This window comes from Cyanistes caeruleus, chromosome 19, assembly GCF_971803275.1.
Source record: "Cyanistes caeruleus chromosome 19, bCyaCae1.hap1.1, whole genome shotgun sequence".
Classification (NCBI taxonomy): domain Eukaryota; kingdom Metazoa; phylum Chordata; class Aves; order Passeriformes; family Paridae; genus Cyanistes; species Cyanistes caeruleus.
The window spans coordinates 10464027-10595592 of record NC_141719.1 but is presented as its reverse complement, the minus strand read 5'-3'; the positions used below and the strand labels follow the sequence as shown (position 1 = coordinate 10595592).

The 131566-nt window shown below is 63.1% G+C and overlaps 8 protein-coding genes and 1 long non-coding RNA gene across 19 annotated transcripts in view; 3 read left to right on the top strand and 6 right to left on the bottom strand.

Moving 5' to 3' along the window:
• Nucleotides 1-3476, bottom strand: part of GPRC5C (G protein-coupled receptor class C group 5 member C) — a 6450-nt gene extending 2974 nt beyond the window's left edge. For 2 of the 7 annotated variants that reach the window (XM_086857668.1, XM_086857666.1), the window contains exon 1: nucleotides 2873-2953. In XM_086857668.1, the coding sequence (XP_086713794.1) occupies nucleotides 2873-2875 (3 nt within the window). In that variant the 5' untranslated portion in view covers nucleotides 2876-2953. Of the gene's footprint in view, nucleotides 1-1040; nucleotides 1118-2872; nucleotides 2954-3130; nucleotides 3209-3367 lie in introns of those variants that run through there. The other 5 variants (XM_086857672.1, XM_086857671.1, XM_086857669.1 and 2 more) reach the window with 5 other exon arrangements.
• Nucleotides 3477-4722: 1246 nt separating this feature from the next.
• GPR142 (G protein-coupled receptor 142) lies at nucleotides 4723-8377 on the bottom strand. Its single transcript, XM_086857674.1, has 3 exons — nucleotides 8304-8377; nucleotides 5954-6109; nucleotides 4723-5633 (listed from the first exon to the last, which is right to left on the bottom strand). The coding sequence occupies exons 2-3, from the start codon at nucleotides 6090-6092 to the stop codon at nucleotides 4780-4782; spliced, it is 993 nt and encodes a 330-aa protein (XP_086713800.1). The 5' UTR covers nucleotides 6093-6109; nucleotides 8304-8377; the 3' UTR covers nucleotides 4723-4779.
• Nucleotides 8378-10046: 1669 nt separating this feature from the next.
• BTBD17 (BTB domain containing 17) lies at nucleotides 10047-13658 on the top strand. The gene is made up of 3 exons (XM_086857665.1): nucleotides 10047-10303; nucleotides 11290-11566; nucleotides 12113-13658. The coding sequence occupies exons 1-3, from the start codon at nucleotides 10213-10215 to the stop codon at nucleotides 13191-13193; spliced, it is 1449 nt and encodes a 482-aa protein (XP_086713791.1). The 5' UTR covers nucleotides 10047-10212; the 3' UTR covers nucleotides 13194-13658.
• A 704-nt stretch (nucleotides 13659-14362) lies between these two features.
• DNAI2 (dynein axonemal intermediate chain 2) lies at nucleotides 14363-20729 on the bottom strand. Its single transcript, XM_023945726.2, has 12 exons — nucleotides 19626-20729; nucleotides 19342-19503; nucleotides 19137-19261; nucleotides 18472-18614; nucleotides 17822-17935; nucleotides 16341-16480; nucleotides 16017-16139; nucleotides 15507-15733; nucleotides 15230-15365; nucleotides 15006-15152; nucleotides 14719-14916; nucleotides 14363-14640 (listed from the first exon to the last, which is right to left on the bottom strand). Exons 1-12 carry the CDS (start codon nucleotides 19806-19808, stop codon nucleotides 14590-14592), a joined length of 1749 nt encoding a protein of 582 aa, XP_023801494.2. The 5' UTR covers nucleotides 19809-20729; the 3' UTR covers nucleotides 14363-14589.
• Nucleotides 20723-27627, bottom strand: TTYH2 (tweety family member 2). Of its 4 annotated transcripts, none has more exons than XM_086857662.1 (15): nucleotides 27419-27627; nucleotides 26741-26913; nucleotides 25409-25520; nucleotides 24897-25117; nucleotides 24723-24818; nucleotides 24569-24641; nucleotides 24414-24483; nucleotides 24220-24275; nucleotides 24037-24129; nucleotides 23869-23961; nucleotides 23647-23789; nucleotides 23364-23549; nucleotides 23204-23282; nucleotides 22759-22776; nucleotides 20723-21885 (listed from the first exon to the last, which is right to left on the bottom strand). In XM_086857662.1, exons 1-15 carry the CDS (start codon nucleotides 27545-27547, stop codon nucleotides 21808-21810), a joined length of 1620 nt encoding a protein of 539 aa, XP_086713788.1. In that variant the 5' UTR covers nucleotides 27548-27627; the 3' UTR covers nucleotides 20723-21807. The 4 variants fall into 4 exon arrangements, with proteins under 4 accessions (XP_086713788.1, XP_086713790.1, XP_086713789.1 ...); XM_086857664.1 differs by having other exon boundaries at nucleotides 22759-22771; XM_086857663.1 differs by lacking the exon at nucleotides 22759-22776.
• A 387-nt stretch (nucleotides 27628-28014) lies between these two features.
• On the bottom strand, nucleotides 28015-29612 carry RPL38 (ribosomal protein L38). Its single transcript, XM_086857178.1, has 5 exons — nucleotides 29574-29612; nucleotides 29352-29383; nucleotides 29023-29083; nucleotides 28311-28433; nucleotides 28015-28112 (listed from the first exon to the last, which is right to left on the bottom strand). Exons 2-5 carry the CDS (start codon nucleotides 29352-29354, stop codon nucleotides 28087-28089), a joined length of 213 nt encoding a protein of 70 aa, XP_086713304.1. The 5' UTR covers nucleotides 29355-29383; nucleotides 29574-29612; the 3' UTR covers nucleotides 28015-28086.
• Nucleotides 29613-70351: 40739 nt separating this feature from the next.
• SDK2 (sidekick cell adhesion molecule 2) lies at nucleotides 70352-115691 on the top strand. Of its 2 annotated transcripts, none has more exons than XM_086857053.1 (45): nucleotides 70352-70522; nucleotides 89272-89431; nucleotides 96915-97021; nucleotides 98251-98398; nucleotides 99076-99209; nucleotides 100121-100232; nucleotides 100418-100608; nucleotides 100964-101047; nucleotides 101116-101310; nucleotides 101465-101581; nucleotides 101684-101851; nucleotides 102047-102149; nucleotides 102336-102512; nucleotides 102596-102732; nucleotides 102890-103037; nucleotides 103106-103246; nucleotides 103322-103503; nucleotides 103687-103802; nucleotides 104404-104599; nucleotides 104781-104879; nucleotides 105172-105363; nucleotides 105448-105569; nucleotides 105648-105757; nucleotides 105845-105995; nucleotides 106102-106339; nucleotides 106415-106530; nucleotides 106643-106832; nucleotides 107011-107109; nucleotides 107291-107485; nucleotides 107563-107764; nucleotides 107916-108019; nucleotides 108127-108197; nucleotides 108299-108434; nucleotides 109394-109450; nucleotides 109629-109730; nucleotides 109862-109977; nucleotides 110901-111087; nucleotides 111383-111520; nucleotides 111587-111748; nucleotides 111828-111953; nucleotides 112393-112557; nucleotides 112789-112929; nucleotides 113455-113593; nucleotides 113868-113994; nucleotides 115233-115691. In XM_086857053.1, exons 1-45 carry the CDS (start codon nucleotides 70444-70446, stop codon nucleotides 115587-115589), a joined length of 6537 nt encoding a protein of 2178 aa, XP_086713179.1. In that variant the 5' UTR covers nucleotides 70352-70443; the 3' UTR covers nucleotides 115590-115691. The 2 variants fall into 2 exon arrangements, with proteins under 2 accessions (XP_086713179.1, XP_086713178.1); XM_086857052.1 differs by having other exon boundaries at nucleotides 111572-111748.
• A 2614-nt stretch (nucleotides 115692-118305) lies between these two features.
• On the bottom strand, nucleotides 118306-120830 carry LOC147649837 (uncharacterized). Its single transcript, XR_015277933.1, has 2 exons — nucleotides 120653-120830; nucleotides 118306-119772 (listed from the first exon to the last, which is right to left on the bottom strand). It is a non-coding gene; the product is annotated as an uncharacterized LOC147649837 (long non-coding RNA).
• Nucleotides 120831-121350: 520 nt separating this feature from the next.
• CDC42EP4 (CDC42 effector protein 4) lies at nucleotides 121351-129320 on the top strand. Its single transcript, XM_086857176.1, has 2 exons — nucleotides 121351-121415; nucleotides 126764-129320. Exon 2 carries the CDS (start codon nucleotides 126866-126868, stop codon nucleotides 127802-127804), a length of 939 nt encoding a protein of 312 aa, XP_086713302.1. The 5' UTR covers nucleotides 121351-121415; nucleotides 126764-126865; the 3' UTR covers nucleotides 127805-129320.
• The last annotated feature ends 2246 nt before the right edge of the window (nucleotides 129321-131566 follow it).

The window sequence follows — 131566 nt, the reverse complement described above, 5'->3', positions numbered from 1 at the left end:
CCTCTGTGCCCCATTTGATCCCTCCCAACATGGGAATTCTCTGGGGCTGTCCTGATCCCTTCCCCCAGTGTCAGGAGCAGCACCGTGCCTGACGCTTTCCGGGAACACCAAAGGTGGGCACAGACCAGATGGCAGAGGTGATACCGGGGGACAGGGCTGTCCCCTTGCCTTGTCCCTGCGTGCCACCACGTTCCTCTTTCCACTTCTCCCGTCCCACTTCCCTCTGGCTTTGGGCACCGGCCCAGTGCAGGTTGCATGTCCAGCCTGCTGGCACGTAGGCAGCCGCAGCCTGGCACGGCACGGCACGGCATGGCACGGCACAGAGTCCCGGTCCCTGTCCCCCCCATTCCTGCCACCCCACGGTGGGCACGGGGAAGAGGAAGCAGTGAGGAAACTGCAGCCTCACTGCTGGTGGAGGAAACCGGGAGGAGACCCCAGCAAGGACATGCCGGGGCCGGGCACCCCCATGCGGGCACCCCCCGGGATGGGGACAGGGACCCCCAGCACCAGGCTGGGACGGAGTCCCTGTGCCCGCGGCTTCCCAGAGCTCCGCCGCCTCCGGTTTCCCACCGCGTCCTCCAGCCCGGTACCCCCGCCCGGTTTCCCCCTCGGTCCCGGCGGCTGCACCCGCGTCCCCAGTTCTGCTCCTCCTGCAACCCCGCCCGGTCCCTCGCATCGCCCGTTGGCTTCCCCCGCTCCCCCGGCCCGGTCCCGCCGCCCTCCCCTCCCTCCGGTTCCCCCCGCCCGCTTCTCCCCTCCCGCACCCCCATCCCGCACCCCCATCCCGCACCCCTATCCCGCACCCCCATCCCGCACCCCTATCCCGTACCCCCATCCCGCACCCCCATCCCGCTCTGTCCCGGTGCTTCCCGCCGCTGCCGCCAGGTCCTGGCCCCGAAACTCCGCCGGAGCCGCCCCCAACCCTCCGGCCGGAGGAGCTGCGGGGGCGGACGGCTCTCGGTCCCGGTCCCTTCCCGTCGGTGCTGCCGGTGCCCCCCAGCCCCGCAGGGCTCGCCGCCCGTCCCCCCCGGCCCGCTCACCGGCCGCAGCCCCCGGTGCCCGGCGCTCCGCTCCCCCCGTGCCGAGCCGAGCCAGCCCCGGTGCCGCCGCTCCGCGCGCCTGCCCGGCCCGGCCCCTCCCCGAGGTGCGGCTCAGCCCCGGGAGCGCGATCGGGGCCGGCCGGGACCTGCCCCGCCGCACCGGGCGGGGGCACCGGGGTCCCGCACCGGCGGAGGAGCTCAGCGGGGCACGGAGGGGGCTGGCGGCGGGGAAGAGCCCGCGCTGGGCGGGAGCGGAACAGGGGGGAACCCACCTGGTCATCGGTGTGATGAGTCAGTGCGGCCTCAGCCATCAGGGTGATGGGTTTGGGGGGGCTCAGCCTGGCTCTGCCGAGCGCTGCTCCCCGGGAAACACTCGGGGGACACGGGACGGGGCCGGGGCGCTGCCCCGGGGCACGGACGGGGCTGACGGGGGAACGGCCTGGGCTGGGGGTGAAGCAGGGGGGAGCCCACCTGGCCATAGATGTGATGAGTTTGGGGGTCTCAGCCTGGGCCTGCTGAGCCCTGCACGTCAGGAAAGACCCTCAGGGGACGGAGCAGCGGGGTCTGCATCACCCACACGGGATCTTCCACCTGCGGTGGGCTCTGGGGTGGGAGCCGGGAGTGGCGCTCCGCAGGCGGCCCCACCGTGTAAGGATACACCGGCCCGGAGGGGCCTCCCGGAGGAATGTCAGCTGATGGATAAAGCCGGAGCCCTTGGCAGGGCAGCAGGACCCAGAAAACCCCAGAAAAACCCCAGAAAAGCCCTTTCTGCAGAGGGCTGGGGACCAGGGCAGCGGGGTTTGGTGGTCCCTGTCTCGACGGGGGTGGCCGCGACTCTGGGGTCGGGATGGGCACTCCACAATCACCCCATTCATCCCTGGGGATGGGGAAAAGCCCTGGGAGATTCGGGGCACCCCGGAGGCCCCGCCAGCCCTGGGAGAGTTTTCCAGGCAGGCGCTGCTATTTCGGGAGGGTGAAGCAAGAGGGTGAAGGATGCAGAGGAAAGTTCAATGCGCCTCCGGCGGGGCCTGGCCCCGTCCAGGCCGGGATGAAAACAACCCGGGGAGAAAGGACAGCAGAGCCTCAGTGGGAGCACCGGCGGCACCCGTGGCACCGGGACCGGCGCCCGGCGGAGCCCCGGGGACAGGACGGTGTGTCCGGGCTCGGAGCTGCGCCACCGCCGCCCTCCCGCCCTCCTCCTAAGGATCATTTGGTTTCGGGATGATGTTTGGGGTCGGATCATCCCTGCTCTCGCACGGGGCAGGGCAGCGCAGGCCAGGGGCTCTGCAGCGGCCCTCGTGCCTCAGTTTCCCCAGGGATTTGGAGCGCAGGCTCCAGGATTGGACAGCCCTCGCTCTCCGGGAAAGGCTCAGCCTTGGGGATAAGCGGTGCCGGGAGCGGAGGCCGCTTGTCCTGCCGCCCCCACAGCGCAGCCCGGCCTCTCCACCGGCTGCTTCCTTCCGCCGGAGGCTTTCCCGGCTGCTGACTCAGCACGAGACCCCCGTGACCCCCCGTGGGGCCACCGGCAGGCGCCCGTCCCGCCGAGGCTGCCCGGTGGCCGCACAGCGTTTGCCTCTCCTGTCCCCCTCCTTGGCGGGTGATTTCCTCATCCCCCTCCCATGGGAACCCCCCCATCCCCTCACGGCGGGCGATTTCAGCCCCCTCCCCACGGAGACCCTCATGTCCCGGCCCCTGCGGGCGTTTTCCGCTCCCCCTTTCCCATCGCGACCCTGCCAGCGTTTCCAGCCCCCATTGCTTGCTCCCGGCGTTTTTATAGGTCCTACAGAAAGACCCCAACAGGCTGTGGGGTCACTGGGGGGGGGGATGCCCACCATGTGCTGCCCTCGGTTTCCTCTCGGGGCGGTGGATCCCTGGTCCTGAGCTCCCGGCACGGGCAGAGCCCGATCCTGGCTCCCGGTGCTCTGGGTGGGCTTGGAACCGCGACCCGGCGGTGGAACTGGGCAGAACTGGTCCTTCCAGCACAGAGGCCACGCTGAGGGGCTGGCATGTCGCTCAGCACCGGGACCTGGACCCCGGCCAGGCTCTATCCGAAAACATCAGCACGCCGGGCGCATTTTTTCCAGGCTTACCTTTCCTCGGGAGCCGCAGGGACGGGCGGCTGGCACGGCTGGCACGGTGGCACGGCTGGCTGAACCCCGTCACAGCGGCGGCTCCCCTCGGCTCCCCTCCAGAGCCGGGGGTCCCTGCTGCCCTCCCAGAGCCTCCCGCCGCTCCGGCCGGGGCTCGGAGCCGTTCCCAGCGGAGCCCCCTCGCTCCGGCGGACGCCGTCAGCACATTTCCACCTCCTTTGCCAAGTAAATACGCACCGGTTGGCACAGGGGGGGCGGTGGCAATCGGGGGGGCCGGTGGCAATCCCGGAGCTCCCGCCGAGGGTTCCCGAGGCAGCCGAGCCCCCCGCCCCGCGGCCCCTCAGCCCCTGCCCGCGGTCGGGTTAATAACTAATCCCTTCCCCGTTCTGCTCTCCTCACGTGCCAGAATTAATGGAGCGAGAACCTCCCAGGTACCCCCCGCGCCACCGGGTCGGGCTTTAACCCTGTCCCCTGGTAGGGATCCGGCCTGGGATGAGGTGACATCCCCGGCGGGGTCTGTCCACGCCGGAGGATGACCCGGCTGCGGGGGCAGGGTGGGTCCGTCAGTGGGTCAGCCCCACACCCTGGGGGCAAAGGCTGCGCCCCGTCCCACCCCAGTGCGGGCACAGCCAGGGCTCGGGGGTGGGCGGGGGGTCTGGTGGGGTTTGGGGGTGTCTCTGTGCCCTGCCAGGAGCCAGCTGAGGCCCTGACCCCCCTCCGGGCACCCCCTGGTCTGTCCTGCCCCGTCTCGGGAATCCGAGAGGAAAGGCTGGACGGTTTTGGGGGATTACGCTAAGGACCTTACAGAGAATTAGGGTGGCGGCAGGGCGGGTTTGGGGGGCTGGGGGATGCCAGCTCCCTGCCCCGGCAGTGCCAGCTCCGCAGTGTCCCGTCCCTGCCCTCTGCTGGCAGCTGGGGACAGGCTGGCACGGCACGGCCGCTCCTCCAGCGTCACACCAGTCTGGCACTGGTGCAACTGGGAGGGCAGCGCTGGGTGCACCCGATGCTGGGGGGCATTGCCCGGGGGGCTGCAGCTTGGCTGCTGCCAGGGGGGTTAATGGGAGGGGGCCAGGAGCTGTGATCTTGCCAGACCCCACTAGTGGGGACAGCAGACCCTGTGGGTGCTCCCTGCAGCACTTCTGGGGGTGGGCAGGGGGCACGGGGGTGGGCAGGGCAGGGGCACCCTGTGCCAAAGACGCTGGTGCAGGGTGCCGCCGTTCCAGCTGCCCGCGGGGAGCCGGACCCAGGCAGAGTTTTGGTCTCAGCACTGCAGTTTATGGAGTGGCACCCTGCGGGCACCACGCCCTTGTCAGGGCTCGCAGGAGCTCACTCGTGCCCCCCACCCCTCACCAGGGGCAGCCCCTGGGCTCCCCAGGACCCTCGGTGCCACTGAGCGGGGGCATGTCCTGGGTGAGTTCCTGGGTGAGTTCCCTGGGTGATTTCCAGTTTTGCTCAGCATGGGCAGGGCTGAGCTGCCCATCCTGGGGTGCTGCTGCCAGGCAGGCACCACGATATCCCCAAAGCAGTGTCTGGGCACAACCACCTCCTCCTGCCGCCACCACCAGCAGCGTTAACCCCGGCTCCGTGGAGGGTGGGGTCTCCCTGGCTCCCGGTGCCATGCGTGGGGCTGGGTGGGCACCGGGCCCGGCTCAGAGCGCGGTGCTGCCCAGCAGCTTCAGCGGTTTCAGGGCCGGGGGAGGGAAGTGACCGCTGCCACGGCGGGTGTCCTGCCGGGGCTGTCCCCGCAGCACCTCGCCCACCGTGCGGCGGAAGGTCTGGCTGACGAAGCAGTAGAGAAAGAAGTTGAGGGAGGTGTTGAGCATGGCCACCATGTTGGCGATGTCCAAGGCCAGGTGCACGCGCCAGTCCCTCCTCACCGAGGCCACGTAGAGGTGGCACATCATGACCACGGTCCGGGGAGCCCAGAGCACGACGAAGACGGTGGTGACGGCCAGCAGAAGGGCCGTGGTCTTGCCGCCCCCCGCGCGCCTCCGCCGATTCAGCTTGCGGATGATGACGGAGTTGGTGGCCAGGAAGATGCTGCAGGGCAGGAAGTAGATGGTGACGCAGTGCAGCCACTTGAGCGCCGTGTCCAGCGCCGTGGGGGGGTCGGCGTCACGCCACATGTCCAGCCACCAGTAGAAGGGGATGCCGGTGGCCAGGGCCATGGCGAAGACGGCCGCGATGATCTTGCGGGTGCGCCGCGGGTAGGACACGGCGCGGTAGCGCAGAGGGTGGCACAGGGCCACGTAGCGGTCCACGGTCAGCAGGACGGTGACCCAGGTGGACGCGTGGTTGGCCGTGAACTCCAGCACGTTGACGGTGTGGATGAAGGCGCTGGGCACCGCCCGTGCCAGGATGGCTGTCTGCAGGATGAAGCCCACGAAGATGATGAAGATCTGGGTGAGGATGTCGGAGGTGGTCAGGGCCAGCAGGTACCAGTAGGACGATTTCTTGGTCCTGGTGGCCAGGCGGGACAGGGCCACGGCAGTCAGGATGTTCACTGCAGGGAGGGAGCGATGGGTGGAGGTGAGAGCTGGGGGCTCACAGCCCCACCCTGCAGCTCCCGGGGCTGCCCCGGCTCCAGCTCAGGGGAGCTATAAATATCCCGGTGCTGTGGGGATTTGCTGGGCTGATTAATCTCTTCCGTGTGCCAGCCCAAGCAATGCAAATACCATCTGTCCCCGTGGCGGTGGCACCTGCCCTGGGGCCGGGCGGCACAGCCGGGCACTGGGGCAGGTCTGAGGCTGGGAGGGAGCAGGCAAAGTCCCTCCATCCTGAGGGCTTTTCTTTCCAGCCCCTCAGCCACCTCAGCCCCCTCACCTGGCAGCCCCAGCCCCAGCAGGACGCTGTAATACACGATGGGGATGATGCCGACCAGGCAGGGTGACCTCTCCAGCTCCGGCTCGGGCTCTGGCCGTGCCCATGGCACCGCCGTGCTGTTGGGCACGGGGACCGTCATCTTCCACCAGGGGTCGGCTGTGAGGAGAGACAGGGAGCGTCAGGGGGACGAGGGTCCTGGTGGCACCTGGGCGTGAGGTCAGCCACGACATGCCACGGGGGGCTTGGGGACAGGGACCATCACCTGGGCATCCCCACTTTGGCTGGACCCCAGCTCCCATGTCCTGCAGCATCCATGGACAGTGGGCAGCTCCAAAACGTGCCACCGCAGGCAGACCTGGGGCTGCTGCACCCACGGGAGACAGTGCACCCCAAACCCCCTGTGCCATGTCCCAGCAGAGCCCCCGCTGCCAGAGCTGCTCCTGCTTCATCCCTCAGCCCCGCTTCTGTAGAAAACCGGATTAAAACACCATGTTCTTGGGCAGCTGCCAGCAGAGGGAGGCTCTGGCCCCCAGCCCGGGCTGGGTGCCACCAGACGGCTCCCAGTGGTGGCAGAGAGGACCCAGAGGTGCCGAAGGGAGGTCCCAGTGATGTCAAATGCGGGGTGGCCATCTCCAGGCCGCCAAGTGGGTCCTTTCCCAGTTCCTCAGGCTGAGGCAGCAGAGCTGGAGGAGCCAGGGAGCGGCCCTGCCCCACGGCCCTGCCCGCATCCCCACCCGTATCCGGATCCTTATCCGGATCCGCATCCTATCCCTGCCCCGATCCCTGCCCTGATCCCTGCCCCATCCCTGCCCTATTCCTGCCCTGATCCCTGCCCCATCCCTGCCCTATTCCTGCCCTGATCCCTGTTCCATCCCTGCCCCATCCCTGCCCTATTCCTGCCCTATTCCTGCCCTGATCCCTGTCCCATCCCTGTCCCATCCCTGTCCTATCCCTGTTCCATCCCTGTCCCATCCCTGTCCCATCCCTCTGCCCACTCCCCACGCCCGGATCGTGCCCACGCTGCCCTCGCTCATTCATAAACCATGAATGCTCCACCCCCTTCCCGATCTTTGCGCTCCTATTGGCTCAGGGCTGCCAGCCCTAGCCAATCGGAGCGGGGTTCCCCGGGAGGAGTGCGGCCGGAGCAGAGCGCTGCGTTCTGATTGGTTGGAATCCCCCCAAATTTACATCCCTGGGGGGACCTCCAGCCCCGGCGCCGGGTGGGAAATGAGGGGAGGTCCTGGGACCGGGGCTGTGGGGTCCGGGGGGGTCCGGGGGCTGTGGGGTCCAGGGGGGTCCGGGGGCTGTGGGGTCCAGGGGAGTCCGGGGGCTGTGGGGTGCGGGAGGTCCTGGGACCGGGGCTGTGGGGTCCAGGGGGGTCCGGGGGCTGTGGGGTCCAGGGGGGTCCGGGGGCTGTGGGGTCCAGGGGAGTCCGGGGGCTGTGGGGTGCGGGAGGTCCTGGGACCGGGGCTGTGGGGTCCAGGGGAGTCCGGGGGCTGTGGGGTGCGGGAGGTCCTGGGACCGGGGCTGTGGGGTCCAGGGGGGTCCGGGGGCTGTGGGGTCCAGGGGGGTCCGGGGGCTGTGGGGTCCGGGGGGTCCGGGGGCTGTGGGGTGCGGGAGGTCCTGGGACCGGGGGTTGTGGGGTGCCCTGCACCTGGGGCCGGCAGGTGCGGGGTGCTATTTGGGGTGGGGGCGTCTTGGGATCGGGGGGTGAGGGATGCAAAGGCGGGTCCTGAGCTCAGGGAGGGGGCACGGGGCACCACGCTGCTCCCAGTCTGACCCTGGCCCCGGGGGCACCCCAAATTCCCCTTGTCCCAGACACCGCAGACACTCGATGGCTTCGGGACCGCGGCTGGAGGGGAGGTCAGGTCCCTCTCCCGTTCCGGGACCCCCAGTGATGGATCTGCTCCCCCAGAACTGCTCGAGGTGTGTGTGGGATGCCGGGGGTCCCACCTCCCAGACCCTAGAACTCCCGGCCGGGACCCCAGCAAGATCCTGAGCACAAGATCTTGATCCTGATTTCCCCTGAGCACAGCTCGACGGAAAAGAAGAGGGGGATGGGGAGTAGAGGGGTGCCAATTAACTGCAAATTAGCTCCGGTTCATCAGCAGGAGGTCCCGTCCATCCACGTCCCCCGCGGAGCTGGGGCATCGATCGGCTGCAGCCGCTGCGCGATCGCCTTAACCCTTTCCCAGCCCGATCCCCTTTGAGCTGCTGGGGCGGGGGGGTCGGGTTCGCTCTGGGCTCCCCTTTGCTCCCCCCGCCCGGGCTCCCGCTCCCCAGGACAGGGACTCTCACCTGGGTGGCCCCAGTGCCACCTTCCCTGGCTTGGTGTTTCCCACGGACATACCGTGTGAGAGTCCGTGTCCCCACCGGTGTCCCTGTCCCCGCCGGTGCCCGTGTCCCTGCCCGTGTCCGTGCCCGTGTCCCGGTCCCCGCCGGCACCCGCAGCATGGCGCAGCCTCCGGGGCGCGGGGCACGGGGCGGGGGGAGAGCGCCGTGGGCAGAGCCACGGGCAGAGCCACGGGCTGGGCTGGCCGGGCACGGGGACGTCACCGACCCTCTGCTCCCGGTGAAGGGATCACCTGGGGAGCTCCGAGTGACCGTGACAGAGCGTGTCCCCGCCCCAGAGCAGCAGGGATGGTGGTCCGGGGGCAAGTGAGAGGCTGGGACCGCGGCCACCTCTGGGGACCCAGCGGAGCGGGTGTGGGCAGGGTGTGACGTGTGGCTGTGCACACGAGTGTGATTCCGTGTGGGCTCTGCCCTGGCTGCTCCTGCCCGCTGCCAGGACACCGTGCCGTGCCTCAGTTTCCCCAGGCGCACAAGGAGGGGGCTGGTGTCCCCTGCCGGTCCCTGGGTCCGGCTCCATCTCCCCAGTGCCTCCCCAGCCCGCGGGGGCGATGCCCTGGCACTGCTGCCTGGCACAGGTCGCTATGGTGAGCCAGCCCCGCAATCTCCGGGCCAGCACAGCTGCTCCCTCACCTCACGGCCAGCTGGGGGCTGTCACCCCTGGTGACCTCTGGAACCAGCCCCCTGCTCCCCCGTGTCCCCCCACGGTCGCCTTACCGCCGTGAGCAGCCGATGCCCCCGCGGGGGACACGGGGGTCCCCGGGCCGTGGCTGCCGCCCGGGCTGGCACGGAGCCGGCGGCGCGCCGGGCACACGCTCCCACAAGCTGTTGTTTATCAGGCGGGTGGTGAAATGAGGCGTCGGAGGACGCGCTGAGCCGTGAACCGGCTGTGCTGCGGCGGCGGCCCCGTTCCCCGGGCCCCCACGGTGCAAGGACACCCGCCCGGGCGGGCGCTCTGCCGACACCGCGATTTTGGGGGTCCCCTGCCCACTCGGCACACAGGGTTTGAGCATCGCCCACCTGCCCGTCCCCGCAAGGGAGCCCCAGCAGCGTGCCATGGGGGTGACCGGGGTCTTGTCCTCAGTCTCCGCGCCCATGGGTCAGGGACAGATGGTGATCCCACACCCTCGGCAGCTGCAGCGACATCTGCCCACGCTCAACATCTGGAACCCGTGTCTGAGCCCGTGTTCGAACTGCTGTGCAGGGGGACGGGGCTCCTCGGCAGTGGGGAAGGGGCTGCTGTGTCCCTGCGAGCCGTGCTGCCTCCTCTGTGGGGTGTGTCCCCCCGCCCGAGCTCCTGGGTCCCCACCCCACGGTGCCACCGGGGCCGCAGCCAAAGCGGGGTTGGCACCACTTGGCTGACACCCCGCTGCCCCTTCCCTGCTCACCCAGCGCCACCCCAGCCTGCGCCTGCGGCCCCGGGGCTTTGGGGGAGCTCGGGTGAAGCCCCCCGAGAGGTGTCGGGGGCCGGGGAGGCGGCGCAGGGCGCACTGGCGGCCTCTTGGCTGCAAAGGCTGGGAAAAGGGCAGGCAGTTCCTGCCGGCAGCGCGGATGCCATGGTGATGGGCTGCTGCCGGCATGAATACCCATGAGCCGGGGGGAGCGGGAGGCCACCGAGCTGTGCCCTGAATGCAAAGACCCCGGCACAAAGGGCCGCGGCCACGCGTGGGGGGCTCCGGCGCGGCGGTGCCAGCAGCAGGTGCCACACGGCGACGGCCCGGGGTGCGGGGCTGGGGCTGGGGGTCAGGGTGGGATGCAGGGAGGCTGGAAGCGGTTCCCGTGGCAACGGCCGGTCCCAGTTTCCACCAATCGATGCGGCGGCGCGGGCCCGCGGGCCGGGAGGGCGCGTGGCCTACATAAGCCCCGGGCGAGCAGCGTGTGCCGCACCCGGCAGATGCGCCTGCGACGCCATGGCCAGGCTGACGGGCACCCGGCCCGTGGCCACCCGCCGCTGGGGCTGTGCCGCCGCCTTCCTCCTCCTCCTCTTCACCGTGCAAGCCGGTAAGGGTGGCCGCGGCGGGGGGAGGCGCGGAGGGTCCCCGAGCCGTGGGTAGCGCTGCCCTCGCCGGGTGCCGGGGTGCGGCTCGGCGGCTGATGGAGAGCTGAGCGCGTCTCGCCGGCTGCCGTCGGGGTGCCGGGAAGGGATGGAAGCGGCTCCTGGATGTGCTGCACTCTCGGAGCCGGGTTGTGCTCGCTGGTGCCCCGGGGAAGGGCTCGGTGCCGAGGGCAGACAAGTCCAGCACCGCGGGGTACAGGGAGCCTGCTCCCCTTCCCCATCCCCGCTCAGCCGGATTTAAGCCGGCGCTGGGAAGGGTAATCCGTCAGCAAGATGGGATTTGAGAGGCAAGATGGGTTTGAGACAGACGGGGCCAAATTCCTCCTGGGGAAAGGATGCTCTGAGGAGCGTTGGGAGTGGTGTCAGGAGGGAGAAGAGGAGAGGAAGGAAGGGTCCCAGTGCCCACAGGAGCATGGAGACCCCTGTTCCACATTCCCAGATCCCTCTCCAGTCCCTGTTGGGATCCCAACACGGACCCGCGGTGACACGAGTGTCCCTGCTCGGGAGCCCATTCCTGGGTGCGGGGCAGAGCGTGCCTGGCTCCGCACACCCTCGGGCTCTCTGTCCCCCCGTGTATCCATCCGGGATGGAGGGATCAGGGCAATGCCCGGGGCTCGCTCTGCCCACAGCGGGGACGGGATCGGGACAGGCAGACCGGGCTGAGAGCCAGTGCTGCCGGCACCCGGCCATTTCCCAGCACACCCCAGCCTGGGACATGGTGGTCTCAGCCCTTCTGCTGCAGAAAGGCAGTTTTTTGGCTCTCAGGGACACAAATGTCCCCACGTCCTTTGTTCCCCCACACCCCCTTGGCACCAGCAGCCCTTTGGCAGTGGGGGAGCGGAGGCGGGAGGTGCACAGCCCCTCTGTAACCCCACCCCACCTCAGTGCCTGGCACTGGGGTGCAGCTCTGGACCGTCCCATCTCCCTGCAGCCCAAAAAGCCGACTTTAGCGGGGACTCCACGGCGGCCACCATCAACCACTCGCTGACGCTGCTGCAGCGGCTGCAGGAGCTGCTGCAGAACGGCAACGGCAGCGACTCGGTGCTGCGGGTCCGCTCGGCCTCCTCCGACGAGCCCAAGGTGTTTCACACGCACCAGCTGCTGCTGAGCCTCCAGAGCGAGGTTTTCGAGAGCCTCCTGCGCAACCAGAGCGTCGTGACCCTGTACGAGCCGCCCGAGACCGCCGCGCTCTTCGAGAAGTTCATCAGGTGCGTGGGGACCCCGCGGGATGGGGAGGTCGGGAGGATGCAGCTCCCCTGGGAGCCACGGGGAACTCCACGGGATGGGGATGCCCAGAGGGATGCAGCCAGGGAAGGGAGATGTTCCTTGGGAGCCACAGGGTCCTCGTGGGATGTACATTTTGGAAGGGATGTACATTTTGGGAGGGATGTACATTTTGGGAGGGATGTACATTTTGGGAGGGATGTACATATTTTGGGAGGGATGCAGCCCAGGAGGGAGGATCCCCTGGGGACCATGGGTGTACCTGGAGGGATGCAGCCAAAGAAGGTGGATGCTCCATCAGGGACCTCATGGGATGCAGCCAGGGAAGGAGGATGCTCTCCTAGGGACCATGGAGACCACACGGGATGGGAACACCCAGAGGGAAGCATCCAAGGAGGTGGGATGCTTCCCTGGGAACCCTGTGGGGTGGGAATACTCAGATGAAAGCAGCCCGGGGTAGAGGCTGCTCCCCTGGGAACTGAGCTGCCAGGGATGGGTGTCCCAATGTCACCACCCTGTGCTCTGCACAGGTACCTGTACTGCGGGGGGGTCTCCATCCTGCTGCACCAGGCCATCCCCATGCACCAGCTGGCCAGCAAGTACCGGGTCTGGGGGCTGCAGCGCGGCGTGGCCGAATACATGAGGACCCACCTGGCCAGCGAGTCGAGCCAGGGCCACGTGGTGGGCTGGTACCACTACGCCGTGCGCGTCGGCGACGCGGCGCTGCAGGAGAGCTGCCTCCAGTTCCTGGCCTGGAACCTGTCGGCGGTGCTGGGCAGCGCCGAGTGGGGCTCGGTGAGCGTGGAGCTGCTGCTGCTGCTGCTGGAGCGCTCCGACCTGGTGCTGCACAGCGAGCTGGAGCTCTACACTGCCGTGGAGGGCTGGCTGAGCCGCCGGCAGCCCGAGGCGCCCGTGGCCGAGCGGGTGCTGCGCTCCATCCGCTACCCCATGATCGCGCCCAGCCAGCTGTTCCGGCTGCAGGCGCAGTCGGCGGTGCTGGCGCGGCACCGCGGCGCGGTGCAGGACCTGCTCTTCCAGGCTTTCCAGTTCCACGCTGCCTCCCCGCTCCACTTCGCCAAGTACTTTGACGTCAACTGCAGCATGTTCCTGCCCCGCAACTACCTCGCGCCCAGCTGGGGCTCCCAGTGGGTCATCACCAACCCGGCCCGGGACGACCGCAGCACCAGCTTCCAGACCCAGCTGGGGCCCAGCAGCCACGATGCCGGCAAGAGGGTGACCTGGAACGTGCTGTTCTCGCCGCGCTGGCTGCCCGTCAGCCTGCGCCCCGTGTACTCGGACTCGGTGGCGGGCGCCATCCAGCCCGTGCGCATCGAGGATGGGCGCCCGCGCCTCGTCATCACCCCGGCCATGAGCAGCCCCGACTTCGCCGGTGTCAGCTTCCAGAAGACGGTGCTGGTGGGTGTGCGGCAGCAGGGCCGCGTGCTGGTCAAACACGCCTACAGCTTCCACCAGAGCTCGGACGAGGCGGCCGATTTCCTGGCGCACGCCGACCTGCAGAAACGCACCTCCGAGTACCTCATCGACAACTCCCTGCACCTCCACATCATCATCAAGCCTGTCTACCACTCCCTCATCAAGGTGAAGAAGTAGCGAGGCACAGCTGGGTCCTGCCATGCTGGCCCCAGCACCATGGGGGGAACGCTTGGTCCCGTAGGTAGATGGGGGTCCCCTCACTGGGGGGCTCCAGGGCTGTGCTCTGCACTGCCCACCCCTCCCTGAGTGTTCCCCTGCCACATCCTGTCCCCTTCGCTGTCCCTGGGGATGGAGGATGCTGGGAGCGCCCCAGACCCACGTAGGGGGTGCAGGAGGTGAAACGTGCAGCCCATGGGCACATCAGAGCCCCCAGTGGGTGCGGGAACAGGGACAGAGACAGCCCATCCTTCCTGTGAGGCAGCCCCGGGGTCCCTCTGCGTGGGCAGCCGGGTCCAGCTCAGGAGCTGCCCAATCTGGGGGTGAGGAGCCCATCAGCCTCCCCCAGTGGAGGAGGGGTGGGGGGCAGCTGCCCCATCCCTGTCCAGGTACCCCCACCCCTTTCCTAATAAAGCAGAAAACGAGCGTGGGACGTGTGGGGCATCTTTGGGGTGACAGCTCAGCTCCTTCTGGTGGAACTCCTGGGAAGGAAAACACCCATCCAGGCATGGATGCATTTCCCTGTGGGGATGTGGGTCCCTGCTTGGGATGGGTTTGGCATGGGGACAGCTGGCCCTGGCAGGGCTGGCACAGGGCGCTGCACAGCCACTCAGGAGGATCACAGAGGTGTCCCCAGTGCCTGGGGAAGGGACACAGCAGCACCCCCAGGGCTGGGTTGGGGTGTGAGGGAACCCCCAAACCCCATCGTGGCATAGCTCACCCACGGGTGGGTTCAGCCTCCCTGGGGAAGGGTCCTGCTGGGGGGACCAGCAGCCACAGAGAGCCACCTGTGTGATGTCCCCATCACTGTGACGGCAGCTCGTTAATGATTAATTAAGGGGGGGGTGAAGAGTTGGGGTGGCTGCCGGTTCCACCAGCAGGGCTGTGTTTACCCGGCACTGATAACCCAGCCCGGGGGCTGCTCCTGTGGGGACACAGGGCTCTCCAGCTGCCACCAGCCACCCTGCTGTGCCCTGCTCCACGGCTGGGGACACTGGGGGACACACTGGGTGCCTGGCTGTGCTCAGCCACTGGCTTTGAGTGTCCTGGGTCACGGAAAGGACAGGAGGAGCAGGAGGACGTGACTTTCCCAGCCTCTGCTCGACCCTGCTGTGACAAAAGAGGAAATGTGACGTGGAAAGCGCCGGTTTATTCACACCAAAGAAAATCAGGATGCAAAGGCCAGGGAGCAACTGTGGGGTCAGGGGGCTGTGCAGAGTCCCCCACTTGCCACCCCAGGAGGGAGGAGAGCCCAAGAGAGCTGCCTGGCTTGGGGATAGTGGCCTCATCCCTGCAGCAGCTCTGGCATGGAGGGGAAAGGAAGGCACAGCTGGAGCACACTGACCTTGGCATCCTCCTACTCTTTCTTCTGCTTTTCCTGCTGTGCAGCTGCCTCGCCCTCTTCACTCTGAAAGACACCTGATATTCACCCTGTCCCCTGCCCTCGGTCACCCTGCCATGGTGGCCATTGTCCTGCCCCCTTTACCTCTTCGGGGACTTCCATGCCCCTCCTTCGCCGCTCTGCCTTGATGTTGGAGAAGAAATCTGCTTGGGCCTGCTTGAACACCTCCTGGGGATCCTCCTGCTCCTCTGGCTTGGCCCGCAGCCTCTCCTGCTCCCGCAGCAGCCGCTCCCGATATTTGTCCTGCAGGACCTTCTCCCGCCTCGCCTCCCGCTCGAACATCTGTGGGGAGATGTGGGGCAGAGGGGCGTGGGGGGCACAGCAGAGGGCTGCAGGCAGAGTGTGGGGCTCGGCTGGGACCTGGCACATACTGTGGAGGTCAGGGTCTTCTCGTTCTTCCGCATGGTGCAGAGGCCTGGGGAGATCTCCAGGAGGGACACGGTGCCCTGCCTGGTGCCACAGCCAATGATGCGCCCGTTGTCCTGCGAGCACAGGCTGAGCAGGGGATCGTTGGACACCTGGGGACAGGGCACAGCTGGGTGGTGACACTGGGCCTTGGGGTGATGCGAGGCTCACAGAGGTGCTGGGGACTCACCCTGAGGCTGAGGGAAGGTTCTTTCTGGTGGAAGAGGAAGTCCCAGATGTCCAAGGTCCCGTCCGACCTCGCGGTGAAGAACACAGCTGGCTTCACGGGGCTCCAGCACGCGTCCAGCAGGTAGGAGGTGTGGTACCTTCCAGCAGAGCCACCCCTGAGCCACGCTGGCACTGCCCTGCCTCGGTCACTGGCCCATCCCAGCACTCAGACCCCACTGCCACCCACCCTGAGCATGCTCTGACACCCTGGGGATGATTTCTGGCCCATTGACACCTACTTGGTCTCCATAATTGATGATGAATCCATGAGCTCCTCTGTCCAGATGCGAGCAGTCCAGTCACCAACTGACAGGAACACTTTGGGGAAGAAGGGGTTCCTGGTCACTCTGTAGACAGCCCCGATGTGGCTTCTGAAGATGTTGGCGATTTTCTCGGGCGGTGTCTTGGCGTCACGGTTGCAGGAGATGATGATGCCCTGCTCTGTGCCCACCAGGAACTTGGTGGGCTGGGGTGGGAGCAGGAGGGTGCAGCTGTCAGCAGGATGGAGACCCCATGGTGTGGAGGGCAGCAGAGGATCCTGCTGCAGCCAGAACCCTGACACCCACCACCACTGGGGGTTTAGGGACTGAAATGCCAGCAGGATCCCCTGTTTTTGGAGCACATCAACCCCCAGTTCTTCTGAGGGCATCTGGCCTTGGGCTGTGCTCTCAGGGGTGACCAGACACTGCCCTGTGCCCAGCTGGGCTCCTCCTCCTGCCCAGGCTGGGTGTGGGCACAGGGACACTCACCAGGACAGGTGCAAAGTCCAGGGAGCTGGCACCCAGAGCTGCCTTCAGCTGATCTTCCCGGGTGATGTCCAAGATCAGCCTCTCGCTGGGCTGAGACATCTTGCGGATGTCCCACCACAGGACCTGTGGGGACAAGGTGAGGCAGGAGCTCTGGGGACAGCTCCCAGCACAGCCAGAGGTGCTGGCAGTCCTGGAGCCCGGCAGCTGCCCCCTGCCAGCCTGGGACACCTGGATCTTGTGCTGCTGAGGGGCAGAGCAGGCACAGGAAGCTCTTTCAGAACCCCTCAGGAGCTGCTCACCCCTTGCCCTGTTCCAGCTCCTCACCTGCCCGTCGGTGGAGCCTGAGAAGCACTCGGTGCCCGTGCGGGAGGGCAGCCAGAACGCTCCGTACACGGGGTCCCTGTGGCTGAACTCCACAGGGGTCATCTCCATGGGCAGCCCTCCTTTCCTGGTGTCCCAGTACACTGGGAAGGAAAAGAAAAGCCCTTTCCCAGCTCCTTTCCTTGTCGTGTTTCTCCCACGGTCCAAGCTGGAACAGGGAGCAAATCTCACCCAGTGCTTCCCAGAGACCGTCCAGAGTGGTGGGAGAGGTGGGAGCACAGCACCCATCCTGCTCATCCCCTGGAGTCATCCATCCGTCCATCCATCATCCATCCATCCATCCATCATCCATCCATCCATCCATCCATCCATCCATCCATCCATCATCCATCATCCATCCATCCATCCATCCATCCATCCATCATCCATCCATCCATCATCCATCCATCATCCATCCATCCATCCATCATCCATCATCCATCCATCCATCATCCATCCATCCATCCATCATTCATCCATCATCCATCCATCATCCATCATCCATCCATCATCCATCCGTCATCCATCCATCCATCCATCCATCATCCATCCATCCATCCATCCATCCATCCATCCATCCATCATCCATCATCCATCATCCATCCATCCATCCATCATCCATCATCCATCCATCATCCATCATCCACCATCCATCATCCATCATCCATCATCCATCATCCATCCATCCATCCATCATCCATCCGCCATCCATCCATCCATCCATCCATCCATCCATCATCCATCCGCCATCCATCCATCCATCCATCCATCCATCCATCATCCATCCATCCATCCATCCATCATCCATCATCCATCCATCCATCATCCATCCATCCATCCATCATCCATCCGCCATCCATCCATCCATCCATCCATCCATCCATCATCCATCCGCCATCCATCCATCCATCCATCCATCCATCCATCATCCATCCATCATCCATCCATCCATCATCCATCATCCATCCATCCATCCATCATCCATCCATCCATCATCCATCCATCCATCATCCATCCATCATCCATCCATCATCCATCCATCATCCATCCATCCATCATCCATCCATCCATCATCCATCATCCATCCATCCATCCATCCATCCATCATCCATCCATCCATCATCCATCCATCCATCCATCCATCCATCCATCATCCATCATCCATCCATCCATCCATCATCCATCCATCCATCCATCCATCATCCATCCATCATCCATCCATCCATCCATCCATCCATCATCCATCCATCATCCATCCGTCATCCATCCATCCATCCATCCATCCATCCATCCATCCATCCATCATCCATCCATCATCCATCATCCATCCATCATCCATCCATCCATCCATCATCCATCATCCATCCATCAATCCATCCATCCATCCATCCATCCATCCATCCATCATCCATCATCCCGGCTGGAGCAGAACTAACCCCCCTCACCTATCTGCCCGTTGTAACAGCCTCCCAGCACGTGATGCCAGTCCTTGGGATTGTACTCCAGGGTCACCACAGGGGACGAGGGCTTGAGGACGAGCTCTGGCGTGTAGGGTTTTTCTGCCAAGGAGGGATGAGTGAAGAGCAAAGGGTGAGGGCAGCCCCCCAAAAGCAGCCCCCAGCCCACCCCGTTCCCTGACACAGCCGTGCAGGATGAGGTGCCCATGTCACCTCATCCTGGGGTGACATGGAGACAGACCCCCCCAGTACACAAATCTGCATTGTCACCCCTCTTCTTTGTCCTTTTCACTCCAAAATGCATCAGGCGTGAGCATGTCCAGTCTTGGACAGATCAGGGCAGGTCTCACCCTGGGCTCCTGCTGCCTCTTTCTTCCTTCATTGCCAATTGAACCACATCAACACAAGATCCTCATCTGAGGCTCCAGGCTCTGCTGCCTGTCCCGGCTCCAGGGCCGTGGAGTGGGATTTTAGTGATTATTTCCCACCTTCCAGCTCCTGTTTCTCCCTGTTTCTGCACTGCTGTGAGGGCAAAGCAGGGGGCTCCCCCCGTGACCCTCCCTGGGGTGCTGCAAGGCCTCATCCTGCTCTCTGAGACACAAAGTGCTTCCCTGAGCTCCTGGTGGGATTGCCCTTACCCAGATCCCAGATGTAGGAATCAAAGTTCATGTCCTTCCTGCTGTCCTGGAAGTCCAGGGTGCAATAAGCCACGGCCACTGCCCTGTTGGCGTCGGGGTGCCAGGAGAGGTGCGTGGCCATCCTCCTGGGCATGTTGGGGTCCCTTTGGGGAGACACATCAGCCAGGACAGGCCAGTTGGCAAATCTCTGGGATGAACATCTCCCTGAGGGAATTGTGGGAATCACAAGGAAACCAATCTGCAGCCCTCAAGCCTTGAGTGCAGGAAATGATTCTCCTAGGGGGCTGGGCGGGGGGAGAAGAGTTGATGATTTCATCGTCTTTCCAGTTATACCTTTCTAAAAATCCTATCATCTTACTGGATATCTGACTCCTAAACACCCCTGATGTGGAAATTAACCTTTGAGGCACCAAAAATAAGAAGGAAAATCCAGAAGTGCCATCAGGAGATGCTCAGAGCTGAGTCTGACCCTGGTTCCCAACCCCAAATCAGCTGGGCAGGGCGAGGGGCAGGGATGGAGTGATGGAGCAGGGAGGGCTCAGCAGGTCTCTCCACCCACAAACAGCACCAGAACCATCCCAGACTCACTGGGATTTAACTCCTAAAGTTTTCCCACTTTCTGTGAGGGTGGTTTGACCTCTGGTGAGTCCCCCCAGCTGTGCTACCTGAGGACATTGATGGTTTTGGCTGAGGGCTGCTCTTGCTCCTCATCTTCCTCCTCCTCTTCCTCCTCAAAATATTCCTCGTAGATGTCAATGCTGTTGTTCTGTCTGATGTAGTGCTCCATCAGCTGCAGGGACAGCATGGCCATGTCCATGGGGGGCTCTGGGGGGCTCAGGGGGCCCGGGAGGGATCAGGGCAGGGTCTTACGGAGCTGAGGCGCTGGACACTCCTGGTGTAGACCTCTTCCCTCTCCACCTCCTCCCGGTAGCGCGTGGTCAGCTCCGAATTCTTGGGGTCAATGTGCTTGGGCCACCCCCCCTCCACATGGTTCACACCCTTGATGGCCACCTGCACCCGCTCCGTGTTCACCTGGGCATGGGGACACGCAGGGCTCAACAGGTGCCTGACACACCTTGTCCCCTCAGGCCGGCTGCCCTCCACGTGCCTGACATCCTGGGATGTCCCCTCCACCTTCTCTGTGTCCTCCATACCTCGTGCAAGGCCATGACAGGGCCCTCCTGCACCGCAAAGTCCACGGGGTCCTGGGGGATGAAGTCTTCAGCCAGGCTGGGGTCGGGTGGGATGTCCACGGTCACCTCAGCCAGGAAGTCCGAGAAGCTGCAGGGCCGCCCGAACTCGCTGCGCTTCCGCGTGTACTCGTACTTGATCTCCATGGTGGGAGGGGATGGGAAGGACTGGGGGGCCTGGGGATGGAGGGTCCTCAAAGGGAGCCCCAAAAAGGAGTGGGGGCCTCAGGGATGGAGAGCTCCAGAGGGGATGGAGAGTCGTGGGGAAGCCTAAAAGGGAAAAGGGGCCTCAGGGAGGAAGAGAGGGTTCCAAAAGAGAGTGGAAGCTTCTGAGAGGATCCCAGAAGGGAGTGGGGTTTTCAGGGATGGAGAGATGGATCTGGAAGGGAGTGGGGATCTCAGGGAGCTCCAAGAAGGAGCGAGGGTTTCAGGGATAAAGGGCCCCAAAAAGGTGTGGGAGCCTCAGGGAGATGCAAATGTGAACAGAGACCCTGGAGAGGAAGGATGCTGAAAGAGATGGAGAACCTCAGCGAACCCCAAAAGGGAATGGGCTCTCGGATGGAGGACCCCAAAAGGGCGTGGGATCCTTTAGGGTCCCAGAAGACGGTGTGGGCCTTGAGAATGTCCCAAAAAGGAACAAAACCTTCAGGGAGTCCCAGAAGGACCCCAAGGGAATGGGAATCTCGGCAAACCCCAAATGTGAGCAGGGATCCTGTGGAGGGAGGACCCTGAGAGGGCCTTGAAGGACAGCGGGAGCCTCAGGGAGCCCCAAAACGAAGGCGAGCCGCAGAGAGGGAGTGCTGAAGCACCCAGGGTAACGAGAGACCCCGGTGGGGCCCGGTCCCGTCGGGGCCTGACCGGGGACGCGTCGCCGTTGCCAGGCAACGCCTTGAGCACACAATCACGTGACACAGGCACTGCCGTCACGTGACACACTCAGCGACGCCCTCCCCGAAATGGCGGCTAGCTCGGCGTCACGTGACCGCCGCCATGTTGGGAAGGTCAACTCAGAGGCGCCCCAAACATTGATTATCCCCCCAAAAAAACCCGCACGAGAGAGATTAATTTAGTCCAAGTGTTTATTATCTTTTCCCCGCAAAGGGCACATACAAATCCAGCCGGACTCCAGCTCCCAGCTGGAGTCCTTCAGTTAGTTCACATGCGGTTACAACAGCTCTTCTACCAGTACCTTTACATGGAAATGTTAAAAGCCAAAAAAATAAAATAAAAAAATCCCTCGGGATTTTCCCCAAGGGGAGGGATGCTAGTCACGGGGAATATGGAGAGGGGGACTCGGGGGGGGATGTCCTGGCCCTGGGTGGGGACGCAGCCACTGCCCTGCGTGCACCCTTTGGGGGTGTGGGTGGGATGGGGCAGGGGGTCCATTCCTGCTCCAGGGGGAAGGGGCCTTTCCTGGGGATCCGTGTGCCAAAGGGCAGCCCCAAAGGACCTTGTTCAGCTTGTGCTGCTCTCTCGGCTCGTCATCCTGGGAATTGGGGATGAGCACCCAGGGGTGGCAGGTCCATGTTGTCCCTTCCCAGGGATACCCCAGCAGTTCCTCTCCCAGGGGATCTGTGAGCACTCCAGGGCTGCAGGACGAGGGGAGCCTGCCCCCGCCCACACCTGCCCTGGGGAGCCAAAAAGAGCCTAAAGCCACCCAAAAACCTGCTAGAAACACCACTGCAGTGACCCCTGTCTGGAACAGAGCCAGCACCTCCCACAGCTCCCAAATCCTGGGGGGCAAAGCGAAGGAAAAGCAGCAAGGCCAAGACATCCGTAATTCCTGGGCCTGGGAGCGCTCCCTCTGGCCGGGGGGCAGCGAGGGGGGCACGGGGAGCTGGGATAGCCGGGAATGGGGGTCGGGAAGGGGTTGGGATCACTAGTGGTTGGTGCTGCATTGCTACGGGAGGCAGCGTGTCCCGGGATTTGTGCTCCAGAACATTCCCGAGCTGGCGCAGGGACGGGAGGAGACACCGGAGACCCCTCCGTGCTCCCGGGAGCCCGTAAGGCAGCAGGGTGTGGGTCTGGGGGGCTGCCGAGGGGAGTGGGGTGCTGGGGGGCTCCAGGCTCGTCCTCCAGCCCCCGCCGTGTCTCCTACCACGCCTTCTCTCTCCGGGGTCTTTGGTTTCCCGAGCGGAATCTCCTGCTAGGCCGGGAAGTCGCCGCGGTGCCGGACGTGCTCATCGGTGACCGCCAGGTACGTGGCTCTCATGCTCGGGGAGTACTGGGGGGCCACACGGGGGTCAGCACCCCAAAACTCCCCAGCCAGCCCCTGCGCTGCCCCGTGGGTTAATCCCAAATTAATCTGGGCATGGAAAGGCTCAGAGCCTGCTCTCAGTCTCTCTGAGGGCTGGGGGATATAAAACCACCCCCCTCAACAAACCAGGACCCTTCAAGCCTGTCCAGCTCTGCTTCATCCCTTCCCACGTTCATCCTCCACCTTCCCAGCTCCAGCCCAGCAGCAAATTCACCCCAAATCTGCCCGCGGGGTGTGTCTGTGGGAGACCAGCAAACCCAAGCCTCCAGACCCTCCAGGATCGCATTCCTCCAGGATTTCACAGCAGGGAGCATCACCCCAGCCAGGCATTAAGGAAGATTATTTTGAGTTTGTTATTCTGGACTCGAAAAGTCTTTCCTCAGGGATCTGAATCCGGGGTAAATTAGACTATTCAGGGCTGGGAGAAGCGCTCCAATTAATCCCCCCCACTCGGGAGGAGGCTCTCGCCAGCTGCCAGGTCTGTGAGATGGGATCCAAGCCTCCACCTGATTGAAAAAATCACCCCTGGAGGAGGGGGGCACAGTATTCCTGCCATGGCAGCATTCCTGGAGTCACATCCTGACTGGGAGGAGTTTCACCGCTCCAGGGATGGAGATGGGGACCAGCATCCCAATGTGTGGGAGCTGAAAATCCTGGAATGTGGCTGGGCACAAAATGTGGCACAAAATGTGGCCCTCTGTCCCCCCTCCCTGAGCTCTCTGCATCCCAAAAGCCAAGCAGGAAAAGGGGATGAAGGGAGGTGTGGAAGGGTGAGGAGGAGGGGAGAACCTCCAGGATAAGCCCCAGGATAAGGAGGGAGAAGGAAGTGGCTGAACTTACTCTTGATGGGCAACTTAGCTCCAAAATAATGGATGCAAAAATTAAAAGAAATCACAAAAAAAAAAGAAGAAAAAAAAAAAAGAAAAAAAAAAGACAAGGAATAAAAAAATAAAGCAGCAATACCAGACAGGGCAGGATTAACGAGCAGGGAAATGGGAATGTGAAGGGACAGACTGCAAGGAGTGTCCTCTGAGAGCCAGAATGGAGAGGAAACACAGGGGAGGGAGGGGAGGGTTATTTTGGTGTCCCCCAGCATGTGGCTGTGCCCCCTCCCCATGGGTAGGCAGGAACTGAGTTAGAGCTGGGCAGGGGAGCCAGGGCAGGAGGGACCCAGATCTCCCCTCCCTGTCCCACCCCGGCCAGCGGCTCTCGGTGACCCAGAGCAGCCACCCAAGGTGACCCCCCCGGGGTGTCACGAGGATTTGGCCTCTGTTGGCCATCGTACCGTGGGGGGAGGAGAGCCTCTGCCGATGAGGGGCACGTTCTCGTAGCGGGGGTTCCCTCCGAAGAGCACGGCCTGGTTCCTGGGGGGCACAGGCAGACCCCCGTCACCGCCCGTGCCCAGCACGGCTCCCTGCCCGCCCCGGGGGCTCGGGGGGTCTCACATGTACTCGGAGACGGGGGCGTTGGACACGGTCTGTGCCGGGGGGTGGAGGCTGCTCTGGCTGCCCAGGCTGCTGCTGTAGCTGCAGAAGCTGCGCAGCTGCCCCCGGGGCGGGCGGTGCGTGGCGATGCGCCGGGCCTGAGGGTTGAAGGGGTCCTCCTCGTCCATGTCATCGTAGTCCCGCTCCCTGTGGGGACAAGGTGCTGGCACAAGCCCTGGCTCCCAAAGGCCGGCTCTGTGCCCACGGTGAGGGCGGGGGGCTGGGGCAGGGGTCTCACACCCACCGCCCGGCCAGCTGCTGCCAGGCGCGCGGGGCCGCGCAGATCACCGTGGAGAAGGCGGCGGCCGCCAGCAGGGAGAAGAGCCCGAGGTAGAGCAGCCCCTCCACGCCGTCGTAGCAGATCCCGATGAGGCCATCCAGGTAATCCTGGCGGGACACGGGCAGGGAAGCGCTGCTGGCACCGCAGGGGGACCCCAGAGCTGGTCCCCAGCCAGCCCCCCCTCACCTTGTGCAGCCCCCGGCAGTCCAGCAGGGCCGTCAGCTGGTGCAGGCTGCTCTCTGAGGAGTTGAGGAGCTGCTGGACACCCAGAAGGTCTTTCTGTGGGAAAAGGGGGGTCAGGCAGCTCTGGGGAGCAGAAGGAGGGATGGGGATCCCTGTTCCCCCATCCTGTACCTCAGCTGTTGGGAAGAGGGGCAGTGCATACTGGATGAGCCCCTGGATCTGGATCTGCATGGTGGTCAGCGAGCGCTGGAACACGGTCAGAGCCTGCAGGGGGGAGTGGGGAACAGTCACAGACCCCTCCCCAGCCCCAGGACACCCCCGGCCCCAAGGGGGGAGTGCCCCCTGCCCCTGTACCTGCTGGAAGGGGCTGCTCAGGCTCTGGTCACAGTACAGGTAATAATGAACCACCTCTGCAGAGAGAATGGGAACATCAGCAGGAGCATCCCAGGGCACAGGGAGCTGTTGGGGACACAGTGGCAGTGGGGGGCACCGGACCCCTGGCTGTGTTTTGGGGTCCTGCCTGTGCTCACCTCACAGCCAGCTCTCACCTGCGCTGATCTCATCGTCTGTCTGGTTCATGATGAACTTGTCCGGGGCCACGCAGAAATCGCTGGTGCCCTGTGGGGACAGAGGGACGTCCCTGATGCCCACAGCGCTCGGCACAGCCCCAGCCAGCCCTTCCCTCCCCTCCTGCCCCACTCACCACCGCGGCCGCCGTGTCCACGGCCAGGGAGGCCCAGGTGAGGACCAGCATGAGCAGCCCACAGCACAGCATCCTGCAGGGAGAGCGGGGAGCACGAGTGGGGAGCATGGCTGGGGGTCCCCACGAGCCCCACGACCATCCCCGGGGTACTCACATGACCAGGAGGCAGCGGGAATGCTTGGCCAGCCCCAGGCAGGCCAGCAGGCAGACGGTGAGGACGAGGATGAAGAAGAGCAGGTAAGCCAACCACCTGTGTGCAGAGGAAGGCTCTGTGACACACGGCCAGCTCCCCAGCCCTGCTGGGACACCCCAGAACGCTGGAGCTCACCGGTAATACTCGACATAGGCCACCTGTCCCGACAGCTCGGTGAGGTCAGCGCTGACGCCCCGCCAGGCCGGCAGCCCCTGGAGCTGCAGGGCAATGCTGCTGGCCAGCTGCTGGGTGAACTTGAGGGTCTGCACGTAATCCCCCCGCGAGGCCAGGAGCTCGTTCAGCCGCGCCAGGTGCTGCTCCAGCTCTCCCTCCATCTGCAGCGTGGTGCTTGCAACCTGCGGCCACCGGGATGGTCAGCACCCACCAGCCTGCCAGAGCTGCCCCCATCCCTGGAATGCTCTTTCTTCCAGCCCGCTGCGCCCAAGCTGGATCCATCCTTCAGAACAGCCCTGCCATGGCCCTGACCCGGCCCTGCCGGCCCACAAAGGTCCCATTCTGTGGGGTGACGTCACCCTCCCGCGCTCGGCACGGCACAGCCAGCCCGCGGGCTCGGCCCCACGTCCCTCCCTGTGCTTTTACCAAACCCAGCACAGGGCATTGATGCACCCTGGGGACTGCAGCCCTACCAGGGAGTCGATGCCAGTGAGGGTCTGGTTGGCGTGGTCCAGGGCATAGAGCAGCTGGAAAACCCCGTCGTTGGTCTCGCTGTTCCCATAGAAGCCGATGCCAACGGCCGCGCTGTGGGCAGAGAGGGGAGCCCGATGAGAGGGGAGGGACACGCTCACCCCGCTGGACAGGGGACACTCCCCGGGGTGTCCTGCTTTTGGGGCAGGGCAGAGACAAAGAGTGGGACAGGGACAGCGCCACGATGGGAACTTGCTCCTGCTGGTGGCCAGGGGACAGCCGGAGCCACTCCGTGGGCATGGTGGGTTGGAAGCTCCTCCTGCCAAACCCTGAGAGATTGAGGGCAGAGGGGCTGGGCCAAGCAGATTAGGGGGATCCGCTGGAAGCGCCGTGGCTCCTGATTAAACCTTCGGCTGGGAGCTGAAGCGGCTCCAGGCCCTGTGGCGAGCTCCCTGCAGCTGCTGCAGAGCTCCCCACGGAGCTGGGATGGAGCTCAGAGCTGGCTCCGAGGACAGAGGTGCCCATGGCCGTGTCCTGAGCACGTGCCCACACGTGGCCAGTGCACACGGTGCTCGCCAAACCCCGGTACAACCGACAGACACCGGCCAGCTAACGGCCACCGTTAGCCCTTGCATGGCCACCAACGGGCTGCTGGGGGGGTTCAGAGCCCCCGGGAGCTGCAGAGTGGCTCTCTGCCGTGGTGGGGGGGCTGGGGGAGCTCGCTGAGCTCATTAGTGCTGTTTCCCTGTCTCTCTGTTTCCGTGCTCCGTGCGAGGCTCGCAGGCAGCCATCTCGCTCCGCCCCGGCCAAGCGGCCCCTTTGTCTGGAGCGAGGGTCGTGGCCAGGCAGCCAAAGGGGCCCGTGGCCCATCCTGCTCCCCCCAGGCCAGCAATGCCAGGGGACACTCGGGACAGCTGCCCTGAGGGTCCTCCCAGCCGTGGCTGTCCCGAACCGAGGTGGGCTTGGACAGCCCCCAGAGCGGTGCTGGGTGAAGAAGCGTCGTCCCCTTGTCTAATTGTTGTGGCTGCAATTAAGGTCGGGCACAAGGGAGCTGCCAGCTGGGTCACGCTGCCGCCCGCCATCTGCTCTGGGCTGGGATTAGTGATCGGCCACGTTCCCGCCCGGGATTAGCCGGGAAGGCGGCACAGCCGTGACGGGGACGGGGATGGGGCTGGCCCGCAGCTGGTCCCTGGGGCTGCCCCAGCAGCTGCACGGGAGGAGGCAGGGATGGAGCGCATTTAATTGAACAGATCTAATTAAAGCGACTCGCGGCTGGAGCGCAGAGTCCCCTCGGTGACAGGGGGACAGCACCGGGTCCCTGTCCCCGTCCTCACCAGCAGATGAGCCCGGCGGTGACGGCCATCCAGGTGACAAAACACGAGTGGGGCCGCTTGGTCTCGGGGTCCTGGTCCCTCTTGCAGCAGCACAGGCAGATCAGGTACACGATGAGGAAGAGGAGGTTGAGGCCGAGGCACACGGCGGCCACCAAGCCCAGGAAAAGCAGCGACTGGAAGGAGAGAGGGGACAGTCATCAGCCGTGACCCGCTGTTGTGGCCGGGATGCGGCCGCGTTCAGCCCCACGGGACTGTCACGTGCGGAGGAGGAAGTGTCCCTTGTCCCCATCCCTGTCCCCATTCCCACGCAGGGCCCCCGAGCCGCGGTGGCCGAGCCGGGGGGTGCAGCCGCCGCTTGCCGGGGATGTCGGGGCACCGGGACCCGGCGCTGTGCCCCCTCCCCATGCGGGGGTCACGGCGGGCCGTGCCGGGGCGCCGCGGCGGGCCCGGGAGCGCGGGGCAGGGGCTCCGGAGGAGCGATGGAAGCGCCGAGGCCGGGAGGGGAGCGGCGGGGCCGGGGGTGCCGGTACCGGCTGGCCCGGGCGGGGGGGGCCGGGCGATGAAAGGCGCTTTGTGCGCCGTGAGATCAGAGCCGGCGCCGGGAGCCGCCGGGAGCGCGGGGCGAGCGGGACCCAGCGCGGGGAGAGCCCGGGGGGCGCGGGGGTCCCGGGCCGGTACCTGCTGGTAGTCGGGGTCCTGCGGGCGGAAGGTGCTGGGCACGGGCTGCAGGCTCGGGCCGCGGTGCGGGAGCCCGTGCAGCCAGGCCGCCCACCAGGGCGCCAGGTAATCGGCACGGGCGGGCCCCATGGCGGGCCGGGGTCGCCGCGCTGCCGGGCGGGGGGCGGCGGTGCCGCCACGCCGCGGGCTCTGCCCGCCCGCCCCGGACCCGCCCCGGCAGCCACCCACCGGCACCGGCACCGCCCCCCGGGCCCGCCCCCGCCAGCTGCGCCGCGTCCGCGGCAGGGACGCCGCCAGCGGGACACCGCGCCCCAAAGCTCCTGCGGGACGGGCACCGCACCCGGTCGGGCCCCGCTGTACGGGACACCGCGCACAGGACACGCCGCTGGCCCCCTGTGCCAGCCCGGGCCGGGCCATCCCCACCTGTCACCCCACCAGCAAGGGGGTGGCTCAAGGTCTGGTGCCCAAAGGTACCAGAACCGACCCCCGGGCTCCTCTGATGGATACAACACCAGCCCCACGACCCCCAGAATAGCCCCGAGAGCCCTGGAGTGGGGCTCCAGGGCCAGGAACAGCGATTTGTGAAACACCAAACGTGACATTTCCAACAGTTTTTTATTTATTTTAACAAACACAGAGAATCCAACAGGTACCCAGCTGATCCCGGCTCACTTCAGCTCCTTCACGGCCAGACCTGGGGAGGAGAGAGAGGACGTGGTCTGAGGGGGGCTCAGGAATGGAAAAGGGGTGCCTGGAGCCCTCCAGCTCCGCATTGACACCCAGCACTGACCCAAGGCACTGGTGGTGACACCAGTTCCAGGGACACTGGGAACTCTGCAGGGACACTCCCACAGCCCCTCTCAATCCCAAGCATCCGAGATTCCCAGGATACCTGGGGGCAGGGACTGCTTCAGCTTCTCAGCCTTCTCCTTGTCGGTGATGACCAGGGTGTAGAGGTACCGGCTGCAGCGCACCTTGAACTTCACATTGTCCTTGTTCTTCTTGATCTTGACAGCTGTGGGGTGGAGGGGACAGCAGGGACACCCCAGTGTCATCCCTGGGGAACCCAACCCGCTCCCTTCCCCGTGCAGAAACCTCCAGCTCCATCCAGAGCAGGGATGGGGAGGAAAAAGCTCCTTGAGGGCTCTCTCAGTGCTCAACTCTCCCACCAAAACATTCCCGAGGGATCCTGTGACAGCCAGATCCAAACAAGCGGGAAAAGAGGGAAAACTCTTCCCGTGTTGTTGAACAGTGAGACGAGGCAGCGCTTCACCTCAATTATCCTCATTTTGTGGTGGCAACAAAAATCCCCCGTTGAGGATGAATCACCCGTTGTGAGAGAACTCCCAACGTTCAGCATCCTGCAGAGCAGGGGGATATTTGGGAATTGCTTCTGGTGAACTGTGCCTGAGGTTTGGCCAAACAGCCCAGGGTGCCTGGGAACACCATTCCCCAGGAGAGCCCAGCCCGGACCCCCAGGAGGGACCTCGGTCACTGCCACAGCCACACCAGGTCACCCCCAACCCCTCGGCGTTCCCAAGCCAAGGAGCTCCTCAGTGTCCACAAGGATGTGCTGGAGCATCCCACGCTCCTGCCCCACTCACACTTGGCATCCTTCCTCCGCGCCGTCAGCAGGAAATCCTTGATCTCCTCAATCTTGCGAGGCTGCAAAGCCAAACACAAAGCCGTGGAATCACGGAATGGCTCAGGCTGGAAGGGACAGCTCATCCAGCTCCAGCTCCTGCGAGCAGCAGCAGCTCCCGGGCCTGCAGCGCCTCCAGGGATGTGCACTCCGCACATTCCCAAAGCTCATTCCCCAGGACCCCCAAATCCACCCCTCCCTCACCCCCGGGGACCCGCACCCTCCCCTCCCTCACCCCCGGGGACCCCCCGCAGCCCCCCGGGAACCCCCCGCAGCCCCCCGGCCGCTCACCATGGTTCCAGCCCGGCTTCGGTTGCTCCAACCTGCGGCAGAAACGAACCAAGATGGTGTCAGCGCAGCCCCCCGCCAACCGCCTCCCCCGGCCGCCATCGGGTCCCCCCGCGCCCCCTCCTCCCCCGTGCCCGGCCCGGTGCCGCCCGGTGCCGCCAGGCCGCGGATGGCGGCGGATCCCCCGTCCCCCCCCCCCGGGCTCCCCCGGCCGCCATCGCCCACCCGCAGCCGCTGCGCACACACCGGAAATGAGAGCGGCACTTCCGCATTCGGGCTTTTATTTCCTACGGCGCGGGCGGCGGCCAAAAAGCTCCCGATGGCGGTGGCGATGATGGCGATGGCGGCGGAGGCTCAGGCCGCAGGACGGGCGGCGGAGGCCGCGGAGCGGATCCCGGGCACCTCCAGCCTCCCGGAGCCAGCCGGGCACGGGGAGCCGCCCGGGCTGCTTGCGCTTTCCCGAGCCTCGGGATCTCTCCGTTCCTCCGCAGCCCTGCTCCCGGGAGATGCCGGTGCCCGGGTAGGGCTGTAGTGGAGCGGTTTCACCACAAGAGAGAGCTTCAACCCCGCCGAAAGCCCCAAAACCATTCAAACCACCCCAAAACCATTCAAACCACCCCAAAACCCCGGGCAGAATCCTTGGGGATGGGTGGCGAGGGGCAAGAGCGCCATCCTGTCGCTGTCCCCGTCCCTAAGGCGGATTTTGGGGGGATGCTCCCCAGGGATGCTGGATGGGGTCACCACCCCCAGTAGCTCCCAGTATCACCCCAGTCCCGGTTACTGGGGTGAAACCCACAGCTGCCAGCCCAGGACTCCCACCCAGGAGGTGATTTTAGGGTGGGATCCTTCTCCCCCGCCACCAAACCAGCTTTTTAATTGTTTGATTTACTTATCTCCTCTCTGATGGGCTGATCTACTCCGCTGCCTTTTAATTGCTCCCAAACTCGAGCGGTTTTTCATGTTTTAAGAAATGCTGAATGGTGTAATTAAACCCCTGGCAGCGTAAATCAGCGGCGCGGGAGGACGACAGCCCCGAATTAAAGCTTTTGGCATAACAATAAAACTAAACTGGCATGAAAAGTGCCCGTTTTGGCACCAGCGCTGAATGCTGATGCCGAGGGGGGCTGAGGCACCGTCCAGGCACCCCAAAATCCCCGGGGTTTTGTGGCATCGTGGAATGATTCGGGTTGGGAGGGAGATGAAGGCTCTCCCTGTTCCTTCCACATCCCTGGAAGTGTCCAAGGCTGGGTTGGACGTTTTGGAGCAGCCTGGGATAGTGAAAAGTGTGGGGGTGGAATGGGATGAGTTTAGGGTCTCTTCCCACCCAAACCATTCCGTGGCTTCATGATCCCTTCATTTGTGCCATTAATGAAGATATGGAATGACACAGGTCCCAGTGAGGACCCTGAGGACTCTGAGCCATTGACCACGACCCTCTGGATGGGGACATTCCAACCAATTCCTTATCCATCCACAATCCAGCCATTTGTCTCCCAAAATTGCCTCACCATGGGAGCGGGGGAAGGGGCTGGGTGTGGGGTGCCCCCTCCCCTGCACCCCTGGAGCAGCATCATTCCCACCCTTCCCAGGGAAATGAATCGCTTTTCCTTTATTAATAATATTTAAAGCCGAGTGGGTGCCTAAATCAACAAAAATAATTCATGAGAGTCATTAGCTCCTCAAAGTCAGGCTCTTTTTACGACCGACTTTAAATTAAAAAAAAAGAAATTAAAAAAAAAAAAAATAAAAAAAAATCCCAACCCCAAACCCCACCACGTTCGGAATCCGCAGCTTTTCCAAGACATCAAATGCGTTTCCTGCCGCCTCCCCCCCGGCCCGGCTCCACCGCCAGAGGAAATTCAATTAACGGCCTTAATTCACCCTCCGACTGCCAGTTTTAGATTAAAAAAATCCTTCGGATTCTGCTCGGGAAGCGCCGTGAAAGGATCCGGGGGGGAGGGTTTGAACCTCGTGGTTTGGGGGTGCTGTGAAGCCCCTTGGTGTGGGGTTTGGTGGACGGGTCAGTGAGGACCCTCCCCCTTCCTCCTCCTCCTCCTCCTCCTCCTCTTCTCCAGCATCTCCAAAGGCTCCGGGAGCTGCGAGTCCATGGAGTCACATGGAGGAAAAATGAGATTCCAAATGCACCCCGAGGTTTTCCATCTTTCCAGCGCCCCTCTCCTGGCACCTGCGGCTGCTGCTGTCCCCTCTTGGGGACCTGGTGGCACAGCTTTGGGGTCAACAATTTTTGTCGGGTTTTTTTTGGTTCTGCTCCATCCCCGGATCCTGGGGCAGACAGAGATGAAGAGGGTGGAAGCTCCGGAACACCCCGTGGGTCAATTATCCATAATTAACCTGTCCTTAATGGAGCTGCAAAGAAGAGGAACCTCGGCAGGGCTTTGGGGCTGGGATGGCACCGGTGGGACAGTGAGGGGGGGTCCCTGTGGCAGCTGCCGGTGCCCCCCACCCAGCGAGGTCACAGGAGAGCCAGGGAGCAGGGAAAGGGGGGAAAGGAGGGAAAGGCCAGGCTGGATGTGACTTGGAGCAACCTGGGACAGTGGGAGGTGTCCCACAGCAAGGGATGGAGCTGGCTGAGCTTTGAGGTTCTTCCAACCCAAACCATTCCAGGATTCTGCTCTCAGTTTCGGGGTCCCACAGCAGGCTGGAGCAGGAGGTGGCTCCGTCCTCGGGAGCAGGGACACCCCACGGGTGCCGTGCCCCACTTTGGGCTGAGTTTGGGGACACGAGAGGCTGAGAGACACGGCTGGGATGTGACAGATGGAGCTGTGCACCCCGACACAATTCCAGGAACATTCAGCCTGGAAAAGACCTCCAGGACCGAATCCAAGCTGTGTCCCATCCCCACCTTGTCCCAGCCCAGAGCTCTGAGCGCCACCTCCAGCCCTTCCTTGGACACCTCCGGGGATGGGCACTCCAACCCTCCCTGGGCAGTCCCTGCCGATATCTGAGCACCTTTTCCATGGAGAAATTCCCCTGAATTCTTCCCAACACGTGTCTCCGCGTCCCCACACTGTTCCAGGGCGGTGGCACCGCTGGCACCGCTGGCACCGCTGGTTTGTTCCTCCAGCCCCCGGTGTCCCTCGGAACAACGGCTGTGCCTGGAGGTGGAGGTGGGAGCTGCCAGAGGGAACAGGAGACACGACAGGACACGTTCACTGGAGATTCGGGGCACAAACTGCAGCAGGAATTGATTTCTCCCCCAGTTTACTGGAATTTCTCCCCCCAGCTCAGAGGAGAAAGGTGGATTGCCCTCTCTGCCGTGTGCTGGGAGCATTTATCACTACCAGGGGCAGGAATATCTCCCCTGTCTCTCCCTATTTCCCTTTTTCTCCTCTTTCACTCTCATTTTCTCCTCGCTCAGATCTCCATGCAGGGCCCCGGCGGCGCTGCCGGGAGCCCATCAATCCGCTCCTAACGCAGCTCCCCCGGCCCCATCCATCAGCCCGAGCATCCGGAGCTTCCTGGGCAATCTGGGGCCCAAACCAGCCCATTTGGAGGCTCTGTCATATTTTCTCCGTCTCTTCCCCTTTTGTTCCGTGTTTGTGGAGGACAAAGGCGGGCGCAGGCTGAGGGGGGAACAGGCAGAGCTGAATCCCAAGAAACAAAGCGCCTGTTTTCATGGAAATGCCCTGGAAAGGAGGCTGCAAATTTGGGGAAGGGGGAGCACAGGGCTGGGGAAAGGTCTGGGAGGGAGCTGAGTTCAGTGTTGGCACCGTGGTGCGGCCGGAGCAGGGAAAAGAAAGGATAACTGGGCTGGAAGTTTGCCTGCAGGCATCGGGCACTGTTTGAAGCTCTGGAATACAGATAAATTTTTTAATTAGGGATGGGTTGGGCCGGATCCTGCCCGGGCAGAGCATCCAGACGGGAGCCAGAAGCAGCAGCCGGACGGGGAGCGGCTCCTGCTTTGCCTCCAATTGTTTTGGGGGGGGCTGGGAGGAGCTGGAGCCAGGGGGTGACACCCCAATGTCACCCCCTGTCCCCCTCAAAGGGGATCTGTCCCGGCTGGGGCACAGGATGCCACATGAGGTGCTGTGTCCCGCCCCCGTGTGTCCCTCACATGTCCCCCCGATGTCCCCAGACCCAGCGGGGGTCACCGATAGTGACACCTGACACACCCAGGACCTGATGGGATGCAGACCCCCACCCATGGGTGCCGGAGGAGGGGGTGCCGTGGCGGGTCCTGGCGGGTGCTGGCACCACGGGGCACGGAGCGGGCAGTGTGTGACACGGACGGGTGACATCCGTGGTGGCACCTCCGGGTGAGGAGGGAGCAGCTCCCTGTCACCCCTCTCGGCTCCAGCCGAATTTGGTGTCATCCTGCAGAGGAAGATTATGGTAATTTTCCTCCCCCCCCTCACGCATAATTTTCCGACCGGGCTGCAGCAGCGGCTGTGGGAGAGGCTGGGTGATGGGAATGTCATCTGCGATTCCATTATCTCCTCCTGCCTCCCTGCTTTCTTTTTCCTTGTGAAACCTTCATCAAAATCTGTCGATCTAATTAGGACAATTACAGCGCGAGGACAGCTGAAACCCGCCCAGAGCCGCAGCGGCGACAGGGGGCACCAGGCTTTGGGAGGGGCTTTGAAGGTTTTTTTGGGATTTGGCTCTGCAGGGGGACGGATGGGATCGGGGGGGTCCCAGCCCCATGTCCTGTTGGGTGTTGGTTTTAGGGTGCATCCCAAGAGGATGGGAGTGACCTCAGAGGTCCTGCCGGGGGACAGGGGGGCTCAGGTGACACCTCTGTGTCCCACCCCGCTGGCTGTCACCACCTGCGGGGGTCTCAGCACCTCTCTGGGGACAGCCGCCACCCCTGCCCGTGTCCCCCCGTCCCCGGTGGGTGCCGCTCGGCGAGGGGAGCCCCGGTTCTCTGCAGCTCCCGGATCCTCATTGGTATTCCAGGGCCGCGCCGTGGCAGCTGGCTGGATGGGAGCGGAGTGACAGCGGTGACAGGTAACGCCAGCCTCGGCGGCAGCCGGCGGCTTGGCAGCCAGGCCACAGCTCCGCTGGCCACCCGGAGCCGTGTCCCCACCCCGGGATGTGCCCTGCTGGATGCTCCGGGATGGGGGAGCTGCTCCAGGGGGATGCTCCACCAGCCACGGGCACAGCGAGGACAGAGCTCCGTGTCCCCGCGGTGGAATAAGCCATGGCAGCATGGGGAGAGCCCGGGGGATGGATGTCCCAGGATCCGGGCTCCTGAGCTCTGCCGTGGGCGCAGCAATGTCACCCCGGGGATGCTCCACCAGCCTCGGGGACGGCGGCAGCGAGGGCACAGCTTCGCCGGGATCCAGATCCGTGTCCCCGCGCTGGGATGTGCCACTGGAGGACAGGGACAGCCCCCGGGGATGCTCCAGGCCCCCGAGCTCTGCTGTGGGTGCAGCGATGCTCAGCCCGAGGCGCTGGGGGAGCTCCGAGCGGGGAATTGGGGAGCAGCCCCTCGTGCCGCACCAAGACGGGGACAAAAAGGCAGGCGGGGACATTCTGTGACCCTGCACCCATCCCGGGGGGGCCCGGGGGGAGGGACACGGCGGGCAGAGCCGGCTGCACGGGCAATTAAGGGAAGTGCCAATTGTCAGCGCCGGTGATTAACGCTGCTCCAAATCCGCATGAATATTAACGGCCGACACGGCCCAGGCTCCCGCGCCATGAATTCTGGATGAATCTTAAGATAAATCGTTTGGATAACTTAGCGGCAGCTGTACTCCCTCGCCACCCGCTGCCTCCCAAAATCAGCTCACGTCAGGCGAGAGGAGCCGGCACGGACCGGGAATCGCTGCCGGGAATGGCTGCTCGGGGCTGGAATGGGAGAGCAGGGGACAGCGGGGTGCCCAGGGCTCCCCAGAGGCGAAGGCAAAGGGTCCGCGGCTCTGGCGCCTTCCCAGGAACTGGTGACAAATCCTGTCACTCGCCACACTGGTGTTGTCTTTGCAGGGAGATATTTGCTTTGCCTCGGGGGCTCCTTCCCGGAGGGATGGCATTTGTCACCGGCGTTATGGATGCAGCGCGTCCCCTCTCCTGACACCGCGTTCCCATCAGCGGGAGCGCATCCCGCTCCTCCAGCCCTGCCTTGAGCATCTCCAGGCCCAGGTGTGGAGATCCATCTTCCCTGCGGGGACCTGCCACGGCCCCGGCCCCGCTTCCCATTGGCATTCAGCCGCCGGTCCGAATGCAGCGGAGCCGCCGCCGCGTCCTCGGGGGCCGGAGCCTTGATTGCATCCTTGTGCTTCCATAAATCAGCCCGGGGAGCCTGGCAGCGCGAGGGGGGAATGGCAATGCCACAGGCAGGGGACGAGACAGCAGCTGTGGCACTGGGGTGGGACTCCGGGACCACCCTGTCCCCGGGATGGGATGTGAGGACCAGGATCACCCTGTCCCCAGGATGTGACACAGGGACCACCCTGTCCCCGGGATGGGATGTGGGGACCCGCCTGTCCCCGGGATGGGATCACCCTGTCCCCGGGATGGGATTCGGGGACCCCCTTTTCTCAGGGATGGGATCACCTTGTCCCTGGGATGGGATTCGGGGACCCGCCTGTCCCCGGGATGGGATCACCCTGTCCCCAGGATGTGACACAGGGACCACCCTGTCCCCGGGATGGGATGTGGGGACCCCCTTTTCTCAGGGATGGGATCACCCTGTCCCTGGGATGGGATGCAGGGACCAGGATCACCTTGTCCCCAGGATGTGACACAGGGACCACCCTGTCCCCGGGATGGGATGTGGGGACCCGCCTGTCCCCGGGATGGGATCACCCTGTCCCCGGGATGGGATTCGGGGACCCCCTTTTCTCAGGGATGGGATCACCTTGTCCCTGGGATGGGATTCGGGGACCCGCCTGTCCCTGGGATGGGATCACCCTGTCCCTGGGATGGGATGCAGGGACCAGGATCACCCTGTCCCCAGGATGTGACACAGGGACCATCCTGTCCCCGGGATGGGATTCGGGGACCACCCTGTCCCTGGGATGGGATGCCAGGATCAGGATCACCCTGTCCCCAGGATGGGAAGCACACCACCATGCCAGGAGCTTTCCCAGGAAGAGAACAGCTTCTCCCATCCAGCACCTTCATCCTGGGGCACCTTTGTGTCCTGCGCTCTCCAGGGATGCTGCTGGAGCTGGGACCTGCCCCGATGCCCTCTGGATCTCCGGGTTTGGGCGGCCTCAAGAGTTTCCCTTGCGGGGGATCCTCTTCCTCCTCCTCTTCCTCCTCCTCGCCCCTCCCATCCGTGGCCCGGCAGAATCCCGTCGCAGCCCCTGGGTGACCTGCCGTGGCACTGAGCCCGTGGAAAGCTGCAAACTCGACCCTCAGCTGCCAAAACACCGTCAGAAAAATCAGGAAATCAGGTGCAAATGGCAAGAGGAGATTAACGGGAGAGGAGCGATTGAATCAGGGGCCATTAACAGATTAAATCATTACACGGAATCAGATCAGCGCACAAATAATATGAATAATAAACGTGGCTCGGGGGCAGCAGCTCATGCTTCCAATTTATCTCAACCAGAAGGCGAGGGCTGGTGACTGGCACCACCCACGTGGTCCAGGGACAGAGGACACGTGGAAGAGCTCCTGGCTCGGGGACAATGCCACCAGATGTGTCAGCGTGACCCTGCCCCTTTCTAGGGGTCCCTTTTGGGGTCCAGACTCAACCCAACGAGGTCTTGCAGCCTCCACAGCCCTGCAGGGACCACCCTGAGCCGCTCTCCTCATCCAGCCTTTCCTTCTCCTCCAAATCTCCAAAGCTTGTATTTCCTTCCCTGCCCAGGTTCCCCTCTGGAGAAGGGGAGCAGCCAAAAGGTTCAAAGGCAGCGCACACACATCAATAAAAGGTTCCAAACAATGAGAAAATGTCTTTTCTCCCCAATTTAATTTCATTCTCATCACCAAAAATCCCGGGGAGCTGGAAACAAAATCTGAGCAGCCTCTGCATGGACACGGGGAGGGGGTTGAGTCCTTCCTCGGCTGCCACAGGGTTAATTCACATCTCAGCATCGTCACATTTTTTTTCTGCTGGTGAATCCTTTCTTCCCGAAATTCCTGCTTGCCCAGGAAGGCTGGAGAAAGTCTGAGCTGCTGTGACAACACCTGGGAACAAGTATTATTATGTGGTGTGACAAGGTTTGATGAATTCCTGTGTGCCTGGGGGAAGGGACTAAGTAGGTGAATGAAGTGCGAATATTCTCTGTGACAATCAATACCCTCGATTGAGCCGTCTCCGCAGATGTGACATTTGGATTTCACTTCCTTGGACGGACTAACCGGATTTATGTCCTTGGAAAGCAGAAACAGCAGGGAGCGAAGGGCTGGAAGTGGCTGGCACGGCGTGGGCACAGGGGTGGGGATGATGGGTTGGGGTCATTGCCCGGGGTCATGGAGATGGGGTGGTGGATTTGGGGTGATGGGTTTGGGGTGATGGGTTGGGGTGATGGGTTGGGGTCATTGCCTGGGGTCATGGAGATGGGGTGGTGGGTTTGGGGTGATGGGTTGGGGTGATGGATTGGGGTGATGGGTTGGGGTGATGGGTTGGGGTGATGGGTTTGGGTCATTGGTTGGGGTTATGGAGATGGGGTGGTGGATTTGGGGTGATGGGTTTGGGGTGATGGGTTTGGGGTGATGGGTTTGGGGTGATGGGTTGGGGTGATGGGTTGGGGTCATTGGTTGGGGTTATGGAGGTGGGGTGGTGGATTTGGGGTGATGGATTGGGGTGAAGAATTGGGGTCATGGGTCAGGGTTATGGGATGGGGGTGGTAGGTTGGGATGATGGGTTTGGGGTGATGGGTTTGGGGTGATGGGTTGGGGTGATGGGTTGGGGGTGGTAGGTTGGGATGATGGGTTTGGGGTGAGGGATTTGGGGTGATGGATCAGGGGTGGTGTGTTGGGGATTTGGGAACCATGGGTTGGGATAATGATCTGGGCTGGTGGAGCTGCTGCCACAGCCCTTGCAGGGGGGTCTTTCCCAGGGTGAGGACGGTGCCTGGGCCACATTCTGGAATTGCAGCTGCTGGAAGGGAAAGAGGAAACTGGAGCGGGGGCTCCCCCACAACCACAGCCTGGGATCCATTTACCATCAGATCCCACCCTTCCATCCCCATGGATCCCCCCAGCCACCACCCCAGCAGCCCTGGCTGTCATTCCCTCCTGCGGGGATCCACAGCCCCTCATCCCAGCCCCCCAAATCCCCCTCACCCTCCGCGGCTCCGGGATTCCCGTCACATCCCGCGGCCCCGGAGCTGCTGCCTCATGCCCGGCACGGCCATTTGTTTGTGCTGGTTTCAGGCAGACTGATGGGTTTAATGGCACATAATCATTTTTCAGGAGTCATTTGATGCCACTAATCATGGCTGTGATCCGGCACGCCGGGATGTGTAATGACAACGCTGAACAGGAGAAATGGCACTCGGATCCTCCGCTCTTCCCGCTCTAATCTATATTTTACCACATCTTTCTACCTAATGATACTTATAACTGTTAATAAATGACTACTTAGGCACTTTCTTTCTTTATTTCTATTTTATTTTTTTTTTCTTTTTGTGGCAGTGGGCGATAAAATAATTCTGGATTCAAACGTCAGAATGGGAAAAGGAAGTGGGGGGGGTCAAGTGTTTGCCTGGTCGTTGGAAGGAGCTGATATGGTGGGAGGTTCAGAGAAGTTTTTGCTCCTCAGAACTTCGTGGCCACTGGGTTAAAATAACAACTGTTCAGAAAGAAAAAAAAAAAAAAAGCAAAATAAACCATTTTTAAATGAAATTTCCTCACTGCAGGAAGAGGATCCTCCTGCTGAGGTGCTCAACACCTTCAGGATGAATTATCGTGCCATTCCTCACACTCCAACTGGTTTCACTGAAGAATAAAAGAGAATCTGACAATTAAAAAAAAAAAAAAATATATATATATATATAATTTTCTTAACATGTTGTGTTCCCTGAGCTGCTAAAAACCAGGCATCACAGACAGGGAATGAACTCAAATGGAGCATTGAGAGTTCCCTTCCCTTCCCTTCCCTTCCCTTCCCTTCCCTTCCCTTCCCTTCCCTTCCCTTCCCTTCCCTTCCCTTCCCTTCCCTTCCCTTCCCTTCCCTTCCCTTCCCTTCCCTTCCCTTCCCTTCCCTTCCCTTCCCTTCCCTTCCCTTCCCTTCCCTTCCCTTCCCTTCCCTTCCCTTCCCTTCCCTTCCCTTCCCTTCCCTTCCCTTCCCTTCCCTTCCCTTCCCTTCCCTTCCCTTCCCTTCCCTTCCCTTCCCTTCCCTTCCCTTCCCTTCCCTTCCCTTCCCTTCCCTTCCCTTCCCTTCCCTTCCCTTCCCTTCCCTTCCCTTCCCTTCCCTTCCCTTCCCTTCCCTTCCCTTCCCTTCCCTTCCCTTCCCTTCCCTTCCCTTCCCTTCCCTTCCCTTCCCTTCCCTTCCCTTCCCTTCCCTTCCCTTCCCTTCCCTTCCCTTCCCTTCCCTTCCCTTCCCTTCCCTTCCCTTCCCTTCCCTTCCCTTCCCTTCCCTTCCCTTCCCTTCCCTTCCCTTCCCTTCCCTTCCCTTCCCTTCCCTTCCCTTCCCTTCCCTTCCCTTCCCTTCCCTTCCCTTCCCTTCCCTTCCCTTCCCTTCCCTTCCCTTCCCTTCCCTTCGTTCCCGGATCCCTGCTGGCCTTGAGGCAGGGCTCTGGTGACACATCCCGACATCCCAGTGCCATTTCCAGGTCCTCCCCCAAAAACCATGGCTCCCACCCAGGATGGCCACCCTGTAGTTGGGAAATCTCCTTCGGTTTTCCCTCCTTTTCCTCCCTTAGAGGCAATTCGGCCACACAAAGTTGTCACCGGCACCTGCACATCCCACAGCTCCCCCAGCGTCCCTGGACTGTCACAGGATTGTCCCAAGATTGTCCCAGGACTGTCCCAGGACTGTCCCAGGACTGTCTCAGGATTATCCCAGGACTGTCCCAGGACTGTCCCAGGATTGTCCCGGGATTGTCCCAGGACTGTCCCAGGACTGTCCCAGGACTGTCTCAGGATTATCCCAGGACTGTCCCAGGATTGCCCCAGGATTGTCCCAGGACTGTCCCAGGACTGTCTCAGGATTATCCCAGGACTGTCCCAGGATTGCCCCAGGATTGTCCCAGGACTGTCCCAGGACTGTCTCAGGATTATCCCAGGACTGTCCCAGGATTGCCCCAGGATTGTCCCAGGACTGTCCCAGGACTGTCTCAGGATTGTCCCAGGACTGTCCCAGGACTGTCCCTGGAGCCAGGTGCTGGCGGCTGGCCCAGCCCCGCCGTGTCCCAGCTGTCAGCTCGGGAATGTCCCGATGGATCCGGGTGGGACGGGGCTGTTTGGCCACCTCAGTGCCCGGCTGGGCTCTCGGCCACGGAGCGTCAGCCTCGCCATCTGCTCCGTGCTGCAAACGCGTGGGGACAAAGCGAGTGTCACTTGTGCTCATCCTCCAGCATGGTGACAACTGCTTTAATGTCCCCTGAAGAGCTGGCATGTGGCTCTGTGTCCCCCTGCACCACATCCCTCCCCTTTGGGGATGTGTCACTGTCCCCACCGCTGCCAGCATCGGGGCTCTGCTGGAGAACATTCGGAATTATTCAAAAAGAAGGCGCAGAATATTTGCAGCTCTTCTGTTGTTTTGGTTTTTTTTCCCTTTTTCTTTTTTTGGTGTTTTTTTTTAAAAAAAAACTCGGCTTGTAGCGGTTTTCCCTCCCCTGGGAAGGTGGCAAGAGGTGTCCCCACACCAGTGGGATGGGGACAGGGACATGTAGGACCCCAGCAGTGACTGGAGACAAGGAGGGTGGAGGGTGACAGTAACTCCAGCCCTAATAAATCACGGTGACACCATTACATGGGGCCACGTCACATCTCAGCAGCCACCTAATTAAAAACTGGAATAAAGCAGGGCAAGAAAACTTAATTTGGGTGTCTCTGCATTGCTCATCACAGTTCTCTGTGGGGGGAGAGGGTTGGTTGGATCCTAAATAGGCTCCAGATTGGAGCAGGGATGGGGACAGGTCGCTGTCCTGGTGACCTGGGACACTGTGACCCCTCAGAGGGGGCTGCTGGCTCCAGAGGGATTTTTTTCAATTCATTCTGTCATTTTTAATCCAACCTTCAGACTGCTGTTTATAGCCCTGCCAGGACCTTGGGGTGTCACCAGCAGGTTTTTGGGTAGTGGGATGGTCCTGGATGAAGTGGGTGGAGCTGGAACAGGGCTTGGGGACGTGGAGGGACAGAGTTTGGGAATGCTGTGACACAGAGCTTGGGGACATCAGGGCACAGGGACCATCACCGTGGCACTGTTGGGGCGTCTTGAGGCTGATCTTGGGGACATCGTGGCACAGGACTTGGATTAAAACACAAATTCCAGCTCGGCTTTGCTGGTTCTCATCCCGACTTGTTTAAAAATTTCCATAATGTGTCCCTGGGGAATGGCTGGAACAGGAACCCAAACATCCCTGATCAGCCCCTTCTGCCACAATTGTCTCCTGCTTTACTTCCCCCGAGGAAAATGAAACCAGCCATGGCATCGGGGAGCTCCGGTGCCTTCCCCTCCCTGCATCTCCCCGAGGCACCCCGGTGATTTTCCCAAATTGCCCGAGAAGTGGAGAGCAAAGGCAGCCGGCCCCCATCGAGGGGAAATGTGGGATCTGCCCCTGGAGGAGCAGGGAAAGGCGGTGGGAAGAGCCAGCCTCTCTCCAGCGAGGAGAGCACAAACCCTTTCATGTGGCGCTGTAGAAAGGGAATGAAAGTCTCCAGGATTATTCCAGGGAGACAATCCAGCCCTGCCCTCCCGATCCCCGTTTTGTGATAAAAGCTTTGGGACTTTGGAGAGGAGAATTCCAGGGATGTGGGCACAGCCTCCTGCTGCTGGCTGCTGCTCCTGCCGGTGGATGGGGAATTCCTGGCACGTCCCCAGTTGTCCCAGCATCTCCTGGCATGACACAGCATTTCCCAGCATCTCTGGGCATCTCCTGGCACATCCCAGCTCATCCCAGCATCTCTGGGCATCTCCTGGCACATCCCAGCCCATCCCAGCATCTCTGGGCATCTCCTGGCACATCCCAGCTCATCCCAGCATCTCTGGGCATCTCCTGGCACATTCCAGCCCATCCCAGCATCTCTGGGCATCTCCTGGCACGTCCCAGCCCATCCCAGCCCATCCCAGCATCTCTGGGCATCTCCTGGCACATCCCAGCCCATCCCAGCATCTCTGGGCATCTCCTGGCACATCCCAGCCCATTTCAGCATCTCTGGGCATCTCCTGGCACATCCCAGCCCATCCCAGCATCTCTGGGCATCTCCTGGCACATCCCAGCCCATCCCAGCCCATCCCAGCATCTCTGGCCATGTCCCAGCATGTCCCAGATTCTCCCGGCATGGCCCAGGGGTCCCAGGGTGATTCCCACATCCCAGCACTGCCTGGGCAGGCCCCAGGGCTCCCCCAGACCTCCCTTTCCTGTGGTTTAGTTTGGGAGCACAGGGAATGTGGCTCCTTTTGGGATGGCACTGGCAGCACTCCGAGCACTCGCTGCCATCCCCAGCCCCTGTGGCCACGGCTGCTGATCCCATCCAGCAGCTCCGGAAAATCTCCAGGAATTGTCCTCAGAGCTGGGTGATTTTCTGCTGGTTTGGAGCAGAGCCACGAGCCTGGGATCGGAGGCGCTCGAACGAGTGATTTTCCGTGCAGATCATTCCCTAATTAAACCACATCCCGAGTGGCTGCGTGTGAGCTGGGAGCGCCGGGAAGGCGACAGCTTCCCGGGATGTGGGATGTGCTCCCGCCAGCCCCACACCAGCCCCTGCCAAACCTGGAGCTGGTCCAGTCCCACTGATGGAAAACTGGAATCCAGCTGCCATGGCCATGCGAGGAAGAGACAGGGATGAAGCAGAGCCAGCCTCGACCCTTCCACAGCTGGAAAATCCCCTCGAGTTTCCCGTTAAAACCAGTCTGTTCCTGCAGGAGCATCACCGGCTGCTCCAGGCCATGTGGATCCACCCTGGGTGGATGTTCAGGAAGAGGGATGAGCCCATCCAAGCACCCGAGGGTGGAGGAGCTTTATCAGCCCTGCTCCTTCCTGGGAGGTGAAGGCTGCCAGCCCCAGGTGTCCCCATCCCTGTCCCACCCCAAACTCCTTGGAATTTCAGACCCCCACAGGAGTCTCCCACTCCCTTCCCAGGGACACAGAGATGCCACCGAGCCACCACATCCCTGTCCCCAAGGGCTGGGGACGGGGTCAGGTGAGGGACACGGTGTCCCTGCGCTCACGGAGCATCGTCGGCAGCCGCTGGCGCCGGGCGCAGGGAGGAAGGGGCTGCACGGGAAGAATATTTTTAGCTTTCTCATTAACCGAGTCCTTTCAAATTAGCCTTCCATTAACCTCAAAGCGCAATGAAAGCGCTGCAAAGCGAGCGTGGGATTTTTTCCCCTTCCCTTTCAGGGCTTAAGGCTCCTGAGGAATATCAAGGTTTTCCTGATTAGCGTCGCATCTGCCTTGAAGCTCTAATGAAGGGAAGTTGTGTCAGGGACAACTTTTTGGAAGAGCCGGTGGTGGTGAGGCAGCTCCTGCAGTGTGGGGATCCCTGCCCGGCCCTTCCAGCCAGGATCCATCGGGATCCTCCAGGCACTGGCGCCTCCATGCCCATCCTGGAGGTGCCCGAGGTCAGGGAGATCCATTAAACGAGAAAAAAATCATCAAAACAGGGCTCAAAGCTGCCCAGGTGCTTCCCAGCTCTTCCTGTCCCTGCACTGGGATTTTCCCTGGGTTTTGGGGGTGCGTGTGACTGGTTTGAAATGGTTTTTGAATGGTTTGGAATGAACGAGCATTCACCCAGGGCCTGGAGAGCTGGTTTGAAACACCTCTGGCTCCAGTTTTGGTGCTCTTGTGTGGGATGGGGATGAGGGGAGGGAGATGGAGGAGGGAGGGAGGTGGGGATGGAATGGAGAGATGGTGGAGATGTGGATGGAGGAAGGAAGGAGACAGAGGAGGGATGGAGCAGAGCCCGGGACAGGATTGCTTCCAGCTCCTGCTCCTGTTCCCTGACATGTTTGAGGCTGCTCCGAGCTCAGGGGACCCTCCCCAGCTCTGAGCCAAATTACAGAGCCCGACCAGGAGCTCAGGGCTCTGGGATGCTCCTGCCCAGCCCCTCGGGATCCCCCAAATCCTCCCTGTCCCCAGGACCCACCCGGCACATCCTGAGCCTCCTCCGAGGAGAGGCCGCGTGTGCAGCGCTCACACAGCCAGGGCTGATTTCCATTAAGTGCAAAGCAGAAATAAGGGGAACATCAAAGGGAAATTGGAAAGACAGAAGAAGAAGAAAAAAACAAACCCAAAAAAACCCACAAAAAAAAAAAAAAAAACAACCGGGGCGGAGGAACGGGAGATGGAGGAGAAGAAAGGGAAGGAGCAGCTCCGCGCCGGCGCCCGTCCTGCAAATTGGATGAGCTGCTCGGAGGTGTCCACAGGCGACCCTGCCAAATCAATTGATTTCATCTCTGGGCACAGAGGCCTTTTTTTATTTCACACCAATTTTCACGGGCAGCGTCGGATAAAAATGGCAGAAACGCCGGGAAGGGAGAGCGGCAGGGGGGGGAAAGGATGGGGGGGACAGGAGGGACCGGCTGGTGACAAAAAGAGGCTGAGGGGAGGGAAATTCTGCTGCTAGAGCCTGCCTGGGGATGGTCTCCTGCTGTCCCCCACCGCCCAGCACATCTCCAGCCCTTCCCCGCCTCCCCCTGGGGACCCAGCGCTGGGCATTCGCTTCCCCCTCCCGAGCTGGGACACGGAATGAGGGCAAAGCCCCGAATCCCAGCGGTTTTCCTGAGGTGTGGTGGGAGCATCCCTGTTCCTCTCTCTCCCGCACGCAGCCAGAGACTCAGGCAGAGAAAAATACCCGCTGACATCAAGGTTATGTAGTCCTGGGCTGACAAGATGGATTATCTCCCGCAATCCATCATTTCCCTGGCTCCTATTGCAGTTTTCCTTTTGCTCTTTCTCTTCCCCCTTTTTTCTTTCCTCTCCCTTTATTTTTTTTTATGAGCAGAAAACGTTTTTAGCAACCATAATAGCCACGGCTGGAGGCAGGAATGGGAATCCATCATTTATTTGGCGGGGTTGGATAATAAGTAAGCTCAGTCCTAAATCCCATGACCTTGAGAATTAAATAATAACAATAATAACACTAATGAAATCCCACGGAACTTCCCACTCACAGCAGCCCCTCTCCCGCCTTGGCAGGTGGAAAAGGGCTCGGGATTATTTTTCCAGTAATGAGGGTTGTGAGAGCTCCCATGGAAACGCCGCGGATGGAGGGACGGGGGCTTTGTCCTCCCTCCCTCCCCCTGCCCTTCCCCAGCCCCCTCGGGTGGCACTGCCAGCAGCGGGGAGGCTCCGGGCTGTGGGGATGGGGCCAGTGAGACATTTCCCTCTGGAACTGCTCCGTTTTGACATTTCCCAAAGAAAATTCCCCGTCTCCTTGTCTCACACTGGCATTTTGCTTTGAAACCCGGGATCTCCAACCTGCGACAAAAACCCGGAGATTTGGAATCGAAACGTTTTCCCTGCCTTGACGTCCCTCCCTTCCCCTGCTGCTGCACCCCCCAATTCCCCTTTTCCTCCCCTGTCCCCAAGGATTGGGGTCCCGGGGCAGCGCTGGCATCACCGGGCAGGGCAGACCCCAAGAACCGGGCTCGCTGATCCTCACGGGTCCCTTCCCAGCGGAGCTGCTCCTTGGGGCTGTTCGCAGCCTCCCGGCACCTCCAGGCCACAGCGAGGCCAGGGCCAGACCGGCAGCGTGGAAAACCGGAGAGGGAGAGCCAGCATCGCTTGAAGATGGGGATAATTCCCGGAGCGCGGCTCTGCTGGAGCGCAGGAGGGGCAGGGGCTGGTGGCACGGGACGCTCCCGGGGTGGCAGCGGTGGCACATCCCGCAGGGAACGCCTCGAGGGGCAGCTGGATGGAAAGGTGAGGGCAATCCCCGTCTTTCCCAGAGCCCAGCCCGGTGCAGGAACGCTCCGGAGGGGCTGGGATGGGGACAGGAGCGCGAGTGGCACGAGGGTGGCGTGGTGGCAGCACAGAGGTGGCAGTGGCAGGGTGGCTCTGGGGCCGGATGAGCTCCAGGGAACTTTCGCCGAGGAAAATGTAAATTTCGGGAATGCCGGAGTTTTCCTTCCTGCAGCGGGAGCAGCGATGGGGCACAGCCACTGCCGGGGGGTTTATTCCATCCGCTCCCCAGGGGCGGGGTCCTCAGGGTGTCACATCAGCCCTGTGTCCCCCCGGGCCTGTGGGGGACCCTCGGCATTCCAGGGATCCGCAGCTGCTGCCGGGGGTGGCTGGACCGGCTCCTCCCGCTGCTGAAGCCATTAAAAATCTACCAAATGTGCCAAATTCATCAGGGCCTTTGCACGCGTCGAAGGGGCTCTGCCGGAGCCCTGGGATGGAAGCGCAGCCACCGAGGCTTTGGGGCTGAGTATCCCCAGTCTGGGGCTCAGCTCAGCCGTCCTGGCTTGGAGAGAGACTCAGAGCCCTGGAGCGGTGCTGGGGCGCCCCAGGAGAGCCCCCAGAAGATTCCTCCAGATCCAGAAGTTCCTCTTCCCGGAGCAGGGAGCCTGGCACTTGCGGCAGACTGGGGACCAGAGCGATTTGCTGCAGGTTTTGGGGTGCTGGGGTGGCAGCTGGACCCCACTGGGAGGATGGTTTTGTCCCCTCCCGGAGCCACCGCAGCCGCGGGGAGCCCGGAACGCTCCCCATCAATAATCCCCAGCTCCGGAGCGTTGTCACTCGCTCGGGGGCTGCAGTGACAGCGAGCCCCGGGGCTGGAGGCATCACCTCGCTCGGCTGAGCCGGCGGAGCCCCGGTGTCACCCGGGCTCACGGAGCGGGGACAGGAGCACACGCACCCGTCCTCTGCGGGGACCTGGGCTTAATTAATCTTCTGTCGAGCAGAGAAGTGGGAATGGTCCCGGAGGAAGCCGGGGAGATGATTGTGCTGGAGTGAGACAAAAGAGAACAGTTAGACTGTGACAGCTGATATTAAAATGACTACAACTCACTTCACCCCCCAGTCAATGCATTATATTCCTTATAAATAATGGGATACTCCAGGTTAACTGTCTGTTGCTGCATTCCAATTGTTGATATTTAATTAGCTCTAAAATTAAAGTGCTCTTTTATTGCCCTGTCGTTAAGGCTGCCTTATTTCTAATTGATTGAGATTAAAGTGCCTCCTCTCCCTCCCTCCGGGGGCGCGGCGCTGGGGGCAGGTGTGGTGACAGCGTGTGACACCGGGAGCTGTGACAGGAGCAGAGCTCTGGGACACGTCCCCGGGCCGTGCGGTGGCTGGGCCCTGTCCCCAGCCAGGGAGGGAGGGGGACAATCTTTCCCCCAGCCCCTTCCCCACTGCAGCCGTGGGGGGACCTGGGGACATTCCCAGGGCTGGATCCTGCCCCTGCAGATCCCAATTCTCGCTGGGATCACCCCAAATTCACGAGCATCTCTTTTCCCCGGCTCTTGGTGTAAATCCATCCTGGCAGCGGGCTCAGGATCCTCACCCTCGCTGCCTTCATTGAACATCACCCCAAAAACTGTTCCTGGAGCAATCCACGGAGGAATGAGGCACCAGAGCCGCAGCCTGCTCTGCCAGGCACCGCAGTGCCCAGGTGCCAGGCCAGCAGCAGCTTCCTGCTCTTCAACAACCGGAGGAATTAGGAGCCCTCTGATCACCCTGGGATCAAATTCCAGAGGCCGAGCTGGGCACCAGGCGCTGCTACAAAACCCAGCAGCTCCCTCCCAGCCCAAACTGCTCTTTAAAACCCCGATGCGTGGTTTAACTGCAGCGATTTCAAGCGGGAGTGTGGGAAACCCTCACCCCCACGCTGCGGGAAAGCATTCCCTGCTCCCCAAATTCCCCTCCGGAGCAGGGACCTCTTGCTGCTCCACGCATCCATCCATCACGGGAGGTGAGGGTTTTTTTGGCAGGTCCGCGCTCCAAACCCAAGGAAAAACCACTGGAATGTTGTCTGGGGGTGCTCCTGGTCCTGCTCCCGCCTCATCCCGGTGCGGGATGCGGAATTTCGCGGTGCCTCTTTCATGTCAGAGCAGCGCCGAAGCGCTTGGGAGAGTTAATAATAGAATAGCAGCGGATTAAACAATGAATAATGGAGGAGGGTAATAGAGAGAATAAATAATATATTTACAGACTTGCACTCCTGCTCCGCGGCCTGGGGCTGGCAGGGATGTCCCCGTGGCACAGCAGGGACATCCCAGCCCATGTCGGGGCTGGGCGCAGCTTGGCAAAGCCAAACTCTGCCGGAGAGTGACAGTCCCCACCCCGGGTGACACGGGGACATAACGGGGCAGCGGCTCCCAAAGTGATGCGCCCGAGCAGGGCTTGCAGGCAGAAATCCTCTCGCTGAGCCGTCTTTTCATGCTCCCTGGCTCCTGACGAGCTCGATCTTGCTGGGCTGTAATCCCCAAACGCTTTAATGGGGGTTTGTTTTCCGAGCGGTGCCAAGGACGGCTGCTCCTCGCCCTGGGCTGGCACGGGCTCGCTGCTGGGGGACAGCGGGGTGACTCGGGGGGTCCCCCGGCTGCCAGCGGGGCAGGTGCGGGGTGCCGGAGGATGGAGATTCCCGGGATCTGCTCCCGGGCACGCTCCGCTCGCTCCCCAGCTGCTCCCGTGTCCCGGCCACCAGCTGCCGCCGGGATGTCGCTGCCGGTTGTGGCTCTCTCTGCGGCACAGGGGGTCCCGGTGAGCAGCCCGGGCTGTGCCGGGGTTCCCCGGAGCATCCCCGGTGAGGGTCACGGTGCCCGAGCGGGGCGCAGGTGGCAGGCGGCAGAGGGAGGGTGATGATGGATGGGGCTCGGCCGGTGGCAGCTCCGGTGACACCGAGGGCTCCGCCTGATTTATCGCTCGCAGCGGTGGGCCTGGAGCTGGATAGGAGCCAGAGGCAGGGAGAGATTTCCTTGGGAGAGGGCGCGACCCCAGGGAACCACCCCAAAATATCGGGGGGGCTCTCGGGGAGGAGCTCCTTGTGCCCAGGGCTAAAACCGCTCTGAGTCCGGGATCTGGCAAAGGCCTTTGCCCCATCAAATATACCCTCAAAATATAAATATACCCTCAATATATAAATATATCCTCAAAATATAAATATACCCTCAAAAAATACCCCCGGGCTGGGCTCTGCTTGTCCTGCCTCCGTGTCCCCGCGTGTCCCTCCCTGGCTCCGTGTCATTAATTCACCTGTCACAGGTGAGACAATATTGATGTGGCCATTAGGACAGCGAGGCACAGCGCCGGTGCCACCCTCACCGGGATCATTTCCACCTCTCGTCCATGTCCTCCCCTCCGTCACCTCCCGGGACAAGTGTCCCCACCTCCCACCGCGGGTCCCTGTACCTGGGAGAGGAGGGGAAAGCACTGCGCCCTTAAAATAACACACAACTGTTTAAGGATGTGAGATCCGTACTAAATCTCAGGGAAAAGGAGCAATTATCCTGTCAGAGAAGGTGATATAATTTTGGAGAGCTGGTTCCGCAGCTGTAATTTTTTTCCCAACCGTTTCTCCCTCAGAGGGATTTAGTGGCCAATTATCCATCAGGGAGAGGGGAGATGGTGGCTGCCAGCTCCGGGTGCCATGTGCCATGTGCAGTGTCCTGTGTGCTGTGTCCTGTGTGCTGTGTCCTGTGTGCCATGTGCAGTGTCCTGTGCCATATCCTGTGCCATGTGCCACATCCTGTGTGCCATGTGCCGCGTGCTGTGTGCCATGTGCTGCTCTGCAGGGGCTGCCCCGTGCCAGTGATGGGTGCTGGCACTGCTGTGGCTGCTGCCTCTGTTTTGGGGACTGCTCCTGGTGTGGGTGCTGGCATTGGTTTGGGTACTGGTACTACTGTGGGTACCGGTTTGGGCACTGGCACTGGTCTGGCACTGCTGTGGGCACTGGTTTGGCACTGGCACTGGTTCTGGCATTGCTGTGAGTACTGGTTTGGCACTGGCACTGTTTTGGCACTGCTGTGGGCACTGGCTTGGCACTGGCACTGCTGTGGGTACTGGTTTGTCACTGGTTTGTCACTGGCACTGGTTTGGCACTGCTGTGGGTACTGGTTTGGCACTGGCACTGGTTTGGCACTGCTGTGGGTACCGGTTTGGGCACTGGCACTGGTTTGGCACTGCTGTGGGTACAGGTTTGGCACTGCTGTGGGTACTGGTTTGGCACTGGCACTGGTTTGGCACTGCTGTGGGTACTGGTTTGGCACTGGTTTGGCACTGCTGTGGGTACTGGTTTGGCACTGGTTTGGCACTGGCACTGGTTTGGCACTGCTGTGGGTACTGGTTTGGCACTGGTTTGGCACTGGCACTGGTTTGGCACTGCTGCGGCTGCCGGCGCTGGCACGGGCAGGGGTCAGCAGGGCGAGCGCTCCCACCCGTTGGGCTGCTGGGGAACGTAATTAAGCGCAAAGTTGTCATTTTTTTAATGAAGTGCCAGCGCTGGAGTTTATAATTGCTAATGAGCCCGAATAATAATTAGCTGGGTTTTAATGAGGGCGATGATCACTGGGAGGGAGAGAGCGGCCGCGCTTTGGCCTCGTTCCCTGCCGCGCTCCTGTGCCGTGTCCAGCAGCCGGGATCACCCACCCAGAGCTGGCCGTGGCTCTGTCACCTCCGTGCCACCCCTCAGAGCAGGGTCACGGTGTCCCGGTGCCACTCTGGGGTCACAATCCCAGGAAGAGCTGTGGGAATCTGTGGATGTCACTGAACTGAGTGCTGAGTGTCCCCATCAGAGGGTGCCACCAGGACACTCCTGTCCCCCTCAGGGCCACCCTGGGGTGATGTCTGGGAGCCTCAAAGGGGATGTGGAGGGTTGGCCACCCAAACTGTCCCTGCTGGGGACACCTGGGTGCTGTGTGACCCCAAAGTGTGGCTGCAGCTGCTCCTGGGTCATCCAGTCCAGAGGGAACGCCATGAGTACCGGATCAGAGGGCAAAAATCAGCCATCTCATTAGGTAATTGCAGGTGATTACTGTTAATTAGAGAAAGAGAGAGGTGTGAAAGGATGGAGATGTGGAGGCTGCTGGGGGATGCTGAGCTGGTTATCCCAAATGTGGAGCCTGGGACTGCTGACCACCTCAGCTCCCGCCGAGCGCCTGATCCTCACTCTGGAAAAATCTCTCTAATTGCAGCAGAAACCTTGAGAGCCGCCGATGATTGCCTCCAAAGGTTCATAAAGCAGGAAGCAAATCTGGGAGACAGCTGTGATGTTGCTTCAAAGAAAATTAAAAAAAAAAAAAAACAGTGGGAAAAAAAGCGGGGATGGGAAAGGTAAAGGCGGCCGGGCAGCTCCGTGCTCCGCGTTTTTTCTGGAGATAAATAATTGAGCTGTGCTGGGGCACCTCCAGCACCCCCAGCACGGAGCTGCAGGGTGCCAGTGGCCTTGTTTCCTCTGGATGCTGCTGGATTCCCAGGAAAAGCGTCCAGGATGTTTCCTGGGATGGGTTTGCTGCTCTGCACGTCCCCATGCCGAGGCCAGCTCCGTTGCTGGGGTCCCCAGAGTGCCACAGCTGCCACCCCAACCCTGCAAACCTCGCCGTGGATGTCACCCCTGCTCCACCCCTCGGGATGGGAGGAACCCGCTCCAGACAGCCCCGTTAACCCAGCGCACGCTGTTATTTCTCAAAGGTGCAATTAAATTTAATTGTCAATTACGGAGTGACAATATGGGACCGGCACAACCCCGCCCGTCCCCCGCAGCAGGAGCGGATCCAGCGCCGGGACCCCCCCGTGCCCCCATTCCCTGATCCCCCAAGAACCAGGAGCTGCGGCTCTTCACGCTGCTCTGCCTTCTGCTTCCTCACAAGAGCTGAAATCTGACCTTTTTTAAAATACAGAGCTGCGAATCCGGAGCCGGGAGCGGCTCTGGGAGGGAGAGGTGGGACAGTGAGATGGAATCGGGGGAAGCATCGGAGGCTCCAGACAGAAGGACGCTGTTGAGGTACCCAGCACGGGCTGCTGGCAGGGATGCTCAGGGAGCATCGCGGGGGTTCAGGAGCCTGTCCTGGTGTCTGTGGGATGAAGGACGGGAGGCAGAGATGGAAAAGTGCCCGTTTAAAAATCAATGGAAGTGTCACGCGCTGGGAGCGGGGCTGTGCCTGGAAATTGCAGCCGTGTGCGGCGCCGTCGCCGAGGCCCCGATAATTGTGCTTTTCTTCTCTTCCTTTCTTTCCCTTTCTCCCGCTGCGCTGCAATAATTGGGAGCTGTCGCCCGGCTCATCCGCTCGGCTCTGGGCGGCAGCGCTGCAATTATCCAGCGGCTCTGGAACGCCGCCTTCAATGGCCTCGCACGCTGCCCTCAGCCATCCCTGTCCCCTCTGTCCCTGTGCCCGTCCCCAGGACAGCCACATCCTCATCTTCAGTGCCATCCCATCCCCACCTCATCCCTTTCCAAACCCATTCCCGTCTAATCCCACCACATCCCGTTCCAGCCCCATCCCCAAACCCATCCCCATCCCCACAGTATCTTCATCCCAACCCCTTTCCCATTCCTATCTCCATCCACATCCTGTTCCCATCCTCATCCCAACCTCGTACCCATCCCCTTCCCCTTCCCCTTCCCCTTCCCCTTCCCCTTCCCCTTCCCCTTCCCCTTCCCCTTCCCCTTCCCCTTCCCCTTCCCCTTCCCCTTCCCCTTCCCCTTCCCCTTCCCCTTCCCCTTCCCCTTCCCCTTCCCCTTCCCCTTCCCCTTCCCCTTCCCCATCCCATCCCATCCCATCCCATCCCATCCCATCCCATCCCATCCCATCCCATCCCACCCCATCCCATCCCATCCCATCCCATCCCATCCCATCCCATCCCATCCCATCCCACCCCATCCCATCCCATCCCATCCCATCCCATCCCATCCCATCCCATCCCATCCCTCCCCATCCCCATCCCATTCCCATCTCATCCTCATGCCATTCCCGTTACCATCTCATCCCAAGTTATCCCATCTCCATCCCATCTCCATCCCCACCCCAGGACACGGTTCAGCAGCCGGAGTGAATCCCAGCTCCAAGGCTGCACCACGGAGGCCACAGGTCCCATCCTGACCTACTTTCCCAACAAATCCCTCTCCGTCAGCGTTCCAGAGCCAGCTCCTGCCTGGGAGCCCCGTGCGGGGCCACGACTCGCAGGAGCTTCCTGACAAACGCTCACAATAACGTAATTATGGGAGAAATAATAATAAATGTGTCAGTCCTGCAGGCAGGAATTCCCTGGGAGCAGGGAGCGGTGCCGCCGTGGCCACGGGCACTCCCCGTGCGTGGAATTAACCGGGAAAAACCCTCCCCAGGCCCGAGTTTGTGCATTATTGATGAAGCCCTCAGGGCAGCCATGACTTGTGGGCTCTCCTGCCTTGCTTTCCCCCTGGATTTCTCCCTTGGATTGGTGGGATCCATGGCTGGATGTGGCACGATGGAGGAGAGATGGAATTTTCCACGGTGGAACGCCAAGGAACAGCCTTGGGCTGGGGGCTGGTGGGCCTGGGACAGGTGTGGGGATGGGGACAGCGGTGGCTTCCCAATGAAACCCCTGTCCCCAAGGTCCTCGGCTCGGCTGTGCTCCCACACAGCCCCGGCAGCCGAGGGATCTGCGTTCCCTGAAGGATTTTCTTAATTAGGAGACTTAATTAGGCTCTGTCTCCCGCACCCACTCAGCCCCACACTTCAAAGCTCTGCCCACCCCCTGTCACCGCACTGCGAGGACACCGTGGTGGCACCAGCACCACTCTGAGGAGGGGACAGGGATCCTGTCCCCAGCCCCAGGGTGGGGCTGAGCCAGGAGAAGAGGCTGGAGCTGCTCCTGCCCCTGGGATTTGTTTCCCTCTCGAGGCTGGTGCTGTGGGGATTGAGAACTTTGGTGTGGGTTTAGGATCCTCCTGAGAGGGGGATGAGCTGCCACCTTCCACCTCACGCCCAGGGTGGGTGTCCCTGCTTGGTGGCCTCGTGCCAGCATCGTCCCAGCACGTCTGGGTGGGTTTGGTTTGATTCTGGGGCTGCCCATGGGGTCGGGGATGGGCATAACGGCTGTATCTGTGCCATATCTGTGCCATGGCCACCAAACCTGTGCCATGGCCACCACGCCAGTGCCATGGCCACCAAACCTGTGCCATGGCCACCACACCTGTGCCATGGCCACCAAACCTGTGCCATGGCCACCACACCTGTGCCATGGCCACCAAACCTGTGCCATGGCCACCACACCTGTGCCATGAGCTCCACACCTGTTCCATGAGCTCCACACCTGTGCCACAGCTGACGTGCCCCCACCCCCGAGGCAGCAGCACGTAGGCACAGGCGCATTCCCACGGCGAGGAATTGATCCCCGCTGTTCCGTTTATGAGGTGGCGTAATCCCACGGAATCGTCTCCGTAATATCCCAAACGAAATCATTTCTTCTTGCCAAAAATCCAATAAAGAGCTCAGGCCTCCTCCATAGGCAGATAAAGCCCAGATTAACGGAGATTAACGGGGCTGTGGAGATCAAGGAATAAAAAAAAAAAAGAAAAAAGAAAGAAACGAGGAGGAAACTCTGGGAAAATGAGCACGGGATGGAGAGAAGACTCCTGCCACCTTCTCCTTTCCCAAAGGCTGCTGCAGCTCAGGGTTTTATTACAAAAAGCCACCTAAGTATTACAGACTAATCCCTAAATCCCAGCCTAGTAAAATATGGAATGGATTTTGTAAATTGTGCCCTTTACAAAGCTGATTGAACTTTTTTTTTTTTTTCCCTTTTCTTCTCTTTCCCCCTCCTCCCCCAGGGGATCTTTTTTTTCTTCTTGAGGACTGTGATGGCTTTTGGTGTCCATGTCCTGGCTCTGCTCCTTCTGCAGCCTGAGCCGCCTGGTCCCAGTTTGGAGCTGCTGGGTGGTGGAGCAATGTGGTAGTGAGCCTGGATTATCCATTGGGATGATCCATTGGGATGGGATGGGATGGGAAAAGAGGTGTGGTGAGAGATGGGGAAGGGAAAAGGGAATGGGAATGGGCATGAGAGAGAGAATGGAGATGGGGAATTGGATGGGAATGGAGATAAGGGTGGGAAAAGGAAAAGGGATGGTGATTTGGGATGTGCCAATGACCCTGTGGCTGGATCTATTCATCACCTGTGTTGTGGCTTGCTCCTTTCTCCATTCCATCCCCTCTGCCCGCTGGCATCCGGCCGCACCGAGGCAGGAATGAGGCTGGGAGCACCAAGCCCTGTGGAAAAAGCCCCTCCTCCTCCCCTCGGTCTTGATTTCAGGGCTTTCTGCCTTCCCTGGAGGTCCCCAGGGTGATGTGGGGCTGGTGGGGCACACAGAGGTCCCCTGGGAGCTGCTGGGTGCTGGATGGGACAAGGACAGACACATTCCGGGGCTGGAGCCAGGGCTGGGGGAGGCTGCTGGGGTCACACAGGGACCGTGTTCTCCTTGGCTCCTCCTCGGAGCCTTGGCTGCCTGTCCAGGCAATAAATCCTGGTGTCAGCTGTGGTGGGTCAGTGTCACCTCTGCACCTCTGCAGTGTCACCAGCCCAGCCAAGCGCCCTCAGGATGCTGGGATGGTCCTTGGGGCTGCGGAACCTGGAACTGGGATTCCCTCTGGGATGAGCCCAGCATCACAGACCCTGTTTGCTCACAGGAGGGGGATAAATTTGGGCACTGTTTTCCTCCTCTGATATGATTTCCTGATTTTTTTTTGTTTTTCTTTGTTTTGTTTTGTTTTTGGGGTTTTTTCCTTAAATATTAAAGCAAGATGTTGCTGGAAAAACCCTCTCCCTTCCCTGTTTTTCCATCAAATTATTTTGCAGAGGAACATCTGGCAGCAGCTCACAAATGGGTTTTCTCCCGCCTGTGGTGGCGGCGGTGCCGGTTCCCCGCAGGGCCTGGGGCAGCTGGCAAATGCCACCTGCACCTCTGTGCCCATCACCCCGTGCCACGGGTGACCCCGGGGGCAGCAGGGACGGGCACCCCTCAGCGTGGTGCCCCACGTAGCAAACGGGGAGCTGGGGAGAGGAGAAACATCTGCCACGTCTTTCATTTGACTCCGTTCCACCCCGAGCTGCTGTTTCCTTTGGTTTGAGGGGAACGCGGAGGCTGACGGAGACCTGGGATCAGATCCCAGCTCGGAGCAGGAGCCAAGGCCGGATCCCTGCGTGGGCTTGGATGCTGAGCAGGATTTGGGAGCGTTTTGGGGGTGATTGTGCATCAAAGCCCCCACCCCCAGCCAAGCCTGGGCTGAGCTCTCAGTGCTTCTTGCTGAGGGGCAGCCTCAGTTTCCCCCAAAAGCGAACGGCACAACCGGGAGCCATCCATCCCTTCCTTCCCTGCCACAGCCCATCCCGGCGATGCAACACCGGAATTACTGCTCGGAGCCCGTGCTGGAGGATGTTAGGTGGTAACCATGGCAACGGCCAGGTTTCTCTTTCCTTGCCCTTGCCAATCACCTTGAGATGCCACCACGTCCTGGCCACCAGCCGGGCACCTCGTGTCCCCCCACGCCGAGCTGTCCTGGTGGATGTGGCAGCAGGACACAGTGCTGGGGATCCCCACCGCGGTTCAAGGACTGGATCCAGGCATCCAGCACCCCTCAAGGATGCCCTGGCTGTGGGGGTGGAAGGGGGAGGGACCCCCACCCCATCCCACGCCATGTCCCCACGCTGGCAGCGTCCCTTCCCCGCAGCCCCGGCCGAAGGAGCCCGGTGAGGCGCTCCAAGCAACATCTGCAAGTGCTTATCCCTGCAGCCGGCCTGGCCCTTCCCGAAATAGCTCTCCGGGATGGCTGCCCATGCCAGCACTGATGTAATTTGCTTTTATTTCCCTCCCGTCTGCTCCTTCCCCGCCGAGCCACGATTCCCGTCAGGCGCGCTCTGCTGCCGCAAGCCCGGCACAGCCGGGACGCTCCCGGAGCTCCCGGGTGCCACGGAGAGGCTGGGGGGATCCTGGTGCTCCCGTGGATGTGATGCCATCGAAGGCTCCTCATGCCCCTCACCAGCTGGGATGAGCCTCATTCCTCCAGTCTGGGGGGGAAATTAGGGAAATCCAGGTTGTCAGTGAAGGCTGGGGGACAGCAGGCTCCGAGGAGAATCCTGATGTTCCCACACCTCCAGCTGTGCCTCCGCCGCTCCAGGAGCCCTGCAGAGGCGTGATTCCCTGGTTTGTGTCTCTGGGACTGCAGGGTGTCCCTGGGATGGGCACCTCGGTCACGGGCAGCATCCCAGGGCTGGAGATGCCTTTGCTCCACAGCTCCCGGCCCCTCTCCATGTGCGGAGGTTTAACTTGGCCACTTCCATGCAAGTGGAGACAGCCGGGCGCTGATCCAGCGTGGAGCCGGCCAGCTGGCGGCCTCCCCTCGCCTGGCTCCGGCTCCAGCACAGACCTCGGGAGCAACGTGTCCGTGCAGCTCCTGCCAGCACAGCTCCATCCCATCCCATCCCATCCCATCCCATCCCATCCCATCCCATCCCATCCCATCCCATCCCATCCCATCCCATCCCATCCCATCCCATCCCATCCCATGGATCCCATCCCATCCCATCCCATCCCATCCCTCCCCGCCATCCCCGCGGGGTCCCACCCTGGGGTCCGGCCTCTCCCTTTCACCAGAGTCATGGAGGAACAGGAATCCTGGGAAAAAATCCGTGGAGACAGGACTCTTCCCCTCGGGAAGAGTGTGGTGTCCTTGTCCCCTCGGCACACACGGCCTGTGCCCGCTGCCACCGCGCTGCTCTGAGACTGCGGCCTCCCCGTCCTCCCCCCCTGCAGGAACACATGGAACCACGTCCTCAAATAATTGCTTCATTACGGGCTAATTACTGCAATTAGCTGAGCAGAGCTCCTGCGAGGCGAGCGTCCCTCCAGCCCCCAGCCCGTGGAGGAGGCACCACGCACGGCACGGGTGGACCTGTGGATGCCCCGCCTGGATCAGGGGGTTCCAGCTCGGCCTCCTCAGGGTGCTCAGTCCCTCGGGGGCTCTGACAGGAGCCCAGGGCTGGCTGTGTGGATCTGTGGCCATCTGGAGCCACCTTGGCCACCCCCGTCCTGGCAGCAGCACCGGCACGGGACGGGCACATGCCTGTGTCCTGTGGTGCTGGTCCCTGGCTTCTGGTGAGCTTGGGGACACCTGGCACCAAGGGATTGCTGTTCCCCCGTGACCTTTTCCCATCTGCCTGGCTCCTGGCACTGCTGCAGGAGCCCCTGGTGGCTCTGTGGCTCTGCAGAGCAGGAGCAAGGCCAGGGTCACCTTCAATCCCTCCCCTGGAGCTTCTGGACACGCCAGAGATGGGGAGCAGCAGCAGCTCCAGCTCTGGGCACTCCAGAGGTCCTGGGGTGGTTCTTGCAGCACCCAGCACTGCCACCACCCAAAGCCACAGCAGGACATGGGGGGCACAGAGCCGATTGTCCCCACCTGTCCCCCACAATGGGGAAGCTGTGAGAAGCAGGATGCACAACAGAGCCCTCATCCTCCACTGTGCCCCTGGTGTTGTCACAGCTCTGGTGGCGCTGTGAGAGCCGGGAGTGCCAGGACAGCCGTGTCCCGTGCCAGCGGCCGTGCCCAGCTCCGCTGTCATTGTCACGGCTGCGCTTATGAATAAATGAAGTGCGAGCAAAGCGTCTGCCTAATGGCACGGTGACAAATGTGTACCAAAACCGGAGGGAAAAGGGAACGATTTGAGGAATTCAATTATTTAACAGAAGCTTGTTACTGCTCTTGCACCGGGGACCCTCCTCCAGCACGGCCCCGGCTGTGGTGGGGGGTGGCAGGGAGTGTCCTGGGGTGCTGTGGGGGGCGTTGGGGGCCACAGCTCCCTGGGGTTGGGGACACACAGGGCGGGGGCCCTGCAGTGGGTGGTGGCGGTGGGAGGGATTCACTGGCACCTCGGGAGATGCAGATGGACTCAAAATCTCTTGTGCTCAGCCTGATTCCTGAGGCTGGACATGGCACAGGGTGTCATCCTGCTCGCTCAGGACCTCGTGGATGCAGCCCTGGTGATGCCACAGTCTAATGTCACATGAGATGGGACTGGGACTTAAAACGGATTTAAATCAGTCCCCAGTGCCCAGGGATGTGTGTCCCCACGGCCTGGCTGTGGTCACGTCAGCGTGGCACAGGGGACGAGGGGCACCAGCTGCCTGTCCCTGCTGCCTCGAGCTGGGGGCTGGAAGGGTCCATTCCTCCCTTTTGAGGTCACGGGGATCTCGAGCTCCGTCCTGCACCGCAGCCAGCGCTCCCTCCCCGGGGCTGCGGGGCTGTGCCATGTCCTTGGCCGCGGGTGCCAGGAGCCGAGGCCAGCACGGATCAGTGCCCACGTCCCTCCCCAGGCAGCCGGCGGTGACGGATCCTGGCAGGGGACAGGAGCGTGTGGATGTGGGCAGGCTCTGGCAGGCGCCGCGGGCTCGGGGGGCAGCTCCCGTGCACGCCCCGCCGCTGCCTGGGGACAGCTCGCTCCGAGCTCCATATGCTGGAGGAGATGAGCTTTATCCACCTCCAGCCTCCTCTGGCAGCAGCCCAAGCTCAGGCTGGAGCCGGGATACTGAGGTCTGGCACAGCATCCCTCCATCTCTCCTTTCCCTCCCTGAGCTCCGTGCGGAGGGAGCAGACCCGGCTGAGCCCCCGTGGGACACCGGCGTCCCCTGCTTGATCCCTCGCTCACAGAATCCAACGGGAGCGTGGGACGTGCTGGGATCACCCACCGCCAGATCCTCACCAGGATCCGGCCATCCGTGCCCAGACACTGCTGTCAGTGACTCCAGCCCCCGGTGGTGACAGCCACCGCCCATCCCAGCGCCCAGGGGACACCGGCGAGAGCATTTCGGGCCCTTCTGCCACAGGAGCTCCCCTCGCCTCTGCTCCAGCCCTGCCAGCAGCCTGGATCTCTCTGGAACTCTCAGCCCTGCCAGCAGCCAGAAGGAAGCTGCTGTTGGCCAGGGAGGCAGAGGCGGGCAGGGCCCGGGGGCTGCCGGCGGTGCCAAGCCGAGGAACGAGCTCCGCAGGGCCGGGGAGAGCAGCGGGCTCGGATGCTGCTCCTGCTGCCGAGGAGCGGGGTGCGTGCCCGGGCACCCCCTTTCCAGCACGAAATCCACTTTCCATGGATTAAGGGCCAGCTCGGAGCCCCTCTGTCCCATCCCTCCCTCCTGGGGGTCCCTGCGGAGCCGCAGCCAGCGGGAGGCTGTTGGGAGAGGAGGAAAATCGCGGCATCAATCCCAGCGGGAGCAGGGGCGGTGATTTAGGGGAGCGGTCACCGCCGGAGCTGATGATGAGCTGCGAGTCGAGGGGAGAGAAATCAGCCTGTGACACAAAGTGGCATCTGCTCGCACCGAGTCGCCCGCCCCGGGGAGGGGATAAATCCCTGTCGGCACGTTCCTGCTCTCCGCAGAGATGGATTTGGAAGGGAGGCAGAGGCTTGGGTGTGAGTTATTGACAGAGGAGCACTTGTGCCAGCTGGCAGGGGACACCAAGGATGTTGGCACTCCGGTCTGGGACATCAGGGGTGATGGGACTCTGGTGTGGGACCCTGGGGATGGCAGGATCCCATCACAGGACCCCAGGAGCCCCTGGAGATGTGGGATCTTTGCACCACGCAGTTCCTCCTCTTCCTCCCAGCCCTTCCAGCTTGTTTAACTCTCATTTCCAAGCAGGCCAAGATGAGGAAGGAGGAGGAAAAGCAGACTCTGGAGCCAGGGGCTTCATTCCTGCACATCTCTTCCCTGCGTGCCAGATGGGCAGAAGGAAATGGTCCATAATTCTTTATCTGGAAGTGCTACAGTGGGGCAGAGTCACCTTCTCCCGGCGATTCCAGCTCCAGGGTGAGGGGCTGGGGATGGGGGGGTACCCCCACTCCCGGGCCCCCCATGTCCGCTCCTCTGCCTCAGAAATGGGGTCACAACCCGGGACCCTCCTCCACCCCCTCTCTCCCAAGCCACCCCCCATCCCCGTGCCCTGTCGCTCACCTCCCCAAGCCCGACAAATGATTTACAGGGAGATGATGTACGACTCGCTAGCTCATCGAAGTTTTCCTTTAAATGAGGTTTTTTTTTTTTGGAACAGCCTCACAAATCGATCCGCTGTCACCCATCCTCTGCTCCTGCCGTGGGTAGCGGCAGGGAAAAGGATCCGTGGCTCCCTGGGAGGAGCGGGGGCTCTTCCAGGAGTGTGTCCAGAGCCTCTCGGTGCACGTGTGCCGGGGCTTGTGGCACACGTGGCTGCACATCAGGATTTCGGAGTGCGCACCCTGGCTCGGGCTGTATATCTGGGTGTGCAGAGCTTTATGACAACTCAAATGGAAAAGACAATTGGATGTCAAAACCTATCCCAGGAACCCATTTATACCCACTGACTTTTATGGGATTCCCACTGATTGATTCGAGCGCCACAGAACTCCCCAGAGCAGCTCCCAGCGCTCCCAGCCTCGCTTCTGTAGGGGTGGGATTGGCTCCTCTGCCTGGATCCGGCATTCCTGGGGGTGCAGCTTCTTCCCAGCTCCTTCTGGGAGAAATTCCAGATCAGGGGTGCAGCCACCTTGCCCTCCATCCCAGGAGGATGGGATGGATGGCTGAATCCTGCCCATTTTCCTTGGGAAAAACCCTCCTAAGCCTCAGTTTTCCATTCCCAGTCTCTTTTTCTCCTCTCAGAGGTGAACTTCACACTCCACTGATGTTCTCCAAGTGACAGCCCTCAGTGGCACCAGGGCAGGGGCTGGGTTGCTGGGGACAGTGGGACAATCCATCCCCCTGCACACACTGTCACAGCAGCTGGTGGCTCCAGGAAGCCAAAATTCCATGTGTGGACACAATTCATCACCCACAAAGCCCAGAGAGGCTCTGGAATCCTCCGGAGAACGGGACAGGAACAGGGGGCTGTGCTCATCAAAATCCTAATCAGAATTCACCCAGACTCCCTTGATTTTCACAAACCCTGACCAGACCTGCACAATCTCCCATTTTTCACCTTTATTCCCCCAAATCCTAAGCAGGCTGCAGAAATGAAGCTCTTCTGGATGGAGAGGAATGGAACGTTTCCAGTTGGAAGGGACCTACACCTCAAACTGGCCCAAGCAGAGGATGTCCAGGGAACCCGTGCCAAGCAAGGCCTTCCCTGAGCTCCCAAAAATAAAATATTTCCATGTCAGAGAGCTTTAAAAAAAGGAAATGGGAACCATAATGGAAAAGATGAGGAATAAGGAGAAGAAATTTGAATGTTAACTAGAGGAAATGCGGCACAAGGAAGGTTCTGGCGGGGGAAGGAGCGGGAAGGACGGGGAGATGTCCCCAAGGAGGGCACGGCAGGGGGCTGAGCAGGTCATCGGTGTCACCAGGAGCCGTCGGTGGGTGCAGAGCTCGGCACAGCCCGCGTGTCCCGGAGGAAGGTGACGGGGAGCCCTTCCCCAGCACCCCCGGAGCCTTTGGCACGGGTGGGAGCGGCTCAGCCGCCCTCCAGCGCTCTCCTTCCCATGGCTGAGCACGCTGACCTTTCCCGGCGCTTCCCGGCTTTCCTGCTGGATGCGCTGGGAGCTGGGGGGAGGCGGCAGCCGAGCAGCCCCGGCCCCTTCCCCCTTCCCAGCACTCATCCAGCACCTCCTCACATGGATACCTCCGGGAGAGCTTGGACACAATCAGGACACGGGAATTTCAGCACAGGGACAGGCGGTGGGCGGCTGCAGTGTCCCCAGTGTGTGACAGCACGGAGTGATGGTGCCGGGGGGGTGACAGGCACAGTCCGGTCCTCCAAATCCCTGCAGAGACCGGGGGGCACTGCCAGGACCTCCAAGGTTTGGGTTGGGAAGGTTCGGTGCAGGTTCCTGCCACAATTCCAGGCAGGGGGTGAGGCGGTGCTGGCCGTGGGGTGCGGCTCTCGCATCGCCACCGCACCGCCCTTGTGTCACCGCTGTGTCACCACCGTGCCACCATTGCGGCCCCATTTTGTCACCCCTGCACTGCTGTGTTGGCACCAGTGTGCCACTGCTGTGTCGCCATTTCATCACCATGGTGTCACCGTTGTGTTGCCGTGGAGGACATGATCCTCCCTTTTCCATCCTCCTGTCCCTCTCCTGTCCTTCCATTCTTCTCCTGTCCTTCTCCCATCCCTCTTCTGTCCTTCTCCCATCCCTCTCCCATCTCTTTTCCATCCTTCTCCCGTCCCTCTCCCATCCTGCCCAGAGCGCCCCAGTTCACCCCAGTGTCCCCCACCCCGACGTGGCTGTTTTTCTCCCCTGATGCCCCAAATCCCGGTCCCTGTGGGGCTGCTCCATCCCGATCCCGAGCTCGGGAAGCAGAGGGCAGCTCCTGGAACAGCGTGTCCCGGTGTCCCGGGAAGGGCAGGCACACAGCGCTCCGTGCTCCCGCCTGTTCCCACCCCTCGGATAAAAGCGCTGCTCCTGGAATAAAGGATTTCAGAACCCGCTGTGCCTGTGTGGATAGAAACTCATTTGTTTAATAGGCAGCAGTTTGGCTTTGTCATGTTCATTTAGTTTTTAATGACGCACAGTTGTGCCAATATTGATTTTAGCTTATAGGGACTCAAAAAATTTACTATCTGGAATTATCTGAAATGTAGCTGTTTTATCCAGCGGGCAGCAAGAGGGATCTTTCCCAGCCTCGCTCCCAGCAAGGGGGTGGCAGGAATCAGCTGGGAAGGGCTCCGTGTCATCCCTGTCCCCATCTCACCCACGGTATAGCCGGGCTGGAGCTCATCCAGGGAAACTGAGGCACCGGCGCGGTTCCCCCAAGCCTTGCCTGTGAGGCTGTGCAGGGGATCTGCTCCAGCTGTCGGGTCTTTCCCCCTGTATCCCACAGGGATGTTTGCTGAGGGAAGGAATGTGCTGGGAGAGCGCTGCCAGGGCTGGGAGCTGCCCCCTCACCCCCCACCCAAACCCCGTCCTTCTCCAGTGCTCAACGAGCCAACAGCTCTCAGGGGTGACGAGAGACAGCAGATCCCATCCGTGGCCCCTTGGAAGCAGAATTCCTCAGTGGGAGCCGGCCAGAATCCATTTCCTGAGCGTCTCCGCCCTCCCTGAGGACGCACAGGGCGATGTTCGGGGTGCGGTGACCCCAGGAACAGCCGGGGCAGCAGAGCCGAGCTGGCTGGAGCAGCGAATCCAGCAGGATGGGGACCCTCCCCTCCCGCCTGGTGCCCCCACAGCCCGATCCCAACCCAGTTATGGGATCATTCACGCTGAGGTTTGGCTGCTGCTGACGAGATTGATTGAGGAGCTGGTAATTACAGGTCCCTAAAAGGCCCCTGGGGCTTTGTGGGAACACAAGTGGGGAAGGAAAAGACTGATTTTTATGGGGGACAGGTTTGGGGAGCCTGCCAGAGCCACGTGTCCCTCTCACCGTGTCCTCACTTGTGCCCACTCCCCTCCCAGGCAGAGATCTCTCCTCAGCCTGAGCTCGGTGTCATCCATTATGCAGCTCTGTAAATATATTATTTACTATTTCCCCGATTTTCACTCATTATTTATCACCTGCAGGATATTTAGCCCCCAGCCAGGATCCTGCCCTGCTGGCAGGGACAGGGCTCCCCCTTCCCTCTGCAGCAGAGGAGGGAGCGGGGAAAACGCTGGGATGGGGCTCCAGGTACCCCCTGAGCCCCGCTGGAGGATTTCAGCTGCGGGTGGGGTAAATCCCCTGCCTCAGAGCACAGCAGAGCTGGGATTGCCGGCTCTGTGCAGCTGCTCTGGGATGCCCACCCTGTGCCAGGCAGGGAAATGCTGGAGCTGGCCCTTCCCAGGAGGGATGAGCCACGAGTGATTGGGGGCTGACAAGGTGGGGCTTGGGCTCTGTTGCTTTTGAAGGGTTCTGCTGGCAGGAATCCCAAATTTTGGGGTGTGAGAAGTGCCCGGGGCTGCTGTGGGCACCCCCAGATCTGTGGGTGCTTTGGGTGGTGATGGAAAGGACAGGGAGAGCGAGAGCACATGGGACATCTCCTAAAAACTGATCTGGTGACTCCCCCAAGTCTTTTTGGGTGTGAATTGTCCAACAAAACCCGCTCTGCTCTGAGGTTTAGATGTGGGAATCAGGGATGGGGGTCACTGCAGACGCTCTGGCTGGGTTTGGGGGGGCTCTGGCACACCCAGCCTGGCCCTGGCTGCTGGGGGAGGGGGTCAGCAGTGCAAACCTCAGCTTCTGGAAGCATGTGATTAAGTGAGAATCTTGGATGCAGCCCCCAGCAAACCTGGCTGGTCCCCAGCTGCTCTTCCCGAGGAACGCTCGGAAGGTGGCCTTTAAATGTTAAGAAATCATGTTAAAATGAGCCAGAGCCTTAGTTTAAATTTTTAATCTCCTGATTTAAAAACTCAGCCTTGAGGTCTGGGCTGTTGGTGGGGGCTGGTGCTGCTGAGTGGGTGTCTCTGCGCTGGTGGTCCTGGGGTGTGGGGTCAGCTCTGAAAATGGGGTTGCCCCTTTGCCCTCCTGCTGCTGAGAGGAGCCAGCTTTTCCCGTGGCTCATCCTGGGGCTCCTCTCGACTCTTTGCAGCCTGTAGGAAAAGGAAAACCTGGTTTTGCAGGGCAGTGGAGGAGCATTTTGGGGGACTGGGGGTGTCCTGGTTCTGTTGTTCCAGTATTAAAAATTGTTTTCCCCCCAATACCCGCAGCCTCAAAGATGCTCTGGAGGATCTGGAGGAGGATTCCCGGAGCCCCCAGTTGGGGAAGGGAGGGTCTGGAACAGCAGGAATGGTGTTTGCCTCACCCTCAGCCCCTCTCACACCAGGATCCAGGTGAGAACCCCCAAAATCCTCTTTGGTTTGGGGGGGAGAGCCCCCCCCCCGAGGTGGGAGCAGCTCTGGCCATGCTGCCCTGAGCTCCTGGAGAGCCTCCCGCACTGTGGGGAGGAGGATAAAAGCTTTGGATGGAGCAAAGGCGCCTGCTCTGCCCGCCTCCCTGGCTGCTGGGATTTGTGCTCTCCACCTTCCGCGGAGGGGAAGGTGAGGAGCTGTCCCGGGGTGCTCAATTAGAGCGGCTTCAGAGCAGGAGAAGGAACTTCAATGCCAGCAGCGGGGTGGGTTTGGGAGCCCGCGGTGGTGCCGCCTGTGCCAAACCCTCGTGTTTGAAGGGGAGCCGAGGGTGGTGCCCGTGGTCCCCGCATCCACCCTGGAGGGGTGGCACCCTGAACCCCCCGTTCCAGTGGTTTGTGGGGTACTTAGGCCCCTCTGAGGGGCGCAGAGGGGTGGCAGCCGTGGGTGGGTCTCCCTGCAAAGCCTCTGGGCCTTCGTGGCTCGTTCCCAAAGCTCTCCGAGGAGAGAGCTGGATCCTGCTGGGGCAGTCCTGTCCCCAGTGCTGGTGATGCTGCTCAGCTCTCTGCCAGCTCAGAGCCCCCTCAGCACCCAGCACGGGCTTGATGGGGGCTTGAAAGAAAACCTTAATTGGTTTGAGATGCCCCAAGCAGCTGATGCTGGGACACAGCCCCAGGGCTGCGGAGAGGAGCAGCCCTGGCAGGAAGGAGAGGGCGCGCTCCTGGTGCCGCTCCTATCCTCGCTATTTTTTTATCTGATAAAAGATTTAAGATGTTTCTGTTCCCAGCCGGTTTGGAGGCTCCTTGCACAGCCAAGGGCAGCGTGGAGCCCTGCTTGATGCCCTTCAAGGAGAAGCAGCTTCAGCCCTGCCAAAAATGGGGCATTTGCCTGTGTGTGTCCTTCTCAGGGCCCAGGGAACGAGGCGGATGTGACTCAACCCAAGCTGCAGCTCTGAGGAGAAGGGACCTGTCCTAAGCCCAGGTTTGAAGAGAGCAGTTAAACAATTGCAGAGGCTGCTCTGGCCTGCAGCGCTACCCTGGATTGACTCTTCCAGCAGAGCTGATGCTTCTGGAGAGAAAAGCTTCTTTCAATCTTCATTACAAAAAAAGAAAAGTGTTAGGGAGCCTTGCTGCAGCCAGAGCTGTCCTCCCTGTTAGAAATGTGCTGGTCTGGATCGTTCTGGCTTCTCCTCCCGCCTGTGGGAGCTTGTTACCCTGCTGTCCGTGAGGCTGCCGAGCCTCCCGGATCCAATTTCTGTTCCCTGCGCCGGTGCTGACAGCCTGTGGTTACATCCACCTCCTCTCCCCTCTGCTAGCAGAGAAGGACTGAGCTCCTGGAGTCTCTCACTCGCAGGCAGCGCTTCCGACCTCTCCTTGCACTTCCCAGCCCTTTCCCAGCGCAGGGAGCGTGGATGCTGCTCTCCTGCTCAAGGCACAGGGATGCTGCTGGGAGTCAGTGCCTCCTCTGAGAAAGATGAGGGATGCTGAGGACAGCTGAAGCTCTTGGCTGTTGTCCTGCAGCCTCTGGATAATGCTGATGGTCCCCAAAGCTCCTGACAACCCAGCAAAGACTTTTACATTTCAAACAAAGCCTTGATCTTTTTTTGGAACTTGCCTTGGTTTCAGACAAGAGTTTTTAATTCAAGCCCAGCGCCGTATTTTGGGCTTGACTTTGATGCGCCCTCTTCAAGCAGGAGGCAAAATAACAGCGTTCACATCCGCAAATAGCCCCGGGGCGGGTTCCTGCTGCCCGCGGCTCCGCGGGGCCGGCCCCTCCTTGCCCGGGGCTCCGGCCGCAGCTCGGGGATGCGCAGCTGCCGGTGGGGGCTGGAGACCCCCGTGCAGGGGTCAGCGATGGAGAGAGGAACTCAAAAAGCCCTTTTAGAGAAGTCTTGGAGAGGCGGGAGCGGTGCGGTGCGGCCGGCGGTGGGCTGGGGGGATGTGCTGTCACCATTCCTGGTGTAATTAGAAGCGCTGCTGGCCCAGGCTGTAGGCTAAGCTGGGATTCTCAGTGCTGCTGGTGGTGGAGGGGGCCCAAACTCGTGGGAGAAGAAGAAATGCCCTGTGTGGGGCAGGGGTGACCCAGCAGTACGCGGAGGAAAGAGTGTCCTACCCGGGCATCACCTGGGATGTCCCCAGGGGCTCGGGGTGAGTGGCAATGCGGGGCCACCCGAGCCCGCTCTGATCCCTGGGATGTGCCAGCGTTGTAGGGAGCAGCTCCGGGCTCTTCCACACGCTCCTGGAGCCAGGTGTGGCGGTACCTGCTGGAACTTGCTCCTGCTTGGAGGGATTTGGGCAGAGGAGAGCTGGCACGGGGCACGCAGGGCTGCGAGGGGGGAGCACTGATGAGAGATCCAGACTCAATCAGTCTGGGTGACCGTGGGGAACCGGGTACCTGTGCAAGGGGGTAATAAACTACTCACAGCTCGGCAAGATTAATGGCAATAACCATAAATCAGTGCCGGCACCAGGGTCAGACCGGGATTTATGGCCCTGGAGACAGGAATTCCTGTTCTTCATGGAACAAAGATCCTGCAGGGGCCTGGGAGCGTGCTGGGTGTTATTGTGGCTGCAGCCTGTGTGTAGGTGCCTGGGGAACGGGTCTGAACCTCCGATGGGGGCTGAGCTCACCCCTGGCAGGGCTGCCTCTCCCTTTGCTTGTTGCAGCCGGCAGCGGGAAACACCTCCCCGAGGGGTGAGCCAGGATTGCTGCCTCCCACAGCACATTGATCCCGTCATCTCGGTTGAGAATGCCAGCCACGGAGCTGATTAATGCCGGGGTGGGCAAGAGCTGGGTTATTGTTCAGTCTCTCTTCAAGAGGTCGATGGGAAATTTGGCAGTAGCTCTCCAAATACGCAACGTGCACACAGGCGTTGTCCCCCCAAGGACTGTGCAGGATTTACACGTGAGTGTTACATTGCAGTGGAAATGCACACCGGGGCCCGGGCATTGTCACACGCGGCTCTGTCAATGCCTGTGGGAGAGCGTTCCCTCCGTCCCTGCCCTGGTGTGACCCCGAAGTGCCGGGGCTGGCTCCAGGCTAATCTGCTCATGCTTTCGTTTCACCCTGATCCTCGCAGGTCCCTTGGCTCAGAGGTGCCGTGTGCGCTCAGGAGGCTGATCCAGAATTCCGGATGGATATTTCCTCCTGTGCAGATGGTGCAGGTCCTTGGGTGTTAATGCTTGGTAGCAGCCGCTGAGCTGCTTTCCCCCACCTAATGCAAGGCACTGTGCTAGCAGAAAGCACAGACATCTTTGAAGGATGTGCGATCATGTTGGGAGCTCTGGGCTTGAGGAATTGCAGGATCAGGCCTGATGAGGTGGTGGGATGTCAGGGAGGTGCTGCTGGGTCATCTCTAGGGTTAAAGGTTTTGCTGGGTTTTGTTTGGTTTGTTTTTGTGGACCCTAAAACGTTTGCTTTGGTAATCCTGTGTCATTGAGTTCTGCCTTAGAGCTACCTGGGGGATGTGCTGTGTCCCCTTCGCAGGGGTCGAGCGCTGATGCTCTGAGTGCTGTCGGGGGCCCTGGGGCAGCGAGGGGTGGGTTAGGGTGGGAGCTGCAGACAGGAGCCGTTGTTTCCACAGCGGGGGCGCCGGGAGCGGGGGGGGACCCGCCCGCTCCGCACGAACCGGGGGCGGCCGGTGGGGACGCGCCCGCTCCCTCCGCGGCCGCTGGGTAGCGCTCGGGGCCGCGCCGTCTCCCCGCCTCCCCGGCTCGGGCTGCCCCCGGCTCCGCCGAGCCCCGCCGCCGCCGCTCACTCCGCCGCCGCACAGCGCAGGAGGAGCAGCAGCGGCCGGAGCGCCGAGAGGGGTCGGCGCGGCGCCGCCTGCCCACCCGCCGCGCACCTCCGGCGGCTACGAGCGGGACCCCGCGCCGCCGCCCGCCGCGGCCGCACTTTCCCCCATTCCCCGCTGGGGACGATCCCCGTCTCTGTCGCCCGGAGCCGCCTAAGGAGGGGATGTCCCTAGGCAAGAGCTGAGCGCTGGGGAGGGGCCGCCCCCCGCCCCCAAACTTTTCGCTTGGCCCCGGAGCGGCGGGGACCCGGCCCCCATGGAGCCCGGGCGGGCAGGAGGGGCCGGGGGCGCGGCGCCCTGCGCTTCCCGTCCCCTTCCCTGACGCGGGGCGCAGCGCTCGGGGAGGGGCTCGGCTGCCGGCTCCGCTCCGGATTTGGTGGTCCCGGCTCCGCACGTCCCCGGGGAAGCTGCCGATGGTGGGGAGCTGCCTGCGGACCGCCCCCAGCCCCACGAGGAGCCCTTCACCCCGGCGCCTTCTCCTGAGCAGCGCTGCTGCGGGGATCCCTGCGCCGGAGCCGCCCGGATTATAAAGTCGGGGAAGTTCTCCCCCCGCAACCCGCACCCCCAGCTTGTCTCGGCAGAGCCATGGCCCGGCTCCGGAGCTGGGGGCTGCTCTGCTTGGCCGTGCTCGCCCTGCACGGCCCCCCGGGAGCCGGCGCCCAAGGTAAGGGGATGCGGGGGGCGGCGGGAGATGGACCACGGAGAGATGGGGGGGTCCCCGCGCTGCACCCCTCAACCGAGCCTATTGCTACCCCGGGCTCGCTGTGCCAGCCGGGGGGCGGGAGCGAGGCGGCTCCGGAGCTCCTACCGGGGGAAGAGCAGCATCCGTGATATTCGCAAAGCCTCCCCGGAGCCAGGACTCGGGGCCCGCCGGTGCCCGGTGCAGCGCGGCGTCCGTGGTGATTCAGGGGGACGAGCAGCGTGGCTCTGCTCTGCCTCCCCCTTCCCCACAACTGCCCTCAGGCTGGGGATGGGGAGAACGTGTTGCTCTGAGCATGGGGTAGAGTCTGCTGGACCACCCTGGGGAGGGTGAGCAACCCCGAGGGGTGGGGGTCGCCCCTTCCCCCCCACCCCCCATTCCGGGTACCCCCCGTTGTACCACAAAACCCGGGGTGCAAGTTTGGGGGATTCCCAGGGAGCAGCTCATACCCTGATGTTGGTCCCGTCGACTTCCAGCCCCTGGTACAAACTGGCGGGGGGTTGAGGGAAGCCCCTGTGGGTGCCTGGGGCTCCCACTGCACCCCAAAAACCCTTGGGGGCTGCAGGGCTGCCGGGCAGGCTGAGCCCCTCTCTCCTCCTCGTCCTTTGGGCTCGGGCACAGCACAGGCTGCTTTTAGCTGCTCCGCTACTCCCCAGGGATATAAAAATAATTTGTGGCCTTTTGGGGTGCAGCTGGGGTTCAGAAAGGCCCGGGGGGACCCTGTGGTCCCCTTCCTGGCCCTGAGGGTGCCTGCGGGCCCAGAGAGGAGGCTCCCGGCTGGCAGAGCTGCAGCGCGGCTGCCTCCGTCCCTGTGCTTGGACTGAGCAGATCCAGACTGAAAACGGGGGGGGCACAGCTGAGAGCAGCGCCGGGGGTCCTCACCCACGACATTTCTTGCCCTTGTTTGTGGCAGCAAGCGGAGCCAGAAGTCCCTGTGCGCTCCCGTGCTCCTGCTCCCCCTGAGCCTCCCCCAGCACTGCTATAATTTCTCAGTAATTAAGTTCAGAACATAACATCTAAAGCGGCAGTATATTATCCGGGCAGGCCCTGTGTGGGGAGCTCTGAAGGTCTCTTTGATTGATTCACTCCCTTGCCGAGTTTCTCTTCTCCTGGCTGGCGTCTCCGGCTGGCGGGTCCCCTGCGATCCGTTTGTTCCCTGCCTGCGGGACGGGCTCCTGGGGCCACCCCATCTCCTTCCAGTTACCCGTGGGGGCTCCGGGGTCTCGCTGTGGGGTGGAAGGTGTGGGGCTGCCTGTACCCCAGCGCTCTGGAGGGGTGGGGAAGGGGTTTCGCTCCGCTCTCCTGGCGCAGGAGCCGAGCTTTGCGGCTCTGGCTCTCTGCGGCTCGTGTCACGTCCTCGCGGGCGCTGTGACATTGCTCGGTGCCCGGCCCCGGTGTGGCAGCGGCCACGAGCGAGCTGGAGGTGCCGGAGGGATCTCATTCCCAAAACCCGGCACGTGCCCGCCTCCCCTGCCGCGGGTGGCACTGGGGACGTGCCAGCGGTGTCACCTCCCGGCCGCCCTGCGCTGCGTCCCGTGGGGATGGACGGGGAGCGGGGCGATGGAGCTGGGAGCAGCCGGGCACAGGGCTCCGGTTTGTCCCCCTGCGGTGGGGCACGCAGAGCTGGCAGTGAGGGCCAGCAGCGCTTTGTGCCAGGGCTATTGATTCTGGCAGCCAAGGAAAATGGGATCAATCGGGAAGGGAAGGAGGAGGCGACGGCTCGAGACCTCCCCGGCCGGGGCGCGGGGGCTGCCCGGGCACGGGGTGAGGCACTTTCATCCCTCTGCTTGGTAAAAAAAAAATCAGCCCCTTGCTGCCCGTGCGAGAGAGGATGGAAGTTTAATTACAGCCCGTCTGCGCTGTGTAATTATTAATTACCCGTGGCAAAAAATAACTTATTGATTAGGGGCCTCGCGCTAATTACCCGGAGCCCAATGCGGAGCTGGGGGAAGGCTCAGCCGGCGGCGCTGCCCGGGTGGGAGCTGTCGCAGTGCGACCTGTGCCGGGCCCGGGGGCTGTGCCAGGGCTGGGGGCACGGGCAGCCCACCCCACCGGCCCCTTGGGCTGATGAACAAGGCAATCAAGGGCTCCCCAAGAGCTGGGGGGAGTCTGGGGTCCCTCCCAGCTCACTCTCTGTAGATTTTCTGACAGCCAGAGCTGCGCTTTCCCCACATCCCGTGCTGGGGGCACAGCCCGGGACCCCCCGTGCTCTCTAATGGGATTGAGGAGGCCGTGGCCAGTCCCAGGAGGGATTTGGGCAGCTTAAGGTTCCAGACGGGATTTGGGGCAGGGGCCTGCCGTGGGCAGCTTCCACCAAAGAGGCTTATTAGAGGTGGCAGCAGGGGAGTTCCAGCATCTTCTGTCCCCGTGCGTGGGGCCTGGGCACGTCTGCACACACAGTGGGTGGGAGGGGGGCGAGGACGAGCCCCTGCCCTTCCTGGGGACGCGATGCTGGTGCCAGCGCTTTGGAGATGGGAGCTGCTGGCTCCTCTGCGCTGGTGGCACCAGAGCAGGAGGGAACAGTGTCCCCATCCCTGCCCAGCGCTGCCACATTCACTGGTGGCCTCGCTCGAGGCTCCGGCTCAGGAAGGAGAGTGGCTTTTAGGGAGAGGAAGGGAAGATTAAAATTTGATGCTGCTTGGGAAGCCATTAGTGCCTGGGCACGGCGATGATGAAATTTTGATGACCTGATAACCGTAAGGGAGGGGGATCCGGTCCGGTCCCAGGCAGGCTGTGTCACTGTGCCTGTCCCCAAAGGTTTGGGGTGCCAGCTGAGGAGGAGAACAGGCGGGATGGGAGCTGCCCGTGGGATGGAAATGGGAGCTCGCACCCAGCTCCAGCTGCCGGCACTGGTGGGCAGGGAGAGCTGGCGGTGGCTGAGCAGCTCCTGGTGCCATCCGGGGACCAGGGTGAGTGACAATGTCGAGTGCTGCTCGTCCCTTAGTGACGGGGACTGGGCTGCGGTGGCATTTCCGCTCGGCAGGAGCTCACGCAGGAGCTCCAGGAGAGCGGGAAGGAGGGAGCAGGCGGATGCTTGGCTGCTCGAGAACCTGGGAAAACGCTGATCATTAAAGCGGGAGGAGGGAGGCCGGCGGGTGCCGTGACGGGAGGTCACTCCGCCACTCCACGAGCCGTGTCCTTGTCCCCAGCCTGTGCCTGTGGCTGCTGCCTGCCTGGGGACGAGCTCCAGCCACACACACATTACTGTAGGCCCTACACAAACTGCTTTGGGCGTGTGTTGGTGTTTGCAGCAGCAGCGCGGGCAGTGCCTGGGCTGAAAGGGCCCCGTGGGGCGGCTCCGTGTGGGAGCAGAACCCGCTGGGTGCTGGGCGGGTGGGGGAGCAGGGGGTGCCCTCCCCTCTGAGCCCCCCAAGCTCATTAACGAGTGGCTGGCGTGTGGCTGGGTGAGAAACGGCCGGGGAGAAATATGCTGCTGTCAGTGGTGATGTGATTGTGCTAACGAAGGGCGAGCTGAGCCCCCGCCGTGCCCGCGGTTGTGCCAGGGCTGGTGGCTCTGGTGCTCCACCCGTGCCCCTGGCACCGCGCCCTGGACTTGTAAAGCAGCTGAGGGGATGCAGCAGCCCTGGGGAGCTGGGGTGGCTCAGGGTGGTGGCACTGGGGTGTCCTGGAGCGTGGAGCTCCTGGAGCTGCTGGAAAGGACACGGGGTCAGGATCTCTCGGATGTGGTGGTGATGCCAAGGGACCACCCTCATCCCCACGGCCTCTGCTCTGGATGAGTTCCCCCCATCCACGGAGGCTCAGGATGTGTTCCCATCACTCTGCCTGGCCAGCAGGCAGGAATGTCTGGCAGCAGCTCCCTCCCTGCCGTGCTGGCCATGCTTGGCATCCCTCACACCGCCTTGGCATCCCTCAAATCCCCCTGGCATCCCTCACACCCCCTTGGCATCCCTCACACCCCCTTGGTATCCCTCACACCCCCCTGGCACTCCTCACACCCCCTTGGCACCACTCACTCACCCCCTGGCACCCCTCACACCCCCCTGGCACCCCTCACACCCCCTGGCACCCCTCACACCCCTTTTGGCACCCCTCACACCCCCCTGGCACCCCTCACACCCCCCTGGAACCCCTCACACCCCCCTGGCACCCCTCACACCCCTCACATGCTGGCTGTGCCGCTGGTCTGGGCACTGCCCTCAGCACCCTCTGTGGGTTTGGGGAATGGTTCTTGGGGGTGCCTTTCCCACCCCACTGCCAGCTTTGGGGGTACATCCTGCACCCCTCTCCCAGTGCTGCCTCCCCTTGCAGCCCCTCTCCCCAGCCCGACTCCCAGCACCTGCCTGTGCCCTGGGCACGCAGTGGCCCCCTTGGCGGCCCCTGCCCCACCCTCCCCTCGCCCCCAGCCCCGGGGGTGCAGGAATGCCTGCCTGGAAAGCCATGCCGGGCTCGGGTTGCCTGGGAACTGGGAAACCTGATCCCTGGGAACGGGGGCCGAGGGCAGGGGACATTCCCGGGCTGCAGCTGGTCCCCGGCCCCCTTTGTCTCTCGGCTCTGATGGGGCCCCCAGGAATGGAGGTTTGGGGCTCTCTGCTCGAGCAGGGCCATCCCTGGGGACACTGCCTGGATGTCTGCTCTGGGGTGTCACCTTCCCGTGTGAATCGGTGTCACCACCATGGGCTGGGGAAGGGCACCAAGGCCAGGTTGGACAGGGCTTGGAGGAACCTGGTCTATGGAAAGTGTCCCTGCTCGTGGCAGGGGTGGGACAAGATGAGCTTGATGCCCCTTCCAGCCCAATCCATTCCACGAGTCTCTGAATCCCAGGATCAGCTGCTGCTGCTGCGTGCCAGCAGCTGGGCATCCCGGCTGGCCGCAGGGATGGCACGGTGGCCATTCCAGGAATGCTGGGGTCCCCTGTGCTCCCTGCCAGCCGTCCCTGTCCCCACCACCCACCCTGACAGCCGGCAGCTCCTGAGCGTGCCGGGAGCTTCCCTCCAGCCTGGGAAACTGAGGCACAGGGCGGGGACGGTGGGAAGGGGACGATGGGGCTGGCTGGTGTCCTGCTGCCTGCTGGAGCTGGGTGCAGCAGGAAGGGGACCCAGGCACACGGGAGCTGCTCCTTTGGCTCCCATCCCTCCCTCCCTGTCCCTGCCGAGGGCCCGGGCGTAGGGAAGCCTTGCTGAGTTTGACCATTAACAGAAGAAGCCGCTGAGCTAATTTTAGCGCCGGTAGCTAATTGCTTTCTGCACTGCTGGCTGAGCCCACAACCTGCGAGTCCTCGGCTGTAACCTTGAGCCCTCCCGGCTCCGTGCACCGGGGTCCTGTCAGGGCAGGGAGCTTGATGGGGTTCTGGGGGATCTCTGGGACATTGGGGTGTACAAAGCTGGGAGGGGTTGGGGTGCCTGGCAGGGCCCTGCTGCCCATAGCTTGGAGCGCTGTCCCTCGTGCCTTGTGTGGAACAGGGACATGTGATGTGGGAGGATTCTGGCTGAGACCACCCAGTGCTGGGTCTCCTTCAGCCTCATGAAGGGAAATGCTGGGTTTGGACCCCCTTAACTGGGAATTGCTGGACCCAGAGAGCATTTCCCCAGGGCAAGAGGCAGGCTGGGGATGCACCTGCTCCCCGCTCCTGGCTGCAGGGATGGAGGAGTTCTTCCCGGGATGGCCAGAGGCACCTGTCCCCCTGTCCCCATCCTGCACATCCCCAGCTCATTGACTGGAACCTGGGGCACGGGCTGGGAGTCTCTGGGGACATTTGTGTTCCTTTGGGAGCCCGTGTGCCCCTGCAGGGAACAATCGAGTGCTGGGTGCTGCTGGTGGCTGCCCCCATGGATCTCTGCAGGGTGGGACCCTCGGTGCTTCCCCTCCTCCTCCTCGCCTGGGCTTATCAGGGGTCAGGCTCTGAGCTCGGAGGGAGGTGACGAGGTCCTGCCTGGGTCTGGCATCCCCAGTCCATGAAGGACTGTCTGGGAACGGAGCGGGATGTGGCCACGAGGCCAGCTCCTGGCCCAGCATGAGGCTGGGATGGATGGAGGGATGGAGGGATGGATGGATGGATGGATGGATGGATGGATGGATGGATGGATGGATGATGGATGAATGAATGGATGGATGGATGGATGGATGGATGGATGATGGATGGATGGATGGATGGATGGATGGATGATGGATGATGGATGGATGATGGATGGATGGATGGATGGATGGATGGATGGATGGATGATGGATGGATGGATGGACATATGGATGGATGGAGGGGGCTGGGACTGGCTGACACAAAAGCTCTGGTTTCAGCACCCCGCCTCCTGCATGCCTGAAAAACAGCTGATGGCCGTGCCGGGGATGAAATGGGATTAGCTGCTGCTCCAAAGGGAGCGCGTCCTGCCCAGCCGGACAATGCTCCCGCTGTGCCCCGCATCCCTCCACAGCCCTGCCCAGAGGGGCTCGGCGCTGTCCCCTACCCTGGCTGTCCCCGAGGGGACCTTCCAACCCTCCCGTGCTCCAGCACCGGGTGCTGCACAGACTCCCGGGGGTGCCGGAGAGCCCGGGGTGGAGCTGGGTGCTGCTTCCAGCCCCGAGCAGCTCCCAGCCGAGCTGTTGGGGCGGCCGGAGCTCGGAGCTGTCCCTCCCCAGCGGGCACTGGGTGCCCCGCAGGGAAAGGGAGAAGAGAAGCTCGCTGTGGGAAGGTGCTTGGCAGGGTGGGCCCCTCTGCCCTGCCCCCCCGGTGGGTGCCGGGGGACCCGCGGGGTGTCCCGGGGCTGCCCCAGCTGCGGCGCTGCCGGGGCGTGCGGTGCCGCGCTCGCTGGAGCGAGCTGATGCTCATTTTGATAATGAGTTCTCAATGCATTCGCAAACTAATAAAATCAACTCATTAGGGTGGGATGTTTAATTCCGAGCTCTGCCGCCGTTGGGAGAGCCCTCCCCGCCGGCTGAGCACCTGGAAGCGCTCGGCACCGGCCCTGGCGGGGAGGGAGAGGATGGGTGCCTTCATCGCCTCCTTCTCTCCGCTTTCCTCGCTGGCTGGGCGGGCGGAGGGGCTGTGCAGGGCGGTGGAAGCAAAACGCGTGCGGGGAGCAGGGTACGGAGCTGCCGGAGCCCTTCCCCCGGGCCGCCGGGGGAGTCTCGCTCGCTTGGCTTCTCCCCATAAGCTTCACGTCAGGCTGGAATCGCTGGCGCGGCGTTGGCTGGAAAAGCCCCTCTGGCTGGGAGAGCCACAAGTGTGTGAATAAATGCGATGACCAGAGTTTGCTGCGCTGCCCTGGAAATTGAGGGCTGTCTGCGGGGCGGGGGGAATGCCAGGCTGCCTGTTCTCCCCCCATTCGCCAACAGGGCTGTCTGGGAGGGAAAAGCTTCGGAAAAAAAAAAGCTTTTCCAAGGAAAACTCATGTTCGCTGTCATGCTACAGCTATTTCTGTTTTAAGTGAGCAATGCAATGACTAATTAATACTTAGGGAAAAGGATGTCTGGGCAACACCCCAGTAAATGGGCGAGTGCCCGGTGCCCGCTGGCTCGGGGCCGTGCCGGGGGAGGGGGGCTCCGGCCCCCAGCGCCTTCATCCCGCCTGGCACGGGCACGGTGGGAGCTGGCACAGCCTTTTCCATCCCCCGGGGCTGGCGACTCGATTGCGTCAGTGCCCTGGGAAGGGCTGAGTGGGGTTTTTCTTGTGGTTTCTCTCTTCTATTTTTCTTTTCCCCGCCTCGTTGGGATTCTCGGGGCGAGTCTGGGAAGCGGCTGTTTGTGTTTGTCTGTCCGTCTGCTGAGCATCCTGCGGGGCCAGGGAAGGTGGGACACGGCTGTCCCTGGCAGGAGGGACATCCCGGGTGTAGCCATGGCTCCCGCAGGGCAGGCCTGTCGTGGCTTTGCTTTCCTGGCCGCTGTGACCCGGCAGTTTCCACAGCGCAGGGTTGTGGTGTCCTTCCAGGAATTCCTCGAGGATCCGCTCAGCGCGTTCCGCGGGGCCAAACCCAGCCCTGAGCTGCGCTGCCCGGGGCTCGTGTGTCACTCGGTGGGGTGGGTGACAGGGGACATCCCCTGGGGTCCGGCCTCTTGGGACCTCCACCTCGCTTGGCAGCTGGGTGTGGAGCCTGCTCCTGCCCAATCCATGTGGGGAAAGCTGGGAAAGGCTGGGAAGGGCTGAAGTGGAGGGCGGGGGATGCACTTTGACCCCCTCTCCTGCCCGGGGAGCGTCCGGCTGCGGGGGTCTCGAGGAGATGTCCATCGGTCCTTCCCTTCCTCAGTGCTTTGGAGCCTCTCCCGGGAAAATCAGCCGCAGGATCCGGCCCCTCTAATAGCGTTGAGTCACTCTCCGGGTGTCCGTGACTCACAGCAGTGACCCAGATACGGCGGAGCTGCGTAATCGCGGGCTTCGGAGGATTTCTGCCGTCGGAAGGAGTTTGCTGGGGAAGGAATTTTGTCCAGAGCTCGTTAAACATCCCCAGCCTGGATCGGGGCTGTGTCCTGCTGGGGGGACAGGCTCAGCGGGACAATGTCTGTCCGTGCCACCCGCAGCAGCTCTGGGGATGTCCCTTGGCCTGAGGCTCCTGTCCCTTGACCCCCAGGATCATCCCTTTGCATCCCTTCCAGCTCCTGGCAGCTCCACGCGTTTGGGTTTGGAGCTCTGGGGCCAAGGTTGGGATCAGACTCCGGGGTCCGTGGGGGCTGCCCGGTGCCTCGGAGCACAAAGCTCTTCTTGTGGCTCCCCGAGCTCGGGGCTGGGCAGGCACAAGGCGGCCGTGTGTGTGTGGGACTGTTTGGGGTTTCCCGGGAGGGAAATGTTGGTTTTTCCAGCGGCAGGGATGGGCAGGCACACAGCCCCGCTCTGTTCCCAGCCCTGGGGCTCAATAAATCCCTGTTTCCCGGCCAGGGCTGGTGTTTCTCCATTGGCTCCGGGAACATTTCAAATCTCACCTTACCCACGCTGTCACCGGGGTGCACCTGGCTGTGTCCCCAGTGCCGCAGGGATGGGGACTGGGGGCTGTCCTGGGCTGGGGACCGTGGAATGCTGAGGGGATGATGCTGGCACGGCCCTGGCTCTGCTGCAGCGGGCAGAGGAGGGTCTGCCACCAGGTTTGGGACCCCTGATGGCCGGGGACGTGGGCTGGGAGCTGCTGAGGCTGGGGAAGGGATCGCCAGGACAACACTGCAGGGAAAGGTGACCCCATCTCCAGCTCCGCTGCTGGGAGAAGGGAGATCCTGAGTTCCCTCTTGTCCCAGGGGAGCCGGGCTCGCCCCTCCCCGTGTCCCCCGTCCCTGGAGGGGCTCACCCGGCCATGGTGAGGCTGCCCATGGCCCGCTGAGCCCGCCAAGAGCCCCGGCTGTGGAAGAGGAGATTGTTATGGAGCCATCCTGCTTTTAATTAACAAATTAAAATCCTAGTTAACAATCCAGCCCCAGGGCTGTTGGAGGCTGGGAGAAGCTGGAGCGTTTGTTATGGAAACAGCAGTTAATTAACAAATAAATAAATAAGTATGGGCCTGGAGACAGATGTGGGAGGAGGAAGGGGAGATGGCAGCGGGGTCGGGGTGTCCCACCGGCCTGGCCCGGCGGGATGCAGTGAGGGAGGAGGACATCCATCCATCCATCCATCCATCCATCCGTCCGTCCGTCCGTCCGTTTGTCCTGGGGGGCTGCCACGGTCCGGGTGGGCGTTGCCAGCTCCATTCAGAGCCACCGAGAGCAGGGGGCTCGTGCCGGCAGTGCCAGGACAGATCCGGCCACATTCCACGCCAGGGCCGGCTTGGCTGGCCTTGGGGCTCCCGGTCTCTGCCTGGGCTTTTCCTGAGCTCCAGGAATCACCCCCCGCCCACCCCCGGCCTCTACCCCCACCCTGACACCCAGCAAGTGCCACAACAGATCTGCAGCAGAGATGGATGAGGTGTGACACCGGCAAAAGTGCTGCGCAGCCCGCAGGTGACACCAGCGCCGCGCTGGGGAGCGCAGGAGGAGGGGACAGGGCTGGGGGGCAGAGCTGGGGGGCAGAGCTCGGGGACAGAGCTCGGGGGCTGCTCCCACATCCCTCTGCTGGCACTGCCGTGGTCCCCGTTGGTGTCACCTCTGCCCCGGCTGTGTGGAGTGCCGGGCGCTGCCAGGGAGGGGGTGCTGAGGCCGTGCCCCCCCCGGCCGTGCCCTGCAGTGGTCAGCTCGGATTAGGCACGGGGATGTCACCGGGAGCCCCGAGCGGTGTCTGCTGCCAGCGGGGATTGTCGCCAGGGGTGGCTGCTGGGTGCTGATGGGACCCTGCGGGGGTTTGGGGTCACTGTGCTGCTCCCCGAGGCGCTGCGGGGTCACCTGGAGCTCTCAGGGGTGGCTGAGAGGGTCACCCTGGGGACACGACCCCTCTGCCAGCCCACAGCGGGGCCCTGCAGGGTTTTTGCGGGGTGAGGAACAGGCAGAGCCCACGTCCCTCCTGCGGCTTCACCTTCCCAGAGGCTTAAGGGAAGGAAATCAGTTTAAGCTCCAGCTCTGCAAATCCTGCGGTGTCACACGGGCAGGAGCCGTGCTCCGCTGAGCAGCTCCTCCAGGTCTGCATCTCCCTCAGCCTCCCCGTTAATCCAGTTGCCACACCTCTGCAATCGGCTTACGGCATGTAGGGAACCCCAAATCCCCTCGGAGGGAGGCGCAGGGAGCGGGGCTGGAGCTCGGGGCTCTGCCAGGTGGGAACGCCAGGTCCAGCTCCCCTCCTTGGCCAGTCCCCACATGTCCTTGCACCTTCTATGGGAGGTGTCCCCACGTCCCCAGAGCTGGCCATGACCCAAAAAACCTTTCCCCCGTGTCAGGGAATGGCTAAAGCAGCTGCACAAGAGAGCAGGGGGTGGATGGGGATGAGCTGCCCATCTCCAGCCGTGTCCCCCTAGCCGGGCAGGAGCTGTGCCCGTGGCCAGCAGCCCCCTGGTGCCTCCCGTGCCCCTTCCCCACGCCAGAGCAGCAGCTCCCGGTGCTGTGGGCAGCTCGGTGAGGCATCGGAGCAAGGACAGATGTGATCCGGCAGCGAGGGCATGGCAGGGCACGGCTGGAGGGCGCGGGGTGCCAGCCCCTGGAGCCCCCCGGCTCTTCCCTCCTGCCATGGGCAGGACGGGCACAGCGCCTGGCACCGCTCCGGGCTCTGCTGCTGGAGGGACGGGAGAGGCTCCTGCATTCCCTGCTCCACAAGGGCGCTTTTATCCCTGTGGTCCCGGTGGGATTGGAGCCGGGCAAGGGGAGTTGTCCAGGCTGCTCTGACTCGGCTGAAAACCCCCTCAGCTCCTTTTTGGGGGCTCCCACTGCCGCTCTCGGTGTCTCCTGGGCCGTGGTGCTGCGGGGGGACCCCAGCCCGAGCCCCCCGTGCCCATCTCAGGGGGCAGGGCCGCCTCTGGCGAGAAGGAAAATCACGTCCAGCAGTGTTTTCTTCATGGCAAAGGGGAGGGATGGAATCAGCAGCCCCAGAAGCTGCGGGGCACCGTGTCCGTGGCCCTGTCTCTGCTGTCTGGGAATTCTGAGGGATTCGGGAGCTGACATCTCAGAGGAAGGGCTGGGGAGAAGGAAAACCTGGTGGGACGGGGATGGGGGACCGGAGGAGTGGCGATCTCCAATGTTCTGCGGAGACCGGAGCACCGCGAGCTCACCTCTCCGGGGATTGACCCCCAAAAAGCCGCGCCAGGGCCCCGCTGCCTTCCCACACCCCCAGCTCCGGCAGGAGGACTTCCCACCACGGCTCTCGCCACCTCGGAGCGCAGAACCCCTCCTAAATAATTCAGGAAGGCGAGTGCCGTCCGCAGGGGCTGCGGATAAACGCGGTAAATGGCTGAGAAATGGAGCGTGTCCTCCGGGAGCCACCTCCGCGCAGGGTGGCCGGGCCCCTCTCCTCCCTCCCGGCCCAGGTGGGGACTCCGGGCCCGCACAGGTACCCGAGCCGGGGAGGAGGGGACGGAGCAGAGCTGCCAAGGCCACTGGAGCATTGGGAATTGCATTTCACGGCTGGGCAAGCTGGGATACCAAGCCGGCCCCGCGCGCCGGGCGCTTGCAGAGGAGATAAGATTTGATTAAGAAGGCTGCTATTAATTTATGGCAAGTACACTCACGGCAGTGGAGAGGTTGCTTTTAATTAATAGCCAGAAGGAGAGTTTTAAAGCTCTTGGTCTCAGCTGGGGGAGAAGGGAGGGAGGGGAAAGCAGGGAAGGAAGGGAACAAAGTAAGTTGGGAGGATTAATGGTCACATCTGCAATTATAAGTCTTTTTCTCAGTAAAAAGGGCAAAAAAACCCGCATCAAAAGACACGCCGTGGGTGGGGGTGTGCGGGGCAGCCGGGCTGATCCCTGGGGATGAGATGGGTGGGACTGTGCCGGGTGCCTTTGGCACCGCTCTGTGTGGGCAGAGGCGCTGCCCTGTGGCACCAACCCAGCCTGGGGGGACAGCGAGGGCCGGCTGGGTGTCCCTGTGCTCCTCCAGGGCCAGCTGGGTGTCCCTGTGCTCCTCCAGGGCCAGCTGGGTGTCCCTGTGCTCCTCCAGGGCCAGCTGGGTGTCCCTGTGCTCCTCCAGGGCTGGCTGGGTGTCCCTGCACTGCTCCAGGGCCAGCTGGGTGTCCCTGCACTGCTCCAGGGCCAGCTGGGTGTCCCTGCACTGCTCCAGGGCCAGCTGGGTGTCCCTGTGCTCCTCCAGGGCCAGCTGGGTGTCCCTGTGCTGCTCCAGGGCCAGCTCTGCTGGGATCAGGACCGAGGGCTGATGCTGGGATGGATCCCATGGAAGAAATTATTTATTGTGAGGGTGGGCAGGCCCTGGCACAGGTGCCCAGAGCAGCTGGGGCTGCCCCTGGATCTCTGGCAGTGCCAGGCTGGACACTGGGGCTTGGAGCAGCCTGGGACAGTGGGAGGTGTCCCTGCCCATGGATGGGGTGGGACCGGATGGATTCTGAGGACATCCTCAACCCAAACCACTCCGGGATTCGGCGACTCCGTGACTTTGGCCGTGGTGCTGATGACACGAGGAGGACGGAGCCGTCCTGCCCCGCTGCCACCGCTATGGGACCCCCGGGGAGGCTGCAGGGTGCGGTTCACGCTGCTCTGCACCTGCCCAGACGGTGGGAGGAGGGCGAGCAGGACCCAGTCGAGGTTCCCAAACCACTCTGACTCATTCTCGGCTTCATCCTTGGCACCCCCAGCCCGAGCCTTGCCCCTCGGTGCCCTCCTGGCAGCAGCGTCGCGCTCGGCGGCTCCCCAGGTGCCGGCAGCGCTCTGCATTTCAATTCCGTGTTTGCTTTTTATTAAGGGGATGGAGCCGTGTCTCAGGAATGCTAATGGCTCCGGCAGCGGCGGGGAGAGCCGCTAATCCCCCCGCACCTGCCTCCCGCCACCGGGGACGGCGACAGGGCCTCACCTGGGGACACCGGGAGCAGCTGGGGCCGCGCTCCGCGCCCCTGGGGACGTGGCGGTGGCTCCGTGCCCTTGGGGACACGGCTGCCACTGAATTGACCTGCTGGCTTTACCTGCGTCCGCTGAAAAAAATTGATGTTTCCCCACCTGGCTATCCCACAAAGCCGGGAGTGGGACTTGGCCGAGCTGCTCGGGCAGGGTTTCACCTGTCCCCAGGGCCACCGTGTCCCCATCACCCCTCGGATGGCCAGGATGGGTCCCCTGGGGCCGCCTCTCCACAGCTGAGGCTGTGACCTCACCGGGGCGCTCAGGGACACCCCTGGGTGCTGTTTTTGGGGGACCCTGCTGGTTTTTTCCCCCCCTGCCCAGATGTGGGGAGGCAGCTCTGGGGAACCGCACCATGAATATGTTCCACAAATGAATAATAAAAACAAAGGAAAATTACCCTCTTATTGAAACTCGTTTTATGAATAAAACAATTATTCTGGTAATTGAAAAAATGTGTCGTTAAATTAAATGCAGTGGTTCCTATTAAAATTTTAGTGGATTTCTTCTTCTCCTCTGTTTCTTTTTCCCCCTTTTTCCTTGCCTCCCTCCCTCCTGCCTCCGCTGGCGGCTAAAGGCTGGTAATTATAGCGGAGGGTTTCGCTTTCTCTTTATTGTTTTTTAATCTCTTCGTGCTGCGGAGCCAGCGAGAGCCTGATGCCGAGGAGATTTAGCTCCATCTCCCCGTGCTGGGGGGGCCGGGGTGGGAGCAGTGCCAGGCGGCCGTGCCACCGCTCCTGGAGGGTTGGCATCTTCCTTCCCGGGCTGGCATCCTCCTTTGCAGCCTCCGTTTTGGGTGGGGATGGGATGGGGGAGCCCTGGGAGGCTGTGGGGGGAGCAGGGACATGGCTGTGTCCCCTCTCTGTGGTCCAGGCGGGGTGTGGGCGCTTCCCAGAGCTGCACCAGCCGCGTCCTGGTGGGGCCAAAGAGGGGTTGTTGGGAAGGAGGAAGAGGATGGAGTTGTTTTCCCCGAGGTCCCTGGTGCTGGTTGGGCTCTGTCGGGTGCGTGAAGCTGGGCTGGGTTCCGGACATCCCCCGGATCCCCGTCCCTTGGCATTCCTGAATCCCGGTAATCAGCAGGAGCTGGGCTGCCGGTGGCTGAGCTGGGCGGGGATGGAGTCACTCCTGTCCCTTAGGGCTGGTGGCACCGTGCTGAGCACAAGCAGGGATGGGCACCGTGCTGTCCCCTGGATGGCGGTGCCAGGCAGGACCCGGCTGTCCCCTGGTGTCCCCAATTCGGCTGTGGGCTTGGATCTCGTGCCCTCATCCCCATCTCGCCTCTGAGAGCGAAGGGAAAAGGAGGGGGCTGCCCCTGCGTGCCCCCCACCCCCCTGCCAGCAGCTGCCAGGCACAGCCGTGCCCTTGGCAGCCATTCCGGGATTCCTCCAGGCTTAAACCTGCCCGTCCTTTCCCATCAAGAGGGATTTGGAGCCGGGGAGAGGGGAGGTTAGTTCCCAGCTCGCCCATTAGGGCCGGGAATTAGGATCCATTAGGGCTCTTTGGGGAGCCCTGCCCTACATCCGAGCCCGCTCCGGCTCTAATGCCCCGCCGGCCCTGATGTAACTAAAGTGCCGCGGCCAAGATCCTGATCCCATTAGGCGGGATTAGTGCCGTGCCAAGGCCTGGCATTAGGTTGTCACCGGCAGGGACAGTCCCTGTCGCTGTCCCCCTTCCCTTTTCGCAGCCTTTGGAATCGCATCCGGCAGCTCAGCTCAGCCCCGGGGTCAGCGGTGAGGGCAGGCTGGGGACAGAGGGGCTTGGTGGCACTTTCGCTTGTGGAGGGGACACTGGTGACACGGCCCGGAGTGGCAGGGGGTGGCACAGGAGCTCCGCCGTGTCCCGTGCCGCCGGCAGATGTGCAGATGTTCCCGGAGACGCCCCTCGCTGCCGCCTGTGTTTGGAAAGTGATGAATTTCTGCACCAACTAATTAGCCTCTAATTAGCAAGTGGAGTGTAAACAGTCACAACAGATGGGGGAGAGGCGGAATGAGCGGTAATGACCCTTCGTTCGCGGGGGGACCAGGCTGGCATCCACCGGGAACCCTCCCCCTGGGCGCGGGGACTAGCAGCTCACACCCATGGGAGCTCCATGGAATTGGATTTGGTGCTGCCAGGGCCTGTCAGGGATGGTGGGAGAGCGCAGCTGTCCCCAGGGAACAGAGCTGGGATGGCTGGTGCAGCTGGAGAGGGAAACTGAGGCCGGGGGGGCGGCAGAAAGTGCTGGGGGTGAGGGGGCTGCGCTGTTCAGCATTGGGGGCCCCCACTCTCCTCTCCTCCAAGAGCTGGTGTGGGGCATCCCCTGGGAACACCAGGAACACCCAGACTTGTCCCTGGAGGCCTCTCTGGAATCCTCGGGATTAACGAGCCACGTTCCCCTCCCCGATCCCTCCTCTCCTCCAGCCACCCCTGGCACTGGGTTGGGCTCCTTGGAGAGGCTCCCGGGAGGATGAGGAGGATTCCACTCGGGCTCAGTGCCACTGTCACCCCTCACAGGGGACCCCCAGGACCTCCATCCCCTCTGTGCCCTGCTGTGGTTGGGGCAGCTTTGCCTTTCTGGGGGCACGGGGGGCGCGGGGCGGCCGCTGTGACCTTCGCGGGAGGATCAGCACGGAACGATCCGTGTGGAATTAGGAGCCGCCTCTCCTGCTCTGCGCCGTTTTTCACCCCTTAATGCAGAACAGATGGCTCGGGCGCTTCAAAGCGTGATGAGCCTTAGCTGCTTAAAATCAAATTAGGATGGATGCAAACGGCAGGCGGGCCCAGGGGAAGGTGCGCAGGCAGCACCCCGCTCCCCAAACGCTCCCCAAACGCTTCCCAAACGCTCCCAAACGCTCCCCAAATGCTCCCCAAACGCTCCCCAAGCGCCTCCCAAATGCTCCTCAAACGCTCCCAAACGCATCCCAAACGCTCCCAAACTCTCCCAAATGCTCCCAAACGCTCCCAAACGCTTCCCAAACGCCTCCCAAATGCTCCCAAATGCTCCCAAACGCTTCCCAAACGCTCCCCAAATGCTCCCAAATGCTCCCAAACGCTTCCCAAACGCTTTCCAAACGCTTCCCAAACGCTCCCCAAGCGCCTCCCAAATGCTCCCAAATGCTCCCAAACGCCTCCCAAATGCTCCCAAATGCTCCCAAATGCTCCTCAAACGCTCCCAAACGCATCCCAAACGCTCCCAAGCGCTCCCAAACGCTCCCCAAACACCTCCCAAACACTTCCCAAACGCTTCCCAAACGCTTCCAAATGCTTCCAAATGCTTCCTAAACACTCCCAAACACGCCCCAAACGCTCCCCAAACGCTTCCCAAACACCTCCCAAACGCTCCCCAAATGCTTCCAAATGCTCCCCAAATGCTCCCCAAATGCTCCCCAAACGCTCCCCAAACGCTTCCCAAACGCATCTCAAACGCTTCTCAAACGCTTCCCAAGTTTCCCAAGCGCTTCCCAAACGCCTCCCAGGCACTGGGTGCTGGCTGGGTGCAGGGAGCGCACTGGGCACGCCAGGTCTCAGTCCCACTGTGCCATCGGAGCGCTCGGCTGGATCCTGGCAGCACAGCCTGGTGCTCCTGAGGGATCAGCATTCCCTGGGGACCAGCATTCCCTGGGGATCAGCATTCCCTGGGGACCAGCATTCCCTGGGGATCGGCATTCCCTGGGGATCAGCCTGTTGTGCCGTGCTTGGATCCTCCCCACAGCTGCGTGGCGCCCAGCGGACCCCAGCGTGGTGCACGGCTCATTTAGCGGTTCCATGCGGGGGGTGTTTGGATCCCGAGCTGCCATCTGGCTGTGCCATGTCCCCATCTGGGCACTGCCGTAATCCCAGAGTCCCCAGGGTGGCGTGGGCGAAACCCCGGCCTGGAGGGTCAAGCTCTGGTGGAGACACGTGCGGCCACTGCCATGCACAGGTGACACAGATCCCTCACTGGGATGTTCCTGTGAGCTCTGGGGCTCCTGTGTCCCCACTCCTGGAGCACCTGTGTCCCCACTCCTGGGGCTCCAGTGTCCCCTCTCCTGGGGCTCCAGTGTCCCCACTCCTGGGGCTCCTGTGTCCCCTCTCCTGAGGCTCCTGTGTCCCCATTCCTGGGGCTCCAGTGTCCCCTCTCCTGGGGCTCCTGTGTCCCCACTCCTGGGGATCCTGTGTCCCCACTCCTGGGGCTCCTGTGTCCCCTCTCCTGGGGCTCCAGTGTCCCCTCTCCTGGGGCTCCAGTGTCCCCTCTCCTGGGGCTCCTGTGTCCCCACTCCTGGGGCTCCTGTGTCCCCACTCCTGGGGCTCCTGTGTCCCCACTCCTGGGGCTCCTGTGTCCCCACTCCAAGGGCTGCGGGGCTGCTGTGAGCTCCCCAGCCCTGGGAACAGCGTGCCCATGGGTGGGACTGGTACCAAACCTCACAGCCGGGGCACCGAGCTGCCCCCATGGCCCCCCGGGACACGCTGGGCTGCCACGCCCTGATGCCCCAATGTCCAGATCCATCCCGGATCTGAGGTAGGAACACTGGGATGAGTGAGGGCTGCCCCTTCCAGCCGGCGCTGCTGAAGGTCGGAGAGGAAGATTAAATTACCGAGCCACAAGCTGCTCCTTCCCTTCCTAATGACTCTCCTGGCATCCAGCGCCAGGGCAAACCCAGCCTGCACAGGAGCTCCTTTGCCAGGCAGGAGAGTGTAAATCCACTGGACATTTCCACCTGGCTGTGCAGGAGCCAGGACTATGCAGAGGCACCCCCGGTGCAGCTCTGGGGGTGTCTCTGAGCTCCCACAAACTCCTGTCACACCGCCAGGGTGGTGGGCACTGCCTCGGGATTCACTGCACCAATTCAGCTTCAGCGGACAAGAAAGCAAAGCCCTACCCCAAAGAAAAAACCCAGAGCTGTGATTGAACGTGCACTTGAAAGCTGCTGGGGAATATGAATGTGCCTTTGAAGTAAAAGGGCTTCCATTTGTTAAGCAGAAAATGGAGCTGTGTGGTTCGATTTATAGTTTTACTTAGCAAATAAAACAGGAGAGGAGTAAGTGGTTCTGCCTCGCTCCGCTCGCAGCCCCTCCGCCCCTTCACCCCCCGAGTTAAAAGCTCGGAGATGCTACAAAGGGAGCCGGGAATAAAGCAAAGAAGCAGCTTAGATAAACCTGCAGCGGGCTGAGCCCTCGTGGAGGGGCTGCTGGAACGGCTCAGGGAGGGACAAGGGACAGGGAGGGGGGTCTGGGTGGCTTGGCTGGGGCAGGGGACGGCGAGGTGGCTGTGGGGTGATGATGATGGAATCATGGAACACTTTGGGTTGGAAGGGACCTTAAAGATCATTTTATTGGGGCAGCGGCGCTGGGTGTTCAGTGGGGCTGGCAGGATGGGGGCCCTGATCCCGCTCCCTCCTCTCTCCACAGATGATGTCTCCCCGTACTTCAAGACGGAGCCGGTGCGGAGCCAGGTGCACCTGGAGGGGAACCGGCTGGTGCTGACCTGCATGGCCGAGGGCAGCTGGCCCCTCGAGTTCAAGTGGCTGCACAACAGCCGGGAGCTCACCAAGTTCTCCCTGGAATACCGGTGAGTCTGGAAAGGGAGGCCAGGCAGGGGAAAGGGGCTGCCCAGGGAGGTTTGGAGTCCCCATCCCTGGAGGTGTCCAAGGAAAACTGGAGGTGGCGCTCAGAGCTCTGGGGTTGGGCACAGCTTGGACACGATGACCTTGGAGTTCTCTTCCAGCATCAGTGACTCTGGGATTCTGAGCCTTCCCGAGCATCCCTGGCAAATCCCTCCCGTCACGCCGGTCCCAGTGCCAGGGCTGGATCCTGGGAGGCGGCAGAGGCAGCGCTTGGCAGCCCCGGAGCTGCCGGCTCTGTTTGAAGAGCAAACGGGGGGAGCTGAAGCGGGTCAACACCGGGGACGAGGTGTTTGCACAAGCGGATTAACACCTTAACACCGGGCTGAGGATCACAGCCCGCCCCTGGCTCCCTGGGAACAGCCGGGCGGGGAAGGGGCAAGGCTGGATGGTGGGAGAGAGTGCCCAGATCCAGCCCCGAGTGCCGACTGATCCTGGCACAGCGCGACTCCAGCCCCTCGGAGATGGCCTTTAAATCAAGGCGGGCACCTCTTGTCGTCGCCTCTGAGTGTGTGTGTGTGTGTGTGCGTGTGTCATCCTCTCTGTTTTAATCAATAATTCAGGTCGAGACAAGCCGTTCCCCCTTTCCAGGCATCGAATCCAAAGGCTTCGTGTTGCTGTAGCAACGCGGGGCTGCTCCGGGATGCCGGGAACGCAGAGAGAGCGGCTGGGTGATGTCGTGTGCTGTGCTGGGATCCTGGAGCCCCGGCCCTCCTTGGGGACCCTGGGGACTGTCCCCTCCTGAGCCGGGCTGGCTGCAGCTCTGCAGTGCCCTGAGGCACTGGCTGCTGGCCCTGTGGGACACCCTTGGCACGGTGTGGAAGTTCAGAGACCTGTGGAGCCCCAGAGTTCCCCCAGCTCGCTCCTGCCAGGAGTGCAGCTCTTTCCCAGGCAGGAGAAAGGGCTCAGGACACTGATCCTGGGCTCTGCTGTGTACTGGAAGTGCCTTGGGGCGCCTGGGGGTCACCTCCAAACCCAGCATGGGGATTCTGACTCCTTTTCCCAGGTTTCTCCTGGGTTTGACCTGTGCCTCTGTTGACCCTTCAGTAGGAAAGGGTCCAGCAGCAGTGTCTGTGCTCGGGGATGCCTGACAGCTCCATATCCCTGCATCCCTGCATCCCTGCATCCCTGCATCCCTGCATCCCTGCATCCCTTCATCCCTGCATCCCTTCATCCCAGCATCCCTGCATCCCTGCATCCCTGCATCCCTGCATCCCTGCATCCCAGCATCCCTTCATCCCTGCATCCCAGCATCCCTGCATCCCTGCATTCCTGCATCCCTTCATCCCTCCATCCCTCCATCCCTTCATCCCTTCATCCCTGCATTCCTGCATCCCAGCATCCCTGCATTCCTGCATCCCTGCATCCCAGCATCCCTGCATCCCTGCATCCCTTCATCCCTGCATCCCAGCATCCCTGCATTCCCTCACCCCTGCACCCCTGCTCCAAGGTGACTCCCCTCCCCCAGAGCCCCCACTTCCAGCATCCAGGCAGAAAGGATTAAGGAAGGAAGCGAGAAACCAAACAAACAAACACGTGGGGAAAGCCCAAACAAACTCAGCGCAGCCAAGGGAGCAGAGAAGCCGCCGTGCAAATCCCTGCTGGGCTCCCCCCGGAACCTGCCAGCGTCCCTTGGCTCTGCCCGCGGCTCCGTGGGGATTTGGAGTGTGGAGATGAGGCTTTGGCTGTCTTGCCTGGCACTGGAGGCTGCTGGTGAGAAGGCAAAGGACCAAAATTAGTTATGATGGGCAGAAATTAAATTTTAATAGAGCTGTCGGTGGCGCCGAGCCAGCCCGCTCAGGCAGTGGGAAGGTTGTAATTAAAAGTTAACGAGTTTAGAAACAGAGTAATCCTCGGAGAGGGGAGGGCTGGTGCTGCTGGCCGGGGAGGCTCGGGGATGTTCTTGGCCATGTGGGGCCGGGGATGGCTCTGGGCGCATCGGCGCCGTGGGTGAGGGTTTTGGGGGGCATCAGTCCCTCCCAGCTTGGTGCTGCCGTGTGTCCCCCGGCCCAGGGACAGGAGGACGTTCCCCAGAGCCGGGCTGTGTCATGAGGGAGGCTCTGGAGAGGACAATGTGCTGCGGGGGGCTGTGCCCGGGGACTGGCCGGGCTCGCTGACATCGCCTCGTGGTCCCCAGCAAGGCTCGGTGGCCTCGCCTGGCGGTCCCCAGCCAGGTTTAGTGGCCTCACCGGGGCTGTGTCTCCATCTTCGTCATCCTCACTGCTGCTCCTCACGTCCCGTCCTGAGCAGGGAATCCCTCCGGCACCGCCGCCTGCGGTGACCCTTGTGCATTAGCCCCGTTTTGGGGGCGGTGGGCTCGGCTCGCTGTCCCCCTGCCCCCCTCCAGCCGCCTCGCCGGTGGTCGGAGGAGCTCACGCCGCGTTTCCAGGGAAAGAGCCGCACTCCCAGTTTGGCAGCGTTTCCATGGCGACAGCCCTTTCCTTCCCGCAGCGCTGCCGCCGCCACCGGAGCCGCTCTTGGAGCTCGCCAAGGGCCAGGTGGGCAACGGGCTGGGCCTGAGCCTGGCCCCGAGCCGGGCAGGACCACGGCGGTGCCTCCGCGGGGAGCTGATCCCTCGGGAGCATCCCTGCGGGATCACTCGGCTCCCCGAGGAGCCTCCCGGGGGATTGGGGGTGCTGAGGGACTCCGGGGGGAGCGGGGAGCAGCCTGGGGCTGTGCGCTTGTGGAATCATCCCCTCCCCGGAGCCATCCCTGGGGGCTGGGGGGATCGGGAACCTGGCTCGGTGCGTGATCATGGACCCATCTCCCCGGAGCGTCCCTGGGAGCATCCCTGCTTGGATCCACGTGCATGCAGAGCTCTCTTCCCTCAGGAGCATCCCAGGGGATCGAGCAGGATCCCGAGGGATTGAGCAGCAGCCTGGCTCTGTGTGTGTGGACACATCCTCCCTTGGGAGCATCCCTGGGGACTGAGGGGGGTCAGGGATCAGCCTGGCTCTGTCCGTGATCCCAGGAGCATCCCTGGTGGATGGAATAGGATCGGGGATCTGCCTTCCCCTCTCCTTGCTCCCTCCATTCCCTGCCGCTGGCACGGGGTGCAGGATTCCCATGGAATTCCCGCTTTGGAGAGCCCACAGTGCCATCCCTCTGTCCCTGAGGTGTCCCTGGGGTGTCCCCGAGGTGTCACTGACACCACACACTCCGCTGTCCAGGCCCAGCTCTGGTTTTCCCTCCGGGATCTCTCCAGTGCCGGGCTCTCCTCGTATGAGGAATCATAACATGCAAATCAGGCAGCTCGATGTCTTTAATGAAATCCTCGGAAGGAAAGCGCTTCTCTGGTGAATTGAGGATATTTATTTCTCATACAAGAAATTTAACATGCAGATTAGTTGGGTCTGGTAATTTATCACATGAGATTGTCCTATTAAGGGCTGCATCGAGTCCTGCTGCCTTCGGAAATTACCTTACACATAGATTACCTCTGGACAGACTCCCATCCATAGGGATGCATCTCCTGGCTCCTAAATCAGCTCCTCATGGCCTCCACAGCTGGTGCAGGAGTCCAGAAGCTACTGAAGGATTCCCCACCTCCTCTCAAGAGCCCAGATCCGCTTTGCTGGAGCTTGGAAAAGTGTAATTCCATCTCCAGCTCCAGCTGGCTTTGCCCCAGCTCCCCTCTGCCAAGCCAGGCTGGCACAGCTGAGCCTCCCCGTGCCACCCCATGCCAGCCCTGGGGTGGGTTTTCCAGCACGTGGTGTCTCTGATCCATCTCCATCTCCTTCCAGGAGCCTTTCTGTATGGGCTCACTGAGATTTGGGGCAGATTTGGGGATCTTTCAACCTCTGCTCCTCACTGGGCGTTTTTGGGGTGTCCCAGGAACACAACTGGACCCTGGTGTGACTTTATGGCCTTGCAAGGATCCCAAATGTTTAATGCCCGGAGCTGGTCCTCAAATTATGTAAAATACAGAGGCGGGAGCCTCTAAAAATCCCAGACCTGAAGCAAACAGGATTGATCATCCCTGGATTCCTGCTGGAATCTCAGCCTGTGCTGCTGATCACTGGGAGCTCATCCCTGCTCTGGTTTCCAGCCCAAGTGTGAAGCCCATCCCTCTGCCGTGGGGAAATAATTACCATGCGATCAGTTAATTAATGGGAGCAGAACATTGGAAGGGTTGGATGCAGCAGGGCGTTCCTGGTTCTCGTGGCTCCAGCCTGGCCTTCGTCACCTTTGGCATCACCACGGGATGAGGAGCGCGGGCAGCGTGGCGTGGCTTTTCCTGGGAAAAACTTGTGCTGGGGAAGCTCCAGCCTGTCCCTGTGCCTTGTTTGGGATCGGGGGGATGCTGGAATGTTGGCCTGAGGAGCCGTGGGCACAGCGGGGCTGGGGTGGCAGCAGAGGGAATGTCCTCGCTGGGATCGTGGAGAGGCTCAGGAGGGGACAGGGAGATGCCCCCGGGGCTGGGAGCTGGCCAAGGCCGTGCTCAGCAATGCACCAAAAGCCTCCGGATGCCGCAACACGGATCGAGGCTCGCTCCGTCCCCGCTCCGCAGGAAGGAGGCTGGTTAATTAATACACGGGCATTAATTATTAAACAGCTCATTGTTCTGGCAGGGCCAATTGAGGCAGCGATTTACGGGGCTGCACAACTCCCGCGGCCGAGGGGAAACACTCCGGGCAGGAGGAGAGGCAGCCGCCACGTGGATGCAAAAAGAGATTTTCCCGTTCCAATCGGGAGCTAATTGAGATCCAATAGCCCAGTTAAGCGGGGCTGATGGAGCTCCAGGGGGGTGATCGCAGCCTCATCGAGCGCTGGCCCGGAGCAGGGGCCGGGACACGCGCTCGGATGCTTCGAGTCGTTAAATCTCTGCTAAGTGTGTTTTAATGCTCACTTGACATTTCATTATCCCACAGTAACTGTTCAAACACACGTCCCCTCCAGAATTAATTAGTCGTTATGCGGGATATTAATCAAAGGGGACTGTGCCAGTGTGTTTCCATCCCAAATCCCATCCAGCTGTTGCTGTTACTGGGCGGCGTTGGAAGAACCTCACCGATTTCTGCACTTTTCTGGCTTTCGATTTGATGGATCAAATCCTTTGGCTGCTGCTTTTCCCGGCCTTTCTCCACCCCCTCAATCTAAGAATAATTCGGCAGCGTCAGCCCCACGTTCCTCAGCAACCCTACAAAAACAGAGGCACGGCTGGGGCTGGGGCAGGGCTGAGCCGGAGCGATGGGAACAGAGGATGGCACAGTGAGGAGCTGGGCCCTGTCCCGGATGGATGGATGGATGGATGGATGGATGGATGGATGGATGGATGGACGGACAGGTTGTCATTCCCGGCATGCAGCCATCCATCTGTCAGACCGATCCGGTGCCAAAGCTGCCGCTGCAAACGCGCCGCTCCCCCGGCACGGGGCTGCAGCCTCGGAGCCCCCTCCTGACCCCGGGGCTGAGCGGGACGCAGCCGCTTCCTGACGGAGCAGCGCGGGTCAACGCTCGCTGTGGAAGGGCTTTTCCCCACGGACCATGCCCTGTCAACCTCCGTCTTGGCAGAGAAGCCAAACAAACCCCTGGAACAGCGGAGTCAGCAGGCGGAGCTGTGCCAGGAGCTGCGCCAGCTTCACCTCCGTCCCGGCTGGAGCGGGGGCGGATGGACAGAGCCACCCGGCCGGGGCACCGGGATCGGTCCCAGCTGGAGGAGCTGCTTCCCTGCATGGAACAAAGGCCCTGCAACCCCTGGCCGTGAAGCTGTGGCACAAACTGGGGAGGATACGTGGGGTGACATCCACCCCTCCTGCCCGCAGCACATCCCCTGTGAGGGGGTGACAGGGAGGGTGACACTGGGGGTGAAATCAATTCCCATCCCCTTCCAGCCAGGCGTGATGGGGGAAGAAAATCGAATCCTAGTGGTCTTGGATAAAAGCCTCGGTGGAAGGCGAGCGGGAGAGAACAAAGTCTGTGCTGGTTTGGTTGATGACTGCGGGCTGAGCTGCGCCGGGAATTGATTTCCTTTCTCCGGGCTATTTTCAGCTGCTGAGGTGTGTGTGGCAGTGCTGCTGCTTCAATAACTCCTCCAGCTCCCGTGTGTGGGGACCAGGCCCCTTTAACTGGATCTGCTGGAGTGTCCTGGGCTGGGGACAAGGCTCCCGGTGCCCGTGGATGTGTCGTGCCCGTGGGTGCTCCCCGTGACCCGGTTTGGGTCCCTCGGGCTGTGCCAGCGCTGGTGGCTTTGCACTGTCCCTGTCCTGGAATGAGGGTCTGGAGGGGACACGGATCTGTTTGGGGACACACGTGTCCCTCTGCTTGCTGTGTGTCCGTCCAGCCTTGCGACCATCCCCGTGCGTGTGTTCGGGAGCCACGGTGTGATTTATTAACGAGGACACGGCAAGGAGAGCGGGCCCATTATTCCTGGCGTCTGCAGCCGTTCCTGACAGCTCCGTGGAATTGAAATATCTTATTTAAAGCCTCTGGGGAACATTTTTAAATATCAACCGTGACACTCAAGGACTCGTTCCCAAAGGGCAGCGTCCCTCCTCCCGCGGGGACGGGTGACCCCGAGTGGGTGGGCGGCTGGGTGGGTGTCACAGTGGGGTCGGTGGCGGTCCCGCCGTGTCCCCAGGGTGAGGGGGGGGAGCCCGGTGTCCCCTGTCACCCCCTCCCGTGCGGGGAGGTGGGCGCGGGCCCCTCTGCGCTCCCGGCACAGGCAACGCGCTCCTCAGGTCTTATGAAAGTTTAATTTACGCTCAGTTCTCAGAAGAACAAACAAAGCTCTGCCGAAAGAGCCCGCGGCGGGTTTTAACGCAAGATTAGATTTTGGGCAAGGAGGGCTGAGCTTGCTTTATTTATTCCCTCTCTGCTTTATCTCGCAGCGCTCCCCGTCGGGGACGGCGACGCTGCAGCGCCCGCCGGGCCCCCCGAGGCTCCCCCGTCTGTTTTGAGGGGGATGAAACACGAGCTCCAGGGGTGGGCACGGCCTGGTGGCAGCAGGGTCCGGCTCGGGGAGCGCGGCGATGCTCGGGGGGTGCTCGAGTGGAGATGGGGAGATTTCCTTTATCTCCTCAGCGGCTGCTGGCGCTGGCGGCTGATAAGAGCAGGCTCGGGGGTGATAAGGGAGGCTCAGCCGGGATTCATGGGAGCCGCTCTCAGGTCCGGGCTGAGCGACACCAGCAGTGTCACTGCTCAGGACAGCGGCTGGTGGCGCTGGGTCACATCCAGCCCCCGGGCCGGTGGCGGTCACCGCCCTGTGCACGGAAACAGCTCCGGTGCGGGTGGCCGCGAGTCCCTGCGTGGCACTGAGGGACACTGGGGTGTCCCCCCGGCCCGCACGAGCATCCACGGCTGCGTATCCACATCCACCACACACCTCCAGCAGCGGCTCCTGGCACAGGAGGGTGTGCAGGTCCTGCAGCCCCTCCGCGGGGCTGTGACAGCGGCACGGATGTCCCCTCAGTGCTGGTACCCCTCCCGCAGGTACATGATCACCTCGCTGGACCGCACCCACGCCGGCTTCTACCGCTGCATCGTCCGCAACCGCATGGGAGCCCTGCTGCAGCGCCAGACCGAGGTGCAGGTGGCCTGTAAGTGACCGTCCTGCTCCGTGGGGACAGCACGGGGACAGCTCCCGGCGCTGGGGGACACCTCTGCTGTTGGCCAGCACGTGCGAGCCTGCAGCATCCCTGGGCAGTGACATCAGAGCATCCCTGGGGTGACGCTGGCAGTGACATCAGAGCATCCCTGGGGTGACACTGGCAGTGACATCAGAGCATCCCTGGGGTGACTCTGGCAGTGACATCAGAGCGTCCCTGGGGTGACTCCGGCAGTGACATCAGAGCGTCCCTGGGGTGACACTGGCAGTGACATCAGAGCGTCCCTGGGGTGACACTGGCAGTGACATCAGAGCATCCCTGGGGTGACACTGGCAGTGACATCAGAGCATCCCTGGGGTGACACTGGCAGTGTCATCGGAGCATCCCTGGGGTGACTCTGGCAGTGACATCAGAGCATCCCTGGGGTGACTCCGGCAGTGACATCAGAGCGTCCCTGGGGTGACACTGGCAGTGACATCAGAGCGTCCCTGGGGTGACGCTGAGAAAATCCTGCGATTTAAGGAGGAGATGAGAGTGCCGAGGCCAGGGATGGTGGCTCTGTCCCCCGAAGGCACCTGCCCCTCTCTGGCACCCCTTGTCTCCGGGACAGCCCCAGTCCCATCGCCTCGAACACCTCCTGAGGAGCGGTGACAAATCAGGAGGATAATGAGAAATTAATAAGGCAGCTGTGCTAACAACTAATGATAATGGCAAAGTCGTTAAAAAAGGATTCTTTACATGTTTTTAATTACAACAATTAAGGAAGTCAATAAAAATCCCCTGTCCTACCCCCCTCTTCCATGCCCCCCCCGCTTCCCTCAGTCTCCCACAAGTGCTGTGTGCTCCCAGCCTGGGATTGCAGGGTGGGATGGGGCAGCTGCAGTCAGGGTCATGCTGGGATGCTCCCTGCACCGGGACACGGGATGGGGAGCGGAGCGAGGCTGGGGAGCCCCGGACCGGGCCCTCCCTGCTGTGCCTGCAGCCTGTCTGTGGTGGGGGACACTCGGACGGGGGTCCTGACCCCTCACAAGGGGCTCCAGGTCCTTCATGGGGACCCGGTGGGATCTGAACCACCCCAAATCCCCCACCCCGAGCCAGCCGAGGAGGGCACCGGGAGCTGCCCCATCCCCCGAGGAACCCACCCCACAAACCCCAGACCCAGGGCTGGCTCCCTGGGCGCATCCCCAGTCCCTGGCACGGTTATCTCCGCTGTCCTGCAGACATGGGGAGCTTCGAGGACAGCGAGACGCAGCAGAGCGTGTCCCACGGCGAGGCGGCCGTCATCCGTGCGCCCCGCATCGCCAGCTTCCCGCAGCCCCAGGTCACCTGGTTCCGCGATGGACGGAAAATCTCCCCCAGCAGCCGCATGTGAGCACCCCCGGGATCCCCCCGGAACCCCCAGGAACCCCCCAGCATCCTGCATTTCCCCTCGTCCCCTCGCTAAGGGTGTTTAACCAACACCTCGAGCGCATCGTGCTAAAGCCCCGGGACACGCCCGGTGACCAATGGCTCTATTTGCCACCAGAGAAAGGGATTCCTTAACAAAAACTGAAAACAAGAGGGAGGAAGGCTGGAGAGAGGGTGGGATAGAGCCAAGCACGGCACACACGCGTGTGCCAGGTGTCCCCACGGAGCTGTGGCAGATCCCGGTGCTGCCGGAGTCCTGGCAGCCACAGCCTGCAGGAATTGAATTTGTAACCCCCATTATGCAGGAATTGAAGTGGTCTCCTTTCGATTTGCAAAGCGGGATTGAGGAGATAAAACTCCTTTATCTCATATTTAATGGTAAAAAAACATATTCCCCACAGCATTTTATGTTTCCAGCAGATTAGGTCGTTCCATTAAGTAAAAAACGGGAAAAAAAACCCCCGAGAAATCCTGGGAATGTGCAGCATCCTGTGGGCTCTGCTTGGGCACAGGGAATCCTGGGGTTGGGCAGGTGGGGGAGAGGAGGGGTCCCGTGGGGGTGCCCCCAGGCAGGTGAGGGTGCTGGGTAGGGACTGAGGGTCCCAGCTCGATGTGACCAGCTCCCTGTGCTCCCCCAGAGCCATCACGCTGGAGAACACCCTGGTCATCCTGTCCACGGTGGCCCCGGACGCGGGGCGTTACTACGTGCAGGCGGTGAATGACAAGAACGGCGACAACAAGACGAGCCAGCCCATCACCCTGAGCGTGGCCAGTGAGTGTGGGGGGCACTGCCCCCCTCCCCTGCCTCGCCCCCAGATTTCATTTGCAGTAAATCTCTTCGGAGGCTCCGGCTTCTGCTGACTTAACAGTTCAGCCGGCTCGGAATTTATTTAGGAGCTGGTGGCTGTGCTGCAGGCGCTGGTGTGTCACAGGCAGCTGCTCCAGCTGCATCCGGCCGTGCCCCGGGATGGGCTGCGGGATGGGGGGTGCGCAGGGGGGGCTGCGGTGTCACCCCATGCACACCCCACCCCTGGCCGTGTCCTTCTGTCAGCTCCCGGTGCTCTGGAGCTGCCCCTGCCTGGGGGCCACCCCTGTGGCTTCGTCCCCTCAGTCCCTTTGGGCCCTCCAGGAGCTCCGAGGCTCCCCCAGCCCATTTGGTTGGTGACAGCCCATCCCATGGGACATGCCCTGAAGTGACACCAGCCCTGTCACGCTCTCCCCCATCTCCCCTCCTGCTGCCCCACAGGGCTGGGATAGGTTATCCCTGTCTGTGGCGGGCTCCGCCTGTCTCCCATCCCCATTAATCTGTTTTTCCCGTCCCTCGGCGTCCTGGAGCTCCATAAACATCCCGGAGCCCCTGTTTATGGATTCAGCTCTATCAGCAGCTTTCGAGCCGATCGCGTTTTTACAGCGCCTACATGAGGGTTTTTTATTGTTGCCATCATTTTGCTTTATGGACTCCTTGCTCCCTCCTCCCTGCTGTCACCAGCCTGGTGGCCCTGCCCGGGCGTGCCGGGGCTCCCATGGCAGGACACATCTTAGGGACATCTTGGAAGGCATCGGGTCCCTGTCACCTTTGTCTCCTCCAGGCTGAGCAGCCGGGGATTTGGGTGCCCTCCCTGGGGACACCCCAGGGTGGGCAGGGGGTGCTCATGGCTGTCCCTCTGGCCTCCTTCTCCCCAGACGTGGGTGGCCCGGCCGATCCCATCGCACCCACCATCATTGTCCCACCCAGGAACACCAGCGTGGTGGCCGGGACCTCGGAGGTGACCATGGAGTGTGTGGCCAACGCCAGGTGAGCCGTGGGGTGGGGACTGGGATGGGGATGAGGATGGGGAATCTCCCCGCTGGCGCTGCCCAGCCTCGGGGCTGGCTGCCCCGAAATCTGTTCCCACCACGCTCCTGGAACCTGCGGGATGGAGGGAGGTGGGATCCTCCAGGGAAGCTGGAGCTGGCTCTTGACACGCCCCTGGCCCCCAGGCCACTGATCAAGCTGCACATCATCTGGAAGAAGGACGGGGCGCCCGTGTCCAGCGGGATCAGCGACTACAGCCGCCGGCTGACCATCCTGCACCCCACCCTGAGCGACAGCGGCTTCTACGAGTGCGAGGCTGTGCTGCGCAGCAGCAGCGTCCCCGCCGTGACTGCCGGCGCCTACCTGTCCGTGCTGGGTGAGCCCCCTCCCTGTCCGTGCTGGGTGAGCCCCCTCCCTGTCCGTGCTGGGTGAGCTCCCTCCCTGTCCGTGCTGGGTGAGCTCCTGTCCATGGACACCTCCCTGTCCGTTCTGGGTGAGCTCCTGTCCATGGACACCTCCCTGTCCGTGCTGGGTGAGCTCCTGTCCATGGACACCTCCCTGTCCATGCTGGGTGAGCTCCTGCCCGCGAGCAGCCCAGACCACGCGTGCCATGAGCTGGGGCAGGCTCGGCCCCGGGGCTGGGATGGGAGGTGACGGGAGGGACACTGCTCAGCCCAAGGACCCTGGGGAGAGGCTCTGTGCCCGTTCCTATTCCCTGGTTCCCTCGGCAGAGCCCCCGCAGTTCGTCAGGGAGCCGGAGAGACACATCACGGCCGAGATGGAGAAGGTGGTGGCCATCCCCTGCCAAGCCAAGGGTGAGCTGCTCCCCGGCACCCCCCGCTTGCTGCCACCCCCCGTGCCTGACACGGCTGTACCCGTGCAGGTGTCCCCCCTCCCGAGATGGCCTGGTACAAGGACGCTGCCCTCCTGCACCTGGAGAAGCTGTCCCGCTTCCAGCTGCTGGAGGACGGCAGCCTGCAGATCAGCGGGCTGGTCCCCGATGACACCGGAATGTTCCAGTGCTTCGCCCGCAACGCGGCCGGCGAGGTGCAGACCACCACGTACCTGGCTGTGACCAGTAGGTGCCAGCCCCCCTCTGCCCTGGGAGTGGGTGATGGGTGGGATGTGCCCCTGGATCAGTCCCACAGGGGCTCAGGGACCCCAGGAAACTCTCCTGGGTCAGGTCCAGGCCGGCAATTCAAGGGGGGGCTGTGCACCTCTGTGCCCCACAGGCATCGCCCCCAACATCACGCGGGGTCCCCAGGACAGCGCGGTGATCGATGGCATGTCCGTCATCCTCAACTGCGAGACCTCGGGGGCGCCGCGCCCGGCCATCACCTGGCAGAAAGGTAAAGGGCTGGGGACAGGGCTGTCCCCCGAGCCTCGCCGTGGGGCTCGCTGAGCGGAGCACCGGTGGCCGCGGCGCTGAGGGGGCTCTGCCGTGTCCCCAGGGGAGCGGGTGCTGGCCAGCGGCTCCGTGCAGCTGCCGCGCTTCACCCTGCTGGAGTCGGGCAGTCTCCTGGTGAGCCCCGCGCACCTGCCCGATGCTGGCACCTACACCTGCCTGGCCACCAACTCCCGCGGCGTGGACGAGGCCTCTGCCGACCTGGTGGTGTGGGGTAAGGGACTCGCGGTGCGCCCGTGTCACCTCAGCCGGGAGAGAGGGACCCTGCCTGGTTCCCTGGGGTGGGACGGAGCTCTCCGGGGGTGGGTGCTGGGTTTGGTGGGTGCAGACGGGCGCTGTCCCTGCTGCTGCCAGCCCCGCGGTTCCTTCGGTGGTGGCAGCTCCCCGGTGGTTCATTGTGTCCCCGCAGCGAGGACACGCATCACCGACCCGCCACAGGACCAGAGCGTCATCAAGGGCACCAAGGCCATCATGAGCTGCGGGGTCACCCATGACCCCAGTGTGGATGTCAGGTGGGTGAGAGGGTTGGGGAGTCCAGGGACCCCCGGCTTGCCGCCCTGGCTGCTGTCACCGCTGTCCTGGGGAGGGAGATGGGGAATCCTCCTCCTCGGCCTGCGCTGGTGGTCCTGCAGTGCCACCTGGTGCCCTGCGACCGCTGGGGGCTGCGGGGCACCAGCGCACCTGGGTCTCCCCGGCAGGTACGTCTGGGAGAAGGACGGGGCACCGCTGGGCCCCGAGAGCGGCCCCCGGGTGCGCCTGGACGAGGTGGGCACCCTGCACATCTCCCAGACCTGGTCGGGTGACATCGGCACCTACACCTGCAAGGTGATCTCGGCCGGGGGCAACGACTCGCGCAGCGCCCACCTCCGTGTCCGGTGAGACCCCCCCCTCACCCCGCCTGCTCCCTCTGCCCGGGGCTGTGCCCCTCCCTCCTTCCCTCCCTAACCCCCCTGTCCAGGCAGCTCCCCCACGCCCCCGAGAGCCCCGTGGCCGCCCTGAGCCCGCAGGAGAAACGGGCCATCAACCTCACCTGGGCCAAGCCCTTCGACGGCAACAGCCCCCTGCTCCGTTACGTCGTGGAGGTCTCCGAGAACAGTAAGGGGCTGCTCCCACCCCCCCGGGCACTGGGAGATGTCCCCAGAGTCACCCTGGTCACCTCAGGGAGCTTGGGGACCCTGGGACTCATCAGCTGGGCAGGGGACCCCAGTGTCCTGCAGGTCAGGTCCCCACCCTGCTGTCCTCTCCTCCCCAGATGCACCCTGGACCGTGCTGCTGGCCAGCGTGGACCCCGAGGTGACATCTGTGACAGTGCGGGGCTTGGTCCCCGCTCGCTCCTACCAGTTCCGCCTGTGTGCCGTAAACGACGTGGGCAGGGGACAGTTCAGCAAGGACACGGAGAGGTGAGTCCCGGCCGGGGGTCCTGGGTGGGCTGGTGACCCTGGGTGCTCACCCTGCCCCACCCCTGCAGGGTGTCCCTGCCCGAGGAGCCGCCCTCTGCGCCCCCCCAGAACGTCATCGCCAGCGGCCGCACCAACCAGTCCATCATGATCCAGTGGCAGCCGCCCCCCGAGAGCCACCAGAACGGGGTCCTCAAGGGCTACATCATCCGGTGGGTGCCAGCCCAAGGGTCCCCAGGCTGGTGTTGGTGGGGACAGTGGCAGCTCTGACAGCTGCCGGTTCCCAGGTACTGCCTGGCCGGGCTGCCCGTGGGGTACCAGTTCAAGAACATCACCAATGCCGAGGTCAACAACCTCCTCCTGGAGGATCTCATCATCTGGACCAACTACGAGATCGAGGTGGCCGCCTACAACAGCGCCGGCCTGGGGGTCTACAGCATGAAGGTGACAGAGTGGACCCTGCAGGGAGGTAGGCAGGGACGATCGGGGTGGGCAGGGCAGGTGGGCACCCCAACATGGGAGGCAGGAGGATGGGTGTGGAGGTCCCAGGGGGACTGGGATGTGCTGGAAGAGGATGAGCCGGGGTGGGCACCCAGCTGGTGGAGGGGACCTTGTGGAGCTGTCGCTGTGAGCTGTCCCTTCATCCTGGCAGTGCCCACGGTGCCTCCAGGGAATGTGCAGGCTGAGGCCACCAACTCCACCACCATCCGCTTCACCTGGAACCCCCCCAGCCCCCAGTTCATCAATGGCATCAACCAGGGCTACAAGGTGAGGGTGATTCCCAAAAACAGACCAGCCTGTGGGGAAAACTTGGTCAACCTCCACAGATTGTCTTGGCTCCTCCTTGCCGAAATCCCAGATTTTAATTGGATCTCTCCTGACTGTTAAAATAATATTTACTGTTATTTAACACTTGCATGGGCTCGGAGTCTCCCATGCTCTGTAATTAATTCCAAATTGCAATTAATTCAAATTCACATTAATGAAATTGAATTAAAACATTAAACTTGTGTCTTAATCCACTCGAAAGAAGTTCGGGAATTTAATTGCCGCTGGATGAGATAACCAGCGTGAGTAGGATATTTAACATTCTTATTAAATGCCACTTAGTATTTTTGATTAGTATTTTTAGGGCCTAATTAGTGTTTAATTAAGTTGCTAGAGGCTATCTTGCACAATACCAATTAAATGCCCGGCCATCCCTCCTGGATGCGGGCAAGGGGGGATCCCATGCCGTTATCGACGGAGTTAATCACAGCTCTGTAAACAGTGCCATTAATTGATCGTTAATCAGCGCCGAATTAATAAGAGGAGGCCGGAGATGGTCACGGACATTGGGAATCTCCATGGCGGTTCCCTTCTCCCGCAGCTCATCGCCTGGGAGCCGGAGCACGAGGACGAGGCCACGGTGGTGACAGTGCGGCCCAACTTCCAGGCCAGCGTCCATGTGGGCTTCGTGGCGGGGCTGCGCAAATTCACCGAGTACTTCACCTCGGTGCTGTGCTTCACCACGCCCGGGGACGGCCCGCGCAGCCCCCCGCAGCTGGTGCGCACCCACGAGGACGGTACGGGGAGGCTCCGACTCCCGCGGGATGGACCCTGCCCGTCCCCCCGCTTCCGTCCAGCTGCCGAGCCCCGGGATGCCCCGTCCAAGGGGAGCCCCCTCCCCGCTCGCTCCTCGCGGGGGTCCCGTGGGTGCCGAGGGCTCCTGCGCTTGGGGGCTGAGTCTGGGTGTCTTTTGGGCAGTGCCTGGCCCTGTGGGACACCTCAGCTTCAGTGACATCCTGGATACATCCCTGAAGGTCAGCTGGCAGGAGCCTCTGGAGAAGAACGGGATCCTGACAGGTGAGGCAGCACCAGCAGCGGCTCCGCCATCGGTGCCTTTCCCACAGCATCTCCCCCTTTTCCTGTCCCATTCCCACTGTGCAGCATCTCCCCCGTGTCCCATTGCCACCCCACGGCATCACTCGCGTGTCCTTGTCCTCCCCTACAGCATATCCCTATTGTCCCATCCCACAGCATCTCCCGCCTGTCCTGTCCCACCCCTGTCCCTGCACAGCCGCTGGGGTGGGTGACACGGGGGTGTCACAAGGGTGACACAGAGGTGACACTGAGGTGACACGGGGGTGCATTCCAGGCTACCGGATCTCGTGGGAGGAGTACAACCGCACCAACACGCGGGTGACGCATTACCTGCCCAACGTCACCCTGGAGTACCGCGTCACCGGCCTCACCGCCCTCACCACCTACACCATCGAGGTGGCCGCCATGACCTCCAAGGGACAGGGACAGGTCTCCTCCTCCACCATCTCCTCAGGGGTCCCCCCAGGTGAGCACGGTGGTGGTTTTGGGGTGCTGTGTGCGGTGCTGGGGGCAAGCGGCCGGTGCCACCCACCCTGCCCTGTCCCCACAGAGCTCCCCGGTGCCCCCACCAACCTGGGCATCTCCAACATCGGCCCCCGCTCTGTCACCATCCAGTTTCGCCCGGGTTACGATGGCAAAACCTCCATCTCCCGCTGGCAGGTGGAGGCACAGGTACAGGGGTGCTCTGGAACAGGGGTCAGGGGGTGTTTGGGGGCAGCTGACCCCACTCACCCCACTGCCATCCCGCAGGTGGGCCAGAACGGCGAGGCTGGGGCGTGGGGGCTCGTGCACCAGCTGGCCAACGAGCCCGACACCCGCTCCATGGAGGTGCCCAACCTGAAGCCGTACACCTACTACAGGCGAGTGCCAAGGCGGCGCCACGGTGCCATCCCTGGGGGACCAGAGCCCTCTTGTCCCCCACCCTGACCTCCCCTCTCCTCTCTCAGTTTCCGCATGCGGCAGGTGAACATTGTGGGCACCAGCCCCCCCAGCCTGCCCTCCCGGAGGATCCAGACCCTCCAAGCCCCCCCGGACATGGCCCCTGCCAACGTCACCCTGAGGACGGCCAGCGAGACCAGCCTGTGGCTGCGCTGGATGGTGAGGGACGGCCGCGGGTCGGGGGGGGGTCTGCGCCTGCATGAGCTGAAGGGGGATGGAGCTGGGGGGCTGTGGGACATCAGGAGTGACAGCGCCTGTCCCTCAGCCCCTCCTGGAGCAGGAGTACAACGGGAACCCCGACTCGGTGGGGTACAGGATCCGCTACGCGCGGGCAGACGGGCGGGGGCAGCCGGCGCTCCACGTCATCCGCGACCGCGTGGAGCGGGAATTCACCATCGAGGACCTGGAGGAGTGGACGGAGTACCGGGTGCAGGTCCAGGCCTTCAACGCCATCGGCTCCGGGCCCTGGAGCCCCTCGGTGCTGGGACGCACCCGGGAGTCAGGTACCGCTGCCTGCCGGGGAGTGGGCACCCACCTGGGCCAATCCGGCCACTGACCCTCTCTGTCCCCTCCTGCAGTCCCCTCCTCCGGCCCCAGCAATGTGTCGGCAGTGGCCACCTCCTCCAGCAGCCTGACGGTCCGATGGAGCGACATTCCCGAGGCTGACTGCAATGGGCTCATCCTGGGCTACAAGGTGAGCTCCTGGCCGTGGGCCAGCTTTCCCCTGCCCCCGGCTGTGCTGCCCCAGCAGCTGGTGCCCCCCAGTGCCAGCCTGGCCCGGCTGTGCCACACGGGCCGTGTTGCAGGTGCTGTACAAGGAGAAGGGCTCGGAGGTTCGTGCCCGGTTCTGGCTGGCCGAGGGCAATGCCTCCCGCAGTGCCCAGCTGGCCGGGCTGGACAAGTACACCCTGTACGAGATCCGGGTGCTGGCCTTCACCAGGATGGGCGATGGTGTCCCCAGCCGGCCTCCTGTCCTCGAGAGGACACTGGATGACGGTGGGTGACAGCAGCTGGGTGGGCTGGGGGGGTTCCCTGGGTGCCTAATCCCATCCTACCCCTGTTCTCTGGGGCGATCCCTCTCCCCCTGACCGGGACACCCGGGGCTCCCGTTCCCAAGGGATGGGATCTGGAACTTTCCCCCACTTCCCAGTGACTCCAATCTCTCCCCCCGCAGTGCCCGGGCCCCCCGTGGGGCTCCTCTTTCCTGAAGTGAGGACCACCTTGGTGAGGCTCATCTGGCAGCCGCCGGCAGCACCCAACGGCATCATCCTGGGTAGGTGGGAGCATCCCGGGCACGCCGCGGGGGGATGCAGTGGTCCTGTGGGGAGGCACACATCAGCTCCCCGGGATCCCCTGAGCATCTGGGAGCCCTCAGGGATGACGTTCCCTGCTCGGATGTCGGTCCCGGGCTGGTGTCCCCTCTCCAGCCCCAGCACTGCGCTCCCTCCCCGCAGCCTACCAGGTCAGCCACCGCCTGAACACCTCGGCGGTGACCGCGGCCGCCGTGGAGGTGCTGGAAGCCAGCGCCCGGCAGTTCACGGCCACCGGCCTCCAGCCCGAGGCCACCTACCTGTTCCGTGTCACCGCGCAGACCCGCAAGGGCTGGGGCGAGGCAGCCGAAGCCCTGGTGGTCACCACCGAGAAGAGAGGTAACGATGGGGGGCCTGGCCGGCGGCGGGGGGCTGGCGGTGTCCCCGCAGCTCTCCCAGCCCCTCGCCTCCCCCAGCCCGGCCGCAGCCCCCCGGGAAGCCGCTGGCTCAGCAGGAGGAGGTGCGGGCTCGGAGCGTGCTGCTGTCCTGGGAGCCGGGAAGCGACGGCCTCTCCCCCGTGCGCTACTACACCGTGCAGAGCCGAGAGCTGCCCGACGGGGACTGGGCTCTGCACTCCGCCCCCGTCAGCCACAACGCCACCTCCTTCGTCGTGGACAGGTGAGTGGCTGCTGGGCGATGACGCTTCGGGTGGTTTCCCCGTGCCTCAGTTTCCCCGCGTGACGAGAAGCGCTGGTACAGGGTGGGAGGGAGGGAGGATCAGGGGTGATTCGCTGGCTGCCCCGTCCCCACCGCGCTGCGCTCCCTGCAGGCTCAAACCCTTCACCTCCTACAAGTTCCGTGTGAAGGCGACAAACGACATCGGGGACAGCGAGTACAGCGAGGAGTCGGAGTCGCTCACCACCCTGCAGGCGGGTCAGCACCTCCTGGGGCAGGGCCAGCGGCCACCCCCGTGCCCAAAGGAATCCCTCCTTCGCCCTGGGCATCTCCGCAGCCTCACCACCCTCTTTCCACCCCCACAGCCCCCGAGGAGGCTCCCACCATCCTCTCCATCACCCCCCACACCACCACGTCGGTGCTCATCCGCTGGCAGGTACCGTCCCCTCTGCCCCGCCCTGGCAGGTGGCACCTCGGGGTGCCAGGGAGCCCTGGGTCAGAGCAGCCTCTGAGTGCCTTCCCTGGCTCCCCTTGCAGCCCCCGGCTGAGGACAAGATCAACGGGATCCTGCTGGGCTTCCGGCTGCGCTACCGGGAGCTGGTGTACGACAGCCTGCGGGGCTTCGCCCTGCGCGGCCTCGGCCACCCCGGCGCCGGCTGGGCCGAGCTCGCCCGTGAGTGCCCACGGCCCCAGCGACCCTGGGGACAGGGGCTGGGGTGACCCGGGGGTGGCAGGAGGGGACCTGGGCAGCGCAGCATCCTGTGCTCCACAGCATCTCCCGGGTACCAGGGCCAGGCTGTGCCCCCTGGAGCTGTCACCAGTCGTCGCTAATGGACACGAAGTAGGAAATGAGGGCTCATATCACAACAACCGAGGTTTTATTTTTTCAGGAGGTGGAAAGTCTTTATTTCGGGGTTTTCAACCCTTTTTATGAGGTGTTCCGATACAGGTTAACCCGATTGGTACAAGGAACAGCACCTCTCTCATCCCATTGATGGGACAAGAGGAAAAACATTTCACAACATCTGTGTCAGTGTTTTGAGAGCTAAAATCTTATTTACACAACAGTCTTTGAGAGACAAAAGTTTCCCAAAGGACTTTCCCTTGGGAAACAGATCAGCCACCGACAGGCTGAACCCTCTCAGGTTCAGAAAATCTTGTCCACCGCCGGTTCCCTTGTGCCACCAGCTCTGTGGTCCCCAGCGTTCTCTTGTGTTGTCACTGGCTCCTGTCACTGTGTCCCTGTAGCTGAGGTGGCCACAGATCTGAGCTAAACACGGGCTGTGTGACATCCTGCCGTGTCCAGGTGTGCTGCTGTCCTCAGCCCCTGCAGGGAACAGGGTCACTGTTCCTCCACTCTGAGGCCTCCACTCTGAGGGCGCCAGGGACACGAGTGATGAGGGCAGAGCCCAAGACAGGACCTGGCCCTGTCCCCCGTGGGGACCCCAGTGTGCAAACCCGGCTCAGGGGCTGGAGGATGGAAAGGCTTCTCAGTGCTGGGGCACCTGGGGGTGCCAGAGCCCTTCAGGGGAGCCCTGGCCCGCCCTGGGGTGGGGGCTGTGCTGGGGTGGGGGGCTCAGAGGCAGGAGGTCACCCCTGCCCTGCACTAACCCCTCCTGCTCTCCTGCCCAGCCGCCTATGCCGTGCACAACCTCAGCGAGGTGTCCCTCACCCAGTACGAGCTGGACAGTAAGTGATCACCCCCTGTGCCCCCCATCTCCCTCTGTGTGTCCCCCACTGCCACCCCTGTGTGTCCCCGCACTGCTGGGACCCCTTCTTCCCAATAAGGGGGGGCTGTGCCAGGTCCCCCGTGGGGAGCGGGGCTGCCCCGGCTCGGGGAGGGTCCCACTCGCCCTTTGGCCCCCAGACCTGAGCAAGCACCGGCGCTACGAGATCCGGATGAGCGTCTACAACGCCGTGGGCGAGGGACCCCCCAGCCCCCCCCAGGAGGTGTTCGTGGGGGAAGCGGGTGAGTCCTGGCAGGGCTGCCCCTCCCGGGGGCTGCAGGAGGGGGGCTCGGCTGTCCCGGAGCCCCGCACGCAGCCGAGGCAGCGCATCCCCCGCAGCGGCGCGGTGACACTGTCCCCTCCCTCGGCACAGTGCCCACCGGAGCGCCCCAGAACGTGGCTGTGCAGGCGGCCACGGCCACGCAGCTGGATGTCACCTGGGAACCGCCCCCGGTGGAGAGCCAGAACGGCGACATACAGGGCTACAAGGTACCTGCTGTCACCTGGCAGCTCGGGGACACGGGGGGCTCTGGGAAGATGCTGGAGACCCGAGGAGATCCCGGGTGAAACATCCCGATGCCGAGCGGCGGCGGAGCAGCAGATGGCGCCGTCAGCCCTGGAATGCGGCCGGGATGCGCCGGGATAGAGCTGGGATGTGTCGGGATAGAGCTGGGATGTGTCGGGATAGAGCTGGGATGTGTCGGGATGCAGCCGGGATGTGTCAGGATGCTTCGAGATAGAGCTGGGATGTGTCGGGATGCCCCGAGATGCAGCCGGCATGTGTCGGGATGTGCCGGGATGCACTGGGATAGAGCTGGGATGTGTCGGGATGCAGCCGGGATGTGTCGGGATGCAGTTGGGATGACCCGGGATATGTCGGGATGCACTGGGATAGAGCTGGGATGTCCCGGGACGCAGCCGGGATGTGTCAGGATGCCCCGGGATGCAGCCGGGATGAGTCGGGATGCAGCCGGGATATGTCGGGATGTGCCGGGATGACCCGGGGTGCACTGGGATAGAGCTGGGATGTCCCGGGATGCAGCCGAGATGTGGCCGGGGTGCAGTTGGGATGCATTAGGATGCAGCCGCGGTACCCAGCCCCATGCTCCAGACACTTCCTGGTCCCCATCCGTTGTGATTCCTCCTGCTTGTCCCCATCCCCCGGGAACCAGGCACTGCTCGAAGGTGATCTCAGCACACCCGGGTGATGTGAGCCGTGTCTGATGCCCAGCACCGCCTGGAGCGCTCCAGGAGGAGAGGCTGTTCCCTTCCCTCCGGCGCACCCGGAGCACCCAGGCTGGGTCAGGGGCTCGGGAGCCCGGGCAGGGGCGTTGGAGCACAGCCGGGGGCTCGGGGAGGCTGAGCTGGGTGGGATCCGTGCCTCACTCAGCTCCCCACGGCCCTTCCCGCAGATCCACTTCTGGGAGGAGCAGCGGCAGAACGAGAGCGCGCGGCTCAAGACCCTTTTCCTGCCCGAGACCGGGGTGAAGCTGAAGAACCTGACGGGCTACACCTCGTACTGGGTCAGCGTGGCCGCCTTCAACGCGGCGGGGGACGGGCCCCGCAGCCCCCCCGTGAAGGCACGGACACAGCAGGCAGGTGGGGCCCGTGGCACGGCTCCCCCAGCACCCCCGGGCTCCGTGGGGAGGTGTCTCCACGGCTCCAGGGATTCCCCCTCATCCTGCAAGCCCGAGCAGAACATCCCTGGGCTCGCCCCAGCGAGTTCAAGCCGAGGCTCGAGAAGGATGAAGGTCTCGGGAGGAGAGACGGGGAGTGGCAGCAGGGCTGGGGCGCAGGGGGTGTGAGTTGGTGCTCAGCGGCTGGGTGGAGGCAGGGAGAGGAGCTGGATGTCCCCTGGAGCGCTGAGCCGGCCCTGCCGCCCCCTCCCCTGCAGCCCCCAGCGCTCCCGGCTCCATCCGCTTCAGCGAGCTGACCACCACGTCAGTGAACGTGTCCTGGGAGCCACCGGCGCTGCCCAACGGGGTCCTCGAGGGCTACAGGCTGGTCTACGAGCCCTGCACGCCCGTGGATGGTGAGGGCATGGCCGGGGGGAGTGGGGAGGGCTCGGGGGGACGTGGCTCAGCCTCTGTCCCTGCAGGCGTGAGCAAGATCGTGACGGTGGATGTGAAGGGGAACAGCCCGCTGTGGATGAAGGTCAAGGACCTGGCCGAGGGCGTCACGTACCGCTTCCGAATCAGGGCCAAAACCTTCGCCTACGGGCCGGACGTGGAGGCCAACATCACCACGGGGCCCGGGGAAGGTACGGGGAGAGGGAGAGGATGAGCTGGGGGCTGGCACTGCTTTGTGCCCCCCATCTCCAGCTGCCCTCCGGTCCCCAGGTGCCCCTGGCCCCCCTGGAGAACCCTTCATCTCCCGCTATGGCTCGGCCATCACCATCCACTGGTCCAGCGGGGACCCCGGGCAAGGACCCATCACCAGATACGTCATCGAGGCTCGGCCCTCAGGTACCACAGCTCCCCATCCCCACCTCGGGGGAAACTGAGGCAGGGACAGCTGACCTGGGTTGAGGCGTTAGGACCCGGTGGCTGGGGGTTTGCCCATATGCTGATCCATGAGGGAAATGCTGAGAGGCTCCTGGAGCAGGGGCTGGGCAGGGTTAAAGGAATAAAGCAGGGATTTATTGAAAACCCTTCCAAAGATGCACCTTGGGCAGTGCAAGAGCCAGGCTGTGGCTGCACCAGGATGGGCCCTGGCTCAGGAGTTTCACACTTTTATGAGTTTGGCTCCATTTCCACCTTGGGGTTAATTGTGCAGTTCAGGTGATCAAGTGGGGCTGATGGAAAGGGCAGCACTTGGAGGGCTGGGGATGGAGGGACATCACCCCTTGCCCTGGGGTGTCCTGCAGGGCCAGCCCTCCCCTCCCAGCCCTGCTGTCTCTTCCAGATGAGGGGCTCTGGGACATCCTCATCAAAGACATCCCCAAGGAGGTGACCTCCTACACCTTCAGCATGGACATCCTCAAGCAGGGGGTCAGCTACGACTTCCGTGTCATTGCTGTGAACGACTACGGCTACGGGACCCCCAGCACCCCTTCCCCCTCCGTGTCAGGTGTGTTCCCGGGGGATTCTGTCCCCCTGTGCCATTGGGAGGGTCCTGGTGTCGCTCTGTTCTCGTGGCCATCACTGAACCCCACTCCTGGCTCCTACAGAGTCCCGAATCCCCCTCCAGCCCTTCCCCGTGGATCCAGGCCTCACAAAGCCCCCCGAGTGACCCCTGCAGAGGGGTGTCCCCATCCAAACTGTCCCCTGTCCCCCTCTGATCCTCCCTGCTGTGCCTCAGCCCAGAAAACCAACCCGTTCTACGAGGAGTGGTGGTTCCTGGTGGTCATTGCCCTGGTGGGGCTCATCTTCATCCTCCTCCTTGTTTTCGTGCTCATCATCCGCGGGCAGAGCAAGAAATACTCCAAGAAGTCGGACTCGGGTGAGTGGGGGAGTGTGGTGGGTGGTGACAGGACCCTCCTGCCCCCGTGGGAGCCTCCTGGGGGTCTCTCCCTGCCTTCGGGCTCTGGGTGGAGCGGTGGGAGCCTCCCCTCCGGCCCGCTTTGGGAGCAGCTCCCGCAGAGCCCAGCGCCACCCCAGAGCGATGCTGCGGCTTCCCAGACGCGCTGGGAGCTCGGGATGGAATGAAGGACTTGTCCCACAGACAGCTGCGGAGGCAGGGCAGCCCCGGGGGCTCGCAGAGGTCACCGGGATTAGCCAAACACAGCTCTGTTTTCTTAGCTCCGTCAAGGGCTCAAATTGTGGGGAAAATCCAGAGCTCCTCGTTAAGCAAACAGCCCGGAGTGGGGAGCTGGGGCCGCTGGGGCAGGGCACGGCTGGCACCTCCTGCTGTCCCCAGGCCCCTGGTGACTCTGGAGCCAGCACAATACCCCCGGGGCCATCCCCAGCCCCCTGGGCTGTGCTGCCTGGGGAGGGGCTGGGGGAGGCTGAGCATCCCATCCCCCAGGGAACAGCTCCAAGGCGGCCGCCCTGAGCCACGGGGAGATGGTGAGCCTGGATGAGGGCAGCTTCCCCGCCCTGGAGCTCAACAACCGCCGCCTCTCCGTCAAGAATTCCTTCTGCCGGAAGAACGGCATCTACACCCGGTAGGGACCCCCTGGCACAGCCCCCTCCCCGGGCAGGGAGAGCATTTTCGGTCACTGTGTCCATCCCTGCTCCTCCACGGGCTTGGATCCCGAGGGGGTGACCCTGCCCTGCCCAGTGCCCCCCCGAAAGCCCCTGCCGGCGGGATCAGGGTTCCTGGGAAGGGGCTGGCTCGGCTGGGGCTGTTCCCTGAGCAGAACCTGTGGCTCCGCTGGGCTCGTCCCCGCGTGGCGCAGCCCAGGGGACACACGCTGACCGCACCCGCCTGTCCCCGAGGTCCCCACCCCGGCCCAGCCCCGGCAGCCTGCACTACTCGGACGAGGACGTGACCAAGTACAACGACCTGATCCCCGCCGAGAGCAGCAGCCTGACCGAGAAACCCTCCGAGGTCTCCGACTCGCAGGTGAGCCCCGGGGCTGCGCACGGGGGGACAGGGACCTGGGGGGGCTGCAGGGCGCTGGGAGCCCTCCCCGAGCATCCGCCCCTTCCTCCGCCCTCCCACGGCTGGGAGCTGCGCTGCTCCTGCCCCAGCCAGCATCCCTGCGGCTCCGAGTGAAGCTGGCCCGGCCCCCGGCCCGTGCGCTGGGGATGTGACACTGCGGGAGCTCCCAGGGCTGCTGGGGACAGGGGACGGGAGCTCAGCGGGGCTGGGGGAGCTGTCCCGCTGCCCGCTCGCTGGTGGCAGCATCCGCGCCTCTGCCAACTCCACAAAATGCCACCTTTGTCTTGTCCCGGGGCCACGGGCGGCTGTGGCCGGGCAGGAGCGTGGAGCCCCGGGGAGGCCACGGGACAGTCAGGGCCAGGATGGATCCTGAGAGGCTGGGAAAGGTCCTGTGGGTGCCCAGAGCCGTCCCCGAGCAGGAGGGGACCGTGCCCAGGCGCCCCCCCCGGCGCTGCCCGCACCGGCTGTTTCCTTGGCAGATGCCAGCTCCTCTCCCGAGCGGGGCTCGAGTGGCTTTTGAGGAGCTGTGAAGAGCTGCGGGAGCTGGCGCTGGCGCGGGGCAGTTCCCACCGCCCTCAATGGGCCCTTTGTGCGCCGCCGGAGAAGCTGAATTCAATTACCGGCAGAGCCCAAAAACACCCTCCCCGCCAGCCCGGGGGCATCGCGGCCTCGGCAGCGCTCAGGAACCTTTTGTATGAGGTTTTATTTTGTTTTAGCAAGAGGCAGAAACCCCCCGGTGATGCTGCAGCCGCCGCAGCCTTTAAATACTTTCGGGATGCGCTGGCCAGCAATCCCAAAAGAGCGCTGGGAAAGCACAGGAGATCACAGGATCAATTTAGGCTGGAAAAGACCTCAGGGATCACCGAGCCCAAGCTGTGCCCCATCCCCAGCTCGGCACCAGCCCAGAGCCCTGAGTGCCAGAGCTCCTCCAGGGATGGGCGCTCCAAACCTCCCCGGGCAGCCCCATCCCATTCCTGGCCGCCTTTTCCTTGTGGAAATTCCTCCTGCTGTCCCGAACTCCCCGGGCAGCCCCATCCCATTCCTGGCCGCCTTTTCCGTGTGGAAATTCCTCCTGCTGTCCCGAGCTCCCCGGGCACAGCTTGGGGCCGCTCTGCTGGGAGCAGAGCCCGGCCCTACAGGATTTTGGGGCTGTGGGGTGCCGTGCCCAGCTCAGCCCATCGCCCCACGCTGTTTTTCAGGGCAGTGACAGCGAGTACGAGGTGGAGCCCGGGCACCAGAAGGCGCATTCCTTTGTCAACCACTACATCAGCGACCCCACCTACTACAACTCGTGGCGGCGGCAGCAGAAGGGAATCTCCCGGGCTCAGGCTTACAGCTACACCGAGAGCGACTCGGGCGAGCCCGACCACCAGCCCCTCTCCAACAGCACCTCCACGCAGCAGGGCAGCCTGTTCCGCCCCAAAGCCAGCAGGACTCCCACCCCCCAGACCCCCGGCAACGCCCCCAGCAGCCAGCCCGGGACCCTGTACCGCCCGCCCAGCAGCCTGGCCCCCGGTTCCAGAGCCCCCATCGCTGGGTTTTCCTCTTTCGTTTGATATTTAAACAGAAGGAAAAAAAAAAACAACCGAGGAGGGGGGGGAATTAGGAAAAAAGGAAAAAAAAAAAAAAAAAAGCAACGAAAGAAAAGCCCCAAGAAATTAAGAGAAAATGAAAAAGCAGCGAGGGGGAGAAGAGGAGGAGGAGGAGGAAGGGGAGCAGCTCCAGGCTCCAGGGGTTTTTTGCCGGATGCCAAGCGCCGTCCCTGGGGCTGGGGAGCAAACCCAGGTCCCCTCCTTGGCCAAAGCTTCTGTGTCACGGACTCCTCGGACGAGGTGGGGCGGGGGGCTCGGGGGGCACCGCCATCGCCCTTGGCACCCATCGGGGCTGTCCCGGACCTGCTGCTGGGCTCTGCTGGGCGCTGGGGGCTGGGCGAGGAGCTCCTGCCGTGCCAAAGCCCGGCCCCAACACTCGTGGCTCCCCCAGGACGTGGGGACAAGCGGTGACACGGAGACCCTCAAACTGCGGAGGGCGGGACGAGCTCTGCTGAGCTTAAAACCTCGGGACCCCCCGCTCGGGACCCCCACAGCCTTTGGGAGGAGGAGGGGGAAGGATCCCAGGGGCAATTCTTTCCTCCCCTCCTGTGTGCCTGGCCCAGCACAGCCCCCCGGGAGAACCCAGGACTGAAACCCCCGGAGAGCCTCGGTGGGGTGCACGTGGTGCTCAACCCCCCCTGATTTTGCACCTCGGGGGCTCCGGTGAGGACTCGGAGGAGGCGACTGGAGCCCCCCCTTGGCATTTCTGGTGGTTTGGGGCTTTTTAATGGGGTTTTGTGCAGAGGCCTGAGGGCATTCGGGGGTGCTGATGCTCTGGGGGGGTCCATGGTCCATTTTGGGGTGTCTGCACAGCACAGCCCCCGCAGTGCCTATGGGTGAGCCAGCACCAGCCCGGCAGGGCCGCGGCGCCCGGGCTGAGCCGAGGGAGATGCCAATAAACAGCCTGAGGACAAGCGTGTCCCCTCTCTGTCACCTTGCTCTGCCAGAGAAGGGAGCAGTGCGATGTGTCCGTGTGTCCTGCTGCCCCCCTGGGCTTGTGGCAGCCCTACGGCACCGGGGAAGGACCTGGGCAAGGGGTGAGAGGTGCTGGATGAGCCCAGAAGGGTGCAGGGAGCTGTGGTGGCCGTGTCCTGCACGTCCCCATGGCAGCGGGGTCTGGAGCTGCTGGGAAATGGGGCGGTGGGGCAGGAGACCCCACTGCCCCAGCACTGAGGGCACTGCCAGCAGCAGCCCTGGCACTGGGGACGTCTCCTGGGCTGGTTCAGCCTCCCTCTCTCGCTCTGCCCTTCAGGCCCGGCAGGAAAATCCAGGTGATGCGTTCGGGTTTCATCACCTGTCACCGGCGGGGGCTGGGGGTGGGGAGGGCTCGGTTACCGACAGCGCTGCCAAAACACCGGATCCACGCCAGGGGCTGCCAGGGCTGTGGGGTCTGCACCGTCCCTGTCCCCTGGGAGCCCCTGGGAGCCACGTCCCGGGACCCTGGGGAGGGGCAGGGGAGCTCTGTGAGCTTGGGGCTCGCTCACCCGGCGCTGCAGCTTGCCCTTGGACTGGGAGAACTGGGCTGTGGTGGTGGCCTTGCTGCTGGGCCACAGGCACCGCCTGTCCCCCGCTGGCTCACGGTGTCCCCAGAGCAGCAGGCACCGCTGAGGTGACTCCTCTGACCTGCCTGGGGGCAGCGCAGCACCCAGGGGTGCCCGTCCCCCCAGCCCAGGCAGAGCGGGGAGCCCCGACACTCGTGGGGACAGTGGCGTGGGACAGAGGGGATTCTGTGCCTGGCTGGGCAGATCCCGCTGCTCGTGCACAGCCCAGCTCCAGCCCCAGGCGTCCCGGCTTGTGCAAGAGGGACCTTCCTCCCAGCGGGGCTGGGACACGGAGCCGTGGGGCAGAGCAGGTCTGGGGAGTCGAGCAGCACAGCTGAGTTCCCAGTGCGAGGAACGCTCCTTGGGCGAGGGCTGCCACCGTGCAAGGGACATTCCCTGTGCCAGGGATGCTCGCGGTGTCCCTGGGTGAGGGCTGTGCCAGCCCCTCGAGCAGGGAGCACCGAGCTCCCCAGACACATCTCCCACCCTGGGATGCGGGTCCCGGATCCCATCCGTGAGGGATTGGAGCGCTGGGACAAAGCAGAGCCCAGGCCCCGCTCACCTGCCCTGACCCGGCCCGTCCCCGGCTGCCCGGGGGAGCCGGAGGGTGCAGCCACACCTGCGGCAGGTGAGCCGTGAGGTGACGCCGCCGCTGTGGCGGTGCCGGAGGCGGGAGGAGCGGTGGTTTCCCACGGCTGAGGAGAGGGATGCAGCGGGAAATGCCACATCCCACCACGGCAGGGATAGAGGCTGAGCCCGGCCACCTCTCTCCCAGCTCCGCTTTCCACCGGCTCTGCCCGAACTCCCTCCCCAGCATCCCTCCAGGCAGGTGAGGGCTGCCCCTTCCCACTCGCGGTGCTCTGCAGGGCGAGCTGTCAGCACCGATCACTCCCCGAGGACCAAATCGGCCTCGACGTTTCTCCCTGGCTCGCGGTTTTCCCAAGGGCAGAGCAGCGCTGGCTGTCAGGGCTGGGAGAGCCGAAGGGGGGCACGGGGGATGTCAGACACCCCCAGATGCTGATGGGTGGATGGGGCAGCATCGGGGCAGGAGCTGCTCCCCGCTCCAGGCGTGATGGGGAGATGTTGATGTGCCCAAAATGAGGGTTTGTGACAGACAAAGCTGACCCGAAATCTGTGAGTTGTTTAATTTATTTATTTTAGAAGCAGCCCCGCAGCCTGGGCTCTCCCTGTCCTCCAGATATCTCCGGTTCCCTGCCAGCTCCTGGGACAGAGCCAAGTGTGTCACGTCCCCACCTTTCCCTGGGCCTTGGGGACAGGGACAGCCCCTGCTGCCGTGCCAGGGGCCAGACGGGGCTCGGCGCATCGTCAGAGCCCCGGTGCCCCGGGGGCTGCTCCGCGCCGGGGGTGGCAGGAGAGGAGAGCGGCGGAGAGGACGGAGCCGGCTCCGTGCGCCCTGTCCCTCCCTCTGGGGTCCCTGGGCCAGGGCCGGGGCTTCCCATGCAGAAGCCACACTCCAGGTGGGATCAGGGAATCACGGAATGCTTTGGGTTGGAAGGGAGTTTAAATATCAGCCGGTTGAAGGTTGGAAATTCAGCTGTCCTGGGGGAGGCTGGGGTGGCTGCAGCACACGCAGGTGATGGTTTCCTGGGGGGCAGAGGGCTGGGGGAGCCATTCCCGGGCACTGCCGGCCAGGAGAGGGTTCCGGCTGGGAGAGGCTGCCCGGAGAACCTGCCCAAGGCTTGTGGTGGTGCCCACCTGGCCAAGGTGCCAGCGGGGAGGGGGCAGAGCGTCCTGCCGGGGGTCTCTGGGTACCTGCTGAGCGCTCTGGGGAAGGGGCTGAACCCCCTGGCTCTGAGGGGTGTCTGTGGGGTCACTGCCGAGGTTTCTGGCGCTGGGCCCCGGGGCTGGAGGGATTTTGGGGGGGAGCTGTGGGGACAGTGCTTTGTTCTGGCACCCTGGGGTGTCCGGACAGTGATCCCCAGCACGGGGGGGCTGAGGGAGAGCTCCCCGCTGGCTCGGCAGCCTCGGCAGACAAAGCTGGCAGGAGCTGGCAGCAGCAGGAGGGGATGGGGCTGCCGGGAACTTCTCCCTGCTCTGCTTTTCAAAGTGCTTTTCAAGCCTTTTCTTTTTTCTCTTCTCTGCTTTCAAAAGCTGCTGAGAAGCAGCAAAAGGAGCCGGCGATGGCTGAGGAAGGGCGGGAGCGATCCCTGCTCCAGAGCCACCCAGAGCCCCGAGCTCGCCTCCCCAGGGCCGGCTGCAGGAAAGGAAAGGGGAGGGGGCCCCTCTCTCCCAGGCAGTTTTTCAAGTCGAGTGGGTGCCTGCTCTCCCCAGCCGGAGCCAGGCCAGCCCGCAGGAGCCTTCCCGGCGGCTCCCAGCAGCCGGCTGATGTTAATCCCTCCCGACTGCGCTGTCTCAGCCATCTCCACGCTCCCATGACGGCGTCAGGTGAGGCGAGCAGCGCTGCTCCGGTGTCCCACCAGCCTCCCAGTACATGCTTTGTCTCCACGTGAGTGGCTCGAGATGCCGCTGGGGGCTGGGGTAGACCCTCCTCCTCTTCCTCACCGCACGAAAACCACTGCTGCATCCAGAGGTGGCCTCCTCTCCTCAACTGCGGGCCCGGGGCTTTGCCTCCGGCCTCAGTTTCTCTGTATGGAGAGCAGGGAAAATAAAATTTGCCAATAAAAGGGGCTGTGAAAACGGCACCGGAGGAAGCAGCAGAGCCCAGGATGGAGACACAGGTGTGAGCAGGACGGTGCTGGACACCCGGGCTGGCGGCAGAGGCTCTGCCCTGGGTGCCAACCCCGGCATCTCCGCAGAGCCTCGCTGGCCCCCGCTGCCCGCCGGAGTTCCAGCTCCGCGCTGACATCGCTTCCCTTCCGATGGAGGAAGTGTCAGCCCTGGATGAACCATCCCGGTGCCCGGTGCTGCCCACCCAGAGCTTCCACAGGCGGCCCCCGACCGCTCCTTGCACCGGTGACACGAGAAACCTCCGGACCTCTGAGCGCCGCGTCCCGGCACCCCAAGAACGGCCAGAGCATCCCAGCACCCCGAGTGGATGGATTCCACTCGCCACCCCCCGCCTCCCTCCAGGGAGACGCCAGATTCCCAGGAATAGCAAAGAAACGCTGCATTAGGCAGGTTCGGGATAATCTCGGCTCTCCCGCCCCTTTTCTCCCACAAAGGTCTTGTCTTAATCCCCTCCAGCAGCGGCTGTGCAGCCCAGCCCAGCGCTCTCCCTTTCAGCCCGGTGTCGGTGGGGCTGGGATGATCATGGATTTCACCGCCAGTGCCGGGGGTGGCCGTGGAATCCATCCCGGGGGCCGTGGAGCCCCGCACCAGCGCCGGACACCGGGGGTGACCACGGACCCCCCGCCACCGTGTCCCGGCCACCGCCCACCCAACCCCCGCACGGCCTGGAGGGACCCCGCGGCCCCCCCAAAAGGGATCGAGCAGTGGGATTGGCTGGGGAAGGGAGATGGGGGCAGTGGGAGGATGCGGGTGCAGCCTCGTGGGTGTCGCGCTCACGGGTGGAACGGGGGCATCGCTGCTGCCCCGCGGCTGAAGCCGCCTCCTCCGGGCATCTCAGCGCGGCTCTTAATTCCCCTTAATTAATTAGCGTCGGTCACCCACCGCCACCTCAACCCTGCCGCTCTGCCAGGGGTGCGGCAGCTCCTCTCTCGGCCTGCGGGGATCCCGCCGGTGACCGCGGCGGGAAGGGACCGGTGTCCCCGCACCCCCGCATCCCCCGGGAAGGGACCGGTGTCCCCCCATCCCCGCATCCCCCGGGAAGGGACCGGTGTCCCCGCACCCCCGCATCCCCGGGGAAGGGACCGGTGTCCCCCCATCCCCGCATCCCCCGGGAAGGGACCGGTGTCCCCCCACCCCCGCATCCCCCGGGAAGGGACCGGTGTCCCCCCACCCCCGCATCCCCCGGGAAGGGACCGGTGTCCCCCCATCCCCGCATCCCCCGGGAAGGGACCGGTGTCCCCGCACCCCCGCATCCCCCGGGAAGGGACCGGTGTCCCCGCACCCCCGCCGATCCCCCGGGGGTGCCGAGCCCCCGCTCCTGACCCCTGTCCTGTCCCCCTCCCACGGGCGGGGCCGGGGGTTCCACCCCCCCCCCCCCCCCCACTCGTGTTTGAATGGAGGGCGTGGGACCGCCCCGTGACGTGGCGCTGTGCCATTGGTCCGGGCGGGGCGATGATGTCATCGCCGGGGGTGGGGGGGCGCTCCGTTCCGGCGCGGCGCGGCCATGGACCGGCGGCGGTGGCGGGGCCCGGGCGAGCAGGTACGGGGCGGGGGGGGGACACCGGGGCTTCCGGGGGTCGCGGTGGCCCGGAGGGACCCGGCCCCGCTTGTTCAGGTCCGGCCCGGCCCGGCTCGTCCCGGCGTGCGGGGAGCCCGCGGCGCTCAGCTCGGCTATTGTCCGGTGATCGGGCGGGGTCCCCGGCGCTGCCGCGCTCCGGTACCGGGCGGAGGGGCGGCCGGGACCCCCCGGCTCATTCCCCGCCGGGCCGTGGGGCCGGTGCGCGGCGCGGGTGGGCGAAGGGGTTAACAGGATGCGGAGCGCTGTTTGCCCAGCGCGGGGCACCGGCCCGGCTCACCCCACCCCGCCCCAGCCGCGATCGGCTCCCGTTCGGCCGCGGCTCCGCCGAGCCCCGCGCGGGGGTGGCGGCGGCCGGAGCTGGCGGTGGTCGCGGCCGGGGCGGTGGCTGCCCGCCGCCCGTCTCGGGAAGGTGGATCCTCGCCGCGCTGGAGCGGGTCCAGCGGCACCCCGGGGCTGGCCGGGGCTGGGCGCAGGCGGCTGCTGAGTCAGAGCCGCCCGAAATCCCCGTCCCGCTCATATCCCGGTGGCTCTGACAGGGGTCCCGGCTGAGCGCAGCCTGCCCTCCGCCCTGCTGCCCGTCCTGGGCGGCACACGGGGGCCCCGGCGAGAGGCACTGCCCGGCTCTGGCAGCGCCGGGCACGGGACGGGCTCCCGGACCCGCTCCGGTGCCCGTAGAACTGCGGGTCCGTGGGCAGCGGCCGCTCGCGGGGCGCTGGACTCGTCCCACGCCGCCCCGGTTTGACCCCGACAGCAGCAGCAGCGTGAAGTATGGATGTTTCCAAGCGCCGAATCTATGGATCAGGAAGGCTGTTTCAAGGGGAGTCGGGATCTATAGAGCAGGAGAGTTCTAAAGGGATCGTTAATGGGCTCTGGGGGGAAACTGAGGCACGGCGTGCGATGATCTCTGCACCCAGGGCAGGGCTCGCTCCCCAGCCGGGGCACGCAGTAAACAAATCTGTTTTGGACACAGCTCCCTCGGAAACCGTGGAGCGGCTCCAGCTGAGGTTTAGCACCGAGGAGGCTCAGCCAGTTTGGGTCTGGGGGTGCAGAGCGAGCCTGGCCTGAGCCCCGATCCCCGGGGCAGCCTCCCCGCTCCGTGCCCCGGGCTGAGCGGCCGCGGGGCTCCCTCCCCGGCCCCCAGCGCGTTGTGCTGACCGTGCCGGTCGCTGCCTTTGTTCGCTGGGTTTTGTCCTGAGCACAAACAGCCGCCGAGGGCCCCCCGGCTGCGGCTGCGGGCCCCGGGCAGGTAGGGAGCCGTGGCAAGTCTGCCTGCTTGCTTCCCGTCCAGCCCAGCGAAACCGCAGGAATTCGGAGCCCGGCGCAGGTCGGGAGGTCTGCTCGGCCCCGGAATCCTGTCGGAGCCCGGCCAGCCCCTGTTGCGAGAGCCAGGGCCAGCGAGGAGATAACCTTTCCCCCCGGAAAAGTCCCCTCCTGGCCCTGCAGAGCCGCGGGCTGGTTCGTGGCCCCGGAGCTGGAGGATTTATGGCCCTGTGCGTGTTCTGGCGCGTCCTGCCAATAGTTCCTTGCTGAACTCTGGCTACCTCCCGGCTCTTGGCAGTCCCTCGGGGAGCACTTCTCTGCTTCTGGCACTGGCGGTGAGTTCCCAGCCTGGTGCTGATCCGTGTGCTGAGAGCTCTGGTGAGAGCCAAGCTTCTCCTCCCTCCCCGTGTGCCATCTCTCCATCCCCGGCTCTGATGCTCGCTGGCAGTGGCTTTTCCACTTCCAGAGGCTGCTCCGTGCATCCCGGGGCTGCTCCGTGGGGTTGCTCCGTGCATCCCCAGGATTGCTCTGTGCATCCCCAGGGTTGCTCCGTGCATCCCAGGGTTGCTCTGTACATCTCAGGATTGCTCCGTGCACCCCCAGGGTTGCTCCGTGGGGTTGCTTCGTGCATCCCCAGGATTGCTCCGTGCATCCCGGGGTTGCTCCGTGCATCCCAGGATTGCTCCGTGCATCCCGGGGTTGCTCCGTGCATCCCAGGATTGCTCTGTGCATCCCCAGGATTGCTCTGTGCATCCCCAGGATTGCTCCGTGCATCCCCAGGATTGCTCCGTGGGGTTGCTCCGTGCATCCCGGGGTTGCTCCGTGCATCCCAGGGTTGCTCCGTGCATCCCAGGGTTGCTCCGTGCATCCCCAGGATTGCTCCGTGGGGTTGCTCCGTGCATCCCAGGGTTGCTCCGTGCATCCCGGGTTGCGCTGCCGTGCCGCCCCGATGCCAGGGACAGGACCGGACCTGTCACCGCGCCGGGGTGGGGGCGGTCACTGGGGCGCCGGGGCTGCCCGCACCGACAGGACCGACTGCCCCCAGGCCCTGGGAGGACTCGCTGGGGAGCCCGGCCGAGGGTGTGACAGCGGCTGGGTCCCCTCCTGGGCCGGCGGTGGCAGGGTGTGATCCGTGCCCTGTCTCCAGCTGCTGTCTGCCAGGCTCCAACATCAAAGGATCAAAGGATCCCCGAGGGGCAGCGCACCCCAGAGCGGGGCTGAGAGCAGGCGGGGTGGCCTCGTGTCCCGTGTGTGGGTTCTCCCTGGCCCTGGGCAGCGTGGGGGACCCGACTGGTCCGGCACAGCCCCTGCCCCAGAACCCAGCAGGGCGGGGAGAGCATCCTCTGATCTCGGGGAGCTGCCTGGGGGGCTCTGCAAAGCCGGGGAGCTCGTTTGGAGCCGGCTGGGCCGGCCAGGATGCTTTCCCAGTTTGATTTTCCCAGCCTGTGAGCGGGAAGAGCTGGGGGCAGGATGTGTGCATGGGAATGTGGCCGGACTTGGCACTTCTCCTGCGCGCCCTCCTTCACTGGCCTCTTTCTTTGAGCCACTTTCACTCTGCTCCCCACGGGATGAGATGGAGAGGATGGAGAAGGGGGGGTCTGCACCATCAGGGCACGTGGGCCTGGCCAGGGCTGTCCCAGTTCTGTGCTGGCTGCACTGTCCTACAAGCAGACATTCATTTACAGGGACAATTGTGTCCCTGGGCACCTCAGGCTCTCACTGCTCAGAGCCCGTGGTCCCACAGGGCTGGCAGGGCAGGTGGGGAGCGGCACGGGGCTGTCAGTACAAGTTATCCCTCTCATCCTCGACCCGTGTGCGGGTCCTGTCCCCTCCCCTTGCCCCAAAGCCCTGCTGGGGCTTGGCTCTGCTCTGGGCTCGCTGCCCCGGGATGGGCAGCGCTGCCAGGTGCCTGGGAAGTCTCTCGGGTTACCAGCAGCTTCCCCTGGTAGGTGGCTGCGAAGGCAGCGCCAGCGATGCCTCCCTGGCCTGGTTTCCTTTGTGAAAGCGCCGGCAGCGGGAATGTCACAGGATCTGCTCTCCCCGAGCGAGAGGAGAGAAAAGGGCTCTGTGTCCAGCTCCCCGGGGCCGGGCTGTGTGGGCAGCGTGTCCATCTGTCCTGCCACCGCCTCTCGGGGCGAGCTGGGAGAGAAACATCCAGGGGTGGGGGCAGATTGTGAGGAGGCTGTGTGGGCTGGGGTGGGGAGGGGGACACGGTGCTGGTTTGGAGGACGATGCTGGAGCACCGCTGGCCCGGCCGGGACCGCTCCAACCTCCTGGTGGCCCCTTTGCCGCGGCTTGCAAAGTATCTCACAAATGCTGAACTTGGCCCCGAAATCTAAATACAAGGGAGGGACAGTCCCCAGATGGCCTAAATCAGCAGCACGGTTGCCTGGCCCAGCTGGGGAGCTCGCCGGGAGTGTTTGTTTTATGGAAAACCAAAGGCCGGAGGAATGCTGGCCTGGAAGGAGACGTTGGAAGGGGAGAACGTTCGTGCCATGCACACGCACCCTGCGGGAGATCCCAGAGAGGGAGCGGGGTCCAGCGAGCTGCTGATCTGTGTTGGGGTGGGCCGAGGGGGGAAGGAATTCCCCCGGCTCCTGGTTTGAGGTGTGGCTCCTTGGTGGCTTCCCCCAGCTGCTGGGGATGGATTGGGGGCTCCCCGTGTGCCATTGTCCCCCTGGGTGGCCCTGGGGGCTCAGGCTGTGCCTGATGGAAGGGGCTGGACAGGGAGTGTGGCCATGTGCCACCAGTGCCACTCTTGCCCTTGGGCCCGGCTGGGAGCCGTGCACGGGAGGGTTGGGCAATGGGACTTTGCCCCAGCGTGGGGCCGGAGTCCATCGTGCCCGGACACCGCCTGCCTGAGCTCCTGCTGCTCCTCGAGGGGACAGCGGGGTGTCACAGCCTGGCTGTGGGGAGGGAAGGGGGGTGGAGGGGTCCCCTGGTTGTGCTGGCACCTGTGGGGCGGCAGCTGTGGGGTGGCTCTGGGTGGTGTCCAGCCCTGGGCTGTGCTGGCACCACCGCTGCCCGTGGGCTGCAGGACTCACTTCCAGCCGCACTCTGGGGCTGGCTGGGCACCGGGGGGACGCGGCCACCGCCCCATGGCTCGCTCCAAGGACACACATCCGTCCCTTCCCCGTGCGTGTCACGGGGCGCGGTGTCGCCGGCGGTGCCCACAGGGAGGAAGAGGGCGGCCACGAGCCCTTCCTCCCCAGCAGCCTCTCCCGGGACCACCTGGGGCTGCCTGGCGCCACAAGTCGCTGTCCTTGTCCCCTCCTGCGTGCCTCTGGGCTCTGGGTTGGACAGGTCGGCTGGTGGCCCCGAGGTGGCCGAGGGAAGGAGTAACGTGCCCGTTGCCATTGTGGCCAGCCAGGGCCTTCGTCATTTCTGTCAGCTCTGAGTCACAGCGGTGACGATGAGCTGGAGGATGGTCACGCATGGACTCGGCACCGAGAGTTTCGGGGGGGCTCCAGGGCAGCAGCAAAGCTGTGTCCCCACATCCCCATCCTGCCAAGCATGAAGGGGTCCCCATGCTGGTCCCCCCCGTCCCCCTGCTCGGCTGGCGGTGCCTCCCGGGGGCTCTGCGCTCTCCTCACACACTTCCTGCCGTCTGTTTCCAATTCCTCCTGGCGTCTGCTCCTCCCTGCTTTATTCCAATTAGGGAAAAAAAAAATCCAAATCCCAGGCATCGTCTCAGCGTGCAGCTTGCAGAGGCTGGAGCTGCTGAGCCTCGCTCGGGAGGGCTGGGGCTGCACCAGGAGGGGACAGAGGGTGCCCCTGCTGCCCTGCGGCGCTTTTGGTGCACCAGGGATCATCCCAAGGGATTGCTGTGCCCAGGTCTTTCTCCCGAGGTTCTCTCTGCTCCAGGGTTGGGTGTGGGGAGCTCAGGGAGATCTGAGAATGTGTCCCATGTGGAATGGTGCCCTGCGTGGAGCTGATCCCGGGGAGAGCCAAGCTGGGCACAGGGTCACGTTTTACAGCTCGCTGGGATGAAATCTGGTGCCCGGCCACATCCTCAAAGCCTGACCGTGTCCCTCCCTCTTCTCCCCTAGGAGTGACCCATCCGTGACGCCGGTGGGATCCCGGCTGTGGAGCCCCAGCTGTGAGCAGCAGACACGGGACCCAGCGTGGCACAGCCTCCCCTGGTCGCCACCATGCCGATCCTCAAGCAGCTCGTGTCCAACTCCGCGCACTCCAAGCGCCGCTCGCGGGCTGACCTGACGGCCGAGATGATCAGCGCGCCCCTGGGGGACTTCCGCCACACCATGCACGTGGGGCGCGCCGGGGACGCTTTTGGGGACACCTCCTTCCTCACCAGCAAGGCCGGGGAGCCGGTGCCGGAGGTGGGAGAGGAGCCGGGAGCCTCCAAGCCCAGCCTGCTGTCCCGCCGCTTCCGCAGCAGCAAGCGCTCGCAGTCGGTGACGCGTGGGGACCGCAGGGACATGCTGGGCTCGCTGCGGGACTCGGCGCTCTTTGTCAAGAACGCCGTGTCCCTGCCCCAGCTCAACGAGAAGGACGTGGACAGGAGCGCGGGGCAGCTGCCCAAGAGCCTCTCCTCCAGCCCCGTGAAGAAGCTGCCCGAGGAGACGAGCCCCGAAGAGCAGCAGCGCCCGAATGGGGCGGCCGCGGGGCCGCTGAGCCCCGGCTTGGACGAGCGCGACTTCGGGGACATCACGGACCTGCCCGTGGTGGTGGCCAAGGGCGGGGCGGGCTTGAAGCACGCCGAGTCCATCATGTCCTTCCACATCGACCTGGGGCCCTCCATGCTCGGGGACGTGCTGAGCATCATGGATAAGGATCAGTGGGAGCAGGACGAAGATGCCGAGGCGGAGGAGGAGGAGGAGGAAGAGGAGGGGGAGCCTGCCCCGCCTGGCTCCCCGCTGGTGGCCGTGGCGGCCCCGCCGAGCCAGAGCCCAGCCCGTGGCGCCGGTGGCCGCAGCCCCAGGGACAGCAGTCCGGCCTCCAGCTGCACCTCGGGGCCCGAGGAGCGCAGCCCCGTGCCCCGGCCCCCGAGCCAGCGGGCAGGGCCCCCGAAACGCCCCGACAAGGAGTTCTCGTTCGCTGATGAAGACGATGACGAGATCCGGGTATAAAGGTGGGAGCCCAGCCGAGGGTCTGGTTCTCACTGCGGTTGCTTGGACACAGGGCTGAACACCCCAACTGGTGGCACTGGGCAAGACTGGACTCCTGCCTCGTTCTCTCTCTGTGCTGCAGCAGGACAGCGCTCTGCTCTCGGGGCTGGGGGCTTTCCTGGCAGCCCCCCGACAGCTCCAGCACTTCCTGGCAGGGGGAAGCAGACTTGATTTCGATTCTTTCTGTTGGACTTTGGATACTAGCTCCTTTCTCCTGCCCCCCGGCCCGTGTAAAGCGATTTAGGATCCAACAAGACAAGCCTTTGGAGTTTTAGCCCCTTTAGTAATATATATATATTTTCCACCATGCAGTTTTTACTGTTTTCTGATTTGTACTTACCTTTCTCTACTCTCTTTTGGTCTTAACTGAGGGAAGATTTCCCATGAGGAAGAACTTGGAGCTCAGAGGTGGCCTGGGACTATGGGCAGCTCCAGCTTCCTGGGTTTCTTGGGGACTTTCTGCAGACCAGGAGCCTCCCAGTGCCGTGGCAGGTGCTTGCCTCCATCCCTCGGATGGATGGATGGATGGATGGATGGATGATGGATGGATGGATGATGGATGGATGATGGATGGATGGATGATGGATGGATGGATGATGGATGGATGGATGATGGATGGATGATGGATGGATGATGGATGGATGGATGGATGGATGGATGATGGATGGATGGATGGATGGATGATGGATGGATGATGGATGGATGATGGATGGATGGATGGATGATGGATGGATGGATGGATGGATGATGGATGGATGGATGGATGATGGATGGATGATGGATGGATGGATGAATGGATGATTGATGATGGATGGATGATGGATGGATGGATGAATGGATGATGGATGGATGATTGATGATTGATGGATGGATGGATGATGGATGATGGATGGATGGATGGATGGATGATGGATGGATGGATGGATGGATGATGGATGGATGATGGATGGATGATGGATGGATGGATGGATGATGGATGGATGGATGGATGGATGGATGGATGGATGGATGGATGGATGATGGGTGGATGGATGGATGATGGATGGATGGATGGATGGATGATGGATGGATGATGGATGGATGGATGGATGATGGATGGATGATGGATGATGGATGGATGATGGATGGATGGATGGATGGATGATGGATGATGGATGGATGGATGGATGGATGATGGATGGATGGATGATGGATGGATGGATGATGGATGGATGGATGGATGATGGATGGATGGATGATGGATGGATGGATGGATGATGGATGGATGGTTCCATCCCAGATGCTTGACCCTCCAACCAGCCTGGGGGTCACAGGGATGCTGATGGAAGTGTGGGTCTGTCCCCTGTGGGAGGAGCACCTGGAAGCTGCTGGAGCCAGGCAATTCCGGTGTCCCGGTGGGGCCGGGCAGTGCTGGGAGCAGGCGGAGGTTTTATACCGTGTATGTACAGATACGAGGAATAAAAGGAAATGGTAGTGACCGCTGTGGCCTGAGTTCCTGAGGGGTGACACGCTGTGGGGACCTGCTGCCCTGTACTGCCACCAGCCCCAGCCCTGTCCTGCTGCCATGCCCGGCTGTGCTGCTGGCACCTGCCACGCCCGAGCTTTCTGTGCCCGAGGAAGCGGCAGAGCTCCTGCTGGCCGGATCTGGCTCGGGGCTGGGACCCTCAGGCCAGGCAGCTCCTGCCAAGGGCCGGCTCTGCCAGCGCTCCCCTCTGCTCCCTGCAGCCGGCCAGGGCTGGCTGTCCCTGCTCCCACGGGCTGGGGGCCAAGGGGTGCCCTGGGGGGTTCCCGGCCCTGTGGGGCTGCCGTGGCCCTGGATGATCCCGGGCAGGTCACTCCCATCCCGCAGCCAGCTTCCCACAGCTCAGCCACTGGGGAATGGGGCTCTGCCAGTGCTGGGAGTGACATTCCCTCGGATGGAGCTGCGCTGAGATGGGGCAAAGCGCCAGGAAAGGCCCCACAGCCTTTCCCTGAGCACTGGCCAGGCTCTCCTCGCTGGAGAGAGGGAATGATTTATCTCCCTAAACATTTCCCAGCTCTGGGAGGGGCTGGGTGCCCCTGTCCACCCAAATGTCGCTCCCTGGAGGAGCCAGGGGTGCGGACAAACGCTGTGCCACAGTGGGGACACAATGGGGTCCTGTCCTGTCACCCCGGGCAGGGGACATTGGGCCATTGTCTGGGACAGAGAGAATAACAGCAGCTGCAGCTGGAGGCTCTGAGCTCACCAGGCTGGCTCTGCCCTGCTCACCGTGCCCCCCTGCCCTCTGCCAGGGTCCCATGTCCCACCCCTGAGCCAATGATCCTGGTCACCGCCACCTGGGAGGTCACCAGGCTGCTGGGGGACAGCTGGCTCCTCTCGTCCCTTAGGGATGCTGTGGCTCAGAGCAATGAGGTTTGGTCCCTGGGGTTTTCCCCCTTTGCTCCCCGTGGCCGTGGGGTGGGGAGAAGCCCTGGGGTGACACTTTAGTGGCCGCCTGCCGCTGTCACTTGGCCGCCCTGATCTTTGTGACGCCTGTCAGCTCCAGGCTGGGGCTCGGCAGTGCCACACTGCCGCGAGCTGATGGGGCAGAAAGTGTGTGTGAGGCTGCTGAGCACAACCAGGACACAGCCCTGCTCCACAGGACAGGGAACGGACACAGCCCCGCTCCACAGGACAGGGAACGGACACAGCCCTGCTCCACAGGACAGGGAACGGACACAACCCTGCTCCACAGGACAGGGAACGGACACAGCCCCGCTCCACAGGACAGGGAACGGACACAGCCCCACTCCACAGGACAGGGAACGGACACAGCCCTGCTCCACGGGACAGGGAATGGACACAGCCCCGCTCCACGGGACAGGGAATGGACACAGCCCTGCTCCACGGGACAGGGAACGGACACAGCCCCGCTCCACAAGACAGGGAACGGACACAGCCCCGCTCCACAAGACAGGGAACGGACACAGCCCTGCTCCACGGGACAGGGAATGGCCCGGGGACACCGCGAGGCAGCAGGGACAGGGACAGTGCTGTGTGTCCTACCGGGGAGTGACACCAGTGCTGGCCTCAGGGAGCCAGGCTGCACCCCCAGCCTCCCCAAACCCCTCGGTGGGCGCAGTGGCACCTGTCACATCCCTGGGGTGGCACCTGGGCTGTCCCACAGGGCTGCGGGTGGGTGGTGGGTGCCCAGCACCCTGCAGCACCCAGGGGCAGCGCCCTGGCAGAGCTGCTCCAGTGCTTTGATGCCAAGTGACAGAATGGGAGCAGGGCTCCATCGGCCGTGTCAGCCCACCGCGCCCCGGGCGCTGAGCGTGGCCGCGGGAGCCCCGTGATGGAGCAGGGATGGAGAGCTGGGATAAATCCTGGGGCAGGGATGGAGAGCTGGGACAAATCCTGGGGCAGGGATGGAGAGTTGGGACAAATCCTGGGGCAGGGATGGAGAGTTGGGACAAATCCTGGGGCAGGGATGGAGAGCTGGGATAAATCCTGGGGCAGGGATGGAGAGCTGGGATGAATCCTGGGACAGGGATGGAGAGCTGGGATAAATCCTGGGGCAGGGATGGAGAGCTGGGATAAATCCTGGGGCAGGGATGGAGAGCTGGGATAAATCCTGGGGCAGGGATGGAGAGCTGGGATAAATCCTGGGGCAGGGATGGAGCACTGGGATGAATCCTGGGGCAGGGATGGAGAGCTGGGATAAATCCTGGGGCAGGGATGGAGAGCTGGGATAAATCCTGGGG

Bases quoted from the DNA above. Each gene is read 5' to 3' on its own strand.
- GPR142 (XM_086857674.1), bottom strand. From the start codon at position 6,092: ATGACGGTCCCCGTGCCCAACAGCACGGCGGTGCCATGGGCACGGCCA. The intron at 5,634-5,953 runs GTGAGGGGGCTG...CCCTCCCTGCAG, and splicing joins GCTGGGGCTGGGGCTGCCAG to TGAACATCCTGACTGCCGTG.
- BTBD17 (XM_086857665.1), top strand. From the start codon at position 10,213: ATGGCCAGGCTGACGGGCACCCGGCCCGTGGCCACCCGCCGCTGGGGC. The intron at 10,304-11,289 runs GTAAGGGTGGCC...ATCTCCCTGCAG, and splicing joins CCTCTTCACCGTGCAAGCCG to CCCAAAAAGCCGACTTTAGC. The intron at 11,567-12,112 runs GTGCGTGGGGAC...TGCTCTGCACAG, and splicing joins CTCTTCGAGAAGTTCATCAG to GTACCTGTACTGCGGGGGGG.
- DNAI2 (XM_023945726.2), bottom strand. From the start codon at position 19,808: ATGGAGATCAAGTACGAGTACACGCGGAAGCGCAGCGAGTTCGGGCGG. The intron at 16,140-16,340 runs GTGAGGAGCTGG...TTGTCCCCACAG, and splicing joins CAGGCTCCACCGACGGGCAG to GTCCTGTGGTGGGACATCCG. The intron at 15,153-15,229 runs GTGAGTCCCCAG...CCCTGTCCCCAG, and splicing joins AACCTTCCCTCAGCCTCAGG to GTGTCCAACGATCCCCTGCT.
- TTYH2 (XM_086857661.1), bottom strand. From the start codon at position 27,547: ATGGGGCCCGCCCGTGCCGATTACCTGGCGCCCTGGTGGGCGGCCTGG. The intron at 23,790-23,868 runs GTGAGGGGGGGC...GTGTCCCGCCAG, and splicing joins ACTGCCGGGGGCTGCACAAG to GATTACCTGGATGGCCTCAT. The intron at 23,283-23,363 runs GTGAGACCCCCC...TGTGCCCCCCAG, and splicing joins GCCCCCGTCTCCGAGTACAT to GAACCAGGCCGTGCTCTTCG.
- RPL38 (XM_086857178.1), bottom strand. The intron at 28,434-29,022 runs GTGAGTGGGGCA...TCCACCCCACAG, and splicing joins GCGGAGGAAGGATGCCAAGT to CTGTCAAGATCAAGAAGAAC. The intron at 28,113-28,310 runs GTATCCTGGGAA...TCTCCTCCCCAG, and splicing joins GAAGCAGTCCCTGCCCCCAG to GTCTGGCCGTGAAGGAGCTG.
- SDK2 (XM_086857052.1), top strand. From the start codon at position 70,444: ATGGCCCGGCTCCGGAGCTGGGGGCTGCTCTGCTTGGCCGTGCTCGCC. The intron at 101,311-101,464 runs GTAGGTGCCAGC...TGTGCCCCACAG, and splicing joins CACGTACCTGGCTGTGACCA to GCATCGCCCCCAACATCACG. The intron at 106,340-106,414 runs GTACCGCTGCCT...CCCCTCCTGCAG, and splicing joins GGGACGCACCCGGGAGTCAG to TCCCCTCCTCCGGCCCCAGC.
- CDC42EP4 (XM_086857176.1), top strand. From the start codon at position 126,866: ATGCCGATCCTCAAGCAGCTCGTGTCCAACTCCGCGCACTCCAAGCGC.